We start from the raw sequence: 125988 nt of genomic DNA, 5'->3' as shown, positions 1-125988 counted from the left end.
CAAATAAAGTACAAACATCTTCCATGGTGAAATTTTTGGGGACTATAATCACCCCTGAAAGCATCAGGCCTCAGAAAGTGCTTATTCGCACCCATCACCTTAAAACTCTTAATGATTTCCAGCAGTTGCTGGGAGATATAAATTGGATTAGAGGATATTTAAATATACCTCGATCTGAGCTCTTGCCTTTGTTTTCCATCTTAGAAGGCAATCCTGATATCTGTTCACCTAGAGCCATGACCCCGGCTGCAATGCAGGCCCTTAAGAGGGTAGGATCTGCTATTACTACAGCTCAATTACAGCGGGTGAATCCATCCTTACCAATCTTGCTATGCATTCTCAAAACAAAGAATTATCCCACTGGAGTGTTATGGCAAGATGGGCCCCTCTGGTGGATGCATGGAAATTCCATAGGAGCAAGATCTGTTCAATATTATCCAGAATTGGTGGCTGGCCAAGCATTAATGGGAATAAAGCTTTGCTTAGCCCACTTTGCGAGAATGCCTGACAAGTTGATAATTCCCTATACGAGGGAACAGGTAGAAGTTTTGACAGCCACAGTAGATGGCTGGGCTGTCCTGCTTTGTGCATTCCCTAATGTTATTGACAATCATGTGCCAAGGCACCCCTTAATAAATTTTGTGGAAAAAAATTTGGTGTATTTTCCCAGGATTACCTCGCCCCACCCATTAGAAGGAGCCTTAACTATCTATACAGATGGCTCAAAGACCGGAAAAGGGGCTCTGGTGGCAGGAAATGCTAAACCTGTGGTCTTTCAATTTCGGCCTGATTCCCCCCAAGTCACTGAGTGCTTGGTGGTTTTGGAGGTGTTTCAGAGATTTCTTGAGCCATTTAATTTAATTTCAGATTCACAATATGTGGTCAATGCTGTGGCCTCTCTTGAGGTTGCAGCCTCAATTCGCAGCTCAAGTACAGTGTCTAATATTCTTTTACAAATACAAAAACATATTTTAAAAAGAGAAAATCCCTTTTATGTTGCTCATATTCGAGCCCATTCTCTCTTGCCAGGACCTATGGCAGAGGCCAATGCTCAAGCTGATGGTGCTACTCGAGCACTCGCCCTTGTGGCTACAGATTCACTCCAGCTAGCTAGAGATTTCCATCAGCTCTATCATGTTTCAGCGAATATACTTCGCTTAAAGTTTAAGATCTCTAGGGAGAATGCCAGGAGGATAGTAAAAGCCTGTCCCTCCTGCGTGACCATGTTACATCCCCCACATATTGGGGTAAATCCCAGGGGGTTAAAGCCAAACTCACTCTGGCAAATGGATGTGACTCACATCTCGGAGTTTGGCAGACAAAAGTATGTTCATGTGTCGGTGGAAACATGCTCTGGAATAATTCATGCCACCCCACTGGCAGGGGAAAAGGTAACTCATGTAAAAATGCATTGCTTAGAGGCCTGGGCAGCTTGGGGAAAGCCAAGTCGTTTAAAAACCGACAATGGCCCAGCATATGCCTCACAGGGCTTTAAAGTCTTTTGCAAGCAATTACAAACTGAACATACCACTGGCCTACCATACAATCCTCAAAGCCAGGGTATCGTACAAAGAGCAAATAGAAATTTAAAGGAAATTTTGCGAAAGCAAAAAGGGGGAATAGCTGTAGCAGCTTCCCCCAGAGAAAGGATTTCTCTTGCACTCTTTACACTTAATTTTTTAATTCAAAATATTGCTGGAAAAACAGCAGCAGACAGGCATGCCCTGTTTGGAAGCTCTACAGAGTGAGATTTGGTCATGTGGAAGGATGTATTGATTAATAAATGGTGTGGACCGGATCCAGTAATTACCAGATCCAGGGGAGCAATTTGCATTTTCCCTCAGAATCGTGAAGATCCAATCTGGGTGCCAGCGAGACTGACAAGAGAAATAAAGAAGAAAGATGATCCAGTGGATGCTGAGTGTCCTGCTGTGGAAGATTCGTGCAGAGGCAGCATAGATGACCCTCTGGGCGGTGTCAAGAGCAACTGTTTCACGTTATCACCTTGAGCAGCACCCTGTGCAACCTCTTATCTCTTAACAATTTTCTGACTGACTCTATTTTGCCTTTTCCTTCCTTAGGAATGGGTGGGAGCAGAGATATTCTTGGCATGCTGTGTCTAGGTGGAAGTGCTGTATGTCTTTGATTGGTGTGCTACCTGCTAGCCCAAGTGAGGAGGGACAAGGTCTTTGTGGCACAGGCCTTGGCAGCCTTGGAATGTGTATCCTCACCCCAGGTTTGGTTCTCAGCTTCAAAAGAGCTCATAGGCAATTAGCCATGCATAGCCTTTGCACCCTCTAGGGACCAGATAGTCCCACGGCACAGAGGAAGGTATGCATAGGCGGAGGGTGTGCAGACACAGCCCTAGCACTCCCAGGGAAGTAGTTGTCCCATTGCACGGGAAGGGTGTGTCTTGCTTTTCTTTTCTTTAATCAGTCCACACATCATGAGGTGGGGACCAGATTGGGAAATAGTTTTGCCTTATTGCTCTTAAAGACGATAAAAGGGGGAGCTGTAGGGAGCCGCCAGGATGTCGCCCTGGCGAGATAGTCCTACAGCCTGGAGGTATACAAATTCTTTGATGTTGCCGCCTTAGGCCGGTGTGCTTGGAGCCTTGTTTGCATTTCAGAGACTCGGTTTCCTGACCTGTCCTGTGGCCTTGGGCCCTAGCAGAATGCCATCAACCAATCAGCATTCGAGCCTCTCACCCTAGAAAAGCGGCTGTCTTTGGGTTTTTCGCTCTCTCGTCATCCCTTTTCCCCATTCCCCCTTTCAATCAAGTAGCTCTAATAAATTGTGATTGAGAAGGATTCTTGATTTTGTGGTCATCCATTCCTGCTGGTCAGGAAGCACGTCACAATGGAGGAACAAAGTGAGGGGAAACTGCAATAAAGGTGTAATATATGAGAGAAGAATTAATTTTAACTTTTAAAAATAGTTTCAAATAATAAAATGAAATAAGAGATATCATAAATTAATAATTTAGTGATACACATGGAAAGAGGAACAAGTCAAACCCCAAATCAGGAGATGGAAAGAAATAATTAAGATCAAAAAATAAATAAATGGAATGAATGAAAAATACAGCGAATAAGTGAGATGGTTCTTGGAAAAGATAAATAAGATTGACAAACTTTTAGCCAGATTGACCAGGAAGAGCAGGAGGATGACAAAAGGTATCAATGAAATTCAGAAAATGTATTAGTTTTTTGAAAAACTTATATTCCACTAAGTTGAGAAGAGAAGCCTTAACAAATTGGAGGAATATTGAGATGCATGTTTCTTACTAAAATTAATTCAGATGAAATAAACCATTTAAATGGGTGTATAATAAAGAAAATGTCAGATCAATTTCTCTGATGAACCAAGACACAAAAGCTCTTAATAAAATGTTTTATTTTTTTATCTTTTTTTATTTTTTTGTTTTTTTATTTTTTATCTTTTTTTCCTCAAAGTTTATTAAAATACAAAAGTCTCCATTTCCACCCCTCCTCCCAACACCCTCCCACTCCCCCCACTCCTTCCCCTCCTCCCTCTCCATCCCCAATAGCAGTCAGGGTCTCTGTGGGACCCTGTCCTCCCTGATCCTTGAGACCAAAATACTGGATGCAAATAATGTTTACGCTAACCAGCTAAGCTTCCTGCTAGTTCTGTCCTTGGTTCTGCTACAGCCTGGTACATTAGCCTGAGGGATCTATTTTACTTTAAAATGGTAATTTCTCAACCTGCCTCAAAGAAGCTCAGGCGCCAAGGCCCATCTACCTGTCTGACATTGCCTTGAACTATGGACCACCTGCCTGGGGAAAAACTCCCACAGAGGCCAGTTTCGCCAGCCCCCTCTGGGTGGGAGGAGTTTTCCTTTACTGGGGCCTTTATTCTCCTTCCTGCTTTTGTTGGGAGGAGGCCTTGCCCTTTTTGATCCCGGTTGTCCACTGGTATAAATACTCGGCTTGAGTTTAATAAAGTTGCCATTTACTCTTGGCCCTGCTCTTTTACTCTTGCCCCTGCGGGCAGTCCAAGCTCCTCCCCCCTCCCTCCAGGTCCAGGAAGGTGAGCATCCAAACAGACTGGATCCCAAAAATCCAGTATATGCAGAGGAAACAAGTCCCAGTGTCATTGTCAATGGCTTTTCAGAAAGACTCCGGGCCAGCCACATTCAGAGAATTTGACCTCAATCAGAGAATCTGGCTGGATTACGTACTCGCTCAATCCCAGACAACTGGCCTTGGTGAACTCTCATTAGATCAGTCCCCTTGTATCAGTGGGTGATCACACCCCTCGCTGACCCAATCTCTTTCCTCATGTTCTTCCTTCTTCTGCTCCTCGTTTGGACCTTGGGGGACTCCGTCCGGTGCTCCAATGTGGGTCTCCGTCTGTATCGCCATCCATCATCGGATGAAGGTTCCCTCTGATCTTGCCTTCCTTGCTCACGTTCTCTTTCCTTCTGCTTCTCGTTTGGACCCCTCCATTGTACCCTCTGCCACAGGATCAGAGCACTCGCTGGTCAGAAGTCTCCCTGCCTGCAGTCTTACCTTGCTGCAGGCAGACTTCTCGAACAATGGGACTCTAAAATATTTTCAAACTGAAGTCAAGAACAAATAGAAAATATCATTCACCATGGTCAAGTTGGTTTTATTTTACAAATTCATTTAAAACTCAATATGCATAAGTCACCAAATGTTATACATTTCATCAATAGACTCAAGGATAGATAAGTCACATAGTCATCTCACCAACCACAGAAAAGACTTTTGACAAAATCCAACATCCCTTACTGTCAAAAGTCCTGAACAATTTTGTAATAGAAATAACATATCTCTACATAATTAGGTTATATATTACAAACCTTCAGTTAACATTATGTTAAATGGGAAAAACTCAAACCTTTTACATTAACATATAGAACAGGACAAATAACTCCATTTTCTCTACTCTTATTCAATATAGTATCAGGAGTCTCAGCCAGAGCAATAAGACATAGAAGACAATAAGAGAAATATTACAGGAAAGGAACAAGTCTCTATTGACAGAAAACATGAATCTATATGTAAAAGAACCAAAGCATCCCCTAGAAAACTCTTAGAACTTTGGAACATTTTCAGTAAAGAAACAAAATACAAAATCAATGCAAAAAAAATCATCAGCCTTACTATATAAGAAAGACAAATATTTGTATGGAGAAAGAAATCAAGGAATTAATTATATTTGCAATATTTTCAAAACAAAATACTTTGGAATAAACTAAGGATGTATGAAAAACACTGGTAGAAACTCACAACTTTCTAAGCTAATTGTGTCAGTTACTTTTCTGTTGTGATAACAAAACACTGTGACCAAACTAACTTAAGGAGAAAGGGTTTATTCTGGCTTACATTTCCAGAGTTATACAGTCCATGATAACAAGGAAAGCATGGTGAGAACCAGAGAATGTGTGATGAGGGCTGATCACATTCTCATCCATGCACTACAGTCAGAGAGAGAACACAAACTGAGGGAAGAATATTCAACCTCAAGCCCCCCCAATCATGTACTTCCTCCAGAAAGGCTCTCCCTCCTAAAGATTCATTTGTTTCCCCAAACAGAACTACCAACTGGGTATCAAGTATGCAAATATATGACATCATGGGGGACATTCATCATTCAAACCAAAACACTAAATTAAAAACATATTTTTAAAAAGTAATTTGAATACAGATACTCTGCATGGGTGGACAATGTTGCCTTTCAAAAAGCATGAACTATTAAATGAAAATCTTAGTACTATATGACAGATTTCCCTTTAAAGTTATTGGTCAAATAAGCACTAGAAGTCCTACGGCATAGGCCTGGACTGTTGCCATTATTCTTGGTTGTCCACTGTGTTGGTTTGCTTTCTGTTGCTATAATAAATAACATGACCAAAAACAACTTCCAGAGGAAAAGGCCTGTTTCATATTGCAGTTTATAGTCTATCCATACAAGGTTTCAGGACAGGGACTCAAGACAGAGATGTGGAGACAGGAACTCTATTAGAGGCTTTCTGGGAATGTTAATTACTATCTTGTTCTCTATGGATCGTTTGGCTGACTCTTTTTATACAAACTAAGACTACCTACCCACAGATGACACCAGCCACAGAATCAATCATTGATCAAGAAAATGGCCCCAGAAACCTGCCTATGGGATAATCTGGTAGAGTCATTATCTGAATTGTGGCTTTCTCTTCCCAGATGACTACAGTTTCTGTCAAGGTGACAATAACACTAACATCACACCCAGCATATCTACATAGTGATATACCACTGCTGATGACAACAATTTTGGTTTCAGGACAAAAAGAAATCAAACTGATTTGTCACTTCCTCCCTGCTACCTATGAAGACTGTTGGTGGAGAAAAGTCATCTATAGAATTAACCCAACAGAGAAACTTGAATGTTATAATAGTAATTATGGAAGATTAATTTGTCCATGGTGCAATAGAAGCATGAAGATTTTGGGGTGACCATAAACTTTCTAACTAGATTTGAGACTTGCTTCACAGCAGAGAATTTCTGCCTGCTATTATAAACCTGGTCAAAGTTAGGTCTCAGGAGGTCATAGGCCCTAATTGATGAATAATCTACTAATTTTAACCAAGTGGATATCTCAGACTTCCTTCTAAATATTTGATTAAGTACATAGATTAGTGCTGCTATAAGCCTTGACCAAAGCACTTTCTGCAATAGACAGAAGTTAATATATATATAACATTAACTGGTCAAAGTATTGAGAATTCTCATCCATGAATGGGACATCTGTATCAACTGCTGACCAAGGCTCAGGGAACAACCAAGAAGAGGGACCAGAAAGAGTGTAAGTGTCAGGGGATAGGAGTAAGTGCTGCGAAGTGTTGTCTTATGGGCATATCAAACCCAGTGCACCCATGAAATCCCTGAATTTATGGACATATGCACAAGATCAAGTCAACATCAACTATGTTCCAGCAGACAGCATTAATGGTACTCCAAAGGTAACCAAATAAAAGAAGATATGAATGTAGAAAGATGTGTTAGGCATTGGGAGGAGCAAAAACAGTGAAATGGATTGGGTATAATTAAGATACATTGTATTCATATAAGCAATTGTCAAAGATAAAAGAATTTTTCCCACCACCTCTGGTCTGACAGCAAGGAAATCAGTACAGGGTCAAACTAGGCCCTCTGGATGTGGGTGACAGTTGTACAGCAGGGTCAGACAGTGGAACCACTGACAGTGAGACCAGGATTTATCCCTACTGCTTGTACTGGCTTTTTAGAACCTATTCTCTCTGGAGGGATACCTTGCTCAGCCTAGATCTAATGGGGAGAACTTTGTTCCTGCCTCAAACCAATGTGCTAGGCTTTGTTGACTCTCCGTGGGAAGCTTTATCCTCTCTGAGGAGTGGATGGATTGTGGGGGTGAGGAAGGTGGAGGGAAGAGGAGAGGGACAGGAAAGGGAATTGAGATTGGTATGTAAAATGAGAAAAGATAGTTTTTAAAATATAAATAAATAAAAATAAAAAGATACAATTTTGTAAAAAAAAAAAATAGGTGCCTAGCAAGATGACACACATTACTAATTCTAGCACTTTGGAGTTTGAGGCAGGTGAATCTCTGTGTGTTTGAGACCAGTTTGACCTACATAGTAAGTTGCAGGTCAGCAGTGGCTACATACTGATACCATATATCAAAACACACATAAATAAACAAACAGACAAGTAAATTGGGAAAAAAGAGTTTATATTAGGAGAAACCAAGATTATGAGGCAAAGCCTAACCTGCTTGGACCTTCCCAGCTGGTGAGAAGAAAGCCAGCCCGGTTCAAAGAGCAGAGAATTGAGAGAGGTAGAGAAGTGGAAAGATTCGTATGTCATGGACAGACACATAAAGGAAGAAAGGTAGATGGAGAGGGTTGGGCAGTTGTTAGATGCCAGCTTGTCACCTGAGTCCATGGTGAAAACAGTGAGGGACAGATTGAGGAGGGAGGTCTGCTTGCCACCCAAGACCATGACGATGTCCAGATCAGTCTGTGGTCTGGTATCCTACAGTAGCCAGGGTCTGGGTTGATATTCATGGCTCCTCCTGCCTTCAAGTGCCATGCAGACTCTAGTAGGCTGGGGCTCCTCCTGGGGCTATGTTTGGGCCCATAAACTGTCACTGGGATTGTATTGATCTGAGTAGTCTTTGCCGTCACCTGGGGCCATAATGAAACCAGGCTTAGGCTGCTGCTGAGGATCATGTCTGTATTATCAATGGCCACATGAAGCCTGGTGTCTGGACCATATCCTATGTGTGTCCTTATTGGTATCCAGGGGTCGTGCTACCATCAGAGTCATCCTGATCTGAAAGCCTGTGGTCCTAGTGAAGGGAAATGAGATGTGAGGGCATGGGACGAGGAGAATTGACTTTTCTCCACTCTGCCTGCTGCATTGGAAGAACTAGCTGGGGCAGTGCTGGAGAGCTGGCCTGGGTGGTGAGATGAGAAAAGGTGGTGAGCTAGCCAATCTGCTACCACCTAAGCACAGACCAGGGCTATGAGTTATCCCACCTTATCATCCTCTTCATCTAAGAACTGTTGGAGCATGTGAAGGACCCAGATCTGCAGATCTAAAGCTGAGGATATCAATGACACAAGACATGAACAGGATATTCAAGAAGGGTATAAATGAACGTCCACTATCTATAGTGTAGAGAAACCAGGGGCATAGAAGTCTTATCAGGCCACATGTATGGACTAAATGGTATACTGTGTGATTACAGGGCCACACAACAGTTTCCTTGAAAAGAATTTTGTTTGTTTGCTTTTAATTTTGTGTAATGGATAGTCTACTGAAAACAATATAAAGATTCAATAATATCAATATTAGAATCCCAGTACCTTATATAATTTACAGGGATATAAAAGCATTAAAAACATATGAAATTACAAAATACTCAGAATAGCCAAAGCTATTCCTAAGTAGAAATAGTAAGTAGGAGATATCACAATTTCTGATATCTATTTATAGTACAGCATCATGGGAACAAAACAACATTTTACATTAATGAAAGAGACACACAGAACAATGGAATTACTCTTGAGGACGCATACAGCAATGCAATGGTGAAAGACGCCTTCCATAAATGGTGCTGGGAAAAATCATTAGTAGAACAAGATATATCTTTGCTACCCTAAAGAATATTAATTAAAAATTGATCAAATAGCTCAGTGCAAGGTCTTAAACACTAATACTATTGAAGTAGGAAAGGGAAACCAGATTACCAGAAATTCTTAATGTGATTGCATCATATCTACACACTGCTTTTGGTAGAATAGCCATTTTTACAACATTAATTCATGTGCTATAAGGAAAAAAAATGAAGACTTTTTTCAAATACATATAAAGAAAAACAACCCACTTAAATGATCTCTTTTATAAGTTATCTTGGTCATGGTGCCTTTTCACAGCAACAGAAAAATAACTGAGGCCAGAAGTTAGGTTGAGCCATTTGTTACATGGACCAAAGAGAGAAAGAAACTAAATATCTTGTGGACTGAGGGTGAAACAGATGTTTAAAGACTGGAGTCTATATTTGTCATGTGGACATGAATTTGAGGAGTAATAACAGAAGATTGCTGGGGAATATCAATCACTAAATTTTGTAAGATATCTTGGTAGAGATAAATCCTGTCAGAATTTTCCTGAAGATGTTTTTTTGTGAGAGGTCCTCCACTTGGGGAGAGAACAGTATTGGTGTTGTGTCCAAAGCCCGGGTTGTCTCTGGCAATGACTTCCATCCTGTCCTGTCAGAGTATCCACAAATTCCAAGTTTTCTAGGACTTTGATCTGAAATTTGTTGCTGTATTTTAGGAGGCTGAGTAAGCACCACTTAGGGAAGGCACACAGCTCTCCCTTACAGATCCACTCCCATCAGCCCTCCTGCACCCTTGGTTTGTGTGCAGCTTCCCCTGCAGTCTCCCTCCCTGTGTCACTCAGAGCACAGAAGTACAGGGCAGAGTCTCACAGCTGCACTGAGGAGCTCTGCTTGGGGAAGGAGCTGTTGCTCTTCTGGAGAGTAGCGTGGAAAACTTGGTGCTCTGTCCTCTTGTTATCTGTGGAGCTCCTCAGTAGTAGCTGAGGGGCTTTGACATTTTGCACGTACCAGAAAAAGAAAGGGGCTGAATCAGTATTCTGATAGGTACAGTTCAGCTTCACAGGCAAGCCCTCTGTGACAGTAACCAGGCCTACTGTCTGGGTCACTGAGTCTCCCTTGCTCCTCCCTGAAAAGAAAGAAAGAAAATAAGAAAGAAAGAAAAAGAAAGAAAGAACGAAAGAAAGATCACTTTTCTATGAAAAAGAAGGAAAAGATGTCCACAGTTGTAAGAGAATGATGTCAGCACCACTTAGGGTAAATGTAACTTACTGAGCATTAACAGGAGCACCAGGACTGAGCAGGTGTCAGGAAGCATGTTCATAGAAGTCAATGGCACTTGCTCCTTGAGTTCACCAAACTCGCAGGACAAGTCTCCCGAGGACCTTATTGAAGCTTCTCACTCTCAGAGGAGAACCTCCTTCTGCACAGTGACAGTCTGTCATGTGAAACTACCACCTGAATAAGAAGTTAACCACATCTGAAGAGGCAGTGCCCTTTGCTGATTTCCCTTCAAACTGCACACAGATGTCTGCGCAGCACATTGTGAATAAACTTAAAATCTCATCAGAAGATGGCAAGTCTCATGTCCACAGTCAATGACTGTGATCACCAGTGTTACTGAACCATATGTGTTCTATGATTTTTTATTGTGATGAATATACATAAAATTTATCCATCGATATAATACACATACATACACACACATTCACATAGCTCCTAAAATTTTCTTTTTCTCATTTATTAGTTCTTAGGAAATGTTAAAAAAAAAGATTTTGATTATATTCACCTGGCCCTACATTCATACCAGATCCATCCACTCTTCCCTACCAATGCAGTTTCCCCAACACACACACACACTTTTAAAAGAAAATAACTCAATGTTTGCTTTATACGCTATACAGCACATATTCTCTTGGATGTGTTACCTTCAGTGGAGCGTAGTCAATGCAATCAAGGCCTCACAAATATAGAAACCGGAACCATTCTCCCATCAGCTACCAACAGTCCATCACTCCTTAACTAAGGGTGGGCATTCCTTGCTGGAACTCTGTCTGCCCTGATCCTTGCAAGTCTTGTCTGTGCTCTCAACCTCTGTGAGTTCAAGCGTGCAGCTACCCTGGTGGGTCCAGAAAACACTGTCTCCTTGTAGTCATCCTCATCTATGTCTCTGACATTCTTTTCACCCCTCCTTCCTCAGTGGCCTCTGTCCTTGGGAGGAAAGTGTATAATGTAGATGTCCCATCTGTGGGTGAGTGTGCTACAGTCTGTTTTTCTCTGCAACACAGTGTGTTCTGGTTCTCTCTGACAACCACCATGTGCTGAAACCACAGAAAGGGAATGACAAAATTGTATTTCAATTTCTAAAACAGAATAAATTATCCTAAATTGTATTGAGTGGCTTGAAGCTAACTTTATTATTTTGTGTTTTTAATGTCCACACTATAGTTGACACTCACCAACCAACAACTGGCATATACTGTACTGGAAGGCCTGTGATATGTTGATGGGGCTCCAAGCCCTGTGACAGGTTTGAGGAGAGGCTGTAGGTGCCTGGGGAGCAGGGTGCCCTTGCAACATAGAAGTAGATGGAAAATTCTCCAGGCTGGGTATCTGTGATGTGCCTGGCTAAGTGGTTGGCTTTCTTATCCAATAAAATTATCAGTCTTTCATCCTGCTTTCTTTCCATATTTGAACCACTGTCTAATGAGCTTAGGATGCTTTCCAAGTCCTTGTTTATACCAAGGAAAGTAGGATGATGCACTGTCTACATATGTGCAGTTGATGGCAGTGCTGGCTCCCTCCTGGACTCTCAGGGTAGAAGAATGCTATTCCACCTGCTGGCCATGGCTCACCCCTATGTAGAAAGATAGAAAAAATGATTGTCAGGTCATCACTATTTATGATTTTTTTCTATGATATAAATGACAAAAATAGAAGTCCTCCTGGTTGTCTCAGAAATACCCACTGTGTGTTCTATGACCTAAAATCTTAACTCATCATCCAGCTACAGCCACAGAAACATGAATAAAGTGGGAACATGTGTTTTCATTGTGCTTTCCAATTAAACTAAGATCCAGGGTAGAAGTGTGCCTAGCAGGATAACTACAGCTACAAGTTTGTTGTTCTTTCTCTGTAACAATTCTACATCTTGAGTCATCCACTCAACCATTGGGACAAAAGTCTATGCTTCTGCCCTAAGCCTGCACAACTAGCATACAAGAAAATGAGCTCTCTCCATACCCACCAGGAGCTGAGGTCTCCTACCACCTGCTGGTGGCATCTTTAACCAGAGAGGTCTCTGCTCAATGGTTCTCTGACCTGTGAGGGAAGCAGACACATAAAACAGCAAATTGTCATATCAAGTGGGTCATGTTAGTGAGATATCAAGAAGGGTATTTGTACACACCAGTGAGTCTATTTCTTCTATATAAATCTACCATATATTATACACAATCTTTTATATATAAATTTATATACATGACGTTTTGACGTGGTCATGTGTACATTTGTGTGTAACAACCTGCTTGCATGTCCCCTTTCTCAATTTTATTCACTGAACACTGGACCCAGGGTCCCTAGCACTTCCTTCCCATCTTTTCCTATAAGTTTTACAACCTGCATACAGAATCCCCTCTTCCCACCACACCCCAATACTCTGTGGATCCCACCTCTAGGTGTCACTTAGCTTGTTACTTAAGCCTCTCTCAGTCTTTTCTCCTAGCCCACATCTGTTTCTTTCTGCCACATATTGGCCGTAGAAGCACTCCCTACCATACCATCACAACAATACTTTGCTAAGATGCAGAGAGTTCATATCCAGGGAAGAAAACACTGACAGAACAAAGATAATACACACAGAAACACAGTTATCCTGACCAGAGACACCAGCACAAAAATATAATCATGAATAGCCAAGACAATATGTCTCCATCAGAACCCAGTAACCAATGCTACAACAGATCCTGAAAATGCAATACAACTGAACCGCAAGACAATAGTATCAGAAATATATAATATGAACTTGATGAAGGTTCCTAAAGAGGATATGAAAAAACCCCTTAATGAAGTATTTGAAAAGATAACAAGCAGTGGAATAATATGAAGAAAAAGTTCAAGGCTTGCAAGTAGAAAGAGAATTATTAAGGAAAACACAAACTGAAATAAAACTGGAAATGTATAACTTAGGAAGTCAAGTCAAAATCTCAAAGATAAGCTTCACCAAGAAAGCACAAAACATAGCAGAGGGAATCTCAGGTGTTACAGCAAAGTAAACGAAAAGGACACTTTGGTGGGGGGGAGGTGTCCTTTATGGCAGCATGAATAAATTATGGATCTGATTCCATCATAAAGTGTGCATCTATGAGCAAGCCATGCTATCCATATCCAGGACACCAATAACCTCTGTAGCTCTGACTGGCTGGGGACTCACTATGTAGCCCATGCTACTCACAGACAGAGTTGGATCTCTGCTAGTTCCAGACAGCATGGACAAAATCTAAACTGGGGAATGCTGGGGTTAAATAATGACATAAATCTACATGGAACTAGCAGATGTCTACAGATTATTTCATTCAAACACTAAAGAACATATCTTCTGCTCAGAATATCAAAGCACATTCTTCAAAACTGATAGCATACTAGGACATAGGAAAAGTCTCAACAAATATTAAAAAACTTAAATAAAATTCTGTATTATATTTGACCACCATGGCTTTAACTGGCTATCAATAACAGCATGAACTATACAAAGTCATGAAAACAGAAAAACTCAGTACAGAATAAAGAATGGGTCAAAACCAAAATCAACTTAACACTAAAATATTTTTTGAATTGAGTAAAAATGAAAACACATTCTATCCAAACCTATGGAACACAATGAAGCTTGAAGAGGCACATTCACAGCACTGAGTGCCTGTCTGAAAAAAAAAAAATAGAGTTCTCATATTTGTAACTTAGCAGCACATCTGAACTCTCTAGAAAATGGTTAATTAATACTCCAAAAGAATAGATGGAAAGAAGTAAACTGAGGGCTTAAATCACTGAACTAGAAACAACAAAAATAATTACAAAAAATCAACAATAAGCAGAGTTGGTTCTTGAAGCCTGAAGAAAATCAATAGGATTGAAGAATTGCAAAGCTTTTTCAAAATCATCTAAGACAAAGACAGAAAATTTGGGATAACTCTAACCAAGAAAGTGAAAGACTCGTATAATAAAAACTGACAATTAAGGGCAAAATTAAAGAGGAAATCAGAAGATTCAATAATCTCCCATGCACATTGATCAGTGGGATTAATGTTGTAAAATGACTATTCTACCAATAGCAATTATTAATAAAAAGAATAAATCAACAATGTATATATTCTGAATTTTTGTGTTTTCACACAAAGTCGGAGATTTTTATTTCAATTTCTGTGAAGAATTGTATTAGAATTTTGATGGCGATTGTGTTGAATATATAGTATATACTGGAGAAAAGACAGCATCTTCAACAAATGGTGCCAGTACCACTGGATGGCTGCATGGATCAGGTACATAAATACAAGATATGATATCCTCAGTCTGACAGAAGAGAAAGTGAAGAAATAGTCTTGAACTCATTGGCACAGAGGAAGAATTTCTGAACAGAACACTGATAGCAGAGGCATTAAGATCAATGATTAATAAATGGGACCTCATGAAGCTGAGAAACTTCTATATGGTAAAGGACATTATCATTTGGGCAAAGCAGCAGCCTATAGAGTGGGGGGGTTCTATTCTACCCCAATTAGTCATCTGATGGATGATTAATATCTAAAATATATAAATTAAAAGCCGAACATCAAGAAAACAAATAATTCAGTTCAAACTTGGGATAGAGAACTAAGCACAGAACCCTCAAGAAAATGAAACAGAAATGACTGAGAAACCTTTAAAGACATTTTCAACATCTTTAGCCACCAGGGAAATGCAAATTAAAAGTACTTTGAGATTTCATCTTATACCAGCCTGAATGGCCAATATCAATAAAATAAAGCAAGTGCTGTCAATGATGTAGAGAAAGGGTGACAATCCTGTAGTCCCAGCACTGAGACGGGGAAGTGTTTATATAATTTATTGAAACTTTCATATATGCATAATAACATATTTTGGACATATGCACCCATGCCATCCTTCTCAACTTTCTTTTTTTAAAATATATATTATAATTCAGAGGGTTCAATTTATGTTGCCAGTATAGGGACTGGAGTTGGGCCTCCACTGAGACATGATTGACCGAAGGGGTTCCAATTCTTAAACTGACTCTCTTTCCCCAGAAGAGATCAACTGTCAACAGCTCCTCAGAAGCCCCGCCCCCAGAAAGGGGCGTTTGCAGGGGGGGGACGAAGCTGTCTACTAAAAGTCCACGGGCTGCGCATGCGCGGATGGGCAAGGGTTGTTGCAGGGGGAGTCAGGGAGGCCCCTGTTAAGCTTCTGGCTCCACCAGTGCCAGAGTCTCCTCTTCTCCCCAGCCGCCGCCAAAAGTTGCCGCCTGTCGTCCTTCTCCACCTAGGAGGTGCTCGAACTTGGCCGCGGGGTGAGCCCTTGGAGCCGAAGGGTGAGGGCTCAACTTAGTTGAGGGAAGTCTGGGCGTGAGGAGCGGTCACAAGCATAGGCCTCTCAGACTTGGTTGCCCTGGGCCATGCCCGAGATGCAAGACCCGGGTCAGGCAAGAGCATCCGTAGCCAGGCTTTGGCGTGGCCGCCGATCCCACCCTCCGTGGATCAGCGTTCTCCTGCTACCAACTTCAGTGGCTCCTGCTGGGACTTTGCTCTGAAGGACAGGGTCTCGGAGGGGACATCGCAGGAAAGAGCACTCTGGTACAGTGGATCAGTCAGGTAAGCACTGCATGCCCTGGCAGTCTTAGGGCATTTTCCCACGCTTTCTCTGGGGAGGTGGTGTGGCTAATGCTCAGAAAACTGTATTCAGATCCTCAGCTGGGGCCCTAGTGCATACCCAGCTAGTTGCTGCTTTTGGTACATAGAACCCCCGGAATGCATGAAACAATGTAGAAAACCCTGTTTTCTTCTAGTTGAGAAACTGTTTACCCCCATTCCCACCCCATCTTGCCTCTGAAAGATTGAGTCACATTAAGTTTCTAGACCCTCTGTGAATTCAGGAATTCACAATGAAAATTGGATTTTAGTGTTCGGTCTTTGCTTTTCTACTCCGTACTGAAGCTATTTTGAGAGTTCATTGTTAAAGTGATGTATCTTTTTTAGCTTACTACCGTCACTCCCTTATCACCCCCATTTATTTCCAGAAGTCGCTCATTCATGTTTTTAAACCATTCCATTTTCTGAGTCTGGAGAAGTGCTCCAGCTTTTGAAAGGGCATTGTCTGTAGAGGCGTTCCCAGGAGCTGAGATGACCTGAGATAAATCGGTGTCATTTTGTACACTTTCATTTCTTGGGGATTTACAGACTGCATTAAACACGTGCCTTCTTAAGTTTTGAGTGCATTCAATTCCCCTGCATTTCGTAGACTGGAGTTATGCTGTGGTGATGATTCTGTTTTAATTCCCGAAGTGGATCTAGCTTAAGTATCCTTTCATTCATATTGAAACACAATGGTCATGTCATTTCATGTTAATTTCAGATGAATCTCTTTGGCATCTGTTAACGTTTTCTTTGAAAAATACTGCAAATGATATTTTGATTTCTTTTCTTTTTTATTTTTCCATTCAAAAATTTCCACTTCCTCCCCTTCTCCCATTCCCCTCTCATCCTCCCCCCCCATTCAGTCTTAAGAGAGGGCAAGGAACCCTGCCCTGTGGGGTGTCCAAGGGGCTCCCCCATCCATCCAGGCCCAGGAAAGTGTGCATCCAGATAGACTGGATCCCAAAAAGCCAGTACATGCAGTAGAAACAAGTCCCAGTGCCTTTATCAATGGCTTCTCAGTCAGCCCCCATTGTCAGCCTCATTCCTAAGTCCGGTTTGATCACATGCTCATTCAGAGCTGGTCCAGCTGGATTTGGTGAGCTCCCATTAGAACAGGCACACTGCCTCAGTTGGTGGACCAACCCTTCGCGGTCCTGACTTCCTTGCTCGTCTTCTCCCTCCTTCTGCCTTAAAACTGGACCTTGGGAGCTCAGTCCATTGTTCTGAGGAGGGTCTCTGTCTCTACTTTCATCCGTGGCTGGACAAAGATTCTATGGTGGTATTTGAGATAATCATCAGTGTGATAGTAGGGCAAGGCCAGTTCAGGCAACCCTCTCCTCTGCTGTTCAAGGACCTAGCTGGGGACATCCATCTGTGGACACCTGGGATCCCCTCTAGAGCCAAGTCTCTTGCCAACCCTAAAATGGATCCCTTAATGTAGGTTACTTCTTCCCTGCTCCTATATCCGCCCTTCCTCCATCTCCTCTCTCCCACTCCCCCAAGCTCTTGCCAGTCCTTCCCTTCTCCCTTCCCTCTCCCCCTCTCCCCTTCCGACAACCTCAACCCCATCCCTTCCCCCACCACTATGCTTACAACTTTTGCCCTGCAATCTTGTTTGCTTCCAATTTCCAGGGGGATCTATACATATTTTTCTTTGGTTTCACCTTGTTATTTGGCTTCTCTGGGCTTGTGAACTATAGGCTTAATGACCTTGGTTTATGTCTGGAGTCCACAAATGAGTGAGTACATACCATATTCATATTTTTGGGTCTGGGTTATCTTACTCAGAATAGTGTTTTCTATTTCCACCCATTTGCATGCAAAATTCAAGATGTCATTGTTTTTACTGCTGAGTAGTCCTCTTTCTGTACTTTCTGTATTCATTCTTTCTGTATCCATTCTCTCATTGAGGGACATTGTTTCCAGGTTCTGTTATTACAAATAATGCTGCTATGAACATAGTTGAACAAATGCTTTTGTAGTATGACAGGGCATCTCTTGGGTATATTCTTAAGAGTGGTATTGCTGGATCCTGAGGTCGGTTGATTCCGAACTTCCTGAGAAACCGTCACACTGATTTCCACAGTGGCTGCACAAGTTTACATTCCCACCAACAATGGATGAGTGTCCTCCTAACTCCACATCCTCTCCAGCAAAGGCAATCATTGTTGTTTTTGATTTTAGCCATTCTGACAGGTATAAGATGGTATGTCAAAGTTGTTTTGATTTTCATTTTCTGATAGATAAGGAAGATGAACATGACCTTAAGTGTCTCTTGGCCAATTGAACTTCTTCTGTTGAGAATTCTCTGTTCAGTTCAGTACTCCATTTTTTAATTGGGTTAATTAGAATTTTAAAGTTAATTAAATTATATTTTTATTTTTTGATTTATTTATTTATTTTTTATTTATTAAGAATTTCTACCTCCTCCCCACCTCCCATTTCCCTACCTCTCCCCACACTCCCCATCCCCCTCCCTCTCCAGTCCTAAGAGAGGGCAGGGTTCCCTACCCCGTGAGAAGTCCAAGGTTCTCCCCCCTCCATCCAGGTCTAGGAAGGTGAGCTTCCAAACAAACCAGGGTTCCACAAAGCCAGTCCATGCAGTAGAATCAAACCCCAGTGCCATTGTCCTTGGATTCTCAGTCAGCCCTCATTGACAGCCACATTCAGAGGGTCCAGTTTGATCACATGCTCCATCATTTCCACTCCAGCTGGCCTAGGTGAGCTCCCATTAGATCAGTCCCACCGTCTCAGTGGGTGGACACGCACCTCATGGTCCTGACTTCCTTGCTCATGTTCTCCATCCTTCTGCTCCTCATTTGGACCTTGGGAGCTCAGTCCAGAGCTCCAATGTGGGTCTCGGTCTCTATCTCCATCCATCGCCAGATGAAAAGGTTCTATGGTGATATGTAAGATATTCATCAGTGTGGCTATGGGACAAGGCCAGTTCAGGCACCCTCTCCTCTGCTGCCCAAGGAACAAGCTGGGGACATCTCCTTGGACACCTGGGAACCCCTCTAGTGTCAAGTCTCTTGCCCACCCTAAATGGCTCCCTTAATTAAGATATTTACGTCTCTGCTCCCTTATGCACCCTTACTCCATCCTAATCATCCCTTTCCCCCAAGCTCTCCCAAATCCTCCCCTTCTCCCTTCTCCCTCCAATCTCCCCTTACACCCACCCCACCCCCATGCACCCAACTTTTACCTGGTATCTTGTCTACTTCCAATATCTAGGAGGATAACTATATTATTTTCTTTGGGTTCACCTTCTTATTTAACTTCTCTAGGATCACGAAATATAGGCTCAATGTTCTTTAATTATGGCTAGAATCCACTTATGAGTGAGTACATACCATATTCCTCTTTTTGGTTCTGGGTTATCTCACTCAGTAAAGTGTTTTCTATTTCCATCCATTTGCATGCAAAATTCAAGATGTCATTGTTTTTTACTGCTGAGTAAAACTCTAAAATGTATATGTTCCATACCTTCTTTAACCATTCTTCTATTGAGGGGCACCTAGGTTGTTTCCAGGTTCTGGCTATTACAAATAGTGCTGCTATGAACATAGTTGAACAAATGCTTTTGTAGTATGATAGGGCATCTCTTGGGTTTATTCCCATGAGTGGAATTGCTGGGTCCTGAGGTAGGTTGACTCCCAGTTTCCCAAGAAACTGCCACACTGATTTCCAAAGTGGTTGCACAAGTTTACATTCCCACCAACAATGGATGAGTGTTCCCCTCTCCCACATCCTCTCCCGCATAGGCTCTCCTTTGTGTTTTTGATTTTAGCTATTCTGACAGGCATAACATGGTATCTCAAAGTTGTTTTGATTTGCATTTCCCTGATGGCTAAGGAGGTTGAACATGACCTCAAGTGTCTTTTGTCCATTTGAATTTCTTCTGTTGAGAATTCTCTGTTCAGTTCAATACCCCATTTTTTAATTGGTTTAATTAGAGTTTTAATGTCTAGTTTCTTGTGTTCTTTATGTATTTTGGAGATCAGATATTTGTTGGATGCGGGGTTGGTGAAGATCTTCTCCCAGTCAAGAAGGTAGCCTTTTTGTCTTAATGGCAGTGTCCTTTGCTTTACAGAAGCTTCTCAGTTGCAGGAGGTTCCACTATTCAATGTTGCCCTTATTGTCTTTGCTACTGGGCTTATATGTAGGAAGTGATCTCCTGTGCTCATGTGTTGCAGGCTTATTCCCACTTTCTCTTCTATCAGGTTCAGTGTGGTCAGATTTATACTGAGACGTTTAATCCATTTGGACTTGAGTTTTGTGCATGGTGATAGATAGGGATCTATTTTCATTCTTCTGCAGATTGACTTCCATTTATGCCAGCACCATTTATTGAAGATGCTTTCTTCCTTCCATTGTATAATTTTTGCTCCTTTGTCAAAAATCAGGTGTTCATATGCTTGTGGATTAATATCCGGGTCTTCAATTCGATTTCATCGGTCAATGTCTCTGTTTTTATGCCAATACCAATCTCTTTTCATTACTGTAGCTCTGTAATAGAGTTTGAAGTCAGAGATGGCAATGCTTCCGGAAATACCTTTATTGTATAGGATTTTTTTTTTTTGGCTATCCTGGGTTTTTTTGTTTTTCCATATAAAGTTGATTATTGTTCTCTCAAGGTCTGCAGAGAATTTTGTTGTGATTTTGATGGGGATTGCATTGAATCTATAGATTGCCTTTGGTAGAATTGCCATTTTTACAATGTTGATCCTACCAATCCAAGAGCAAGGGAGATCATTTCATTTTCTGGTGTCCTCTTCAGATTCTTTCTTCAAAGCCTTATAGTTCTTGTCAAATAGATCTTTCACTTCTTTGGTTAGAATTACTCCAAGATACTTTATGCTAATTGTGGCTACTGTGAAAGGTGATGTTTCTCTGATTTCCCTCTCTGATTCTCTATTCTTTGTGTATAAGAGGGCAACTGATATTTTTGAGTTGATCTTGTGTTCTGCCACATCACTGAAGGTATTTATCAGCTGTAGGAGTTCTTTGGTAGCGTTTTTGGGGTCACAGATATACACTGTCATATCATCTGCAAATAATGAAAGTTTGATTTCTTCCTTTCCAATTCAAATCCTCTTGATCTCTTTATGTTGTCTTATTGCTGTTGCTAGAACTTCAAACACCATGTTCAAGAGCCTTGTCTTGCTCCTGATTTTAGTGGAATGGCTTTGAGTTTCTCTCCATTTAATTTGATGTTAGCTGTTGGCTTCCTGTATATTGCTTTTATTATATTTAGGTATGGTCTTTGTATCCCTAATCTCTCCAAGACCTTTATCATAATGGGGTGTTATATTTCGTCAAATTCTGTTTCAGCATCTAATGAAATGATCATATGGTTTTTTCTTTCAGTTTATTTATATGATGAATTACATTGATAGATTTTTGTATGTTGAACCAGCCCTGCATCTCTTCGATGAAGCCTACTTGATCATAATGGATAATTTTTTCATGTGTTCTTGTATTTTATTGAGAATTTTTGCATCAATGTGCATGAGCAAGATTGGTCTGTAATTCTCTTTCTTGGTTGTGTCTTTTTGTGGTTTTGGTATCAGGCTAACTGTAGCTTCATAAGAAGAGTTTGGCCATGACTCTTTTGTTTCTATTATGTGAAACACATTAAGGAGTATAGGTATCAGCTCTTCTTGGAAGTTCTGGTAGATTTATGTATTAAAACCATCTGGTCCTGGACTTTTTTAGGTTAGGGGTTTTTTTATGACAGCTTCTATTTCCTCATGACTTATAAGTCTATTTAAATTCTTCACCTGGTCTTGATTTAATTTTGCTATATAGTACTTATCTAAAAACAAGTCCATTTGTTTTACATTTTCCAACTTTGTGGCATAGAGGCTTTTGTAGTAAGACCTAATGATTCTCTGAATTTCCTCAGTATCTGCTGTTATGTCCACCTTTTCATTTCTGATCTTGTTAATTTGCGTGTTCTCTCTCTGCCTTTTGATTAGTTTGGATAGGGGTTTGTCAATCTTACTGATTTTCTCAAAGAACTAGCTCTTTGTTTCATTGATTCTTTGAATTGTTTTCTGTGTTTCTACTTTGTTGATTTCAGCCCTCAGTTTGATTATTTTCAGACTTCTACTCCTCCTGGGTGAGTCTGCTTCTTTTTTTCTAGAGCTTTCAGCTGTGCTGTTAAGTCTCTAATGTGAGCTTTCTCCATTTTTCTTAATGTGGGCACTTACTGCTATGAACTTTCCTCTTAGCACTGCTTTTATAGTGTCCCATAGGTTTAGGTATATTGTGTCTTTACTTTTGTTGAATTCAATGAATACTTTAATTTCTTTCTTTCTTTCTTTTTTGACCCAGGGGTTGTTCAGTAGTTGACTGTTCAGTTTCCATGAGTTTGTAGGCTTTCTGGGGGTAGAATTGTTGTTAAATTCTAACTTTATTCTATAGTGATCCAATTAGACACAGGTAGTTACTAAAATTTTTTTGTATCTGTGGGTATTTGCTTTGTACCAAATATGTGATCAATTTTCGAGAAGTTTTCATGAGATGCTGAGAAGAAGGTATATTCTTTCCTATTTGGGTGGAATGTTATATAGAATTCTGTGAAGTCCATTTGATTCATTACCTCTTTTAGTTCTCTTATTTCTCTGTTAAGTTTCTGTCTGGTTAACCTGTCCATTGGGAGAGAGGAGTGTTGAAATCTCCTACTATTAGTGTGTGGGGTTTGATGTATGCTTTGAGTTCTAGTAATGTTTCTTTTACATATGTAGGTGCTTTTACATTAGGGGCGTAGATATTTAGGGTTGAGACTTCATCCTGATGAATTGTTCCTCTTATGTGTATATAGTGTCCTTCTCCATCTCTTCTGATTGATTTTAGTTTGAAGTCAATCTTGTTAGATATTAGAATAACCACACCCGCTTGTTTCTTAGGTCCATTTGATTGAAAAATCTTTTCCCAACCCTTTACTCTGAGGTAATGTCTGTCTTTATTGTTGACGTGTGTTTCTTGTAAGCAGCAGAATGTTGGATCCTGTTTTCGTATCCATTCTCTTAGTCTGTGCCTTTTTATAGGTGAATTGAGTCATTGATATAAGTGATATTAATGACCAGTGGTTGTTAACTCTGGTTAGTTTTTTTTTTGTGGTGGTAGAGTTTGTGTGTTTCCCTTCTTTGAGTTGTGCTGGTGGAGGGTTGTTAGATGTTATTAACTATTATGTTAACAATTGTTGTTAAACAATATCAATAAAATTAATGAAATATTAATAAAATATTATTAATATTAACAAAATATTAATAAAATTAATAAACATAATGAAAATTATGTTAACTACTGTTAAAGATGTTGCTAACTATTATGGGTGTTGTTGGTTTCCTTGGGTTGTGGTTTTCCTTCTAGTACTTTCTGTAAGGCTGAGTTTGAGGGTACTTATTGTTTAAATTTGTTTTTCTCATGGAATATCTTGTTTTCTCCATCAATGGTGAAAGAAAACTTTTCTGGGTATACTAGTCTGGGCTTGCATCCATGGTCTCTTAGTGTCTGCAGCACATCTATCCAAAACCTTCTGGCTTTCAAGGTTTCCATAGAGAAGTCAGGTGTAATTCTGATCGATTTACCTTTACGTGTTACTTTACCTTTTTCCCTTGCAGCTCTTAATATTCTTTCTTTATTCTGTATGTTTTATGTTTTGATTATTATATGGCAAGGGGATGTATTTTTTTATCCAATCTATTTGGTGTTATGTTTGCTTTGTGTGTGTGTGTCTGTGTGTGTGTGTGTGTGTGTGTGTGTTTGAGACATATAGTTTAATTTTTCTTTTTTTACAATTCTTTATTTACTTATTTATTAAAAATTTCCACCTCTTCCCCATTTCCCATTTCCCTTCCCCTCCCCCCAATCCTCCTCCCCTCAGTCCCCCTCCCCCTCCCTCTTCAGTCTATAAGAGCAGTAGGGTTCCCTGCCCTTTGGGAAGTACAAGATCCTCCCCCCTCCATCCAGGTCTATGAAGGTGAGCATCCAAAAGAACCAGGCTCCCACAAAGTCAGTCCATGCAGTAGAATCAAAATCCAGTGCCATAGTCCTTGGATTCTCAGTCAACCTTCATTGCCAGCCACATTCAGAGTGTCCATTTTGATCACATGCTCCATCACTCCCAGTCCAGCTGGCCTTGGTGAGCTCCCATTAGATCAGTCCCACCGTCTCAGTGGGTGGGCACACACCTCGTGGTCCTGACTTCCTTGCTCATGTTCTCCATCCTTCTGCTCCTCATTTGGACCTTGGGAGCTCAGTCAAGAGCTCCAATGTGGGTCTCGGTCTCTATCTCCATCCATCGCCAGATGAAGGTTCTATGGTGATATGCAAGATATTCATCAGTGTGGCTATGGGACAAGGCCAGTTCAGACACCTTCGCCTCTGCTGCCCAAGGAACAAGCTGGGGACATCTCCTTGGACTTCTGGGAACCCCTCTAGAATCAAGTCTCTTGCAAACCCTAAAATGGCTACCTTAATTAAGATATTTACTTCTCTACTCCCTTATGCACCCTTCCTCCATCCCATCCATCCCATTCCCCCAAGCTCTCCTGTATCCTCTCCTTCTCCCTTCTTTCTACCAACGTCCCCTTACATCTACCCTCACACCCCTGTGCACCCAAGCTTTCCCTGGCAATTTTGTCTACTTCCAATATCCAGGTGGATAACTATATAATTTTCTTTGGGTTCACCTTCTTATTTAGCTTCTCTAGGATCATGAATTAAAGGCTTATTGTCCTTTAATTATGGTTAGAATCCACTTATGAGTGAGTACATACCATATTCCTCTTTTGGGGTCTGGGTTATCTCACTCAGTAAAGTGTTTTCTATTTCCATCCATTTGCATGCAAAATTCAAGATGTCATTGTTTTTTTACCGCTGAGTAAAGCTCCAATGTGTATATGTTCCATACCTTCTTTACCCATTCTTCTATTGAGGGGCACCTAGGTTGTTTCCAGGTTCTGGCTATTACAAATAGTGCTGCTATGAACGTAGATGAACAAATGCTTTTGTAGTATGATAGGGCATCTCTTCGATATATTCCCAAGAGTGGAATTGCTGTGTCCTGATGAGTGTTCCCCTTTCTCTACATCCTCTCCAGCATAGGATTTCATTTGTGTTTTTGATTTTAGCTATTCTGACAGGCATAAGATGGTATCTCAAAGTTGTTTTGATTTGCATTTCCCTGATCACTAAGGAGGTTGAGCATGACCTTAATTGTCTTTTGGCCATTCGATGTTCTTCTGTTGAGAATTTTCTGTTCAGTTCAATACCCCATTTTTTAGTTGGTTTAATTAGAGTTTTATTGTCTAGTTTTTTGTGTTCTTTGTATATTTTGGAGATCAGACCTTTGTCTGATGAGGGATTGGTGAAGATCTTCTCCCAGTCAGAAGGTAGCCTTTTTGTCTTAATGACAGTGTCCTTTCCTTTACAGAGTCTTCTCAGTTTCAGGAGGTCCCATTGATTCATTGTTGCTCTTATTGTCTGTGCTACTAGGGTTCTACCTAGGAAGTGGTCTGCTGTGCCCATGTCTTATAGACTACTTCCCACTTTCTCTTCTATCAGGTTCAATGTGTTCAGATTAATATTGAGGTCTTTAATCCATTTGGACTTGAGTTTTGTGCATGGTGATAGATATGGATCTACTTTCATTCTTCTACAGGTTGACATCCAGTTATGCCAGCACCATTTGTTAAAGATGCTTTCTTTTCTTCCATTGTATACTTTTTGCTCCTCTGTCGAAAATCAGGTGTTCATAAGCTTGTGGGTTAATATCAAGGTCTTCTATTCAATTCCATAGGTCGAGTTCTCTGTTTTTTTTTTTTTACCAATACCAAGCTGTTTCAATACTGTAGCTCTGTAATAGAGTTTGAAGTCAGAGATGGTAATGCCTCCAGAAGTTCCTTTATTATATAATATTGTTTTGGCTATCCTGGGTTTTTTTGTTTTTCCATATAAAGTTGATTATTATTCTCTCAAGGTTTGTGAAGAATTTTGATGGAATTTTGATGGGGATTGCATTGAATCTGTAGATTGCTTATGGTAGAATTACCATTTTTCCTATGTTGATCCTCCCAATCCAATATCAAGGGAGATCCTTCCATTTTCTGGTATCCTCTTCAATTTTTTTCTTCAAAGACTTAAAGTTCTTGTCAAATGGATCTTTCACTTCGTTGGTTAGAGTTACTTCCAGATACTTTATGCTGTTTGTGGCTATCGTGAATGGTGATGTTTCTCTGATTTCCCTCTCTGCCTCTTTATCCTTTCTGTATAGGAGGGCCACTGATCTTTTGGAGTTGATCTTGTATCCTGCCACATTACTAAAGGTGTTTATCAGCTGTGGGAGTTCTTTGGTAGAGTTTTTGGGGTCGCTTATGTACACTATCATATCATCTGCAAATAATGAAAGTTTAACATCTTCCTTTCCAATTTGAATCCTCTTAATCCCCTTATGTTGTCTTATTGTTATTGCTAGAACTTCAAGCACTATATTGAAGAGGTATGGAGAGAGTGGACAGCCTTGTCGTGCAACTGATTTTAGTGGAATGGCTTTGAGTTTCTCTCCATTTAATTTGATGTTAGCTGTTGGCTTGCTGTAAATAGCTTTTATAATATTTAGGTATGAACCTTGTATCCCTAATCTCTCCAACATCTTTATCATAAAGGGATGTTGAATTTTTTCAAATGCTTTTTCAGCATCTAATGAAATGATCATATGGTTTTTTTCTTTCAGTTTATGTATTTGATGGATTACATTGATAGATTTGCGTGTGTTTAACCAGCCGTGTATCTCTGCGATGAAGCCTACTTGATCATAATGGATAATTTTTCTATTGTGTTTTTGGATTCGGTTTGCCAGTATTTTATTGAGAATTTTTGTGTCAATGTTCATTAGTGAGACTGGCCTGTAATTCTCCTTTTTGTTTGTGTTTTTGTGTGGTTTTGGTATCAGGGTAACTGTAGCTTCATAAAAAGGATTTGGCAATGACTCTTCTGTTTCTATATTGTGAAATTCATGGAGGAGTATAGGTATTAGCTCTTCTTGGAATTTCTGGTAGAATTCTGCATTGAAACCATCTGGTCCTGGGCTTTTTTTGATAGGGAGGTTTTTGATAAGAGCTTCTAATTCTTCGCAACTAACAGGTCTATTTAGATTCTTTACCTGATCTTGGTTCAACTTTGGTATATGGTACTTATCTAAAAAACATGTCCATTTCTTTTACATTTTCAAAGTTTGTGGCATACAGGCTTTTGTAGTAAGATCTAATGATTCTCTGAATTTTCTCTGTGTCTGTGGTTATGTGCTTCTTTTCATTTCTGATCTTATTAATTTGCGTGTTCTCTCTCTGCCATTTGATTAGTTTGGATAGGGGTTTGTCAATGTGATCTGCCAGATTTCGTTCCTTTGAGTACCCTTTTGGGTTAGTCCCTGCAGGTAGCGGTGTTTGGTTACATAAAGAGCAAGTACAGCATCTCTTTAGAATCTCCTTAGCTTGTTGCCATGTAATGGAAAACTCTTTCTTTAAACCTTTGTTATTGATGTGATGCTTTTAATGATATCCTGAGGCCTGTAACATGCTTCCAATCAATAATTGATCAATTTCTGCTTTCCCTTGTGCTAGAGAACCTGGCAGATCCATATGGGATCAGATGTGTGTTATGTACATCAGACAAAGCCTATTCCTCATCATGTCTTGTACCTGAACAAACAATGAAGTCAGTTCTGTATCATCTGGTATAAATTCAGCAGTTTTAAAATGCAAGATAACTCTTTCTGCATATTGTGAATCATTAACTATATTAAGAGGCTCTTTAAAATCCCTTAACACCATAAGAATGAAATATAATTCTGCCTTCTGGACAGAATTATAAGGTATTGTTCCACCTACTCATTTCGTCTGATTTGTAACCTGCCTTCCCTGATTTATTTCCATCAGTATAAAATGTACTGGCTCCAGTTATTGGAGCATCACATACAATTCGAGGAAGAATCCAAGAAGTTCCCTTTATTAGGTTGAATCTATCGCTTTTGGGATCATTGCTATTAATTTCTCTCAGAAAATTAGCACAAGCTCTTTTCCATGGTTCATTGTCTTTTCATACCCTTTTTATTTCATCAGTAGTGAAAGGCACTATAATATCTGCTGGGTCTACACCTGCTAGTTGATGAAGTCTCAGTTCGCCTTTTATAATTATTTCAGAGACCTTTTCTACATAAATTGTTAATTTTTATTTGGTTTGTGTGATCAAAAGTTCCATTCAATAAATAATATGGTCCCTCTGCATTAAAATTCCCATAGGAGATATTCTGGAAAGCAATATAACTAGAATAAAATAAGATTTGGATTCACCCTATATACATGTGCCTCCTGTAATTTTTCCTCATCCATTGTCAGTTCCTTTTCTGCTTCAGTTGATAATTCTCTGGGACTATTCAAATCTTTGTCACCATCTAAGGTTTTGTTTAAATGAATTAGTAGATCAGGTGTTATCCCAACATCCTGTTGTAGACTGGAAATGTCTCCTAACAATCTTTGAAAGTCATTAAGAGTCCGTAACCAGTTTCTCCTAATTTGTGCCTTTTGTGTTCTAATTTTCTGTAAACCTCTTCTGTAACCTAAGTAATTAACAGAATCTCCTCTTTGAATCTTTTCAGGAGCAATTTGTAATCCCCATCTAGGCAAAACTATCTTAACTTCCTCAAACATTCTTTCTAAAGAATCTATGTTTGAATCAGATAGCAAATATCATCCATGTAATGGTAAATTATAGACTTAGGGAATTGCTTACATATCATTTCCAATGCCTGACTTACAAAGTAATGACACAGGCTGGGACTACTCAGCATTCCCTGTGGTAGGACAGTCCACTGGTATCTCCTAGTAGGCTGAGAATTACTATAAGTCAGCACTGTGAAGGCAACTTTTTCTCTATCCTTTTCTTGTAAAAGTATAAGGGAAGAAGCAATGCTTCAAATCAATAACTATAAGAAGCCATCCTTTGGGTACCAGAGAAAGCAGAGGAATTCCAGACTGTAGAGGGCCCATAGGTTGAATTATCTTGTTGACAGCCCTTAGATCTGTCATCATTGTACATTTACCAGATTTCTTTTGTTCTTTATTAAAAATTTTCACCTCCTCCCATTTCTCTCCTACTCCCTCCACTTTCCCTCTTCAGTCTTAAGAGCAGTCAGGGTTTTCTGCCCTGTGGGAAGTCCAATGTTCTCCCCCCTCCATCCAGGTCTAGGAAGGTGAGCATCCAAAAAGACTAGACTACCATAAAGCCATTCTATGCAGTAGAATCAAAACTCAGTGCCATTGTTCTTTTCTTCTCAGTCAGCCTCATTGTGAGCCACATTCAGAGAGTGCGGTTTAATCACATGCTCATCAGCCCCAGTCCACCTGGCCTTGGTGAGCTCTTATTAGATCAGTCCCACCATCTCTGTGGGTGGACACACCTCTCGTGATCCTGACTTTTTTACTCCAGTTCTCCCTCCTTCTGCTCTTCATTTGAACCTTGGAAGCTCAGTCCAGTGTTCCAATGTGAGTCTCTGTCTCTATCTCCATGGATTGCCAGATGAAGGTTTTATGGTGATATGTAAGATATTCATCAGTGTGGCTATGGGATAAGGCCAGTTCAGACACCCTCTCCTCTGCTGCCCAAGGAACAAGCTGGGGACATTTGCTTGGAATCCCTCTATAGTCAAGTCTCTTGCCAACCCTAAAATGGCATTCTTAATTAAGATATCTACTTCCTTGCTCCCATATCCACCCTTCCTCCATCGCAACCATCCCATTTTCCCAGCTCTCCCCAATTCTCCCCTTCTCCCTTCCCTCTCCTCATCTCCCTTTACCCCTACCCCACCCCAAATCCCCGTGCTCCCACCTTTTGCCTGGCAATCTTGTCTACTTCCAATATACGGGAGGATAACTATATGGTTTTCTTTGGGTTCATCTTCTTATTTAGCTTCTCTAGGACCAAGAATTATAGGCTCAATGTCCTTTGTTTATGGCTAGAATCCACCTATGAGTGAGTGCATACCATATTCATCTTCTTGGGTCTAAGTTATCTCACTCAGTACAGCGTTTTCTATTTCCATCCATTTGCATGCAAAATTCAAGATGTCATTTTTTTTTACCACTGAGCAAAATGCTAAAGTGTATATGTTCCACAACTTCTTTATCCATTCTTCTATTGAGGGGCACCTAGATTGTTCCAGGTTATGGCTATTACAATCAGTGCTGCTATGAACATAGTTGAACAAATGCTTTTGTAGTGTGATTGGGCATCTCTTGGGTATATTCCCAGGAGTAGAATTGCTGGGTCCTGAGGTAGGTTGACTTCCAGTTTCCTGAGAAATCACCACACTGATTCCAAAGTGGTTGCACAAATGTGCATTCCTACCAACAATGGATGAGTCTTCCCCTTACTCTACATCCTCTCCAGCATAGGCTATCATTGGTGTTTTTGATTTTAGCTATTCTGATAGGTGTAAGTTGGTATCTCAATGTTGTTTTGATTTGCATTTCCCTGATCACTAAGGAGGTTGAGCATTACCTTCAGTATCTTTTGGCCATTTGAACTTCTGCTGTTGAGAATTCTCTGTTCAGTTCAGTTCAGTTTTTTTTTAATTAGGTTAATTAAGTTTTAATGTCTAGTTTCTTGAGTTATTTATTTATTAAAAATTTCCACCTCCTTCTCACCTACCCTCTTCCTCCCCCTTCCCACCTTTCCCTCCCTTTCTAGTCCTAAGAGCAGTCAGGGTTCCCTGCCCCGTGTGACGTCCAAGGTCCTCCCCACTCCAAGGGTACCCAGTTTTCTTGTTAACCTTATAATGACTCCCATTACTTGTACCAGCTGCTAATAAATATACTCAGTGTTGTATTAGAATAAAAATTAATGAGCAGAGCAGAGTCACCTTCACGAATACAAGTGCCAAAATACTAAGAAAATGGTCAAGCAATAGAACTTACAGATTCTCCCAAATATCTTAGATTGAGTATAACCAAGAAATTGAATGACTTGTACAATGAAAACTCTAAACTTCATGAAAGGAAATAGAAAAAGATACAATAACCTAGAAAGCCTTCATGGTTTTGGATTGGCAGGAATAATATGGTGGAGACGGCCATTCTAAAAAAATTAATCTAGACACTCTATTCAATCCCAACAATTCTTCACAGTATCTAGAAATCAATCTTAAATTTCATATTTTAATACAAAAGACACAGATTAGTCAAAGCAATCATGAACAGCAATAATATTGCCTGAGGTATTACCATCACAAATTTCCAGTTATACTACAAAGATATAGGAATTTAAAGAGTATGACATTGACATTCAAATATCATTGCCTAATGAAATATTAGTAAGAATCTATACATAAATTTGTACTCATATATCTATATGTCATTTAACTAAAGAGAACACGGTGCAACTCAGGGAATTGACAGCAATTTTACAAATCATGCAGATCAATTCAAATAGGTGTAATGAGAAGAATGAATCTCATTCCTTTATGTAGACCCAGCGCAGAAGTCATCTCGATAAGCATCAAGGGCCAGAACCTAAAACCTAATACCATGAATTTGACAGAGGAGAATATAGGGAATAGGCATGACCTCTTTGATAAAGGAAAGGAATTTCTGAACAGGATCCCATAGACTTTGAAAACAAAAACTTAATAAATCAGACCTTGTGAAATTAAAGTTTATGTATAGCGAAGAACACCATTACTTGAGTTAAGAGGAAGATACCAGCATGCCTAAAAATCTCACCAGCTCCATATCAGAGAAAGAGATAATACCTAGAATGTGTAAAGGCAATTAAAGTATTATCTATATAAAAAAACAAAAATAAGGGGTTGGATAGATGACTCAGCAGTTAAGAGCACTGACTGTTCTTGCACAGGACCGAGGTTCAATGCACAGCACCCACATGACTGCTCACAACTGTCTGTAACTTTACTTTCCAGAACACAACACCCATGGCCAAACACCAATGCACATAAAATTCAAACAGAAAAATAAAACAAAAACCAGAAAGTAGGGGGAAAAATGTTGAGCTGGTGCCTAACTAGAAACTTCAGCAGTACTCACTGTGTTCATGATATGCACAGTATGTGCATGTGCATCAGAAGAGAAAGGTAAACACTAATACCAACAAACTGTAAGTACTGCGACTGAAAATAATGACTTGCCTGTAAGATATTCTGGTACAACAGTGGCACGAATGTTATTGAAGTAACTAACCAGTCTGATTGTATTTAAGGAGACTTCATGAAAAGGAACACATGCCTGACACTGCTAAGATAGCCAAGATCCCAAGAACAGATAAGTCATGAACCTAATGGAAGACCCAATACTATTATTCTGCCAAAGCAGCAAGCCAATAAAATGACTGTCATACCCATTGATCTGTGCTTCAGTCAGCCCTCCTTAGAGAAGCATCTTCCTAAAGGAGATGGAAACTAACACAGAGACCCAAAAGTGTAAATGTACAGAGTAAATGTGTGCCCAAATTTAAGTGGGATGTCTTCTGCAAAGCCTTCCTCTTAAGCCAGAGTTATCTCCATATTAAAGGAGCACAAGGATTGTAAAGCCAGGGGTGATGCATTACTCCAGTGAAAGAGTGTCTTCCAGAAAGGACACTACATAGAAGAAATATTTTACAATCAACTTTCCAGGGAAAAAGAAAAGGAAAATAGTACAGAATATGTGAAATAATACGAAGGAACCAATAGGATCTAAGTCAATAAAGAATTACCCATTTAGAAACAAAAATTGCAAAGTTAAAAATGTCCAAAATACATTTAAAGTGATCTTGCTTTTTCTGGGATGAAAAGAATACATCAAATGTTTTCTTCACTAGCAATTCTGCAGAAGCATCCCCATCCTAAAGGGGAAAATACTCTAGCCAAAAATGATCCTGCAGCTCCAGATTCTGGAAACAAGAACAGATTACAGCCAGAGTCACTGGATAGAAATAATAAAAGATGGTCAAGGTCAATATAGCCACTTTAGAGCAATCAGAACAAGGGTGATATTAGCAATATAGCCAGTACCCTGTGTACTACACAGGATTTCTCTTTACTCAGAGTTTTCAAAACTCAATATGCAAGTGTCAATTCAGGTATTTTATTACTGCATTTTCTGCATCTAAGTAAGTATGAAATATTAGTCACTTCACAAGACAGATGTGATATTTGACTTACACTGACACTAGAGGTATGACAGGATCTACTCTGACTTTACTGTGTCAACTGTACAACTGCAGGATGCCCTGTGCACTCACTGGGTTTTGGTCAACAGACTCTAGGTGTGAAGAGAAGTATAAAATGTCATGCATTCCCCAGGAGGTGCAATACAGAGACTTGGAACTTGAGCAGGGATAATCCACTAAAAGCATACATGTTTCTGTGTGACCACAAAATCCTGAAACTAAACCATTTTTCTTTTAGAGGTTAGGCAGATAACAGGCTTATAACAGCAATATATATATATATATGCATACATATACATATTCAATGTAATCTTCAGTAGTATTCAGATGACATTTTCCAGAGATAGATGGAACAACAAAGCTACAGCTACGTGCAAATTCAAATCTCTCCTGGAAGACAGCACTATGAAAATTAGACCACATTTGGAGAGATCACAATGAATGGAGTCTGCATATGCTTTAAAGTTGTCAAATAAAGTCACCACAGCACTGTCAGAAGAATCTCTGTCCAAGGAGAGCAAAGGATCCAGATGTGAAACAATGGAGCTAGAAGCCCAGGATCTCAGCAAAGATAAAAGTTGCATTGTTGAGGTAGTAGCTTGTCACCCTTTGCCCAAAAATCAAAAAGCACTTGAACCCATGTCACCTCTTTGCTCTTCCCTCAGGAAAAGTGTGTTTTCTCGACCTGAACTAACCCATCCTTATCAATTAATTTTTCCAGTTATTCATCCTCACCTATCCTTTCTCTGTAGCTTTTCACCAGATGTGTACTTTCTCACCTCTGGCTGTTTGCAGGTACTGCCTCTCTCTGTCTTTCTGGCTTGCTTTGCCTTCACTGTTCTCCACCTTAGAGCCTATAGTGCTGGCCTAAGTCTAACACATAAGCCTTCTGTGTGCTCCAGTAGTTCCCTGTACTACACGTGCATAGAATGTGACCAGTGTGGACATTCTGTCCATCTGATTTGGAGGGTTATATCATATGGTTGCTGAATAGTGACTCTTGTCATGAGTCTACTGCTTGTCCTAGTACATGGTTGTTGACTAGATAACAAAGGGAAACTATCTGGCATTTAGCTAGCTTATAATAATGTCTGGATGCAACCATAAGCATATTGCATTCTTCTCGTTTTGTAATGTAGGGGTACATACATCATTTTATTCTCAACTGTGAGTGGTGCTCTCAATCTGCCTTACTGACTTATGCTAACTTAATTCTAAAGTCTTTGAGATTGAGCATATTACTCTTGCTTTTGTGTCTAGGTTCTGCTTGAGTGCATCCTTGCTCCTTTTAAGCTCCCCCTTAAGAATCAGTATGCAATCAGACATTCACAATCTACGTCAGGAAGAATGGAAACCATATAGAAATTTTAAGGAAAAGCATTTTCTGAACGATGACAAAAATTTACTGAAGTGTTTGCATATTTAAAAGTTTTCTATTAAAACACACTAATTTGAAATCATTCATTTAAAGCTCTTTATGGTATCAGTAGCTTTTTGGTGGATTTTAAAAGTGACAACCAGTCCTTCTGCCCAAGTGCTACCCCCTTAAATATTATTCATATCACTAAATATTTTGGTAGAGAGCAAAAACAGTTGAGTAATGGTTTACCTGCATTTTTCTCATCTGTAAAACTTTCATGCTGATCTCTCACCTACCCTCCATTAACTTCTCATAGCCAATAAGCAGTGATCCTCCTTGCCCCCCCCTCTCTCTCTCTCTCTGTGTGTGTGTGTGTGTGTGTGTGTGTGTGTGTGTGTGTGTGTGTGAAAGACAAGGGAGATATGTAGAGGTCAGAGGACACCATCTGGGAGTAGGTTTAATTCTCCTATTATGAATTCCAGGAATGGAATTCAGGTTATCAGACTTGTATGAAAAATGGTCTTAGGTGCTGAGCCATTTCAATGGCCATTTTCCTATGTTTTCTTTCCATTAAAAAATAAAAACAGAAGTGTTTCTAATATTCCTCTCCCTCCCTAAATAAGCAAATGTTTGTACAATGCTAGCTAGTAGTGAAAACATAGGACTGTGCATGCAGCTTGGGGGTAGTGTGAGTTTGCCTCATACATGTAAGGCTTCAGGTTCCCTCTCTAACAATGAAAAAAGCAACAACATTTTAAAGTAACTAAATATTTTTTCAGTACAGTCAGTAATTGTATAATGCACAAGGACCTGATGATCAAGTCCATGCCTTTCTTATTTCTTTGGGCCCAGAAGAAATCATTATATATCCCCTGCTCTTTGATTTATTCCCATGTGTTGTGTGTAGTCATAGATAGGTCTATAGGGAATTTTCTTCAGAATGTATAGATTTCTTATAACTCAACACTAGAATGACAGCCCAGTGACACAGAGGGCAATAAATGGATCTGAAGAGAAATTGTGTTAGTATTCAGACACACCCTGTCACAGCACCTCACACCATCTGCATGGCTGCATAGCAAATGGTATCTTGTCCCCTTAAGAGACCGTCTGCTTACTCTCAGTCTCTCTAGTGCTCTCCCTCCCTCCCTCCCTCCCTCCCTCCCTTCTTTTCCCCTTCACTCTTTTTCTCTTTTTCCCCCACTGAGGCAAGCAGATCTCAACCTCTTTTCCTTCTACCTCCTCCCTCTCTGTCTTTCTCTGTCCCTTCCTCCCATCCCTTCCTCCCCACTACACCTCCTCTTTTAATCAAATTTTGCACTCAATCTCCATCTACATGGCATATTTGTCTGTCCCTTACCAGCCGTAGTTTGAACCTCACCCACATGCCACGTGACCTGGAAAGATTTCCAAATGTCCCACTGGCACACTGGAAGATGTTCAACACTATCAGCCATCAAGTGTTGCAAATCAAATTTCAATGAGAAGATACTTGATATCATCGAGATGGTGAAAATACAAAAGATAAGTCAATCCTGGTGATACATCTCTGCAATTCCTGCACTTGGTAGAGGAGTGTGTGTGTGTGTGTGTGTGTGTGTGTGTGTGTGTGTGTGTGTCATATGAGGTTGAAGCTAGACAGCAAAATAGGGTCTAGCAATTGAAAAGCAGATGTAGCATGCTTTGGATATAAGTCACAGGTAAAGCACTTGTCTAGCATGCACAGGTGCTGGGGCACATGTTGGGGTGTAAAGATACCAGAGAACAGGAACCTACTACATTACTGTTGGAATGTAAATTAAAATGGTGCAGTCACTAGCACCTGAGCTTTTATATAAGAAAAAAGAGAGAAACCCCTATTACCTACTGCTTGATGAGTAGGTAAACAAAGGGTGGTGTGTTAATACAGTGGTCTAGTTTCTAGTCATGGAAAGAAGTAGAGAATTGATACATCGTATAACATGAATAAATATCACAAACATTAAGCTCAGTTGAAAGTAGCCAAAGTACTGAAGAATAGGACACTTCTTTATCAGATTATTTGATTTCTCTTATATACCCAGAATGAGACACTTGAAACAGAAAGTTAGATTGGTAACTAATAGGTGGTGGGGGTCTGGAGAAATGAAGAGTAACTACTAATGAATAAAGGGTTTTTTCTTGAATGACAAAAATATTTTAAAAGTAAATAGAATGATGGTTGCATAATTTTAAGAACATAAAAAAACATACTGGGTTATATACTTGAAAAGAGTGAACTTACTACATAAATGTATTACTTCTCAATATCTATAGATCACATTTATTTCATGTCTATGTATGTTTTGTCTGCATACATGTGTGTTCACTCTGTGCATGTCTGGTGCCTGCAAAGAGACAAGAGGGTGTTGGATCCTCTAGATATAAATTTACAGGTATCTGTGAGCTTCCTTACATTTGGGTGTGATTGTAGGTTGAAGGGTTTGTGCTGAGAGGTGTTGAGGACTATTTTTCTCCTCCTGGAGCGTGCAGAGTACCTTCCAGTACAGTGAACTGTGGTTAGTAGGTAAATAATGTAGTTAGACATCAGTTCAACTTCTCCATATTCAGTGACAGAAGTGTTACCTCCAGAAACAAGACCTTAACATCAGGTTGTGTGAGCAACCAAGAGCCTTGGCAATAGCCTGTGCTATTTGGTGGTTTCCATGGGTCCCTTTGGTTAATGACTCAAGAGGCTGTAACCTGTTCCTGGCACTGGAGGTTTAATTTGGTGGCACATGATATCTAGTTGAAGTCTTCTCTCCCCTGTTGTTTTTGTCTCCTTGTGAATTCCTTTCACATGTGTACAGGAAGCTTCTGAGGGTAGTTGCTGTCCATATAGATTTTTAAAGACCTTCAGTATTTGTTGTCCCTCTCCATTTCCCCTCCTTTACCTTTCTGTTCCATCTCCCTTTCATTAAACCACCCAACTCTAGTTTTTCTCTATAGCTACATAACACTATAGATTTTTTTCCTTTCCTTGAGAGATAGTGTCCTCCCTTCTGGTCCCTTACTAGGTTCCATACCTCTGTGGGTATTCAGAATTGAGATTCCCATATCAGAACCAAAACACCCTTAAAAGAGAAAACATAACAATATTTGTCTACATGTACTGAGCACTGTATGCTTTTGTCACTGGAGTCTGACCTGGGCATGCACAGAACACACACATGGTGCTCAGTTGCTGAGTACCATTGTGAGCTCACAGTGCATCACTATGCCCATAGAATTGTGTTGCTAAGAATGAAGCAGAGTTCAGCTCACACTGAACCAAGGATCTGCCCAAGCAGGACGCTTATTTGGTTCAGTGGGGATACTTAGTCATTGTTTTGGATCATTTACTTTTGGGTTTGTGAGGGTGTGGGTGGCTAAAGGGGAAGGCAGGGAGGGACAGTAGGGCCAGGAGGGCTGGGAGGGCCAGGAGGGCTGGGAAGGCAGGGAGGGCCAGGAGGGCAGGGAGGCCTGGGAGGGCAGGGAGGGCAGGGAGGGCCAGGAGGGCAGGGAGGGCCGGGAGGGCAGGGAGGGCCGGGAGGACAGGGAGGGAAGGGAGGGCAGGGAGGGCCAGGAGGGCCTGTGGAGCCTTGAGGCTCAACATGTCGGAGGATTTTGAATACAATGCTTTTACAGTTAGAGCCCCTCGGCGGCGGACTCGCTGGTACACCCGCCTGTGGCCTGCCTGCCTGGCTTGTGGGTGCTTGGGTCAGAGAAGGCAGCATTTTCCCCTTAATTTAATTGGTTATGATCCCGTGGGGAGGTTTCAAAGGGCGGCCAGTGTGGGTGATCTGGCTCTAGTGGAGCGATACATGAATGGCAGAAAACATCATGTCAATGAATGCGACCAGAGGGGCAGGTAATGGGGCCTGGGGAGGGGGGAGGGCCAGGGGGCAGAAGGGGCAGAAACTGTAGGGGACAGTCAGGGTATACCAGGGAGAAACATACCTTCCAGATCTGCAGCCTGAGGGAGGGCAGATGTCATGCTTAAGGCTCTTCTTTCATGGAGACCTCTGGGTTTTATACCTGCTTTAGGCTCCTAGGCACCTGAAACCTGCACACCTTGGAAGGGCAGCTCCTAGGCTTTCTTTAAGAGAAGCAAAACAAAGAACTTCAGTTAGTTTACAAATCCCTTTACATTGTCTCTTTTAGAGCACTTTATTGGGGGCTTTAAAGGAATTTAGCTAAGAAAACCACATACATCTTTTTATGTGTACACTTACAATTTTTAGGTTTGAGTGTTTTGCCTGCATGTATTTTCAGTGTACTGCACAAGCATAGGAAGAGGGTGTTGGATCTCCAGGAACTGGAACCATGGACAGTTGTGATCTGCTTTGTGGGTGCTAGGAATCAAACCCAGGTCCTCTGCAGGAAAAACTAGCACTTGTAAATGCCAAGCCATCTCTCCAGCCCTTATGTATATGGTTTTAATGCTGTTATATGCAACACAGAAAATTGTATCATAAGATAAATTTTCACATATTAAGTCAACTCAAAATCAAAGAAACCCACAAAGAATCACCAAGAAATCTTATGTCTGTTTCATGCTTGCTGAGGAATCTCATAAGGAAAATTTCAACTTGAACTATAACTCTATCCCCCGGCCCCTTATATACATGTTGTGTGTGTTTGGGTACATATGTGAAGGCTAGCGGTTGACATTCTCTTTGAAAATTTCTTTTCATCCTATTAAAAAAAATCACATGTGTGTGTTCACTTGTGGCTCACACATGCCCACTAAGTGTGTGAAGATCAGAAGAGAACTATTGACAACTGTGTTCTGCCACCTTGTGGATTCTGGGCATTGAATGTAGGCCATTGGTTCTGCCCGTAGGTGGCCTCACGTGATGAACCACCCTGTGGTTCCTCCACTTCAGCTTTTTAGACAGATTCTCTCACCCAAATCCCCACTGTGTTTGACTGGTAGTCTTGGAGTATACTGATTGACCTAGACTTGCTGGCAAGCACGCTTTGGATATCCTCCTGTATCCACATCTCCAGCACCAGTTTCTCAAGGTGCTGGGGGTTCTGAAGTCGGGGTATCAGGCTTGCAGGGCGAGTGATTTCCCAACTGAGTTGTAACAAACACTGCAGCCCTCTTTCCTTGTCCTTGTTTCTTATTTCTCAATAGATTATAGGCAGGAAACAATGACCCTCAACCGTAGATTCTCCATAAGAAGTTATTTAGTCTGTCGTTATTCAGTCTTCCAAATTAGAGCTTCATACAAATAATAGAACAGTAAATTATTGTTTCAAAGTATTTTTGCTTAATAACTGTATTCTTTAAAAACACTGAATTTTCCAGCTGTATTTATCCATTCTGCCAGTCCACTTATTCCCTGCATGTAACTTAGATATCTACTGTACAGCATACAAATCTACTAGCTCTCAAGACCCTCTCATTCTTAAAATATTACATTTGTCCAGTCAGCTTTCCTGACGTTCTATAAATTTAAATATTGAAAACAATGAACGATGCTCAGTTGAATCCCTAGTATTTTTTGTCTTAAAGCTTTTTGAAAATCAAAGCAAGGGAGCTATGATACCATAGGTTATCTCCTTCTGGAATGATTTGCTCAGTTTTTTTTTAAAGTTACTTATTTATTTATTTATAAAAATGTCCACTTCCTCTCCTCCTCTCAATACCCTCACACTCCACCCACTCCCTCTCCTCCTCCCTCTCCAGTCCTAAGAGCAGTCAGGTTTTCCTGCCCTGTGGGAAGTTCAAGTTCCTCCCCCAATCCCTCCAGGTCTAGGAAGGTGAGCATCCAAACAGACTAGATGAACACCTGAGAAAAGAAATAAATAAATAAGAAAATTTTAGTTTCTTCTCTTACATCAGAAGGAAATGCACATTGGTGTCTACTATTTACACTTGAGTGTGCCTTTACATAATAATCTGTAATTTCCTAAAATGTCCTCTCAATTTGTAGGAGTCCACTACATTACGCCTCTGCCCATAATCATCCAAACGTGGTAGAGTTGCTATTATCCAACATCTGTATCAATATTAATATGAAGGATGATGAAGGCCGAACACCATTAATTAAGGTAGCTATCGGGAAACACTTTTCGTATAAAATGGATTAGAAATTATCCTTGTTTGTTTTTTGTTGCTGTGATGAAACACTGGCCCAAACCATCTCAGGACAGGAAAGGTTTATTTGGCTTACAATTCCACATCACAGTCAGTCATGAAGGGAAACCAGGTCAGGAGTTCAATCAGGACCTGAGGCAGGAAATGAAGCAGAGGTCATGGGGGGATGATGCTTTTCCATGGCTTTGTCCAAGACTTGCTCAGATTTCTTATACTACTCTGGACAACCTTCCCAGTCATGCCACCACCCCTAGGAAGCTGTGCCCGCCCATATCAACCTCAATCAAGAAAATACTATACAGGCTTTCCAGAGTCCAGTCTGGTCGAAGCAGTTCTTCAAGTGAGGTTCCTTCTTTCCAGGTGTCTTCAACCTCTTCCACGGTATCAAAACAAGGAAATGAACAAGCAACCTCCCCCACTACAGCAATGGCCAAACAGTGCTAGTGAAATGCTTTAATATCTAGGTGTGGTGGCACACCTCTGAAACTCTACCACTTGGAAAATTTTGGTGGGGAGGTTATGAATTTAGGAACGTCTGGGTACTTGAGGACCCTCTCTCAAAAAGAGAGGGATAATATGCATAACCTAAATAATTGGTCTGATCCAAGGGTAACTATTCAATGGAATTGTTGGAATGCTTATTCAAGTTCTTGATTTCAGTATCTCTTTCTTTATACAATACCCACAGGCCACCGAGAGGGACAACATCGAATGCATCTGTATCCTACTCAGGCACGGTGCTGATCCCCACATTGTCGATGACAGCGGACATGCTGCCCTACACCATGCTATTTGCAGGGGAAAAACCACAGTTGTCCGCAAGCTGTTAGAGTATAATGCAGATATTACAGCAAAAACGGGGGTAAGAATCATTCAACTTCATTCACAATGTACTTCCAGCAATGACACTCAGATCACTTTCCACATTCTGAAGCTCAAGCAGTCTCACTGAATCTGTTCAGAGTCAAGCATTTTTTTCTAATCTGTTTTTCATAGTTTTGTAGGTAACTTAAAGGAACTCAGCACAGCACCTTTTGTTTCAGACTTGGGCTTTACTTTAAAATTGAACAAGTAAAGGACTTGGGCCCACACATACTTCACATACACACAAACAATAGAAAAAATAATTTTAAGATAAATGTCTGTAGAAAATACAAATCTGTTGTAATTAAGAAGCTACTGATATGACTTGTCCCTCAGAGATGAGGCTAGAGTGGGAAGGTCACAGGCACACAGGTAAATGTGGAAATTTGATCATTGAAGAAAACATACTGAGAAGACTTTTTCACTTAACTTTTTCAGATTTTATATGTACATAATGAAGGGGCCAAAATGTGATTCTTATCTTAGACAAGGAGCAACTCCATTGTAATTAATGACCTAAGCCTGAATCCAGGAAGTTCCCCAGTCAATTCCCCAGTTCCCCAATTGGCTAAACAGTTCCAAACCTGGCCTTACAAGGCTGGGAGACCAGAGTTGCAGGCTCTGGCTGCTCCTGACCATAGTGACACAAAATTTCCACAGTGGATGAAACTGTTACTAGTTCTGTCCAATCAACATGCCCCCCATGTTACTGCTCCCTGACTGCCCAATTATTAAAAAGATACTTAGAATTCCCCATGTCCTCCTTCAAAGGGACTGCAAGTCTTTGTCCCTGGTCCTCATTAACATTTTATATGGGTGATGGACTGTTGCATGCTGGCTATTTCTGAAGAATAAGCACTCTTTGAGTTTACATACCATTTGAGTCTGAGGTCTTCCTCCAGCATTTTTTGGACCACAGCAACAGGAAATGATGTTTGGTTTGGGAGAAAATTTTTAGTTTCGGGAAAATAGTTTTGAAATACAGATTGAGAAACTGCTCCAGAGATGCCACTTGAGTTCACTCATCAACAGATGCACACCAAATCTACCGCCATGTTTTAGGATTGGGGCAATGGAGGCACATCTCCATGGAGCTAAGAAACTTGGAACTAGCAAGCGTTTGTGGGAAGTTCTGGAAAAAGTGGTGTTCATGGGCATTGTTGGACAGGGAAAAATGTTTCCTTTTCAAAGGAAAGGGAAGTCCTGTGTGTGTGAATCTGCAGCAAGGACTGAAGGAAAATCTATCCTTTTGTGACTCATTTTCTTTACAAAATCTATGATACATTTTTCAGTTGAGAAGCATGTCAGTTTATAAAATGAAAATTTTCCTTTGCAGTATGGATTGACTCCTTACAGGCTTGCAATAAATGAAAATCAGCCTGAAATGGCGGAGTTCCTGATTCAGAATGGTGCGGATGCACATGAGGAGCTTGCGCCAAATAGGTACCATTTCTTTTTTACAATCTTAGTGCCATTTTTGAGGGTGTCATTGCTTAAGTAATGAACACTAAAATGGTAGAGGGAATATGGCTTCAACTCATAAGCACCTATTGAGAAAGACTAGCTCACAGGGAGTGTGAGCTGGAAAAGAGACTGTTCCAACATAAACAAAGGAACAGTGTGTATCAGGGCTCAGAGTCCCATTTAAAAACAAGTTGTCATTTCTAATCTGACTTGATTGGCAATTTTCTACTTGTTAAGGCAACTTCACATTAGTGTTGTTTACTTTGAAACGTCTCAACTTTATTTTCAACACTGGAATGTATAATTTTATTATTTCTTATTCTCTTCCTTAGATATTTTATTCTTAAATATGTTCAACTTAAATATTTTTTTCAAATATTTCTTTGATCACTCAATCTGCTTTAAGTGAATTTTGAATAAGCAAATAGATTCCATTATCCATCGATTAGATGATATTACCAGATGCTATTATTTTTTCCGGTGTCCTGTCTGAAATATCTTGACAATGTGTTGGTCAGATGTGAATCTGTGCACCCAAACTCTTGAAACAGTTAATCTGGATAAGGACACTTGTCCAAAATGAGTACAAAGAACAAAGACTCCATTGAGAAAATACCTCCATACTATCTGGTTGTAAGGCATTTTCTTAATTAGTGATTGATGGATGTGGACCCAACACATCATGGGAAGTGCTGTTCCAGGGCTCATGGTCCTGAGTCTATAAGAAAGTAGAATGAGCAATCCAGTAAGCAGCTCCCTTCCATGGCCTCTGTAAGCTCCTGCCTCCAGCTTCCTTCCCTGTTTGAGTTCCTGCCCTGACTCCCTTTAATGATGAACTATGATGTGGACATATAAGCCAAATGAATTCTTTGGTCCCAAGTTCATTTTGGTCATGGTGTTTTATCATAGAAATAGCAGCTCTAAATGGGACACTTGGTATTTAAGTTGAGTTCAGCATTAAAAATCAAACGATTACCTTTTTTGTTCATGTGTGTAAGTTTAAAGTCAGATGAATTAAAAAGTAAAGTCTGTGTGTTGTGTATTTTTTATTGAAAATACACTTTTGCATACCATATATTCTAAACATGGTTTAGCATCCCTCATCTTCATGTACTTGTTTTTGTGTCCCGTCCAAAATACAGTACAACACTGTGTGATGGCTTTGCCTTCCATCTTATTTGAGGCATGTTTTCTATTTTTTTTATTTATTAAAAATTTCCCCCTCTTCCCTGCCTCCCTTTCCTCCCCCCCCCCGCTCTCCTCCTCCCCCTCCCTCTTTAGTCTTAAGTGCAGTCCGATTTCCCTGCCCTGTGGGAAGTCTAAGGTCCTTCCCCATCCATACAGGTCTTTAAAGGTGAACAGCCAAATAAACCAGGCTCCCACAGAGCTAGACCATGCAGCAGAATTAAATCCCAATGCTATTGTGTTTTCTATTTTTATTTGGCACTTGGCCACTTACTCCAGGTGAGCAGGCTGGGAAGCCTCTTTGGTATTTTACTACCTCCACCTCCTTTGTACTATAAAAGTGCTGGGATTATAGATACATTACACAGTGTCTGAGTTTTTGTTGAATTCCAGGTATTCAAATTTTGGGCTACTGTGACAATTATGTATACCCACTGAGCCATCTATCTGGCTCTAAAATACTCAATTTTTAAAAGAAGACTTTGAGCCTAAATTAAAGAAGTGGTTATAAGTGTATTGCTATTAATTATGGAACTAAGGCTTCTGAGTGCAGAGCACTTTCAATTAAACCTCTAATCCAGTTACAGGGCCTGTGTTTCTCTCTAATAAGAACCATTTGAGGTCATTTATTCTTCCTTTAATACAAGATAAACAGAAATTTGTAAAGCTGGTACTTTTGAAGCAAATAGAGAAAGTATGCTTGTGTCTTTGACATGGAATAACACAGTTTTAGGAATTCATGACTAGGAACATGTCTCAGGAATAAAGTACTTATCACACAAACCCAAGACTTCAGTGATCAACTCCTCAGAACACAGAAAGGGCCTCATGTGCCTGTGTGCATCTTTAATCTCAGGGAACCTCGAGGGCCATGGGAGATGGAGACAGGAGGCTGTCCGGAAAGTTATACTTTAGTCTTGCTTTTACAGCTGTTAACAACAAGAAACTCTGCCTCAAAACTGAGTTAGGAGGTAAGAACTGACAGTCAAAAATGTCCATTGACCTAAAAAACATGCACTAGGATCAACAGACACAAATGCATACACACATGTGAACAGGGACGCATATCAAATATGAAGATGAAAAAGTTACATTTAGATTGTTGATCTAATAAGACTGGGGATCATTATCTGCTCAAAAGACATTGAAAATAGTGGTCAAGGTTGAAGGTTTTCCTACAGTTTGCTGGAGATCACTTCAGCAGCGGTGCTATTTTGGACAAGGTTCACACCGCAGGTGGAAAGTCCCATGACAAGCTCCAAGACCGTGATGACAGCCAAAGCATGTAAAAGGAACGGTGAAAGCAGAAACTAGGAGAATAAAGCTGTTGGTCCAGAGTATACTGGCAATAGGCCCCGAAGTCCAGCAGTCTTAGCTGTGACCTGGGAAGAATATAGTTGACAAAAGAATGTTGCTTTCCTTGAGTTTTGAAGCTGGTCGTGAGTTCCAAAGACTCGGGATTACACAAAAAGTCACTAAATAAAGAAACAGCCAGGCGGTGGTTTCAGCTTTCACACATGAGTGAACTGTTAAAACAATTTGAAGGTATCACAACTGTCATGGCTTCTGAGAATGCAGGCAGAAGGATGCTTAGAAGCAAAAAAAAAAAAAAAAAATTCATATACTGACCATTGAGAGCATAGTACTCAACAGAATGCCTCCAAAGAGTTCTGACAGAGTTAGGACTGTGGGGCCATGGGGACATGCAGGCAGATGAATGGAACAGGAGCACTGACTCCACGAGCATATAATGCAAGGTTACTGCAGCATTCAAAGCAAATCGTATGGAAAAAGCACTGCTATCATTCATGTGTGTGTGTGTGTGTGTGTTTTATTTTTTTATTTTTTTATTTTTTTATTATTTATGATTTTATTGTGATAAAGTATCAGAAAATATTAAATACCAACATTAATATTTACTTTCACAAGTCTGAAATAATCAATTAATTCAGAAATGAGCAATTATATCCAGATAAACAATATATACATGAGGAGCTATGTCCAATCTTTGAATGTTTGTTATTTTATTGATGGGTCTCTAATGCCTTATAATTTGAACCTTATTCTTAACGGGCTTTTCTTTTTGTCTTAATCTATCAAATAAAATTGTTTTTCCTGGAAGAAACTAAAGAAGAACTATTCAGGAGTCTCATTACCTGGTCATAATCTCAAAAAGAGGTCACTAAATTCAACATTGGGAATTCATTTAAATCTCTCTCCCCACTGTGTGTGTGTGTGTGTGTGTGTGTGTGTGTGTGTGTGTGTGTGTGAGAGAGAGAGAGAGAGAGAGAGAGAGAGAGAGAGAGAGGGAGAGAGAGAGAGAGAGAGAGAGAGAGAGCGCATGTGTGCGGTTGCTTGTGGGATAATATGCAACCATGAAAATAGCAAGGGACAACTTTGAATGTCAATCCTTTCCTCTCTCACTTTTAGTATAAGCTCTTGCCTGGACATATATGGCCTACAACTTCTGGATATTTTCCTGTATGTACCCTATGTTGCCATATGCACAGTAGAATTTCAGATGAGTGCGATTCTTTGAACTTCTCTGGGGATCTGAGCTCCCATGCTCATGAATGTGTTGAAAACATATTGTTCACTAAGCTCTCTCCCCAATCCAGACATTAGGGTGGTTTAAATTTTTATGATTTTAATGAAAATGGCTTATATTAATTTATAAATATGAATTTCAGATACTATAAATCATTATATTTTGAATTGTCTTAGAACTTATTTCAAAGCACTCATAATTGAAGCCACTGTCCTTTTCTCTTACCTGAGTTGCTAATATGATGTGATACATGATATTTGTTTTCAGAACACTCTTGAAAGTTTCTTGAGTAACCAAAATACACTTTACTTGTCTTTTTGTGTTCATATTTTTTTTCCTTTTTTTTCCGTTAGACTTGTTTATGCAAGTATCTGAAAACACTCTTCTACTTCCTCCCCTCCTCCCAATACCCTCCCGCTCCCCCCACTCCCTCTCCTCCTCCCTCTCCATTCCCAAGAGCAGTCAGGGTTTCCTGCCCTGTGGGAAATCCAAGTTCCTCCCCCCTCCCTCCAGGCCCAGGAAGGTGAGCATCCAAACAGGCCAGGATTCCAAAAAGCCAGTCCATGTAGACGAAACAAGACCCAGTGCCATTGTCAATGGCTTCTCAGTCTTCATTTGGACTTTGGGGGCTCAGTCAGCCCCATGTCAGCCACATTCAGAGAATCCGGATTGATCACATGCTCATTCAGTCCAAGTCCAGCTGGCCTTGGTGAGCTCTCATTCGATCAGTCCCCTCGTATCAATGGGTGAACGCACCCTTCGCGGTCCTGACTTCCAGTGCTCCAATGTGGGTCTCCGTCTATATCCATCCATCATCGGATGAAGGCCCCCTCTGATTTTGCTTTCCTTGCTCACGATCTCCCTCCCTCTGTTTCACATTTGGACCTAGGGAGTTAAGTCCAGTGTTCCAATATGTGTCTCTGTCTCTATCTCCATCCATCGCCATATGAAGGTTCTGTGGTGACATGCAAAATATTCATCAGTATGGTTATGGGCCAAGGCCAGTTCAGGCACCCTCTCCTCTGCTACCCAGAGTACCATCTGGGGACCTCTCTTTGGGCCTGGGAACCCCTCCAGAATCAAGTCTCTTGCAAACCCTAAAATGACTCCCTTAGTTGAAATATAAACTTCCCTGCTCCAATAACCATCCTTCCTCCCTCCCCCCTCCCATTCCCCCAAGCCATCCTCAATCCTCCTCCTCTCCCCTCTCCCTAACCATCTCCCCTTACTTCCACCCCCCCACCCCCGTGCAGCCAATTTTGCCTGGCAATCTTGCCTACTTCTAATATCCAGGAGGATAACTATATGATTTTCTTCAGATTCACCTTCTTATTTAGCTTCTCTGGGATCACGAATTATAGACTCAAAGACCTTTAACTATGCCTAGAATCCACTTATGAGTGAGTACATACCATATTCTTCCTTTTGGGTCTGGGTTACCTCACTCAGTAAAGCATTTTCTATTTCCATCCATTTGCATGCAAAATTCAAGATGTCATTGTTTTTACCACTGAGTAAAACTCTAATGTGTATATGTTCCACACCTTCTTTAACCATTCTTCTATTGAGGGGCACCTAGGTTGTTTCCAGGTTCTGGCTATTACAAATAGTGCAGCTATGAACATAGTTGAACAAATACTTTTGTAGTATGATAGGGCATCTCTTGGGTATATTCCCAAGAGTGGAATTGCTGGGTCCTGAGGGAGGTTGACTCCCAGTTTCCTGAGAAACCGCCACACTGATTTCCACAGTGGCTGCACAGGATTGCATTCCCACCAGCAATGGATGAGTGTTCCCCTCATTCCACATCCTCTCCAGCATATGCTATCATTGGTGGTTTTGACTTTACCTATTCTGACAGGTGTAAGATGGTATCTCAAAGTTGTTTTGATTTGCATTTCCCTGATCGCTAAGGAGGTTGAACATGTCCTTAAGTGTCTTCTGGCCATTCGAAGTTCATCTGTTGTGAATTCTCTCTTCAGTTCAGTACCCCCATTTTTTAATTGGGTTAATTAGAGTTTTAGTGTCTAGTTTCTTGAGTTCTTTGTATATTTTGGAGATCAGACCTCTGTCTAATGAGGGGTTTGTGAAGATCTTCTCCCAGTCAGAAGGTAGCCTTTTTGTCTTACTGACAGTGTCCTTTGCTTTACAGAAGCTTCTCAGTTTCAGTAGGTCCCATTTATTCATTGTTTCTCTTTTTGTCTGTGCTACTGGGGTTATACTTAGGAAGTGGCCTCCTGTGCCTATATCTTGTAGACTACTTCCCACTTTCTCTTCTATCAGGTTCAAAGTGGACAGATTAATGTTGATGTCTTTAATCCATTTGGACTTGATTTTTGTGCATGGTGATAGATATGGATGTACTTTAATTCTTCTACAGGTTGACATCCAGTTATGCCAGCACCATTTGTTAAAGATGCTTTCCTTCTTCCCTTGTATACTTTTAGCTCCCTTGTCGAAAATTAGGTGTTCATAGGTTTGTGGGTTAATATCCGGGTCTTCTATTTGATTCCATAGGTCTACTTCTCTGTTTTTATGCCAATACCAAGCTGTTTTCAATACTGTAGCTCTGTAATAGAGTTTGAAGTCAGGGATGGTAAAGCCTCCTGAAGTTCCTTTATTGTATAAGATTGTTTTGGCTATCCTGGGTTTTTTTGTTTTGCCATATAAACTTGATTATTGTTCTGTCAAGGTCTGTGAAGAAGTTTGATGGGATTTTAATGGGGATTGCATTGAATCTATAGATTGCTTTTGGTAAAATTGCCATTTTTACTATGTTGATTCTCGCAATCCAAAAGCAGGGGAGGTCTTTCCATTTTCTGATATCCTCCTCAATTTCTTTCTTCAAAGACTTAAAGTTCTTGTCAAATGGATCTTTCACGTCGTTGGTGAGAGTTACTTCCAGATACTTTATGCTATTTGTGGCTATCGTGAATGGTGATGTTTCTCTGATTTCCCTCTCTGCCTCTTTATCCTTTCTGTATAGGAGGGCAACTGATTTTTTGAAGTTGATCTTGTATCCTGCCATGTTACTAAAGGTGTTTATCAGCTGTAGGAGTTCTTTGGTAGAGTTTTTGGGGTCGCTTATGTACACTATCATATCGTCAGCAAATAACGAAAGTTTAACTTCATCCTTTCCAATTCGAATCCCCTTGATCTCCTTATGTTGTCTTATTGCTATTGCTAGAACTTCAAGCACTATATTGAAGAAGTATGGAGAGAGTGGATAGCCTTGTCGTGTTCCTGATTTTAGTGGAAAGGCTTTGAGTTTCTCTCCATTCAATTTGATGTTAGCTGTCGGCTTGCTGTATATTGCTTTTATTATATTTAGGTATGATCCTTGTATCCCCAGTCTCTCCAACACCTTTATCATAAATGGGTGTTGAATTTTATCAAATGCTTTTTCAGCATCTAATGAAATGATCATATGGTTTTTTTCTTTCACTTTATTTATATGATGGATTACATTGATAGATTTGTGTATGTTGAACCAGCCCTGCATCTCGGGAATGAAGCCTACTTGATCATAATGGATAATTTTTCTAATGTTTTCTTGGATTTGGTTTGCCAGTATTTTATTGAGAATTTTCGCGTTGATGTTCATGAGTGAGATTGACCTGTAATTCTCTTTCTTGGTTGTGTCTTTGTGTGGTTTTGGTATCAGGGTAACTGTAGCTTCATAAAAGGAGTTTGGCAGTGACTCTTCTGTTTCTATATTGTGGAATACATTAAGGAGTATAGGTATTAGCTCTTTTTAGAAGTTCTGGTAGAATTCTGCATTGAAACCATCTGGTCCTGGACTTTTTTTGGTAGGGAGATTTTTGATAACAGCTTCTAATTCTTCACGACTAACAGGTCTATTTAGATTGTTCACCTGTTCTTGGTTCAACTTTGGTATATGGTACTTATCTAAAAAAATGTCCATTTCTTTTACATTTTCCAACTTTGTGGCATATAAATTTTTGTAGTAAGATCTAATGATTCTCTGAATTTCCTCTGTGTCTGTTGTTATGTCCCCCTTTTCATTTCTGATCTTATTAATTTGCATGTTCTCTCTCTGCCGTTTGATTAGCTTGGATAGGCGTTTGTCAATCTTGTTGATTTTCTCCAAGAACCAGCTTTTTGTTTCATTGATTCTTTGGATTGTTTTCTGTGTTTTTATTTTGTTGATTTCAGCCCTCAGTTTGATTATTTCCAGTCTTCTACTCCTCCTGGGTGAATCAGCTTCTTTTTTCTAGAACTTTCTAGTATACTGTTAAGTCTCCAATGTGTGCTTTCTCCATTTTCTTTAATTGGGCACTTAGTGCTATGAACTTTCCTCTTAGCACTGCTTTCATAATGTCCCATAGGTTTGAGTATGTTGTGTCATTATTTTCATTAAATTCAAGGAAGACTTTAATTTCTTTCTTTATTTCTTCCTTGACCCAGGGGTGATTTAATAGTTGACAGTTCAACTTCCATGAGTTTGTTGGCTTCCTGGGGGTAGCATTGTTGTTGAATTCTAACTTTAATCCATGATGATCTGAGAAGACACAGGTGGTTACTAATATTTTTTTGTATCTGTGGAAGTTTGCTTTGTTACCAAGTATGTGGTCAATTTTTGAGAAGGTTCCATAGGCTGCAGAGAAGAAGGTATATTCTTTCCTATTTGGGTGGAATGTTCTATAGATATCTGTTAAGTCCATTTGATTCAAAACCTCCAATAATTCTCTTATTTCTCTGTTGGGTTTCTGTCTGATTTTTCTGTCCATTGGTGAGAGAGGTGGGTTGAAGTCTCCTACTCTTAGTGTGTGTGGTTTGATGACTGCCTTGAGTTCTAGAAGTGTTTCTTTTACATAAGTGGGTGCCTTTATATTAGGGGCATAGATATTCAGGATTGAGACTTCCTCCTGATGAATTTTTCCTGTTATGAGTATGAAATGTCCATCTCTATCTCTTCTGATAGATTTTAGTTTGAAGTCAATTTTGTTAGATATTAGAATGGCCACACCTGCTTGTTTCTTAGGTCTGTTTGCTTGGAAAATCTTTTCCTAGCCCTTTACTCTGAGTAGATGTCTGTCTTTGTGGTTGAGGTGTTTTTCTTGTAAACAGCAGAATGTTGGATCCTGTTTTCGTATCCAATCTCTAAGTCTGTGCCTTTTTATAGGTGAATTTAGTCCATTGATATTAAGTGATATTAATGACCAGTGGTTGTTGACTCCGGTTATTTTTGGGGGGAGTAGTAGAGTGTATGTTTTTCCCTTCTTTGAGTTTTACTTGTGAAGGGTTGCTAGATGTCTGAGTTATTTAGGCGGTGTTGGGAATGTTGGATTCCTTGGGTTGTGATCTGCCTTCTAATACTTTCTGTAAGGCTGGATTTGTAGCTACTTATTGTTTAAATTTGTTTTTATCCTGGAATATTTTGTTTTCTCCATTGATAGTGAACGATAGCTTGGCTGGGTATAGTAGTCTGGGCTTGTATCCATGGTTCCTTAGTTTCTGCAGTATCTCTATCCAGGACCTTCTGGCTTTCATGGTTTCCATAGAGAAGTCCGGTGTAAGTCTGATAGGTTTACCTTTATAAGTTACTTGACCTTTTTCTTTTGCAGCTCTTAATATCTTTCTTTAATCTGAATGCTTTGTGTTTCGATTATTATATGGCAAGGGGATTTTTTTTTGATCCAGTCTATTTGGTGTTCTGTATGCTTCTTGAACCTTTATAGGGATATCGTTCTTTAGGTTGGGGAAGTTTTCTTCTATAATTTTGTTGAATATATTTTCTGGACCTTTGATCTGCAATTCTTCTCCTTCTTCTACCCCAATTATTCTTAGATTTGGTTTTTTTTTTATTGTGTCCCACATTTCCTGAATGTTTTGTGATGAGAAATTGTTTTATTTGCTGTTCTCTTTGGTCAGAGCATTTAATTTCTTTATGGTGTCTTACGAGTCTGAGATTCTTTCTTCTATCTCTTGTATTCTGTTGGTTATGCTTGTTTCTGAAGTCTCTGTTCGTTTACCTAGATTTTCCATAGCCAGCTGGCCCTCAGTTTGTGATTTCTTCATTGACTCCATTTCAGTTTTCAAGTCTTGAACTGTTTCCATTACCTGTTTTATTGTTTTTTCTTGGTTTCCCAGAATTTCATTTACGGATTACTCATTTCTTCAATCTTTTTGGTATATTTCTCTTCCATTTCTTTACTCATTTCCTTAATTTTTTGTTATACCTGTCTTCCATTTCTTTATACCAGATTTTCACCTCCTTTTTAAGTTCCTCTATTATTTTCATAAAGATCCGCTTAGAGTCGATTTTTTCTATTTCTTCTGTAGTAGAGTGTTCAATTCTTCTAGTTTCGTGATCCCTGGATTCTGGAGATGTCATGTTGCCTTTCAGGTTGTTGGAGGAATTTTTTTCATTGGCGCCTGACCATCTCTTCCTCACTGGATGATACTCCTCAGCACTGCAGCAGGTATATCTGGTGTTTCCAGGACCCAGGAGACAAAAGGGCAGCAGCAGTGGGGGCAGGGAGGGGTCCTGTGGAGCACCAAAGACCCTGCCACAGAAGCTGAGGGGGGAGGGGCTGTGCTCTCTTCGGGGACAGACCACCCAGGTGAGCACCCACTCACCTCTCTGGATAGAACTTCTCAGCACTGCAGCAGGGATATCTCTCTGTGTGTGTTTTAATCAAGAGCTGAATTTTCACTGTTTCTTCTCCATGAGGAAAGGTGGAAGGACAGCAGTTATTAATCATCACCAACTGTTGAAGAATGAATTTAGAGTTATTAGGCCGGGCCTTGTTGCCCATGCCTTTAATCCCAGAACTTGGAAGGCAGTAAACACAGAAATCTCTTTGATTTCAAGACCAACATGATGCATATAGTGTGTGTAAAGTCAGCTGGATGCTTAATGAGATCCTGTTTCAAAAAATTATTTGTATGTATCTAATGTAAGCTATATTAGGGACTCAAAAATAAAAAAATTAGAAAACATGCTAAGTGTTTTTATATGAATAGTTAAATGATGATCACTTTTAAACATATGTCACAGTGGAGAAACAGCTGCAGTAGAATCTGAACAAACCAAGAAACAGTGTGCTAACATCAACAAAGGTAAGAATGACTTCAACTGCTCCTACCTTCCCTAAAGAAAATAAGGAAGAGTAAAGATTTTAGATCCCCTAAAGGAGTTATGGAAATCAAGTATAAATGCAGGTCTCTGGTTTTCAAATATTCTGAAAAGTCAGAATTAATTAAGAAACTATTTCAAATAATTTTCAATTGTGAAAGTATATTGTCAAAACTCTGCTTATTTTACATTCATGCTGATATCTGTACTGCCTTTGAATAAAGAAGAAATCAACTTCACGCAGCATGTGTCCTACATAGTCACATTGCAGCAAATAGGATAATTAGAAATACATATTCTTCTTTAGTTTTATGACAAAAGCCTTGTATTTTGTACTGCATACCAATACACAGGTAAGTGTCACTAGAATGTAATTATGTCACAAACAAACCTCAGTAATCTATAACTTTCATTAAATAATTTTTCTACCTTATAATATAATTAAAATCTTCTGACCTCTTTAATGTCTGTGCAGTTTCTCAATTTGGACAGTTTTGTCCTACTGTATAATTGTTTTCTTTAGAAATCTCCCATTTTAGGGTGAAAGCTTTGTTCTTTTGTTCTACATTCTGTGAATGTATTGTTTTTATGAAGATTTATCAATTCTAACATGTTTTCCTTTTCCCTTCCTTCCTTCCTTCCTTCCATTATTTCTTTTTTCCTTCCTTCCTTCCTTCCTCATTGCTTCCTTCCTTCCGTCCTTTCTTCTCTTCTATCCTTCTTTTTTTTGTTTTGTTTTGTTTTCTGAAGTGCTAGACATTGAACACAAGGTTTTGGGAGCATTCTACACAAGCACCCTACCCGTTATCTCTGCCTTCAGTACTTTTCTCTTTAGTTTTTCTTAAATCGAACACGGTAGGTGTGTGTATCATTTCCATGCTGCAAAGCATGATTCAGAAATAAAAATTGGAACAAAAAGCAGAGTGAAGAAAATGACATCATTCTGTATTTCAAAGAATTAGCTGCCTCTCCATTGAGTCTGGAGAACCTTTGTGGCAGTGGAGGGAACACCACGTAGTATTTACTTTCAGCAACTGTCATCACGGTGTCTTTTATATCTAACTTGGCAGTGGCAACCACACTAGGTAGTGAATCCAAAACCCTCTTCCCACAAGAGTAAGATGAAGAGAATCAATATGATTGTAATGGGGACAGCTTTGTGTCACTTTATTATGAAGTTATTTATTCATGGTGTTTGTGGTGGTGAGAACTGACTGAGGCCTCCTGCATAATAAGCATAGGCTTTCCTACTGAGCCACAATCCCAGTCCACTAGTTAGTGGCCCTACTGACCTTCCTGAGTCACCATAGTTGGTGAGTGAAAGCTTTGCGGAATGTAGTAGTCTGGGCTTGCATCCATGGTTTCTTAGTGTCTGCAGCACATCTATCCAGGACCTTCTGGCTTTCATGGTTTCCATTGAGAAGTCAGGCGTAATTCTGATAGGTTTACCTTTATATGTTACTTGACCATTTTCCTTAGCACCTTTTAATATTCTTTCATTATTCTTATGTTTTTTGTTTTGATTATTATAGGGCTAGGGGATGTTATTCTTTTGATCCAGTCTATTTGGTGTTCTGTAAGCTTCTTGAACATCATAGGGATATCCTTCTTTAGGTTGGAAAAGTTTCCTTCGATAATATTGTTGAATATGTTTTTTGTGCCTTTGAGCTGAAGTTCTTCTTCTTCTTCTACCCCTATTATTCTTAGTTTTGGCCTTTTCATGGTGGCCCAGATTTCCTGAATGTTTTGTGTTAAGAATTTGTTGGATTTAATGTTTTCTTTGACCAAAGAGTCTATTTTCTTTATAGTATGTCCAGTGCCTGGGATTCTTTCTTCTATCTCTTGTATTCTGTTGGTTATACTTGTCTCTGTAGTTCCTGTTCATTTACCCAGATTTTCCATATCCAGGATTCTTTTGGTTTGTGTTTTCTTTATTACCTCTATTTCAGTCTACAAGTCTTAAACTGTTTCTTTCACTTGTTTGTTTTTTTCATGGGTAGTTTTGGGTTTCTTTGTGGGATTTATTAATTTCTTCCAACTTTGTTTGTCTTCTCTTCAATTTCTTTAAGGGAGTTTTTCACCTCCTCTGTAAAGGTATACATCATTTTCATAAAGTTACATTCAAAGTCATTTTCTTCTACTTCTGGGTTAGGATGATCAAGTCTACCTTTTGTGTGTCCACTGGATTCTGGTGTTACCATGTTTTTTAGGATGTTGGAGGAATTCTTGTATAGGCACCTACTCATCTCTTTTTTCCCCCATCTCTTCCTTCAAATGGGGCCAGCAGTGTCTTGGCATGTTGGTACAATCCTTGCTGTGGCTGTCTCTTAGGTCTCCTCAGTATTGGAGCAAGCTGTGTTTCAGAGTTCCACAGAGCTCACAGGCTCTTAGGTCCCCTCAGTATTGGAGCAAGCTGTGTTTCAGAGTTCCACAGAGCTCACAGGCTCTTAGGTCCCCTCAGTATTGGAACAAGCTGTGTTTCAGGGTTCCACGGAGCTTGCAGGTGAACAGGAACCACGTTGGATTTTCTTTGTGATGAAGAGGGTTGATGGAGGTCTCCCACATGCTAAGCCACATTGCAACCCATTTGTTGGTGGGACCAACACTCTGCTTCAGCCATAGGCAATGCCAACGAAGTTAAATTACAGTTTATATACTGTGAATAAAACAAACAAGAATTTGCTTTATTCCTTTTCAGAGGGCAGGCTTTTAGCATGCAGTGGGAGCTTCATGCCTTGTCTGTGGGAACTCCAATGTTTCCTGGAAGGGACTACTACCATGAAGTTGCTGCTTGGTTCCCGCGTTTCTTCCATGCTTCTCACCCCAGAGATCGAGTTTAGGGTGCTTAACTACTGCAGGAGGCTTTCCAATAGCTCTTACCACGGTAGGTGATAGGTACTGGTGCTGAACTTCTTTGCACTGCCCATGAGTGAGGGACCAGAAGCTAGAACTGAGGGGCTTCTGCAGCTTCCTCAGAAGCACTTGAGGAGTGTGCACACAGTGCCTTCTCTCTCTGTAGCCTTGCCACCCTGGCATCTGGAGATTCTTTGCCCTTGGTCTACCTGTGTTTGTTAAGTTTTGCTATGCTGCAAAGAACGATCCTCATAGACTTAGCTTCCTTGTGTCTGGAATTTTTATCTTCAATGGAATAAGTTCAACTCAAACCTTAGAGAGACTCTTTTCACTTCCATGCAAGATGAGTATGCTCACTTACAATTCTCCTAACAGCACTTTTCCAGAGACAAAATCAACAGCAGCAACACTGTGCTACTATGTTAACACTTCAGCTTGTGATATTGATTCTGGTTAAGATGTCAGTTTCTCTGTTTGATAATGCTAATGCTCATGATCATAGATGTTTTGTACACCAATTTATTATTAGTATTGACTTTTGAGAAAATTGTCTCTGTATTTGAACCTTACATGAGGTGTAAATTAAGAGTTATCCTTGTATTTTTTGTCTATAAATCAGTATTTACTTTAAAGGCTACAAAGATTCAAAGTATATGTAGTAATGAAGTATTAGCCTCAGCATTCAATGCTCTTTTTTCTACAGTTGCTTATAACATATTTTGTGTTTCTGCTCTGTAGTTAATGGAGGAAATAAAGACCAGCTTTCACTCGGGTAAGAATGTCTGGATTTTAAATGCAATGAGTATGTAGAGACTATAAAGTTCAGAAGCTGGCACCATGTTTTCCTCTGTGTAAGACAATTTTAGCTTTTTGATTAGTTGCTAATCAAAGCTGAATTATGCCTCAGATACAGCATGAAATGCTGTTAAGACTCCCTGTCTGTGGAGGTGATTCATCGGGTAAAGTGCTGGCTGTGCATATGGGAAAATGGGAGAAGGAAGCCCAGGGTCCACATGAGGCCTGTTGGTCTTGTGCGCTTCTAGAATCCTGGGGAGCTTATGGTGAGATTGCAGGTGGAAACAGAGCATCTCTCACATTGTCTGGATGGCTTTCCTGGATTGCTAGCCTGGGGCTTGCATTCATGAATGAGATTCAGTCATATAACTATGGCCAAGGGTGAGGGTCGACACCCAAGTCTGTACTCCAATCACCACACCTACACACTGGCATGTATGTATCTGAAATCACACATACTTACAAATACACTGCACATAACATATCATGTACATATATATATATATATATATATATATATATATATATATATATATATATATTAGTTTTTAGGCAATTAATCCTATTAACTAGTATGTTTAAGGCAAGTTGCTGGGAAGAGTGTGGGCAAAATGGCAAGGTTCAAAACTCTCCCAGACTTTGCTGAGATGATCATCTCAGAATGGCCTTATAGACATGCTTCTGTTCAGCAGGTTTATTTCCCTCTTAATGAGTTCCAACTCTGTGGTGAATCCCAAGGTAGGTGAAAGTTAGAAAAACAAAGTGTTTGTTCCAGAGTTTGCCAATCAGAAACCCTGAAATTTGGAGCTTTTAGCTGTAGTTCAGATGAAGCAGAGCTGAGGGGACAATGTTGCTCTCCAGTGTCCTATAAATTGACTTAGAAATACCCTTGACTATAAAGAGTTTCGACATATGCATGTGGACATACTATCAAAACATAGCTTCAAGGCACCAAAATATGGTGACTTTTGAGACTGATGGCAACTTAGTGCTTAGACATAGAGTACATTTCATGTTTTCCCAAAACAAACAACTCCTTGGGAGAGTGAAATGAAATGAAATGCCTTATTTTTTTTATTACAGAAAACAGGCCATGGTGCTTTAGGTTTAGGGGAACAAATGAAATGGGAGCATTCAGTGCTCATATCAATCATTTACTGCAACCATCAGAACAAGTGTTTGCAAAACCCGCCATTCCCCCCCTTATGTGTTTGGGTGTGTGTGTGTGTGTGTGTGTGTGTGTGTGTGTGTGTGTGTGTGTGTTTTGCATGTGTGTGTGTGTGCCTGTTGCATGCTTTGCATATTTCTCTGTGCAGACATGAAGGAAAGAGGAGGACATTGGTGTCTTGTATCATTCTCTAACTTATACACTTGACATAAGATCTCTGACTGACCCTGGAGCTGGTCTGGCAGCCAACAAGCCCAAATGGTACCCTGTCTCTTCCATCCACAGTACTGGGGTTACATGCATGTGTCCATGCCCAGTTTTTTATGTGGATACTGAGGATTCAAACTCAGGTTGATCTGTGTTGGCAGCAAACATTCTTATTGACTGAGCCATCTCCCAAACCACTGGCTTTTTACATTTTTATTTTTAAATAGAACTATGAGTGAGTCTTCACTGAATGTTACATAGATTGAGACAAGTTGAAACTGCAAAAGCAAAAACTTTTTAAAACGGGTTCAACGTTGAATTACATAAATGCAAAAATGTTACTTAGTACACAGATAATAAATCTTTCAACAGAGATGCTCTAAGGACCAAACTCACCCCTCATTGCATGTTTTTATTCTAAAGGCTCTCTGGAAAGGCTCGTGTTCCATCATCTTCAACAGAAGACAAGGCCAGTACCTCTGGTATTAAGGTAAAATTCTCCATTGTGAAATTTGTTTTCTTATGAATTTTGTTAAAATGCAGCAGTAGTCTACCTATCACAGTTTTATATGGAAATTTGGTCAAAGAAAAGTGTTTGGTATCAGTGAACCATCCTTTCTATAAATTCCAGTGAGCAATAAATCCTTGCAGATAGCAATGACCCAATAAGAGAATGAACTGGAAACACAGAAAGTGGAAGATTGCATGCAGTTCTCATGTAATAGAAGGTGCCTTGTGCTTGACCAAGGATGGTTTGCAGAAATAAATACACATTACACTGATTTTGAAAACAACTGTGGTAATACATCTGAATACATTTTAAAGAGTCCAGTTATTGAATTTAATGAAAATGAATGCATGGCATACCCAATTCTTTGGGATACTTTGAAAGCAGTACTAAGAGAAAAATTCATAGCACTAAATGCCTACATAAAGAACCTGGAGAAATCTCACATTAGCATCTTAATGGCACACCTGAAAGCTCTAGAACAAAAAAAGGAAACTCACCCAGGAGGAGTGGACCCCAGGAAATAATCAATTTGAGGACTAAAATCAATAAAATAGAAACAAAGTAAATGAAACAAAGTGTCACTGGAACAAAGAAATGCTTTTTTTGAGAAAATCAGCAAGATAGAAAAACCCTTGTTCAAACCAATCAAAAGAAAGAGAGACAAAATCCAAATTAACAAAATCAGAAATGAAAAGGGAGACCTAACATCAGACACTGAGGAAATCCAGAGAATTATCAAGTCTTACTTCAAAAATCTGTATTCAAGAAAAATGGAAAATGGAAAGGAAATGGCAATTTTCTTTTGTGTTTTAAACCCCTCAGAAGGTATAAAGCAAGCAGAAGAGATAGCTCTGTTTGTAGACCCTACTTACACCAATTGCCAGTTTCCATTACAAATGGCTGACAACTAGCTAATTACCTTGAACCATCTAAGTTCAACATTAGGAGAGACAGGGGCAGACTTGACATAATTATTACGCTTAATGAAACCATTAGTACCTAATTTTAATTTTGTCAGAACCAAACTCAAATGTTCTTTCTTTTAAGCCTAATCCAATTTGGTTTCTAAATTAATATTAGCTATTATGTATGATCAAAGTGAGTAATTGGTCAAGGGAGGTCTTAGTGGGGAGACAGATCTCAAGTGATTTTAATAAACAGACATTCAGTTGCCAGACATCTTCCAAGATTTCAGTGAAAAAAAATCATTAGCATATAAATTGACATGATTAATACAAATGGAAATTTTAGACTAATGTAGAAATTTTAGGCTGATACAGAAAGTAAATGGTAATGTGACGAGTGTGGCGACCACGGAGTGTTGTCCTTGGTATTAAGGGAGCAACATCTTGGATATGCCAAGGACTAGAATACAAACCACAATATCACTAACAGAAGTGAGATCTTAGCATATTCTTGAGGCAAATAAAGCAAAAGGGCAGTTGTTTCTATCCTTCAAAGATGTGACTGAAATAAAAGCAGACATCACTTTTATGATGTTAGATTTGCATAAAACCATATTAACACATGAGTTTTCCAGAACCCATTACCTGGTGATTGCAGTGTAATGAGTATAAAATCACCACCTGATCTAGATAATGTCGGTTCCTCATGCTAACAGAATGCTAAGTAGAAATCTTCATGAAGAGCTACAGTCAGACACTCTGATAAATGACACAGGCCCCAAAGGCACAAAGATGATGCTTAGCTTAGGAGAAAGAAAAAGCTCACATCACAATGAGTTTTTCTTTATTTTCTTTCTGAACTGATAAAAATCAATCTCTACCTCTATCTCCATTTCTTTCTCCTCTCTCTCTCTCTCTCTTTCTCTCTCTCTCTCTCTCTCTCTCTCTCTCTCTCTCTCTCTCTCACACACACACACACACACACACAACTTTGCATTACAAAGCTAGAACACACACACAGACACAGAGAGAGGCATACACACACACATGCCAGCAGTTCAGAGCCCTTACATTGAAATCCTATTGATCTGAGTTCCATCCCAGAGAAAACAGCAAACAACAAATGTCTCACATATGTAATCCCAACATCCCTAAATCCAGATTGGAGGCTGAGAGATTAGAACAGCTTTGAAACCTACAAACCAGCCAGACTGGAATGCACAGAGGCTCAGAAACATTGAGAGACCCTGTCTCACCCAGTGAAAGCAGAGAACCACCTCCTGAAGGTTATCTTCTGCCCTTCACACACACACACACACACACACACACACACACACACTAGCATAGCACAAACTGGCATATTAAATCAAGCACATAAGCACACACACACTCAGATAATAAACAGTGTCGATATATCCATTGGTGCTCCTGTTGTGTGACTAGCATATAAGGAACATATTTTCAGGGTCTTCTCAGTCATCTTCAGAGTTTCTGTTTTCCATGTGGCATGTATCCTGGAAAACTATACTTGTACCATGTGGCCCTTTCATTCCCTTTTTATAACTGGCTTAAGCATACTTAGTTAATGATGGAGCAATGAGAGAAACATACGGCATATGAAAATGTGTCTAAGGCTCACAGATATCTCAAGCTTTGATGTGTTCAAGTTCATCATTCTCAAGGAAACCAATGAACTGAACATTTTTACATGGTGCACTGAGCAGTTTGGACATACATGTAGGATGTGTACTTCCTCATCTGTTTTCCTTTGACAAATGATGCTTCTTAAGCTATTTTGTTTAATCATCTCCATGTTACACTGTTTGATGATGTTGGGTAAGCCTTGGAATGTTTGAGTTTTTCACACAAGTAGAATAAAGTCTCCTCAAACCTGGTACAGAAAGGTAAACATAGACTGCTAAGTTAGGAATCTCCCTGAGATGTCATGAACGATTACAAGGTAGCATGATTATTTGTAATTGAAATAAAAGTTGGTGAGGCTCCCCTTCTGACAAACAGCATCAAATGCATTTTCAAAACTGGCACTTCCTAAATGTATCTGATTAAATCAGGTGGTGTTCCATGTATCCTATCTAAGCAAACATTATGGATTGTCTCAACTCTTTTGGCATAATCCACTGCTAAATACCCGTTCAGCCTTCAGGGAATGGATCCTTCAGGCTCTGTCCATGTCATTGGATGATGGTTATATTACTGTAATAAAACACCATGCCCAAAGCAACATCTAGAAGGAAGGGTTTATTCAGAGTGTGGCACATGGTTCCAATGGGATACATACAGTTTCATCACCACCATGATTCAGGCCGGCAGGCATGGTGCTGTAGCAGCAGCTGAGAGTTACATTTAGCTCTATACAAGAAACCGAGAGCTCACTAGAAATAGCACCAGTCTTCTGAAACCCAAGACCACACAACTACTCCAACAAGGCCACACCTCCTAACCTTCCCCACAAATAGTTCCACTACCTGGAAACCAACATTCAAATATATGAGCCTATGAGTCTGTTCTTCTTCAAGCTACCATAGAGATGCTGGAACAGGCCATTACGTTCATCAGCCATATATAAAAAACAGTCCTAGCTAAGGAGTAAGAATTTGGATGGCATCTCCCAGAACCCTTACTTCAGCTCCATTGTTCCCATCTGCTGTGGGTAGTGGCACACTTTATTCCTGCATTTCAGAAGTCGCCCTCACTATTCTATTATCCTGGGAACCTAATGGGCAATTGTGAAAGGCCATGGGGAGAGCATTAGTGTGGTGCAGAAGAGAGAGATTCTTTTTGTTTCCAAAGCCCCGGATTGTCACATTATCTTAATCTGGATGGAATGTAAAATCCTTGTCCTAAAGACAGGAGAGGACATATTGTGTCTTTTTATTCATCTTCCCAGTATAGAGAGGTAGCAAAGAACAGTAGAAAAGAAGGCATAAAGCTGAGCAGATCCCCTTTCAAGATTCTCAAACTCTGGGCCTTTGACTAAAACAGAATGGAAGCTAAAGTTTCAGGATATCAGCAGTTATAGTGATAAAATTAGCCTGAGCAAACAAACATTTGGGGACTATAAATCAAGACCCTGACATGAACAGATAAGATCTAAAATGAATAAAAATAAGTGAAATTTTCAATGAAATCTAACATCTCCAAATTTCCTTAAAGGTTGACAAAAAGAAGGAAGAAGGTTTCCTTCCTCCAGTTTATGAGCATGACATCGTGCCCCAGCCTCCTGCCAATGCTCACTCAACATCAACATCTCATGCTACTGACAGAGGTGACAATCTTCAGGCATCTGAGGAAATTACTGTTCACAGCACCACTGTGGATCACACACGTTCCTTAGTTACTTACACTGGGCATGCAAGGGGGAGAACACATGCTGACCCTGCGCTTGCTCCTGGTAGCCACAGTGGTGACACCATGGACCCTGTGCAACATTCTGACCCTGTTCTTGATACCTGCTTAGAAGAGAACAGTGTCTTAGCTGAGAACTGATCATGAATCTGCTCTTCTTTGTATCTCAGGCGACGCGTTGGACCCTCCTCAGAACTCAAATATGTGGATTTTTGATGCAAATCCCACTGACTCCCCCTGTTATGTAATAATTACTCACCCCATGGTATTTTCAAGTGGGGCAGCGACCACATCATTGCTGTTCCTCATATCATCAATATTGTTGCTGAAATTTGTGGCTTCAGTGATAACGTGGGTATTGAACCTTATTTAGCAATCCTGCACAGTTAAAGTTACAAGGAGATTAACAAGGTAAGTTAGACCATAACAATGGCTTAAAATAGATAAATATTTCTGTGCTCAAAATCCAATTCTCTTTGGCTCTAATATGTATGATAAATACATTTCATACTTTGTATCGGACTCTTTAGATATTACCTAAAAGTACAAAAAATGATTATCTTTTCCAGTCATATTGAAAATGCATCACATAAAATTAACAAAATCAGTTTAGTCCAACCAAACTGATCAAGTAAAGATGGTAAGCTCACAGTTGTCTCCCATGCTGGAATGAGGAAATGTTTTTTACTCTTAATGTGGAACTTGTATTTTCTGAATATCTAAGCTGGGAAATGTAACTGTTAGATATTAGTTTCTATTTTTCTGTGTCCATACACTATGACTTATGTGGACAGCATCGTTTTGTAAACAAACACCCCAAAAGAAACAACCTCTGAGAATAAAATCAATGAAACAAGACTCCACCTTCTCACCATTCTCAATACAATGATATTCATTGTGACATGACACTACATAGGATTCTACTGGTGATGCCTCTGTTACTGCTTATCCTGACGATGCCACCCATGATGTTCTTGATACTACTGATCATTCTTGTTTTTCTTTTTAGTTTCCACTGAAGCACCTATGAGGAGCTACTGGTATCTACTGATAGTCTGTCAGAAATACTTTATAAAATTTATAAATTTTAATGTTTAGTTTTTTTGAAAATTGAATTATATATATCACTTTGTAATAGCATTTTATTAAAATCTATTATGAAAATATTTTAAGATGTTTCTTTGTGTTCTGCAAGCTGATGGCATGACCTCTTGGTGACATGTTTAAAGAGAAAGCTTCAATTTTAGCTGTCAGAGTTAGAACAGAAAGAGGCATATCAAATCACCCAGAGAAGAAATAGATGTTGGCTGAACATAGTCAACTGCACCTGCCTATGACAGAAGCAGAAGCAGAGCAGAGAGCCAGAGGGAGAGAGACACAGGAGGAGACACAGGGGCAGAGGAACATAGAGACAGGAGGAGAAAGAAAGATAGGTTTAGAAAGAGAATGAGAAGCTGGGATAGGGATGCTTCTGAACTAGCGGGAGTTTAGGGTAGGGGAGCAGGGTAGAAGACCTAGAACACGAGCATGGACTCTGAAATGTACAGTGGGTACTTGTGCTCCTGGAGGAGCCGGGAGGCTAGTCTGTACGTTATTATAGTAATAGACACCACAGGTAGTCAATTTTTCCTACTGCCAGTGAGAAGAGAAATGACCCCTTTGAGAAGAGGAGGTAGCTTCACAAGTTTTTAAGGAATGTTGGATTTATCTACCCTCCAGAAATCCTCCAAAAGTCCATGTTGAGGCCATTTCTGGGTATCTGGGCTAGCAATGTCAGTTTTATAAACTGGACAATTTTCGTGGATTTTGCCAAGGCACAAACCAGCCTTGTTGAGGTTTCCATACTCAAACTGCTCTCACATGAGTAAAAACACCACCCAAACTGCTCTATTGGCCTTAAAACCCAGAGAGTTAAAGTGTGACTTCTTACCTACATTACCTTTTTCTTTAATTTTTATGACATCCCATGCCCCGGCACACATTAAGTGAGCAGAATCCCTCACTGAGGGTGGGGCCTTATGACCCCCTTCCTGTGTATGATTATCATTGTGTCCTGGACACTGTTTCACAGAAACCATCTACAACCTCTTCCTCTCTCTTCCAAAGCAGTCCCTGAGCCTTGCAGCATGTTATGGTTCAGATGTCCTGCTGAGGTTTGAGAACTGCACAGTTGTGCATTCTCTAAACTTTGGCCAGGTGTGAGTGTGTGCATTCAGCAGAGCCCACTTTCTAAAGAAACCTCTCTCATTAGGCATCACAGTTGCTCGAATGTATAGGTGTCAGCGAGAGTACTTAGAAGGCAGCTTGATGCCATTATAATTTTAACAAAACAACAGAGGGCCTATTGTGTGGCTTCAACACTTCAGTGATTAACTCAGGCTCACCAATACCACATCAGTGTGGCAATAAGAGAAGAAATAAAAGCACTTCCACTGGATGTCATTTCCGGGTTGAATTTTCTCCATGTTTTCTGTCTTCTCTCCTCTGTTTGTTGCATGAATCCAAAGCCATGTTTTTCTGAAGTCTGTCTGTCCCTGTGTCCATTTTTTGTGTCTGAGTCTGTGTCTGTCCCTATGTCTGTCTGTCACTACATCTGTTCTTGTGTGTGAATTTTTGTATCTGCCTCTTTTGTTGCTCTCTCTTTTATTGAATTTCCCCATAAGAATCACATGGGGAAGGAGTGGGATACTTTACAGAAATCATTCATGGAGTCTTACAAGGGATTAAGGTAATGAGCACAGCTGAACTCAACTCACCCAGACAGGAAAAAAAAATTACAAATACCACAATTGCCCAGTAATACTGATGTGTTCAACTGTTTTAGTGGATAGTCACTTAAGAGTGTTTTCAACCTCTATGTTTGCTCTTTTATCCAAGTGATACACATGAATTGTTCTGGATCAGGGGCACAGAAAAAGACATAATTTAACATGACAAGTAATTAGTTTAGTTTGCAAAAGGTGGCTATGTAGGAAGATCAAGGAAAGTGGTGGTAATTGTTACATTTTTCTCTTAAAAGTGGGCTAAGTAATCAATTTGAGTACACAGTAGGAGAGCAGCTTTACGTCTTAAGTGACCTAAAGGTATGTTATGAACTCTGGCTGTGATGTCCAGCAAAGGTTCCAGTCTCTAGAATAAGAGATATTTTCATATTACATCACCATGGCCTCAATTATTGGGCTCTTAACCAAGTTTACGGAACCAGCCAAGAGTTCCCTACTGTGGGTAGACCTAAAATCAAATCCCAAAGTTCATTGTTCCTATAAGAGTCAACACACTATCACGTGGAAAATGTCTTTCCAGGAAGTTATAACATGCAGGGTCTACAGATGGGTAGAATCATTGTCAACTTTCCTCATCCAATAGCTTTCATAGAAGCTCTAGGACTGCAAAAGCTGGCCAGCACGGATACAACATGACTTCTAAATGTCCTATATCCCAAGGGGTGTAGTGTGTTCGAAAGAGTCATACAGTCTAACTCTCATGTGTAAATGAGGACATGGGCAGAAGCCTGTAATATTTGAAAGGAGCCCCCATTACTTCACAGCTCAGAGGGAACTCTCTCACAGTATTGGAACCTTTGCTTAGTTAACTTAATCTTCTGCGAGGAACTTTATCCATGCATGCAGGGCTCCATCATTCAGTTGTTTTACTTAGGCTTCCAAGGATGTAGCTCCATTCATTAGGCTTGGTGACAAACCATGATCCATGTGTGAAGGTCAGAGGATCATTTCCTGGATCATTTTCATACCTTTCACTATGTGATTTCCCAACATCAAGCTTAACATTATATGGTTGGCATCAAGCACCTTAACATGCTAAACTATTTAACCTGTCCCTCAAATGTTTTTAAATGACTTAAAATGTAACATTTTTCCAAAAGGATTTTTTCCTCTATGCTTACTCTTGGTTAACCCTTTCATCACCACCACACATCTCCCATCCCTGGTTAAACCTCTTCACTTGCAAGATTTCCTTACCCCGTCCACAGTGCATTTCCTCTGCCATCCTACTTCCCTCCAGGCCTGTTCTCCTCTAATGATCCATTTCATGCTTTCTGGCTTTTACAGGCACTCTAAACTAAAAACACTAATCTGAGGATTCAAGGCTTGGAACCACATGTAAGACAGAAGGGGCACAGAAATATTCAGTCCATACAAAGAACCAGGGACGTCATTGGCTGCATGACAGCTCCTTAATTACCAAGGCGTCTGGGGCAAGCTTAAATTCAAGGGCATATGGGCCACACCCTCAACTCATTTGACCTAGAACAACCCTAACCACAAAGGATCCAGGACCACAGTATGGCATGAAGCAAGAAAAGGACCCATTTTAATGACCAAACAACATGGCCATGCCTTAATACAAAGAGTGTATAGGCTGCTCCAGACCTTATCCTGACATCAGATGATACTTTTTTGCCAAATCAGATGCTTTTTTGCTTGAAAAATATTGTGGATATCTAAGCTGTGAAGAATGAATAAACTTTGGAGCATTAGAGGAAAACAAAATTAGAGAAGGTGTTACAATGGGCTAGAAGAATAACGTCATGCATGAGAGAATTAGGAGGGAAACACCAAGAGTAAAGATAGAGGAGGGTAGCAAAGGAGCACCCTGAAAGCACCATGAGAGAATACAGAAGGAATCTATCAGAATAAGTCTGAGTGTACATTTCCTAAGCCCCTCAGATAAAGAAGTTTCAGTTTGTGCTACATAGTAGACTTCCCCTTCAGTGCTGTCAGCAGCCTGGAAGCTGGTTCTTTCAAATGGTTACAGGCATTTTGCAGTGCACATGCCTTGCTTGCTGGTATACAAGTGTCAGTCTCACACAGGATACACACCATGAGTGCTGCTGCAGTTGTGTCAGCCTCCTGCAGTGCATGCAGCAGAAGTGCTGGGTTACTGGTTTTCATTTGCGGCAGTGTGTTCACAATGAGTGGTAGGATATAGACATGAATCTCTGACAGTACCTGCCCCATGAGTGATAGGTGAGCTATGTGAGTCTCCATCCACACAGAAACCATTAGTTCTTCAGTCTCAGTACATTCACATTATTGCTGGAGTTTAGACATAATCCTTCCACAGTACATGCGTTATGATTACCGTGAGACACATCTAAGTCTGCCACAGTACATTCATAATCAGTGCTGGTTTCTACCCCTAAGCCCACAATAATTCATGAACAATGAATTCTTGGTTTTAAGTAAGAGCTTCCAGCAGGACATGAGCCATGAGTGCTAGATACAACCATGATCCTAGCACACTACAGGGAGGCTCATGCTTATAAACCAGTACTCCTTGTGAATAAAATGTGTGAGACTCAAACAAGTAACTGAGCACTAATCATGTGTGCACAGCAAGATTCTCATGCCTATATCCAAGCCTCCACAGTGCAAGCACTATTGTGGACTCATGTCTAACATGAGGGCCAGGCTGTTGGGGTTTCTGTCCCACCCGGTACCCCACAGACGGCAAGTCCCAGAGAAAATCACACAGAGATATCCATAAGTTATAAAACTGATTGGTCCATAGCTCAGGCTTCTTGTTAACTCTTGTAGCTTATATTAACCCATTGTTCTTATCTACGTTAGCCACATTGCTCAGTACCTTTCTCTGCCAGGCAGATTACACCCTGCTTCTTCTGTGGTCTGGGCAGGACTGCAAGTAGAGCTTCCTGCTTCCCAGAATACTCCTGTTCTCATTGCCCCACCTCTACTTCCTGTCTGGTTGACCCACCTGTACTTCCTGTCTGACTAATCAGCATTCATTTAAAACATGATTGACAGAATAGAGATAATTCTCCCGCACCAGCATCGTCATGCTTGTATCCTGACACTCAATGTGCATGTACTGTTGGAGGCTGACACATTTCCAACCACTCATGGTGCATGTACTTTGACAGTAACATACATACATCCCAACATGTACTGTGGTGCTCTTACGGCTAACACTCAGCATTAATCGTGCATTTACAATGGGGGCTTAACAACTGTATTGCAGCACTCATGGTAATCTACTGTATGAGGCTCAAACCACTAATCCAGCATTCTTATTGAACATACTGTAGTGGACTTGTGGCTGCAACCATGTTCTCATTGTAAATGTGCTGTGCCATAAATAAGTTCAAATTCAAGCTACATGCACTTTGGCTTGCTCATGCCAATAACCTGCATAAACTATTGTAGTTTTACAGCTATAACCAGAACTGATAGTGTATGGTTTTTTTTTAATAGGATTCCTTCTTATCCAGCAGTCATGATATGCAGCTGTGGGCACATGGTTGTAACCCAGCTCTTATGGTACATAATGTGGGAGTACATATCATGAATGTATCTCACCTGTCATGGTGCATATACTGCGGTGGATTCATGGCTGTCACACATATTTGATTGTACATATAATGTGAAAGGCTGATGACTGTATCTCAGGAGCACTTGCGTGGAAAGACATGCTGATGTAACCCAGGAATCTTTGTGATTGTACTATGGAAGGCTGACACATATATCCCAGAACTCCTTTGAATTGTTCTGGGTGATCACCAAGAAGTAGCTCAGCACTCAGAGTGCACACTGTGAGAAGCTGATGAGTGTTTTCCAGCACTCATGTTGTAGATACTCTGGGAGGCTGAAATGTGTATCTCACCTCTCATGGTGCATGTACTGCGATGGGCTCATGCCTATAGCAGTCATAGTACAGTAGAAAATTACCCAACTACATATGTATTCAACTCCATTAAATACAAAAATGTATCAATATCAAATAAAGTGATTCAGACTTTGATCTCCTAGCCATCTCTTTTGTCACTATGAATACGTTAACTTTGCTCAGGCTTATTAGAACTCTTGGACAGTCTCTCTTCCAGAAAGTGCCCACTAGGTTCCCAATGTCATTAATACAAAATCAGAGTCCACTAGAAAATTAGAAGCATATAAGTTACAATGGGAGATTTATGTTATTATATTCACATAAGGTATTATATTATGCAAAGCAGAAGACTAGAGAGTGAATAGTAATACATACGTAGATAGGTTTGCATTCTGCATTTTTTAGGGAGATCATAAAGACATTGTCTTCTAGCATTAAATTAAAGCAAAGGCTACATAATTGGATTCAGTTAGTTTCAGCAGTCCTGGATGATGGGCCTCAATTAATGTTTAAAATTTATTTCAGGGAAGGGGCAAAAATTTTGGAACAACAGAGAAAACTAAAAGGCCTTGAGACTTCCCAACATCAAATTCTTGGTGTAGGCCCTTTTGCTGACCCACAATTTCAAGCTCTTTATGATGAATTAATCTTGTCCTTATGCCACAAAGCAGCCTTCAATGCTCGGGACAGAATTCAAGAACTAGGGATAAAGTTTGAATCATATACCAGGGTTATACAGGGTCAGAGAGAAACTGTTCCTGACTTTTTATTGATTAAGACTTTACAAGTCATAGTGAGAGACTCTGAAGCTAGATGTGTCCTAATTGAATTCTTGGCTTTTGAAAATGCCACCTTAGAATATAAGAGGATACATGGGCTGTTAAAGGGTAGATCAGCACCTATAGATGAGTGGATCCTGCATACAATGAACACTGAGACTCTTGACTATAATACTGTATCCTGGGTAGGAGAAGCAATTTCCAAAGTAATGAGGAAACATCAAAATGCCATATTTTTAATTGTGTTAGAATAGGATATCTGAGAAGGATCCTTTAGACAAGGAATTCTGACTAATATCTCCTCTGGGAATGGCAAGAATAGGAAGAGTCAGTCTTCAGGTATATGTAGAAGAAATGACAAAGAATGGCATTGGACCAATGAATGCAGATCAGCAAAAGACAGACAAAGAAAACCAATATTATCAGGAAACTCTTAGAAGAGACTCTCAAATGCCCCCTAGCCAGCCACTGTGGAGGACATGTCTTACTAGGAAAATTAAAATATCCAGATCCTTCTATAAAAGACCATATTGTTTTAGATGATGGCATAAACATGGAGAAAAAGTCAAATTTCCAATATAAAATAGGAAACATATATTCAGGCAGACTTCTATAAATGATCAAAGACCAAAACAAAGAGTGCCTGTAAATGGCATTGTAATGGTTGGTTTGATAAGACACAGGTGGGGGTGTGACTTTCATTACTCCAGAATATTGGCATCCATATTTACCTTTTCAAGATGCAGATGTTCAATTACTAGGAATTGGAACCATATCTCAAGTTAAGCAAACCATGAAATTGGTTGACTGTATTGGACTAGAAGGCCAAAGAGGGAAGCTGAGGCCATATGTAGCTAATATTGCAGTAAATTTCTGGGGTCGTGAACCGCAGCAGCAACGGAATACCCAGATTAACATTCCTGCAGTCCGAGGAACTCATAATTCTGGGAAAAGTATTATAAGGTACTATACACAAAGGTCACCAGCCAATCAGGCTGTACAAGAACATAAAGCAACTAGCAAACCTTTAGAGGTACCACAACCCTACCTTTAAAATGGTTAACTGAGAAACCTATATGGGTTAAGAAGTGGCCTCTAGCTGAAGATAAGTTGCAGGCCTTATAACAGCTGGTACAAGAGCAACTAGATACTCACCATATTGAAGAATGAACAAGCCCTTGGAATTCTCCTGTATTTGTTGTAAAAAAGAAATCTGGTAAATGGAGAGTGGTAACAGATTTAAGAGCTGTCAATAAGTCAATTCAACCTATGGGCCCTCTACAATCTGGAATTTCTCTTCCTTCTCTATTATCAAAAGGATGGCCTCTTAAAGCTATTGATTTGGAAGATTTTTTTCTTCACTATACCTTTACAAGAAAAGAATGGAAAAAATTTTGCCTTCACAGTGCCTACTTATAATAATTCTCAGCCTACTAGGAGATGTCAATGGACAGTCCTTGCACAAAGAATGCTCAATAGTCTCACTCTGTGCCAATACTTTGTAAGTCAGACATTGGAAATATGTAACCAATTTCCTAAGTCTATATTTTACCATTACATGGATGACATTTTGCTATCTAATTCATACATGGATACTTAAGGAAGAATGTTTGAAGAAGTAAAGAAAGTTTGGCCAAAATGGGAATTACAAATTGCACCTGAAAAAAATACAGAGAGGAGATTCTGTCAATTACTTAGGTTGTAAAATAGGTTGAGGAAAATTATGACTAAAAGGCACAAATTAGAAGAGACTGGTTTCAGACTCTTAAGGACTTTCAAAGATTGTTAGGAGACATTTCCAGTCTACGATCGGCTGTCGGGATAACAGCTGATCCAATCATTCACATAAACAAAACCTTAGATGGTGATAAAGACTTGAAAAATCCCAGAGTATTAACACCTGAAGCAGAAAAGGAATTGACAATTGTTGAGGACAAATTACAGGAGACATATGTAAAAGGGTGAATCGAAATCTTGAATGTATTCTAGTCATACTGCCTTCCAGACTTTCTCCTACAGGAATTTTAATGCAGAAGGAGTGACAATATTATATTATAATGGATCTTTTTTACCACATTAACATAAACACTTAAAACATAAAAAATAAAACATAAAATAAAATATAAGAAATTAAAAACTTATGTGGAAAAAGTCACTGAATTAATAATAAAATATAAATTAAGACTTTATCAATTAACAGGTAAAGACCCAGCAGAGATTATAGTGCTTTTCACTATAAAAAAAATAAAAAGTAAGATATAAAAAAGATTATGGAAAGACAATGAACCATGGCAAAGAGCATGTTCTAATTTTTGGGAGAAATTAATAGCAATTTTTCCAAAAGCGACAGAATTAGACTTATAAAGAGAACTTCTTGGATTCTTCCTTGAATCGTATGTGATGCTCCAATAACTGGAGCCTGTACATTTTATACTGATGTAAATAAATCAGGAAAGGCAGAAGAATTAAGTAAGGTGGAACAAACCACTTACAATTCTGTCCAGAAGGCAGAATTACATGCTATTCTCATAGTGCTAAGGGATTTTAATGAAGCTCTTAATATAGTTACTGATTCACAATATGCAGAAAAATTTATCTTGCATATTGAAACTGCTGAATTTATACCAGATGATATAGAATTGAATTCATTATTTATCCAGGTGCAAGACATAATCAGGAATAAGCTTTGTCCTATATACATAACACACATCCGATATCATATGGGTCTACCAGGTCCTCTACCACAAGGCAATGCAGAAGCAGATCAATTATTTATTGGAGGCAAGTTGCAGGCCTCAGAATTTCATAAAAAACATCATCACATTAACAAAGTTTTAAGGAAAGAGTTTTCTATTACATGGAAACAAGCTAATGAGATTATAAAGAGATGCCCTCTTTGCTCTTTCTATAACCAAACATGCAGGGACTAACCCAAAGGGTTCTTAAAGGAATGAAATCTGGCAGATGGATGTGTTCCACTTTGCAGAATTTTGAACATTAAGATATGTACACCACAGCATTGACACTCAGGTTTTCAGTGGGTGACTGCTTTAAGCTCAGAAAAGGCTGATTAAGTATTCACACATTTATTAGAATTTATGACCAGCATGAGTATACATGCACAAATAAAGACAGACAATGGTCCAGCATATGTCTCTAGGAAAATGAAACCATTTTTTGTTTATTATAACATTAAGCATATTGCAGGTATAACACACAATTCTATAGGTTATAGAGAAATCAAACTGAACTACAAGGGATATATTAAACAAACAGAAAGGTGTGGAAAATGCCCCCAGAAATAGGTTACATAATGCTTTATTAACATTGAATTTTCTTAATGCTAATGAGAAAGGGACAACAGCAGCAGAGACATATTGTAAAATAGAAGTATTCTGAATGAAATCAGCCAGGGTTTTTTCTTGTTGCCACAGGAGAAGAAAAACTATGGATACCATCAAAATTACTAAAGGTTTGGTTTGAAAGGAGAAACTTCTTGAAAAAGAGAAATGACAGCTCATCCACAATGGTGACAATCATACAGATGGTAAGAAAATCTCATAAGGATTGGGGAAGGATTCTATTCTTGTCTTTTCAGGAAAATAATCATCTTCAAAACTTCAAGAAACCCTGGATGTTTGGATGCTGACAGAATGAAAAATAACTATCCAATAAGGATCATCAAGAAAAATAAATATGACTCATAAGTACAGATGATAAAACATATATATATATATAAACATACATATGTATGTCTGTGTATACATATGAATATAGAAAGCTTGCTTTGGAGTTGGACACTGACTCTGTACCTCTCTACATCCAAGCATGTTGTAAAAATATATATTCATTATTTCTGTCTCATGTCAGGAGCAATGGTATGGGATAGAAAGACAAAAGAATTTAGAACAAAATTACTTTTCTTCACATCTATATTTGTCTCATACTTTTTATTGAAAATATATGTCTGTGTATGTCTATATAAATAATGTTTAAGTTTTCCACAATGAACAATGAATTTTCCTGCAGAAATCTTTGAAGTTTCCAGGGGCCCCACATCAATAACTCCACCCGGTAGATATGACATCATGACGCTGCTATATGACTTGTTTTTTGAGTACCAGTTGCTCAAGATTGTTCCACCCTGGTTAGCTGAAATGTTGAACTCTTTTACAATGTTCTGGATAGACCTTCAAATAGGAAGCTCAGAAAAACCATACAAATACTCAGAGAATATTTGCAATTAAACAAGACAGTAATCTTTTAACTTAAGCATCATTTTACTTTCACAGGATCCCATAGAAAGATCATCAGCCCCATGACAACTGGGAGTAATTTTAGAATGCTGTCCCCTCTCCCAAGGAAGTTTGCTCTCAGAGTTAGGGATATCATTTAGTGGTTGATTATAATTGCTATAGGGTTGGGGTTGAGGAAATTTTATAGGCTCAGGGATCTCATTGAGAAAAAAGGGGAAATTGGATGGGATAATAGATTAGTATTAGCTTACTCACACTAATAATAATAGTGAGACAGGGACTTACAGGGAAATAGATTTCCTGAATTTCAGAAGAAAGAAGCTCAATACTTACCCAGAAATAGATGAAACTATGAAAGACTATAGAGACTTCTAATGTTGAAAATACACACACACACACACACACACACACACACACACACACACATATATATATGAATGGATGTTTTCTTTATTACATAATTATTTTTTTAAAAAAGAAAACAATCTTTTTTCATTATACATACCAATCCAAGTTCTCTCTCCCTCCTGTCCTCTCATGCCCTCCATAAACCCTCCCACCCCACCCTCATACAACCCTCAGAGAGGGTAAGGCACATTGCTTTGGGGAAGGTGCAAGGCCCTCCCTACTATACAGAGGCTGAACAAGATATCATCCACAGAGAACAGATTCCCCAAAAGGCTGTGCATGCAGTAGGGATAAATCCTGGTGCCACTGCCCGTGGCCCCTTAGTCTGCCCCAGCCATGCAAATGTCAACCACATTCAGAGGAACTCATTTGGTCCTATGCTTGTTCCTTCCCAGTGTGGCTGGAGTTGGTGAGCTCCTGTGAGCTCTGACTGTTTCAGTGGGCATACTCATCGTTATCTTGACCTCTTTGCTCAAATTCTCAATCCTCCCACTCTTCATCTGGACTTTGGCAGTTCAGTCCAGTGTTCTGATATGGGTCTCTGCCTCTGTTTCCATCAGTTTCCTTATCCAAATTTACTAAAATAAAGAGAGATGAATTTGGAAGAACTGTAACCAAGAAACTGAAACACTTGTATAATAAAAACTGGTATTTAGGGGAGAAATTAAAGAGGAAATCAGAAGATGGCACAATCTCTCATGCTCATGGATCAGTGGGATTAATGCTAAAATGGTTATTCTACCAATAGCAGTTCTTAATAAAAACAATAAATCAATATTGTTGTATATATTCTGAATGTTTTGTATTTTCATACAAAGTTGGAGATTTTATTTCAACTTCTTTGAAGAATTGTATTAGAATTTTTATGGAGATTGTGTTTAATATGTAGTATACACTCAAGAAAAGATAGCAACTTTAACAAATGGATGGGTACTTGCAGAAGAATGAAAATTGATGCCTATCTACCACTTGGCAGAAAACTACAAATGGATCAAGGACCTCAATACAAGATCTGATATTCTGAATCTAATAGAAGAGAAATTAGGGAAATAGTCTTGAACTCATTGACACAGAGGAAGACTTTCTGAACAGGACACTGATAGAAGAGGCATTAAGACCAATTATTTATAAATGAGACCCCATGAAACTGGGAAACTTCTATATGATGAAGGACACTATCACATGAGCAAAGCAGCACTCTGCAGAATGAGAAAATCTCTTTACCAATTAGACATCTGGTTGATTGTTAATATCTAAAATATGCAAATATAAAGCTGCAAATCAAGAAACCAATTAATCCAATTCAAAAGTGGGATAGAGAAGTAAGCACAGAACTTTGTTCTCTGAAAAGAAGTGAAACAAAAAATGGCCGACATTTTAGGGTTTACAGGAGACTTGATTGTATATGGGATCCCAGGTCCAAGGAGAGATCCCCAGATTGTTCTCTGGACAGAGGAGAGGGTGCCTGAACCGGCCTTGGCCCATAACCATACTGATGAATATTTTGCTTATCACCATAGATCCTTCATCTGGCGATGGATGGCGATACAGACGGAGACCCACATTGGAGCACCGGACTGAGCCCGCCAAGGTCCAAATGAGGAGCAGAAGGACGAAGAAAATGAAAAAGGAAATAAGGACTGCGAGGGATGCTATCCCACTGATTCAAGGGGACGGATCTAATGAGAGCTTACCAAGGCCAGTTGGACTGGGATTGAACGAGGACGTGATCCAACCAGATTCTCTGAATGTGGCCGGATTCTCTGAATGTGGCTGGCCCGGAGTCTTTCTGAAAAGCCATTGACAATGACACTGGGACTTGTTTCCTCTGCATATACTGGATTTTGGGGATCCAGTCTGTTTGGATACTCACCTTCCTGAACCTGGAGGGAGGGGGAGGAGCTTGAACTTCCCACAGGGCAGGAAACCCTGACTGCCCTTAGGGACGAAGAGGGAGGAGGAGAGGGAGTGGGGGGAGTGGGAGGGTATTGGGAGGAGGGGAGGAAATGGAAACTTTTATAATTTAATAAAATTACTTTCTAAATAAAAAATGGCCGAGAAATCTTTAAAGACCTGTACAACATCCTTACTCACTAGGGAAATGTAAATTCAAAGTAGTTTGAGATTTCATTATACCAGTCCTAATGGCCAAGATCAATAAAATAAAGCATGTGCTTTCAATGATGTAGGGAAAAGGTAACACTTATTCACCTCTGATGGGAGTACAATCTTCTTTAGCCACTATGAAAATCAGTGTGTTGGTTTCCCAGGAACCTAAATATCAATCTACCTCAAGACTTAGCTAAACCATTCTTAGATATATATACCTCAAGAACAGAAATACTTGCTGATTCATCTTCATTGCTGTTCTATTCATAGTAGCTGAAAATTGGAAGCAATGTAGATATCCACCAACTGATGAATGGATAATGAAATTGTGATACATTTAGACAATGGAACATTATTCAGCTATTAAAAATCATGAAATTCTCAGGTAAATGGATAGAGCTAGAAAACATCATCTCAGCTGAGGTAAAATAGATTCTAAAAGACATTGTATTTTTTTTCTTAAGTAGATGTTAGCTTTTAAGCTTTCTATATATGTGTTATTTTCCAAATTACCACAGAGGTTGGATACCAAGTAAGGGAGTTGGGGAAGGGAGACTCCCCTAAGGAAGAAAAGATAGACCATGTTGCTATGGAGAGACAGGGATACTAAGAGAATTAAACTGGGAGAAGATGGGAGAAAAGGGTAAAGGAGGGACTATGGGGAGGACAACTAAGCCAACGTGGAAACCTACTACTGTAGAAGCTTCCTAAAACACACATGTTTGTAAGGGATCTAAATGGACTTACCAAATATCAGCAGAGACAACTAGACATCTTATGCCACCAAGTAAAACCTCCAGTGCCCAGAATAGGTGACACCTTGTTGACCTGTTGGCCAAAGAGGCCCCATGGAAGCCCTCAAACATCACATGTTATTTCCAATGCTACTGATCACTTTCCATAAACTGAGTAGTAAGGCTCTCTTGCTGAAGGTAACATTTACTTCTCTCATCAAATATGGAAGACCTGAGCTAGTGACTAATTAGAAGCTTCACCTTTATTGATCAGCTATTATGGTATTAGAAGGTACTCTGTTTGATACCATAAGAGAAAGGTAATCACCATTATTACTGAGCTGCAAACCTGTGACTTTCAGCAGTGACCTGCATGTATGACACACTAGCTTAATAGTGGCACAAATTTTATGGGAGCAACCAATAACTTTGTGATTCCCTGATGGAACTCATACCTACACTGCACAGTGGCTAAGAACCTCAAACTGCTATGTCACGGTCTTAGGGGATGCCTACTGTTCTGATAAAGGAACATACCCATAAAATGTCTGTTAATGTCCGCTGGCTATACCCATAGATCAGCGCCTTGCCCAATCCACATCAGAGAAGCTGCTTCTAGTAGATGGGAAACCCCCAAGTGCTCAATATGTAGAAAGTGACAGACATTGAAGCATTCTGTCCTAAATGGGATGTTTTGATTGAATCCCTCCCCACAAGACTCAGGGAGGCATGAGGAGAGGAGGTAGAAAACCTGTAAGAGCCAGAGGTGATGCATGACTCCAAGGAAACAGTGACTTCCAGGCACAAAAGAACTGATGCACAAATGAACTCATGTAGACCATGGCAGCAAACACAAGATTTGCACAGGTTCAATCCTGTAGTCCTAGCATTGAGAGGGGGAAGTGTTCATATAATTCTTTGAAAATTTATATATTCATATAACGTATTTTGGACATACTCACTCACGCCATCCCTCTCAACTTCTCCTTTTAAAATATATACATTTAAGACATATATCTACATATATGTGTGTATATAAATATACACACACATATATGTATACACACACATATACACACATAAACACACATATTTTACTGTGTTCAATTTCTGCTGCCAGTATATGGACAGGAGTTATTTATTTACTTATAAAAATTTCCACTTCCTCCCCTCCTCCCAATACCCTCCCATTCCCCCCACTCCCTCTCCTCCTCCCTCTTCAGTCCTAAGAGCAGTCAGGGTTTCCTGCCCTGTGGGAAGTTCAAGTTCCTCCCCACTCCCTCCAGGTCTAGGAAGGTGAGCATCCAAACAGACTAGGATCCCAGAAAGCCAGTATATGCTGACAAAACAAGACCCAGTGCCAGTGTCAATGGCTTCTCAGTCAGCCCCCATGTCAGTCACATTTAGAGACTCCGGTTTGATCACATGCTCGTTCAGTCCCAGTCCAACTGGCCTTGGTGAGCTCTCATTCGATCAGTTCTTAAACTGACTTTCTTTCCCCAGTAGAGATCAACTGTCAAGAGCTCCTCAGAAGCCCCGCCCCCAGAAGGGGCGTTCACTGGGGGGTTCAGCTGTCTACTCAAGGTCCTCAAGCAGCACAAGCGCGGGTGGGCGGGGCTATATGCAGGTTGAGTCAAGGAGGCCCCTGTTAAGCTTCTGGGCTCTTTCACACCACAGAGCCTTGTCCTCTCCCCAGCCGCCTCCTAGGAGCTGCCGCCTATAGTTCATCACCGCCAAGGCCGGGAGCTGCTCGGACTTGGCCGCGGGCGAGCCCGGGGAGACAACCGGTGAGGGCTCAACTTAATTGAGGGAAGTCTGGGCATCTGAGGAGCGGTTGCACTCATTGGCCTCTCAGCCTCGGTTGCCCTGGGCCATGCGCGAGATGCAGGACCCGGGTCAGGCGAGAGCTTCCGTGGCCAGGGGTGGGTGGTGCGTCCACCAATCCCAGCCCCCATGGATCCACGTTCTCCTACTACCAACTTCAGCGGTTCCTGCTGGGACTTTCCTCTGATGGGGTGCTCTGCAGGGACGTCTCAGGAAAGAGCTCCCTGGTACAGTAGATCAGTCAGGTAAGCACTGCATGCCCTGGCAGTCTTAGGGCATTTTCCCACGCTTTCTCTGGGGAGGTGGTGTGACCAATACGCAGAAAACTGCATTCAGATCTTCCTCTCAGGGCCCTAGTGCAGAGGCTAACACTTTCAGACCCAGGAAGTTGCTGCTTTTGGTAAATAGGACTCTCAGGATGCATGAAACAATTGATGTAGAAAGCCCTGTTTTCTTCTAGTTGGGAAACTGTCTACCCCCATTCCCACCCCATCTTGCCTCTGAAAAACTGGATCACATTAAGTTTCTAGATTCTACTGTGAATTCAGGAATTCAAATGAAAATTGGATTGAGCAACATTTTATTATTTGGTCTTTGCTTTTGCACTCCACAATAAAGCTACTTTGGGAGTTCATTACCAAAGTGATGTGTCTTTTTTGGTTACAACTGTTACCCCCTTATCCTCTCTTATTTGCCAAAGTCATTTATTCATTTCTTTAAACCTTTGGATTGCCTGGGTCTGGAGAAGTGCTCCAGTTTTTTAAAGGTCATTGTGTAAAGATGTTTCCATGAGTTCAGGTAACTTTGAGGTAACTCGGTGTCATTTGTACACCTTTGTTTCTTGGGGCTTCCTAACTGCATTGAGCATGTGCCTTCTTAATTTTGGGGTGGATTGATTCCACTGCATTTCCTTGGCTGGACTTATGCTATGGTTATGATTCTGTTTTAATTCCCAAGTGGAACTAGCTTAAATGTCCTGTCATTCATAATGAAGCATGATGGCCTCCTCATTTCGTGTTAATTTCAGTTGCATCTCTTTGGCATCTTATAAAGTTTTCTGTGAAAAAATACTGCAAATGCTATTTTGTTTTATTTTCTATGTAAATAACGTAGAGAAGAGTGGCTTGGGTTTTCTGGTTTGTTTGTTTTTTTTTTTTTGACTTGAAATTCAGCTTTGTTTACCTGATGAAACCAAGGGAAAATATTCTTAAGTCGCAGGAATCCAGGACTCACGGTCTTTGTGCTTAGTTTTCCTTTCCTGGGCGGGTGTGGTGAGGAAAGGGGGTTGGCAGAAGTGGGAAGTTATTAAGGAGTCACATAATACAAACATAATTGCCTTCATAATCAGGTGACCAGGACTCCAGTTGCTTTCCTTCCTTGGACTGTGATGACACGTGACAACACATAGTTTTGTGTTAGGGTTTCTTAGAATTTAACCTGCTTCACTAAATGCAGACAGTATGTAGTATAAATGATCTTTCCTAGTCTTTTTCCTCCTTAAGGACTCTGATAGGCTGTATTTTGCTATGTTCTGTCTTTACTAGAAAAGTCTCTACATACGGTTGGCATCGAGCTTTCATTTGATTTGGGTGAAGTGATTTTTACCAGCTACCAATATTGTACACAGGAGAGACTTCGTAAAAATGGGCCTTGAACAAAATGATAATTAGCTTGCACATCTGTGGTGGAATTTAGTTTAGAAAAATTTGCCAAGGCTTCTCTCTGTTTTGAGATAGGATCTCACTATGTAACTCAGGCTGGTCTTGAACTCACAGAGATCGGCCTGCCTCCTGAGCAATGAAATTAAAGGCCTACCCTCCCCCTTTCTCTTTGCTTTAGAGTGTGCCTTGTAGTGTAGGCTGCCTTTGAACTCAAGGCTTCCCTGCCTCAGTTTCTTTAGGGCTAGGTAGCAGGTTTGTATCACTTTCCCTAACTTTCAAAACTATTTGTTGATTTGTTCTAGAAGATGATTGGGATTTGGGCAGTACACTGTGTACTTCCAAGAAAAGATTGCCATTTAGAAAATCTCTCCTTCATTCTTAAGACTATTAAACTGCCAAACAAATTCATTTATAGATTGTATCAAAAAAATCCCTTCGCCATATAATAATCGAAACACAAAACATACAGAATAAAGAACAAATATTAAGAGCTGCAAGGGAAAAGGGTCAAGTAACATATAAAGGGAAACCTATCAGAATTACACCTGACTTCTCAATGGAAACCATAAAAACCAGAAGGTCTTGGATAGATGTGCTGCAGAAGCTAAGAGACCAAGGATGCAAGCCCAGACTACTATATCCAGCAAAGCTTGCATTCACCATCGATGGAGAAAACAAGATATTCCAGGACAAAAACAGATTTAAACAATACGTAGCCACAAACCCAGCCCTACAGAAAATACTAGAAGGAAAATCACAAACCAAGGAAGCCAACAACACCCATATTAACACAAGCATTTGACAACCCTCCACCAGCCGAACTCAAAGAAGGGAAACACACTACCACTAGCAAAAATAACCTGAGTCAACAACTACTGATCCTTAGTAACACTTAATATCAATGGACTCAACTCCCCTTTAAAAAGGCACAGGTTAAGAGAATGGATACGAAATCAGGATCCAACATTCTGCTGCATAGAAGAAACACACCTCAAACACAAAGACAGACACTACCTCAGATTAAAGGGTTGGGAAACGGTTTTCCAATCAAATGGACCAAAGAAACAAGTGGTTGTGGCTATACTAATATCTAACAAAATTGATTTCAAACTAAAATGAATCAGAAGAAATGGAGATGGGCATTTTATTCTCATAACAGGAACAATTCATCAGGAAGAAGTCTCAATCCTGAATATCTACGCCCCTAATATAAAAGCACCCACATATGTAAAAGAAATATTACTAGAACTCAAAGCATACATCAAACCCCACACACTAATAGTGGGTGATTTCGACACTCCTCTCTCACCAATGGATAGGTCAACCAGACAGAAAATTAATAGAGAAATAAGGGAACTAACAGATGTAATGAACCAAATGGACTTAACACATCTATAGAACATTCCACCCAAACAGAAAAGAATATACCTTTTTCTCAGCATCTCATGGAACCTTCTCAAAAATTGATCACATAATTGGTAACAAAGTAAACATCCATGGATATAAAGAAATTGTAGTAATCACCTGTGTAGTATCAGATCACCATGGAATAAAGTTAGAATTCAACAACAATTCTACCCCCAGAAAATCTACAAACTCATGGAAACTGAACAGTCAACTACTGAACCATCCCTGGGTCAAGGAAGAAATAAAGAGAGAAATTAAACTCTTCCTTGAATTCAATGAAAATAAAGACACAACATACACAAACCTATGGGACACTATGAAAGCAGTGCTAAGAGGAAAGTTCATAGCACTAAATGCCCACATAAAGGAAATGGAGAAAGCACACATTAGAGACTTAACAGAACACCTGGAAGCTCTAGAAAAAAAAGAAGCAGACTCACCCAGGAGGAGTAGAAGACTGGAAATAATCAAACTGAGGGCTGAAATCAATAAAATTGAAACACAGAAAACAATCCAAAGAATCAATGAAACAAAAAGCTGGTTCCTGGAGAAAATCAACAAGATTGATAAACCCCTATCCAAACTAATCAAAAGGCAGAGAGAGAACACGCAAATTAACAAGACCAGAAATGAAAAGGGGGACATAACCACAGACACAGAGGAAATTCAGAGAATCATTAGATCTTACTACAAAAGCCTGTATGCCACAAAATTGGAAAATGTAAAAGAAATGGACACTTTTTTAGATAAAAACCATATACCAAAATTATATCAATGCCCGGTGAGCAGTTTAAATAGACCTGTAAGTTGTGAGGAAAGAGAAGCTGTCATCAGAAACCTCCCTATCAAAAAAAGCCCTGGCCCAGATGGTTTCAATGCAGAATTCTATCAGATCTTCCAAGTAGAGTTAATACCTATACTCCTTAATGTGTTTCACAAAACAGAAACAGAGGAGTCATTGCCTAACTCCTCTTATGAAGGTACAGTCACCCTGATACCAAAACCACACAAAGACTTAACCAAGAAGAGAATTACAGACCAATCTCACTCATGAACATCGATGCAAAAATTATCAATAAAATACCAGCAAACAGAATCCAAGATTACATCTAATAAATTATACATTATGATCAAGTAGACTTCATCCCAGAGAGGCAGGGCTGGTTCAACATACGAAAATCTATCAGCGTAATCCATCACATAAATAAACTGAATGGAAAAAAACCATATGATCATTTTATTGGATGCTGAAAAAGCATTTGACAAAAATCAACACCCCTTTATGATAAAGGTCTTGGAGAGATTAGGGATACAAGGTTCATTCCTAAATATAATAAAAGCTATATACAGCAAGCCGACAGCTAACATCAAATTGAATGGAGAGAAACTCAAAGCCATCCCACTAAAATCAGGAACAAGACAAGGTTGTCCACTCTCTCCATACCTCTTCAATATAGTGCTTGAAATTCTAGCAATAGCAATAAGACAGCATAAAGAGATCAAGGGGATTCGAATTGGAAAGGAAGGAGTCAAACTTTCAGTATTTGCAGATGATATGATAGTGTACATAAGCGACCCCAAAAACTCTACCAGCCAACTCCTACAGCTGATAAACACCTTTAGTACTGTGGCAGGATACAAGATCAACTCCAAAAAACCAGTTTCCCTCAAAGAACAAAGAACAAAGATACAGAGAGGGAAATCAGAGAAACATCACCTTTCACGATAGCCACAAATAGCATAAAATATCTTGGGGTAACTCTAACCAAAGAAGTGAAAGATCTATTTGACAAGAACTTTAAGGTTTTAAAGAAAGAAATTGAAGAGGATACCAGAAAATGGAAAAATCTCCCATGCTCTTGGATTGGGAGGATCAACATAGTAAAAATGGCAATTCTACCAAAAGCAATCTATAGATTCAATGCAATCCCCATTAAAATCCCCAAAAAATTCGTTACAGACTTTGAGAGAACAATAATCAAGTTTATATGGCAAAACAAAAAACCCAGGATAGCCAAAACAATCCTATATAGTAAAAGTACTTCTGGAGGCATTACCATCCCTGGCTGACCCTCTGGGTGAATAGCCTCAGTGCATGAACAGGAACTGTTCCTGGGCCAAGGACCTCGCAGAAATAGGGCAGGCTTGGGGGAGGCAGGGATGTGTGGGGTCATGTAAAGAGTAAAACATGTTTACATGTTTTAATCAAGTATGTAGATAACTTGTAATATTAGAAGTGCATTTTGAAGGGAGTCAAGAGCGACCTACTTTATACGAGTGAAATTATCTAAATAAACCATAGAAAATGATGCTAAAATAGGTAAAGGAAGTTTCTTTTGTTGCCTTCTTACAATGTGGGATATTAACTTATTTATTGAAAATAGTCAGGGACCATATTTTAAATTAGAATACTGCTTTAAATGAGTTAAGGCCTATTTCTAATTTTATAATTTGTGATACTTTCATTGTATGGAACCCCAAGACCTTTTTCAGGTTTTATGATTACATTAAGGCTATGGATGGGATTTTGTCTTAATTCTGGCAGTGGTTTTATGTTTGATGTGTCAAATTTGAAGAACGGTGTCTGGACTGGGTGTGGTGCTACACACCTTTAATCCTAGTACTTGGGTGACAGAGCCAGGCATGGTCTACATAGTGAATTCTAAAACTGCCAAGGTTACCCTGTGAAACCCTTAAAAAAGATTTGCTTTACGGAAAATAGTATTTTGTGAACTCTGCAGGTGATAAGCAGTCCAAAACCACATTGGATTTGAATAAATTAAAGAAGAATATCAATTTACATGCATTTTAGGTCTTGTAGTATACTAGTAATTTGTTTGTTTGAGATAGGGTCTCTATTATGTAGCTATACCTGTCATAGAGCTCACTATATAGACAAGGAGCCTGGGTTTGAACTCACAGAGAACCACTTGCCTCTGCCTCCTTAGTGCTGTGGCTGAAGGCAAATGCCAGCACACCCTGCTAAATTAGTGATTCTTGAAATTAAACCTAAAAATAGTCATCAACTTATCTGTCCATGTGATGTTATGGAGCAGCTGGAATGGGTCTCAGATCTCTTACCCATCCCAGCTGAACAGATGTTCCTTTACATTGTCCATATGAATGGGATGTGTTCACTAACTTGTGGTTGTGAAAGTAGCTTAGATTGTCCTAGATACTGAAATGGATGGCAGAATATTTTATATGAAAGTAGTTATGAAAGTATTTTAGAGTATCACAGAACCAGGAATAAATGGTAGAATATTTGATAATTTTTAATGCAAAAACAGAAATTGAGTTAGAAAGTTGAAAGTGGTTGCAAATGTTTTGATGGAAGTATGCATTCTTATATAATTTTTGTCCATTGCCTTTCTCATCTCCAGTGTGGTTTTAACACTCACCTAGACTTCTATAAGGTAATGGAGGGACAGTGGCCTTTTATCATTTTGAAATTCAGGTCCCGAAAGGATAGGAAGGAGAAATTTTACTTTATAAACTTATTCTTATTTTCAGTTTCTTTCTTCTTAAATCTTCTGTCTGCCCACCCACTCATCCATCGATCCATCAATCCATCCATCCATCCATCCATCCATCCATCCATCCATCCATCCATCCATCCATCTGTCCATCTATCATATCTATCTCTGTGTTTGTTTATCTGTGGGGTATGTTGTATGTTCTGGAGCATATGTGGACTCTAAAGGATAACCTATAGGAACTGGTGGGGCCTGATTGAACTCAAGTGATAGGCTTGGTGGAAATAACCCCAATAAATTCGCTGAGTAAAAATCTGTCTTCCAGTTTTTATGTGTTGCTAAACATTTGGCATAGCAATGTCACCTTCCCTGTGTTCCATGACGGAGCTCTCTGCCTACCTCCCATATTTCCAAGTTCTGAAAGAACTAAAGTAATAGGTCCTCTAATACAGGTCTTTTTATCCTTTTCTCACTTGTACTCATATTTACCTGAGAAGTTTTATATTATACTGAGTATATAGATATATGAAATAGCTGTACAAATTAAAGATTTAATGGTATACAATATTAAATAAATTTATCTTAAAATAAAAGCATTTGTTTTATCTTTTCAATATTGAAGCATGTTTGCATACTAATGAGATGGATGGAGAATTTATTTGATAATACACAACTTAAAATCTTGAGTATTTTATTAATGTTGCTCATTAACTCGATTTTATAATCGGTGCTGAGAATACTACTTAGTATAAATATTTAATGCAGAAATATCAGAGGTATATGTAAATTGGTAAGAAAATATTTAAAGTTTTGGTACTCCATTATTAAGCAGTTATGCTCTTTTAAAATTTGTTATTGTGTCTACATGGTGGGTGTGTGTGTGTGTGTGTGTGTGTGTGTGTGTTTATGTGTGTGTGTGCATTGTGTTGTGCATTGTGCACGTGATGGAGTGCATGTGGAGGTCAGAGTAAAATTCCTTGTAGTCTTTTCTGTCCTTCCATCTTAATGTGTAGTTCAGTGACTGAACTTAAGTCACTGTGCTTTTCTGACTGCAAGCGGAGACTGTTCGTTTCACAGCCACTCAGAACCAAATAGTCACACAGAACCTATATTAATTATAAAACTGTTCAGCCAATGACTCTGACATATTTATAGCTAGCTCTTACATTTTGATATAACCAATTTCTATTAATCTGTATATTACCACCAGGCTGTGGTTTACTAGAAAGATTCCTGGTCATTCTCCTTTGGCAGCTATATGGTGTCTCTTTGACTCTGCCTTCTCTCTCTATCTCTGTTCTGATTTCCTGCCTGGCTTTGCTCTGCTAAGCCATTGGTCCAAGCAGCTTTATTCAGCAACCAATAAAAGCCACAAATATACAGAAGAACATCCCACGTCATCTCCCCTTTTCTGTCTAAATAAAAAGGTTTTAATTTAACATTATAAAATTGCATATACAAAACAGTTATCAAGCAAGAATTATAGTCATAATAGTTAGTCCTTTTACATTTGGCAAATTAAGTGAAATACTCTATCATCTATCCTATCCTTGTTAATCTGAAGTTTTATATGTAATTTATCTTTTATGATAACTAAGAAAAACTGTTACTATATGTCTTCAGCTCTTCAAAGACCTCAGAAGGATATATTACCTAAGTAAACAGGAAGTGCATTATAAGAAACTGCCAAAGTTCTAGATTTGACAGAGACATCTTGCTGCCTGGACAGTCACCCAATGTTCTTCCATATCATTGCGATATCCATCTTCAGCCTACAGTCCCATAGTATCTTCATTGTCCTGCAAAATGTCTGGCAGCAGACGCTTTCATGAAGGAGGAGCCCTGAGGGACTGTCTCACTTTCTTTAGGCAAGTTTACCAGTCATTTTTTTTGTGCACCCTGCAAGTCTAGTTCATACAGCATACTATCAAATTGTCCAGGCAAAAGCAGTTTCTTGCCCAAATGGCTAGCCTTGCCACATTGAAGGCAAATTCCATAATGAGTTTCTTCAATACCCCTCAATCTCTGTGAAGGAGATTGGTGCTGCCAGAAAAAGACCTGTCTTGCTGTCAAGAAAACTCTAAGTTCTTAAAATCTTTAAAATGCCATAGTCTATAGGTCTTTGAAAGGGTTGAAGAATACCTATCCATTTGAATTATCTCTGTACATCTAGAAAACCTAACTAACATATGTACAAGTTTGACTGTTATGTCTATTAATTTGTAATTTTAATTATAAATTAGCTGTATAAATTTTAATACCTTAAACAAGAATAGATATATACATACAATAAAATTGATCTTAAATTTGTATCAATAAACCAAAGTTCATACCAATGTAAATTATTCATCTCTTTGTCATATCCCTCTTATTTTTCTTCTTAGAAATTAACTGTGACCATTAAACACTTATAATTATCTCCCCTTAAATGAAAACAAACATTTATAACCAATCATTTTGGGAATTTGGGCATAGTTCTAGAGACTACTTCCTGCTGATTATTGGGTGAAATATTCTTAGGATTCATTGAGAACTTTTGGACATACTTCCTGCTGATTGTTGAATTATGTATTCTTAGGATTCGTGGAGACCTTTCAGGAGGCTCTGTTCTATCAAACCACATTAGCCCGGAAGGAATCTATAGTTTCTCATCTTCTGTGGAAACAAAATTAGAAACTCTTTTCCAAAGTAACATATACTTAGACTCAAATTTTGAAGTCAAGATACTTTTATGTTGGTTTAACTTAGCAGCCCCCAGAATCAAATCTCTCTCTGCAGTCAAAAATTCAAAAAAAAACATAAAAATATACATAATCCAGATTCTCTGTATATAGTCCATCTTTACATGACTTATTTTTCTTTAACCCTTTCATCTATAAGTGTCTTTACTCTTTGACATCACTTTTACTGTTTTTTTGGAAAAAAATTGTTTTTTAAAACTCTTTTTAATTTATTCATTTATTATTTTTAAAAAACAATCTTTTTTTCATTGTACATACCAATCGAAGTTCCCACTCCCTCCCCTCCTCCCATTGCCTCCATACACCCTTCCACCCCACCCCCTCCACTCCTCAGAGAAGGTAAGGCACATTGCTTTGGGGAAATTCCAAGGTCCTGCCTGCTATATCTAGGCTGAGCAAGGTATCCATCCAAAGAGAATAGGTTCCAAGAAAGCCAATACATGCAGCAGGGATAAATCCTGGTGCCACTGCCAGTGGCCCCTCAGTCTGCCCCAGCTATGCAACTGTCAACTACATTCAGAGGGACTAGTTTGATCCTATGCTTATTCCTTCCCAATATGGCTGGAGTTGGTGAGCTCCCATTAGCTCAGGTAGACTGTTTCAGTGGGTATCCATCATAGTCTTGACCTCTTTGCTCACATTTTCATTCCTCTTTTTCTTCTCTCTCCAAAGCTTGCATACATTTTTTTTAAAAAAAACTGTGACCCTTTTAGAGGTCTTTTATGTCTGAATTTATTCAATTGTGGATCTGAAATCCTTTTCTGACCAGGAGTGCTTTTTGTTTAATGCAAAGAAAGCATGGCTATAACCAGCTCTGCAGCCCTGAGTGTTTGCTCCACCCATTCCAACATGGTGGAGGCATGCTCACTGCCTCTGCGAGCCATGCTCATCACCCCCAGCTAAAGGGCCCAACAGATGTATGTCACCATTAAGCAATTTGTAGCAAGCTGCTCACAGACCCCATTTACATGCAGGACCTCCTGAAATAGCAAGAGCTCATTCTTCCAGCACAAACCAGGAAGCTGGATCTTAAAGAGTCTGTGCAATTTTTTTGCTGCTAACAATGGGTTAGGAAAACTTCTCTTAATGGTGCTGTGCCTCTGCTTGTGGCCAGCGAACAGAGTCTATCTGGGGAAAAAAAGGTGGCTACCAAGAAGCTGTGCTTAACTCTGTTCTTTTGTGTTTAGAATTCCTTCCCAAGCTTTCTTAGTTTTTTTTTTTTGAAAGTAATTTTATTAAATTATAAAGAGTTTCCATTTACGCCCCTCCTCCCAACGCCCTCCCACTCCCCCCTCCCTCTTCTCCTCCCTCTTTGTCCCCAAGGGCAGTCAGGGTCTCCTGCCCTGTGGGAAGTCCAAGTTCCTCCCCCCTCCCTCCAGGTCCAGGAAGGTGAGCATCCAAACAGACTGGATCCCAAAAATCCAGTATATGCAGAGGAAACCAGTCCCAGTGTCATTGTCAATGGCTTCTCAGTAAGACTGCAGGCCAGCCACATTCAGAAAATCCGGCCACATTCAGAGAATCTGGTTGGATCACATGCTCGTTCAGTCACGGTCCATCTGGCCTTGGTAAACTCTCATTAGATCCGACCCCTTGTATCAGTGGGTGATAGTATCCCTCGCAGTCCTTCGTCATTTTCTTCCTTCCATTTGGATCTTGGGGGGCTCAGTTCCGTGCTCCAACGCGGGCCTCCATCTGTATCGTCATCCAACGCCAGATGAGGGATCTATGGTGATAAGCAAAATATTCATCAGTATGGTCACGGGCCAAGGCCGGTTCAGGCACCCCCTCCTCTGTCCAGAGAACAATCTGGGGATCTCTCCTTGGACCTGGGATCCCATATATAATCAAGTTTCCTGTAAACTCTAATATGACTCCCTTAGTTGAAATATATTCTTCCCTGATCCCACATTCATCCTTCCTCCCTTCCCCCCATCTCGGTCAACCGAGCTTTCTCCATTCCTCCCCTACTCCCTTCTCTCTAACCCTCTCCCCTTCCAACAACCCTCCCACCCCCCCCCATGCACCCAAAGTTACCTGGGACTCTTGACTATTTCCTACCTCCTGGCGGATAGCTAAAAAAATCTTCATCAGGTTCGTCTTCTTATTTAGCTTCTCTAGGATCACGAATAATAGGCTCAAAGACCTTTAACTATGGTTAGAATCCACTTATGAGTGAATACATACCATATTCCTCTTTTTGGGTCTGGCTTACCTCACTCAGTAAAGCGTTTTCTATGTCCATCCATTTGCATGCAAAATTCAAGATGTCATTATTTTTTACCGCTGAGTAAAACCCTAATGTGTATATGTTCCACACCTTCTTTAACCATTCTTCTATTAAGGGGCACCTAGGCTGTTTCCAGGTTCTGGCTATTACAAATAGTGCTGCTATGAACATAGTTGAACAAATGCTTTTGTAGTATGTTTGGGCATCTCTAGGGTATATTCCCAAGAGAGGAATTGCTGGGTCCTGAGGGAGGTTGACTCCCAGTTTCCTGAGAAACCGCCACACTGATTTCCAAAGTGGCTGCACAAGTTTGCATTCCCACCAACAATGGATGAGTGTTCCCCTCATTCCACATCCTCTCCAGCATAGGCTATCATTGGTGTTTTTAACTTTAGCTATTCTGACAGGTGTAAGATGGTATCTCAAAGTGGTTTTGATTTGCATTTCCCTGATCGCTAAGGAGGTTGAGCATGACCTTAAGTGTCTTCTGGCCATTCGAAGTTCATCTGTTGTGAATTCTCTGTTCAGATCAGTACCCCATTTTTTAATTGGGTTAATTAGAGTTTTAGTGTCTAGTTTCTTGAGTTCTTTGTATATTCTGGAGATCAGACCTTTGTCTGATGAGGGGTTGGTGAAGATCTTCTCCCAGTCAGAAGGCAGCCTTTTTGTCTTACTGACAGTGTCCTTTGCTTTACAGAAGCTTCTCAGTTTCAGCAGGTCCCTTGCAAATTAATAGGATCAGAAATGAAAAGGGGGACATAACCACAGACACAGAGGAAATTCAGAGAATCATTAGATCTTACTACGAAAGTTTATATGCCACAAAGTTGGAAAATGTAAAAGAAATGGACATTTTTTTAGATAAGTACCATATACCAAAGTTGAACCAAGAACAGGTGAACAATCTAAATAGACCTGTTAGTCGTGAAGAACTAGAAGCTGTTATCAAAAATCTTCCTACCAAAAAAAGCCCAGGACCAGATGGTTTCAATGCAGAATTCTACCAGAACTTCCAGGAAGAGCTAATACCTATACTCCTTAATGTATTCCACAATATAGAAAAAGAAAAGTCACTGCCAAACTCCTTTTATGAAGCTACAGTTACCCTAATACCAAAACCACACAAAGACACAACCAAGAAAGAGAATTACAGGCCAATCTCACTCATGAACATCGATGCGAAAATTCTCAATAAAATACTGGCAAACCGAATCCAAGAACACATTAGAAAAATCATCCATTATGATCAAGTAGGCTTCATCCCAGAGATGCAGGAATGGTTCAACATACGCAAATCTATCAATGTAATCCATCATATAAATAAACTGAAAGAAAAAAATCATATGATCATTTCATTGGATGCTGAAAAAGTGTTTGACAAAATTCAACACCCATTTATGATAAAGGTGTTGGAGAGACTGGGGATACAAGGATCATACCTAAATATAATAAAAGCAATATACAGCAAGCCGACAGCTAACATCAAATTGAATGGAGAGAAACTCAAAGCCTTTCCACTAAAATCAGGAACACGGCAAGGCTGTCCACTCTCTCCATACCTCTTCAATATAGTGCTTGAAGTTCTAGCAATAGCAATAAGACAACATAAGGGGATCAAGGGGATTCGAATTGGAAAGGATGAAGTTAAACTTTCGTTATTTGCTGACGATATGATAGTGTACATAAGCGACCCCAAAAACTCTACCAAAGAACTCCTACAGCTGATAAACACCTTTAGTAACGTGGCAGGATACAAGATCAACTCCAAAAAATCAGTGGCACTCCTATACAGAAAGGATAAAGAGGCAGAGAGGGAAATCAGAGAAACATCACCTTTCACGATAGCCACAAACACCATAAAATATCTTGGGGTTACTCTAACCAAGGATATGAAAGACCTATTTGACAAGAACTTTAAGCCTTTGAAAAGAGAAATTGAGGAGGATACCAGAAAATGGAAAGACCTCCCCTGCTCTTGGATTGGGAGAATCAACATAGTAAAAATGGCAATTCTACCAAAAGCAATCTATAGATTCAATGCAATCCCCATCAAAATCCCATCAAACTTCTTCACAGACCTTGAGAGAGCAATAATCAAGTTTATATGGAAAAACAAAAAACCCAGGATAGCCAAAACAATCTTATACAATAAAGGAACTTCTGGAGGCATTACTATCCCTGACTTCAAACTCTATTACAGAGCTACAGTATTGAAAACAGCTTGGTATTGGCATAAGAACAGAGAAGTCGACCTATGGAATCGAATAGAAGACCCAGATACTAACCCTCAAACCTATGAACACCTAATTTTTGACAAGGGAGCTAAAGGTATACAATGGAAGAAGGAAAGCGTCTTTAACAAATGGTGCTGGCATAACTGGATGTCAACCTGTAGAAGAATGAAAATAGATCCATATCTATCACCATGCACAAAACTCAAGTCCAAATGGATTAAAGACATCAACATCAATCTGTCCACTTTGAACCTGATAGAAGAGAAAGTGGGAAGTAGTCTACAAGATATAGGCACAGGAGTCCACTTCCTAAGTAGGACCCCAGTAGCACAGACAATAAGAGAAACAATGAATAAATGGGACCAGCTTTCTTAGTTTTAATGTTGATATAGTTGCCCCACATTGGTTTCCCAATTTGTAACAAGAGAGTGCTCATTTGTTTCCTGGCTACCCAGACCTGAATAATCACACAGAAACTACATTAATTACAACAATGTTTGGGCAATAACTCAGGCATATTTCTAGCTACTTCTTATATCTTGAAGAATGGATAAAGAAAATGTGGTACATTAACACAGAGGTAAAAAATAATGACATCTTGAAATTTGCAGGCAAATGGATGGAACTAGAAAAAACATCTTGAATGATATTCCCAAGAGCCAAAGAAAAAACAGAAAAAACAAAGAAAGACAAAATGGTATGGACACCACAGTACTATAATTAAGTGAGTGCATGAGATGGAGAGATTCAGTGGTTAGTGAGGAGTGCATAGTCAGGTGTCTTAGCTTCTGTGGACCATGGGTGGCACCCACACCCACATGAAATAAGAGGAGAATTTGTCTGAGTTTTGTTCTACCCTTCATCATGTGAATCCCAGGGAAAGAACTCAGGCCTGTAGGTTGTCAACAGGTATCTGTAGTCTCTGATCACGTTGTCCATGGACTTGAATGAGCTATATATCTATATTGGTGTTCTGAATACAAATGTCCTTCATTCATATAGAGTGGATTCTTTTCCCCCTGGTTTGACAGCACCAGTTGTGGACCCACAAGATTACTTCCTCGACACATTAACTGTGACTCAGTGTCAGTCTCAGAAGTCAGATCTGTTTCTGGGGAGCATCACAAGAATAAAGCAGTCATCTGGAAGAAACCCTTTCTCAATATACAGTGAGCTCTGCTATAGTAAAACAGCAGAATAAACCATCCCACTCCCTTCTTAGCCTTATACAGATGTGCTCTCCAGCAGAGGCAAGTGGCTTTTGCTTCAGGCTCCATCCACTTTGGCTAGTTTGAAGCTTCCTTCCAACACTTAGTTGGAGCACCAAGAGAGACTCCTAACCACAGCTTTAGCTCCAGGAGGATCTTCTCAATTCTGCATTTCATCAGATCTCCTTAATCTGCACTGTCACTCCAGGATGAGATGTGAGAGATCTGCTCAAGCCATGACAACAAGTGATGCTGGAGCAGGATCTTGAACCTGTGAAAGCCTTGCATGGATGTCTGACATTCTAAGACAGTTCACATTCCTACATCATGAATTTGTCCCTTCTGGTCTCCTTAAATTTCTCTTATTGCTTGAGGGTGATTCAGTCTAACTAATACATCACACATGGCTAGATGGATATAAGTCAATTGTAGGGGCTGGAGAGATGGTGCCATAATTTTCAGTATTTCTTTCTGTCCCAAAGGAGCAACAGTGCAGATAAAAAGCCTCCAGGTTCAGGTGGAATCTGATGCTCTCTTCTGGCCGCTGGTGGAATTGAGTGCATGTGATGCACCGCCCTTCAGCAGGTAAAACATACATACATATATATCTACTAAATAATCTGAAAAATTAAACCAAAGCATAGTTAATACACAGCACCAAAACAGAAAAATAATGCCCAACATATCTTAGAAATCATTCTGGCTGCTGTGTGGTTATCCCTGATACTGTATTTCAAAGAAACCAGAGACAAATACTTCCAGTTAATGTAATTTCTTTTTAAAAATATTTTATTGATTCTGATTTGGTTTCACATCATGCATCCAATCCCACTCTTCCCCATACCCATTCCCTCACATCTGTGCTCTGCTCTTGCTGCCTCCTCACCAAACAGAACAAAGTTTAAAAGAAAAACCCAAAACTCAAAATCAAAAACAAATAAAATCTTGGTGAGGATTCTGTAGTGTGGCCGAGTGAGTCACACAGTGTACCCTTTAGTCCATACTTTTAAGTTTTCCAGACCTTTGGCTTCTACTACACTATAAATAATGTATCCTCACTGGGACTCATCTTGGATATCCTATTGAAGCTTGTGTCATGGAGATCCTGCAGCTTTGGGTCTGCAGATCCGGGCCCTCATTGCTCCAGCAGTTCCTAGATGAAGAGGATGTTGGGGTGGGATAAGTCATAGCCCTGGTTCTGGGTCTGCGTTGTAGCTGGGTTAGTTAACCTGCCAGGCTTCCCTCATCTTCACCACCCACGCAAGCTTTCCAGCACTGCCTCAGTTAGGTCTCCCAATAGAGCAAGCAGAATGCAGAGAGGCCAGGTATCCTGCTCTCACGCCCTCCCATCAAGCTCTCACACACTCAGACCACAAAGCGCCAGCTCCCCTGCACTGCTGCTAACAGGGTCAGCTCTACTGTGCTGCTCAGTCCAGGTGCAGGACCCTGCATCCTGATTATTATAGTTGGGGAGAGGCAGGTCCAGTTCGCTCTAGTGTTGCAACCTGTGAAGAGTGGGCTTAATCTGTGCATCCGTGTCCTGTCTTCAGTGGTCACAGGGGCCACTGACATCAACACGGACAGAGGCACTGGCAGGGCAATAGATGCAGACATGGCCTTTACAGCAACCCAGGCCCAGAGGACACATATGGCCACTGGTGACAGCATAGGCCACTCAGATCTGTGTGACCCCAGCAGAAGTGTAGCCCTCAGAGACTAACATGGTCCTAGGTGGTGGCTTAGATCTTTACTTCTGTGTGTCTCTTGATTGGAAACATAAGCCATGGATATCAACACAGACGCTGGCTGCATTTGTAATATGGACCCAGACATAGTCCTAGGCTTCATCTTAGGCATAGATGTTACCATGGCCGTGGTTGTCAATACACATCACTCAGATCAGCATGGACCCAGCAGCAGACCCCAGGTGGGCCTAGGTGATGGCTTACATTCCAGGCTTCTGCACTGTCTTTGATGGCAGCATGAGCCTGGGATATAAATGCTCAGACCCTGGCTTCAGCAGAGCCATAGACTGAGATTTGGTTCTCAGCAACAGTCCTGGCACAAATGTCATTATGGTCCTGAGTGGCAGCTCAGCACTCAAGGCACACATGGCCCCTGTGGGAGTATATTCTTGTGACAGTAACATAGTGGCCTAGACTGAAGGTAGCTGCAGAGCCGTCAGTGGTAACTGAGGTCACAGATGCCAGCATTGCTGCCCACAACTCTATCAGGGCCATAGCCTTTGACAGCAGCCCAGGCAGAGACAGCACCATGGCCCAGGCAGCAAGTGGGATACAAAGTTTTTGCACATGACCTTAGTAGATGTTTGTGTATCCTGAGAGGCATTAGAACAATACTGTGGTGTTTCTCATCAATTTGTTCCACATGTTCATTTCATGAAACAGAATACTATAGTTTGGTGATAGCTAAATATATGACAATAAGGATGCAGTGTTTTGTGTGTGTGTGTGTGTGTGTGTGTGTGTGTGTGTACACACACACACACATATCCATCATGAAATGGGTATACACGAAGTTGGCAACACCATCTACAAACAAACACAGTCCACCTGTGTAGCCCTGGCTTTCTGAGAATTAACTATATAGCCTAAGCTTGGCACCCAAGAGTTCTGGGGTCACAGGACATTCTGGGGCTACAGGAATGAAACACTACACATGACCAAAGAAACTGGTCTTCAGAGTAAAAAAAATTGGAAATCTGTCTGTCTGGAATAACTGGACATCAACACAATCTTTCATGACAGGAGAATCTCCACCACATAGGGAGAGCTGAGGACTCAGTCAGCTTGCCGAGGCAGTGACATTAAACTGTCAGAAAAAGTCCTCACCAACATCTCTACCCTCGATGTTGTTGTGCCCCTCAGAGGGGACACTAGATGTTGAATGTCAGGGTTCTCGGTAATTCTTGTCTCAGAATTTCTGTATCTCAAGCTTATTTTTGATTCTTTCTTTTCTGCAGAGTACTGAGTCAACAGACCCACGGATCTGTTTGGGGCAAGATCACCTGGAGGGGAGTTGGTATTTGCCTCACTGGTGAGTTCACAGCTGGAAAGGAATGTCTTCTGAGAAGGAGGCCATGATCCTAGGGTGGAGCATGTCATGTGGTCTTGTGTGGCTTCTTCGGCCTCCTCAGTTTTCCCACAAGAGCGACTGTCAGAAAAGGAAAGGCAACCAGACCCAGAGCAGCCTGGCTGGACCACAGGCTAGACAAAATCAGGGCCTAGAGCAATACTGACCAAAAAAATTGGTCTGAAGAGCGAAGAGTGGGAAATAACTTTTTTATTAATAAAAATATATTTATTTTACTCAATAATATAAACACTAAATAACCTAACAAAATACCAAAACAACAGGAACAAAAGGAAGATAAAATGAATTCAAAACATCAAACCATAGCAAAGAAAACAAGAAAACCCAGAGCAAACAAAACCCACCAAAAAACCAAACAAAAAAATTAAGCTTAGCAGCTTGCTTAATTAAACTATTAGCTTAGTCTTGCTGCAGATTTTGTAGTGCAGTCCTACGGCCTGTGGCTGGCCTTGGAAACATGGTAGGAAGGCAGGTACCAATTGTGCAAGGCCTTTTCAAAGCTAGAATAGCCACGCCTTCTCAGGGCCTTGCATGGTGTCCTCTGAGGAGGAGGAGGCCTTGATGCCAGGGTGGAGAACACCATGGACACAAGTTGTCTGTGGCTTCTTTGGCCTCCTCATTTCTCTCAAGAGCAGCTGTGTAAGATGGAAAGACAGTCAGTCCCAGAAGCAGTCTGGTACACCACAGGCTAGAAAAAATCAGGGCCTATTCACAGAGAGGAGCCAAAGTCAAAAGCCTCCCACCCCCCTATGAATGCCATTGCATGGGTTGAGAAGCAAAGGTGGCTCACTTGCCTGTGAGACTTAGTGCTCCTGCTGCTGCAGCTCTGTCTGCAGGAAGCTCTCATCCTGGGCTGTGACCTGTTCCAGCTCTGACTGGAGATTTTCTGACCTAGAGAGGGAAGGCAGTTAGGGAGCAGGCCTGGTGGAGACCTGCTAAGGCAGCTACTGAGCCAAAACCAGCTCTATTCAGCGGGACAATCCATCATTACTTTCCAGCTGAGGTCGTTCCCTACATTCCCCAAGGGAGAAGGGTCAGAGTGCACCTGGGCCTGGAATTTTTTTCCTCAGCTTTTAAAATCTGCTAGAAGATAAACTGAGAACTTCACTGTTCTGAGTAAGAAAATACAGCACATTTCTCCTGTTGTCTAGATACATTAGTTTAGGAAAAATAACAGTTTAGCAATGCCTGAGTAACAGATCAGGACAGATCTGCATGGCCTTGATTAGATACCAGGTGAGAGTGCACAACCTGGGAAACTCAACGTAGACCCTCTAGGGGAGCCTACACAGCACTCCAGTTTAGGCTCTGATTATTCCCACAGCACAGAAACCTTCCTGCACTCAACTCCCCAACTCTTAAATCTTCTCTTATAACCAATGCACACGGCAGAGAGCCTGTAATGAGCAGGAGTGTGCTGCATGCAGATCTGCCCAGAGGCAGGAACTTCTGTCTAAAGGTGATGTTCTGGAAGGAAAATAGAGTAGCAGGAGCACACAGTGTCCTCCACAACTAACTCCCCTGCTTCTAGGGTTAGGACTACATAGGGAGATTTGTGGGGAGACACAGGGGAGAAGGTACTGAGAAGATACCAGAGAGCTCAGAAGGGAGTAAGGGTACACAATTCCCAGAAATACGAAGGATCAGACATAGTGTTTTCTGGAGAAGCTCTTTATTGGTCTAGCACAATCAATACCCTGAGGTGATCTTTCCCTGACTGCGGCTGAGAGACATCCAGCTTGCAAGAGTCCCCAAAAGGACAGAATCCAGGTACAGGTGAGCTACCTGGTTCTAACTGCTCCTCCCAGCTGGGCTCCTACCTCATCTCAGGGACACTGACATGAGGCTACAGCTTTTCTGCCAAGTCCCCGTGCTGGGTCACCAGCACCTTCTGCTTCAGGACATTCTTCAGTCCTTCATCCAGGCTTTCTTGCTCCTGTTCATTAGAAGATTGTGTTCTCATTGGAGGGTTAGCCACTCCCATGTACACACATACACTCATGAATATACACATGAATGTGAATGTACACATACAAACACAGTGTAATACAATAACTTGTATAGTTGCCCAGTTAATGATAATATAAGAAACAATCAATCACCAGGATATTATTGAGGAGTTAACTTTTGTCAGAAGAAGGAAGAACACAGTGCGATTTCTTTGAGTAACAAATGTCTAAGTCAGTGCCAAGTGATTACATGTATTATCTCAAGCTGAACAATATTCCATAGAAGGGCTCAACCACATTGTACTTTTTCGCTCTTTGAATGATGGACATCTGGGTAGTTTCTACTTTGAGGCTACTCTAAGGAATGCTGCTAAGACCTGGATGTCCCCTCGCTTCTCTGTGGACACCTACTCCATGTTCAGGATTGACTGAGTCACCTGGGGATTGCAGTTCAACTTTCTGAAGACTTGTGTGTGGCTTCTCACTGCACTGTATGATTTTACAGCACCAGCAATGTCTGAGGGTCCTCATTTCTCTCAGTCCTCCATGAGGCTGATTTTAACTCAGAGTGAACAACTCTGAATAAGAGCAGTTACTGAGTGCTGCAGACACAGCACATGGTGAGTGCTTTAGACCGTCGGGAGCCTAAGTGGGTGCACTGAGACATTCTGACGTCACGGCATGGGTGTGGAACTCTGCTGGACTGAGTTATGCTGGAAGCACACTGCACATCAGAATCTCTCATGAAATAAAATCCAGGCCAAGCTCCAAGGCCAAGGATAACTGAGCCAATGTTGGGCAAAGGTGGAAAGAAAATTGTAACAGACAATATGTATAATGACAAAAAGGGACAGAGAAGACATAGTGAGCCACCTGACCATTAAGGATGCAGTCGCCTCTCACCCAGAGCAGAGAAGGGACACAAACCTCATCCCGCCAATCCTGCCTCTCAGACACCTTGATTTGCCATAGTCGCCTCCTCCTAAACTTTATGTACCACATTTCTTTGGTTTGCTCCAAGGATTTCTTGCAGATAAATATTTTTGCCTCTGCTAATACCTAACAACCACTGAGTCACAGAAGTTTTCTGTCCATTTGTTCTAGACAGCTAGGTGGACATGAAACATGGACAGAAAATTTGAGGTACAGTGAAATGCCTGGGCTCAAGAGAATAAGGGAGTCAACAACAGAGGACAGCACCGGATTTCATTATGTAGCCTGCAAACATACTCACCATTGCACCCATTTATACAAGCCTGCATAGATACACACAGACCCCAGAAATCAGAAGTGAGCAGAAAAAATGAAGAGGACGTCACGGTGAATGAACAGTTGAATTTAGAGTATGCTCAACTGAGAGCCTCAACATTGCTAGCCATCCCTTGGGGTCTAAAAATGCCTAGGGGAGCATACAGCATAGTCAGCCTATGTTGAGATGATTGGAGAAAATGTTCTCTTGAAGCCTCAAATCACCCCAACCCCCAGGCTGTCAGTCATCCCACATTCATGGTCATCCAGTCAGCACCAGACTGGAAGCTCCAGGATGGGAGAAATGTCAAGCACCACCCACAGAAAACAGGAGTGAAAGGTGCTAATTTGGCTTCTGTTGTTGTGAACCGAGAGCTTGACAAAAGAAGAGAACACATTGGGGTGCAGGAAGAAAGAAGAAGACCACACACACTTGAAAAAGTTGACAATGAGAACCACTCACTTGGATCAGTCCTTGCAAGCTGCTTCCCGCCTGTGATTTCACATGACCCTTGAACAGGAAAAGAGCCAGGTGTGCTGACCTCATCAAAGAAAGCTCTGTGCTCTTCCCTAAGTAGCTCCCTGCATAGCAGCCCTCTGAACGTAATGTCATGGAGGTGTGATACGTGACTGACGCATCTCTGAATGTTCTCTGGCTTCTAACAGAACAGGAGGTTTTGCTGGCCAAACATCTGGTTTCTTGTAGGAGGATAGCTCTACAGAGAACCTTGTGCATGACCACAGAAAGCACAACTGGATGGGATGTAGGTGGGAGTCTAGATGGGTGGATGGATCTTTACATGGGTGTCTGTATGTTTATGTTTGGACAGGTGGGCAGAATGCCCCCCTGCCACAGCCTACCTGCTGCTGCTCAGGACAGGGGCCACAGATCTTCTCATGGACCTCCTTCAAGAGCCTCTTCACCTCCTCACAGGACTCTTGCAGTTCAGTCTTCTCCTTCCGCAGCAACCTGTTCTTCAGTCTCAACACATGTACTTGTTTTTTCAGCTGAGTCCAATCTCGTAGGACCTGGCCGTGGCGGTAACTGGACCAACACCAAAAAATGGTGAGCCCCAGCCAGCCTCCATTTTACATGCCTACGTCCATATGCTACCAGCATTGAAAAGTTGAAAACCCCACACAGCCCAAGACTGGAACTCTCAGGAGCCAAGCCAGCATCACTCAGAGGCAGGCCAAACCCAGAGAATAACCAAATTCCAGGAAGATTCAAACTACTTCTGAAAGCCCTGGTAACCCAAAGGTATCCTGTGCCTCTGAGAAGAGAACAGAGTGCAGCCCCACCTGTGCTTAACTGTTCATGGTGTTAGGAAAGCCTCAACAGGAAGAGGACAAACATTCTCTGAAGGAGCGCAGAACTCGCAACAGGAGTAAACTTTGTCTATGGAACCCATGGAAACCAGCTCTATGAAGCCCCTGCCAGAGCTCCATAGGCCGTGGCCTGCCAAGTATCTTCTTCATGATGTGAACCATTTTTCTAAGGGCTCCTGGAAGGCTGGCAGGACAAGGATGGGAGGGCCTCAGTGTCTCTTCACACTTAGCAAACCCAAGTCTAGGAGACACAAATCTGACGACCACAGGCTAGGCTGCTTGCTAAGAGGCAGACAGTTTGGAACCAGAGCCTTCACTTTGGGCCAAGACAAGTGAGGGCAGAAGCGGTCCCTCTCAAGCTAATCAGGCACTTACCCGACCAATTTGGTCTCTTCCATCAGCTGATTGCACTTGTCCACGGCCTTACTGATCTCCCTGGGCAGTTTCAGCTGGTCATTCACCACCTGCTTATGCTCCATTTTGAGCATCTCAAACTCAAAATTCAGCCTGTGGTAGAGGATGGCCCCAGGAGAAAAGAATACCATGAACACATCAGCTAGGATCACATGAATGAGGCTTGTGTTACACATTGCCCTAGCCCAGTGCATGTCATAGCCTGGCACTTATACACTGGGACCTTCTGGTGCTTATTATACTTCCTATCCTGCCCCCAGAACAGAAGAGTCGGGAGTCTAAAGAGAGGAAGCATGAGCACCCTCAGTGGGCTTAGATTGGCTCTCTAAGAAGATCCCAGGAATCTGTGCCACATAATTAGGTCCACCAGAAACCTATGGTCACATTTCTCCTGTCTTCAGAACCGGGTGCCTAATTCCTGAATTCTAATTCCTGGGTGTCTATTGCTGCACAAAGGACCAGAGGACATAATCAGTATTTCCAGGGAGGAGTCCCAACTTCAGAATGACTTTCTAAACTCCACAGGGGATTTCAGTGTTCCACCAAGGGCAGCACAGTAGCTAAGAGGTGTGCTGCTCGACACAGGCTTCCCTGGCCTCAGCAGTGCCATCACCTCAAAACTCGAAGAATTCAAAATCCTCAGGCCATGCCACAGACCCAGACTCCCAGACACACACATGCACACACACACATTCACACATGCACATACACACACATACACCACATGCAATCAGGATGCCCAAGAAATGCAGGGAGGTGGCATTGTCTCAGAGCATAAAGATCAAGACCGGAGAGGACCAGCGATGGGCTCCAGGCCTTCTGGCATCACACTCAGATGGATGAATGGGACCAGGTCTCTCTAGCTGCTTCCAGGAGCCTTTAGCTCACAGTTGTCTGCTGGTCAAGTACAAAGACTCACCACAAACTCACAGCGCCTAGCATCTCCCACAAGCCAACACCTATCAAGGCCTCTTGAAATGCATGTGGAGAGCTCACATACTACAGTCTTTAGCCACAGAGAATGATTCAGGCCATAGGCTCTGCTTTTCATTTGGAGGAAGCAAAACAGCCTCTGTTCCTATCTTACTCCGACTGAGGCTCCAAGTTCTACATCTCGAATGTACTTAGGAAAATTAGGCACCAGAACAACCTGGAGTTTCAGTCTCCTGTTATTCAGAAAACCTGTGATTGCTTCTGCAGTGTCAAGATGGTCAGCAGAGAACTGGGCATGGTGACTACCTGTTGTTCAAATCCTTGTCGGTATAATTGGCCAAGAATTCACGCAGCTCATCTGCCTCACATGTCATTTGATGTAGCTGATTGGTGAGTTTCTCCAACTTCTTCATCTGCTGCTCCTTCTCAGTGAAGGTGGAGAGTTTGGATGGTGCCTCCCCAGTAGTCCCTGCAGGCAGATAAAGACAAATAGACTTGTATTCTTGAATGGTATAGGGCCAGGAGAGTCCATGCTGAATTCAAAGAAGCATAAGGATGAGAAAATGCTAAAAACCCAGAGAAACTTCCAAAGAGCAGGGCAACTTTCATCAGTCAGGGACCCCTGAGCTCCGTATCATCAACCTCTGGATAATCATGTGCATCACTCCCTATTGCTGTCCCCTGGCCCTGGAAGGCATAAGCTAGCCCAGCCAAGTAGAATTGGAGGACAGTGTCAGCTCACATCTGATGTGATGCAGGTAAGTTCTGTTGTCCCTAGTGCTTAGCAGCACCGAATCCTGATCACATGTGTCCAGGACCAGAGCATCTAATGGCTGAAGCCTTGGTGCATGGACAGGGGAGTTTCCCTCCCTTCCTATTGGCATCAGATTCCCATGGAAACTGAAGGAATCCACTGAGGATGAAGTGTACAGCAACACCCCAGCTAGAGAGAGACCCTCATTAGTCAATCTCTTCCTCCTGTCCTCTTTTCCACTCATAATGAAATGAACGATCTCCCAGAAAAGAATCTGCAGCCTGGACAATTCATTATTCTCCTAAATAACCATCAGAAACTCTAGACTCTGGGTCTGCTCTTTGGAATCTCAGAGAAGCAGTATAGGTCCATTGCTTCCCAGAAGCTCCCAGCTGCTGAGTCCCACTACCAGAAGGCCCACCTCATGTTCACCTCCTCCAGGAAGCCCTATGTTCTCTGTTTAGCACACACCATGCCTTCCCCAGATCCACTTTTTTCTCATGTTATACTCTGGGAGATTCAGACTTGCATGTTAATAGGGAAGTCAGGCAGGGGCAGAACATAGTCACCAGATCCACAAAGCCATCCTCACTGGCAGCCCAGGACAACCAGAGCTGGCAGGATGGAAATGATCCCTGCCCAGGTTAGCTAGCTCTAATTTCTCAGGATGAACTGGAGACCTGTGTGCCACCCACTGGGGGTAAGTTGGAAACCTTAGAGCTAACAGGAAGACAGCCCCACTTGGTGGCTCCTGCCCTGCTGGTGGCTGTGATGTAGAGTATGAGAACCTCAAGCTTCACCAGGGCACTCTCCTTTCTCTAGTATTAGTGACATGCAACCTAAAGGACCGCAGAAGAAGTGAAGTGCAGTGATGAACCTGAAATCTCATTAAGTCCTCTGGGCCTCCTTCCCCACTCAGAATGAAAACAGAGGGTACCCAACAAAACAGTTATAGCCTTGTCAATTCCTGACTCAGCCAAACTAATCGTCATGAATCCTTGATAGGGGTTTGCTCCCACCACATCCAGAAAGTGCCCCATCTCCCTTCCCTGAACTCACTGCGTCTTCCCCAGAACAATTTACTTCTCCCTGTTTTCCACTGAGACCTAGGGCCTGCTTCCTTCTGTCTCACTGTGGTCTCTCCACGCGGTCCATTCTCTCTCCCAAATAGATGCCTCAGTCTAGACAACATGTCTATAAGCGAATCTTATAGCCACTGATCGAATGTCCTGAGGGCAGTTGGTGTTGCTACAACACAAGTGACATCACAGGATTCCAAGAGCTCTCCAGGATACAATAGAATGTCCAGAGAAGGGGCTGCTGATGTCACTGGCATAGACTTTGCCTTTTTTGCTAATTATTTCTCCCTGAACTGACCAGAAACTGAGTTTTAATTCCATGAGTATCTCCTGCGACACAGGGGAAGCCATTCAGCACTTCTTTTTTCCAACACTAGAGATTTTTCTGCTTCATTAGAATCTTTTCACCGCTTCACCCACAGAGGGTTGAATTAAGCACTGACCATTAATGGTCCTTCCCCTCCTGAACATCCATACCCAATAATATGAGAAATAAAACATGCCAAAAAATTAAGTCAGAATGATGTGGAGGAGGAGGGTTGAGTCCTCTGAAGTGAAAAGGCACCTAGGGAAGGCTGAGGTTAAGGGAAGGTGACCATTGATAATTTGTAAGTGAGCTGAGACTGTTATGAGACCCAAACTGCTCTAGACTGCCCTCTCTCCATACCTGCATATTAGTCAGGTCTCTCTAGAGTAACAGAAGTTATAAAATGGATCTCTCTATATATTGAAAGGGGATTTGAGCACAGACCCCCCAGCTTCTGCGGCAGGGTCCTTGGTGTTCCACGGGACTCTTCTTTACCCCCAGTGTCGCCCTTTTGTCTCCTGTGTCCTTGGAATACCAGCTGTCCCTATTTCAGTGCTGAGGAGTTCTATCCAGAAAGGTGAGTGGGTGCTAGCTGGGGCGGACTGTCCCGAAAGAGAGTACAGCCTCCCCCCTCAGCTTCTGCAGCAGGGTCCTTGGTGTTCCACTGGACACTTTCCTGCCCCCACTGTCGCCCTTTTGTCTCCTGTGTCCTTGGAATACCAGCTGTCCCTATTTCAGTGCTGAGGAGTTCTATCCAGAAAGGTGAGTGGGTGCTAGCTGGGGCGGACTGTCCCGAAAGAGAGTACAGCCTCCCCCCTCAGCTTCTGCAGCAGGGTCCTTGGTGTTCCACTGGACACTTTCCTGCCCCCACTGTCGCCCTTTTGTCTCCTGTGTCCTTGGAATACCAGCTGTCCCTATTTCAGGGCTGAGGAGTTCCAACCAGAGGGGTGAGTCTGGGCTATCTGGGGTGGACTGTCCCAGAAGAGAGCACAGCTCCCCCCCAGCTTCTGCAGCAGGGTCTTCGGTGTTCCACGGGACTCTTCCCTGCCCCCACTGTCGCGCTTTTGTCGCCTGTGTCCTTGGAATACCAACTGTCCCTATTTCAGTGCTGAGGAGTTCTATCCAGAGAGCTGTCCCTAATTCAGTGCTGAGGAGTTCTATCCAGAGAGCTGAGTCTGGGCTATCTGGGGTAGACTGTCCCGAAAGAGAGCATAGCCTCCCCCCTCAGCTTATGCTGCAGGATCTTCTGAGTTCCACTCGACCCTACCCTGCCACCAAGGTTGCCCTTCTGTCTCCTGTGTCCTTGGAATACCAACAATCCCTACTTCAGTGCTGAGGAGTTCCATCCAGAGAGGAAGAGATGGACAAGCGCCAATGCAAGAATTCCTCCAACAACCTGAAAGGCAACATGACATCACCAGAATCCAGGGATCACGAAACTAGAAGAATTGAACACTCTACTCCAGAAGAAATCGACTCTAAGGAGAACTTTATGAAAATAATAAAGGAACTTAAACAGGAGGTGAAAATCTGTCGTACAGAAATGGAAGAGAAGTATACCAAAAAGATTGAAGAAATGAGTAAAGAAATGGAAGAGAAGTATAACAAAAAGTTTGAAGAAATGAGTAAATCCGTAAATGAAACCCTGGGAAACCAAGAGAAAACAATCAAACAGGTAATGGAAACAGTTCAAGAATTGAAAACTGAAATAGAAGTAGTGAAGAAAACACAAACCGAAGGCTGGCTGGCTATGGAAAATCTAGGTAAACGAACAGAGACTTCAGAAACAAGCATAACCAATAGAATACAAGAGATAGAAGAATGAATCTCAAACTCTGAAGACACCATAGAGAAAATAAATGCTCTGACCAAAGAAAACAGCAAATCCAACAAATTCTCATCACAAAACATTCAGGAACACAAAAAAAAAAACAAATCTAAGAATAATAGGGGTAGAAGAAGGAGAAGAATTGCAGATCAAAGGCTCAGAAAATATATTCAACAAAATTATAGAAGAAAACTTCCCCAACCTAAAGAACGATATCCTATGAAAGTTCAAGAAGCATACAGAACACTGAATAGACTGGATCAAAAAAAAATCCCCTCGCCAAACAATAATCAAAACACAAAACATTCAAGTTAAAGAAAGAATATTAAGAGCTGCTAAGGAAAAAGGTCAAGTAACTTATAAAGGTAAACCTATCAAACTTACACCGGACTTCTCTATGGAAACAATGAAAGCCAGAAGGTCCTGGATAGAGGTACTGCAGAAACTAAGAGACCATGGATGCAGGCCCAGACTACTATACCCAGCCAAGCTATCGTTCACTATCAATGGAGAAAACAAAATATTCCAGGATAAAAAACAATTTTAAACACTACGTAGCCACAAATCCAGCCTTACAGAAAGTATTAGAAGGAAAATCACAACCCAGGGAATCCAACATGGCCAATACTGCGTAAAATAACTAAGACATCTAGCAACCCTACACAAGCACAACTCAAAGAAGGGAAACACACAGAACTACCCACCCCCCAAAAAAAGAGAATATCCGGAGTCAACAAGCACTGGTCATTAATATCACTTAATATCAATGGACTCAATTCACTTATAAAAAGGCACAGACTTAGTGATTGGATATGAAAAAAGGATCCAACATTCTGCTGTTTACAAGAAACACACCTCAACCACAAAGACAGACACCTACTCAGAGTAAAGGGTTGGGAAAAGGTTTTCCAAGCAAACGGACCTAAGAAACAAGTGGGTGTGGCCATTCTAATATCTAATAAAATTGACTTAAAACTAAAGTCAATCAGAAGAGATGGAGATGGATATTTCATACTCATAACAGGAACTCCTTCATAAGGAGGAAGTCTCAATCCTGAATATCTATGCCCCTAATATACAGGCACCCACTTATGTAAAAAGAAACACTTCTAGAACTCAAGGAAGTCATCAAAACGCACACACTAATAGTAGGAGACTTCAACACACCTCTCTCACCAATTGACAGGTCAATCAGACAGAAACCTAACAGAGAAATAAGAAAATTATTGGAGGTATTGAATCAAAAGTACTTAACAGACACCTATAGAACATTCCACCCAAATAGGAAAGAATATACCTTCTTCTCTGCAGCTCATGGAACCTTCTCGAAAATTGACCACATACTCGGTAACAAAGCAAACTTCCAAAGGTACAAAAAAATATTAGTAAACAGCTGTATCTTGTCAGATCACCATGGATTAAAGTTAGAATTCAACAACAATGCTACCCCCAGGAAGCCAACAAACTCATGGAAGCTGAACACTCAACTACTGAATCACCCCTGGGTCAAGGAAGAAATAAGAAAGAAATTAAAGTCTTCCTTGAATTTAATGAAAATAAAGACACAACATACTCAAACCTATGGGACACGATGAAAGCAGTGCTAAGAGGAAAGTTCATAGCAATAGGTGCCCAATTAAAGAAAATGGAGAAAGCACACATTGGAGACTTAACAGCACACCGGAAAGCTCTAGAAAAAAAGAAGCAGATTCACCCAGGAGGAGTAGAAGACTGGAAATAATGACACTGAGGGCTGAAATCAACAAAATAGAAACAGAGAAAACAATCCAAAGAATCAATGAAACAAAAAGCTGGTTCTTGGAGAAAATCAACAAGATTGACAAACCCCTATCCAAACTAATCAAACAGCAGAGAAAGAACATGCAAATTAATAAGATCAGAAATGAAAAGGGGGACATAACCACAGACACAGAGGAAATTCAAAGAATCATTAGATCTTACTACAAAAGCCTGTATGAGCCGGGCGGTGGTGGCGCACGCCTTTAATCCCAGCACTCGGGAGGCAGAGGCGGGCGGATCTTTGTGAGTTCGAGGCTAGCCTGGTCTACAAGAGCTAGTTCCAGGACAGGCACCAAAGCTACAGAGAAACCCTGTCTCGAAAAACCAAAAAAAAAAAAAAAAAAAAAAAAAAAGAACAAAAGCCTGTATGCCACAAAATTGGAAAATGTAAAAGAAATGGACATATTTTTAGATAAGTACCATATACCAAAGTTGAACCAAGAACAGGTGAACAATCTAAATAGACCTGTTAGTCGCGAAGAATTAGAAGCTGTTATCAAAAATGTCCCTACCAAAAAAAAGCCCAGGACCAAATGGTTTCAATGCAGAATTCTACCAGAACTTCCAGGAAGAGCTAAGACCTATATTCCTTAATGTATTTCACAATATAGAAGCTGAAGAGTCATTGCCAAACTCCTTTTATGAAGCTATAGTTACTGTGATACCAAAACCACACAAAGACACAACCAAGAAAGAGAATTTCAGGCCAATCTCACTCATGAACATCGACGCGAAAATTCTCAATAAAATCCTGGCAAACCGAATCCAAGAACACATTAGAAAAATTACCCATTATGATCAAGTAGGCTTCATCCCAGAGATTCAGGGCTGGTTCAACATATGCAAATCTATCAATGTAATCCATCATATAAATAAACTGGAAGGAAAAACCATATCATCATTTCATTGGATGCTGAAAAAGCATTTGACAAAATTAAACACCCCTTTATGATAAAGGTGTTGGAGCGATTGGGGATACAAGGATCATACCTAAATATAATAAAAGCTATCTACAGCAAGCCGACAGCTAACATCAAATTGAATGGAGAGAAACTCAAATCCTTTCCACTAAAATCAGGAACACGACAAGGCTGTCCACTCTCTCCATACCTCTTCAATATAGTGCTTGAAGTTCTAGCAATAGCAATAAGACAACATAAGGGGATCAAGGGGATTCAAATTGGAAAGGATGAAGTTAAACTCTCGTTATTTGCAGATGATATGATAGTGTACATAAGTGACCCCAAAAACTCTACCAAAGAACTTCTACATCTGATAAACACCTTTAGAAATGTGGCAGGGTACAAGGTCAACTCCAAAAAATCAGTTGCCCTCCTATACACAAAGGATAAAGAAGCAGAGAGGGAAATCAGAGAAACATCACCTTTCATGATAGCCACAAATAGCATAAAGTATCTGGAAGTAACTCTAAGCAAGGAAGTGAAAGACCTATTTGACAAGAACTTTAAGTCTTTGAAGAAAGAAATTGAGGAGGATACCAGAAAATGGAAAGATCTCCCTTGTTCTTGGATTGGGAGGATCAACATAGTAAAAATGGCAATTCTACCAAAAGCAATCTATAGATTCAATGCAATTCCCATCAAAAGCCCATCAAACTTCTTCACAGACCTTGAGAGAACAATAATAAACTTTATATGGAAAAACAAAAAACCCAGGATAGCCAAAACAATCTTATTCAATAAAGGAACTTCTGGAGGCATTACCATCCCTGACTTCAAACTCTATTACAGAGCTACAGTATTGAAAACAGCTTGGTATTGGCATAAGAACAGAGAAGTCGACCTATGGAATCGAATAGAAGACCCGGATATTAACCCACAAATCAATGAACTACTGATTTTCAACAATAGAGCTAAAGGTATCCAATGGAAGAAGGAAAGCATCTTTAACAAATGGTGCTGGCATACTGGATGTCAACCTGTAGAAGAATGAAAGTAGATCCATATCTATCACCATGCACAAAACTCAAGTCCAAATGGATTAAAGACCTCAACATTAATCTGACCGCTTTGAACCTGATAGAAGAGAAAGTGGGAAGTAGTCTACAAGACATAGGCACAGGAGACCTCTTCCTAAGCAGAACCCCAGTAGCACAGACAATAAGAGAATCAATGAATAAATGGGACCTCCTGAAACTGAGAAGCTTCTGTAAAGCAAAGGACACTGTCAGTAAGACAAAAAGGCTACCTTCTGACTGGGAGAAGATCTTCACAAACCCCTCATCAGACAAAGGTCTGATCTCCAAAATAAACAAAGAACTCAAGAAACTAGAGACGAAAACTCTAATTAACCCAATTAAAAAATGGGGTACTGAACTGAACAGAGAATTCTCAACAGATGAACTTCGAATAGCCAAAAGACACTTAAGGGTATGCTCAACCTCCTTAGCGATCAGGGAAATGCAAATCAAAACAACTTTGCCATACCATCTTACACCTGTCAGAATAGCTAAACTCAAAAACACCAATGACAGCCTATGCTGGAGAGGATGTGGAGTGAGGGGAACACTCATCCATTGCTGGTGGGAATGCAAACTTGTGCAGCCACTGTGGAAATCAGAGTGGCGGTTTCTCAGGAAACTGGGAGTCAACCTACCTCAGGACCCAGCAATTCCACTCTTGGGAATATTCCCAAGAGATGCCCTATCATACTACAAAAGCATTTGTTCAACTATGTTCATAGCAGCACTATTTGTAATAGCCAGAACCTGGAAACAACCTAGGTGCCCCTCAATAGAAGAATGGTTAAGGAAGGTGTGGAACATATACACATTGGAGTTTTTCTCAGCGGTAAAAAACAATGACATCTTGAATTTTCCATGCAAATGGATTGAAATAGAAAACACTTTACTGAGTGAGGTAACCTAGACCCAAAAAGAGGAATATGGTATGTACTCACTCATAAGTGGATTCTAGCCATAATTAAAGGTCTTTGAGCCAATTATTCGTGATCCTAGAGAAACTAAATAAGAAGGTGAACCTGAAGAAAATCATATAGTTATCCTCCTGGATACTGGAAGTACACAAGATTGCCAGGCAAACTTGGGTGCACAGGGGGTGGGGGTGGAAGTAAGGGGAGATGGTTAGAGAGAAGGGAGAGGGGGAGGATTGGGGATGGTGGGGGAATAGGAGAGGGGAGGGAGGAAGGATGGATATGGGAGCAGGGAGGTATATATCTCAACTAAGGGAGCCATTTTAGGGTTTGAAAGAGACTTGATTCTGGAGGGGTTCCCAAGCCCAAGGAGAGGTCCCCAGATTGTTCCTTGGGCAGCAGAGGAGAGGGTGCCTGAACTGGCCTTGGCCCATAACCATACTGATGAATATTTTGCTTATCACCATAGAACCTTCATCTGGCGATGGATGGAGATAGAGACAGAGACCCACATTGGAACACTGGACTTAACTCCCTAGGTCCAAATGAGAAGCAGAAGGAGGGAGAACGTGAGCAAGGAAGGCAGGATCAGAGGGAACCTTCATCCGATGATGGATGGAGATAGAGACGGAGACCCACATTGGAGCACTGGACTGAGCCCCCAAGGTCCAAATGAGGAGCAGAAGAAGGGAGAACATGAAAAAGGAAGTCAGGACTGTGAGGGTTGTGTTCATCCACTGATACAAGGGGACTGATCTAATGAGAGCTCACCAAGGCCAGCTGGACTGGGACTGAATGAGCATGTGATCAAACCGGATTCTCTGAATGTGACTAACATGGGGGCTGACTGAGAAGCCATTGACAATGGCACTGGGTCTTATTTCATCTGCATGTACTGGCTGTTTGGGATCCTAGTCTGTTTGGATGCTCACCTTCCTAGACCTGGAGGGAGTGGGGAGGAACTTGAACTTCCCACAGGGCAGGAAAAACTGACTGCTCTTAGGACTGAAGAGGGAGGAGGAGAGGGAGTGGGGGGAATGGGAGGGTATTGGGAGGAGGGGAAGAAGTGGAAATTTTTATAAGTAAATAAATAAGTAAATTTAAAAAATCATCAAAAAAAGAAAGTGGGAGGAGGGGAGGAAGTTGAAATTTTGATTGGTATTATTTACAAATAATAAAAAAATTGAAATCATCAAAAAACAAGAATGAAAGGGGATTTGATTGAATGACTTTCAGGTTGTGCTCTAGCTAATCAAACAATGACTGACTATGAATCAAAAGTCCTAGAATCAAGTAGTTGCTCACTCTACAAGGCTGACGTCTCAGCTGGCCTGCAGTATATGTTGGAATCTTAAGGAGATGGGCTCTAATGCCAATGAATGAATGGTTGTGCTAATAGGGCGAGAGCAAACAGAAAGGGTAAACACTTCCTTCCTCCATATACTCATATAGGCTTCCAATAGGAGTTCTAGATTACATCTGGATTAAAGATCTGAATTAAAGGTGTGACCTCCGTCCTCAAAGATCCATACTAGAAGTCAATCTTCCTACTTCAAATTAAGAAGAAATCTCTCATTGGTGTGCCTTTGATTTGGGGGTTTTAGTTAATACCAGATGTAGTAACGTTGACAACCGAGAAAAGGTATCACAGTTGTGTTCCCTTCTTCACTAATATTCATGAATTAATGTCTCCCTTTGAGAGTGAAAGGAAGGACTGGTAATAATCAATATGTACTTCTGAATCATCTAGAGATCTTGTGGTCATGATGACTTTTAGTGATCTCTTTATGACCATGGTTGGCTAAAGCAGGATGAAATACTAGTCTTTGGTTTCTTTGGTAGGAGGGGACCAGATAGAAACCCAGTTACAGAAAAATCTAGTTTATCTCTAGAATTAAATATTTGAGATTCAGATAACTATGTTATTCCTGCTAGAAACTGTGGTGGAAAAGGGTACAAGGGTCAAAAATGGGTACTCTTTAAAGAAAAGGGAAGAAAGCAAAAATACCATTCCTGGCAGGAAGAGGGGGGTGTCAGAAAGAGCCACGTGGATTTGGACTAGAACTCCAGATCACGTGTTACCTACTCCGTGCATCCTGTGAAAGGAAAGGGCTCCTAGATAGAATAGGAGGACCCAGGGAAGACTACTGTGGTGTCATCATTGTGAACAACAGTAGAAGCCTCTAGTTGCTTTCAAAATAAAAAGTGGTTTATTAGGATTTGAAGTTTTCATGGCAGTCAAAGGGGCAGGATTTGGACACAGCAACAACAGGAAACAAATCATACTCCAGAGCTAAACCATATTCTAGGCCTCACCACTGACACTAGCATGATGAGCGTGAGCACTGCGGTTTGTGTCACCAAGGACACCGACTTTACACGATCTGCCTGGTGCTGCTTTACAAGCTTTCAACTTCTATGTCTTTCAAAATGGGATACAGCCTTCCCCAAATCATCAAGTACAATAGATTCCTCCATTTCTTTACAACATAAGCTCTGGCATGCAGTTGATAGCTCAGGCTCGTATTTGGGACCTATCCTCTGTAGTAAGGGGTAGGGCTTCTGATGGGAAGTCCTCCACCAAGGCACTGGAAGGATGGTCATGTCTACCCTGCAGCCTCCAGAAGGGGCTTCAAGAAGTAAAACTGACCAACTGCTCTTAGTTTCCTTAGAACATTTTTATCAATTGCTTCATTTGTATCTATTGATGTAATCATGTGATTTTTCTATTTTATTCCATCCAAATGATAAGACACACGGGTAGATTTTGTAATTCCTAACATTGTTTTCTTGGGAGCACACAACTTGTTCCATTATATTTTAATATACGGGTGGGTTTACTTATAATATTAATATCTATGTAAATAAGTGAAAGTGGGCCTATAACTATTTGGCTTTCTTAATTTTGTAAACAAGCCTAACATAACCTCAAAAGAGCTGGTGCAGAGCCAGACATGATGGTATACCCCTTTAATCCCAGCACTTAGAAGAGAGGCAAGCAAATTGTTTCATTCTAGGTGAGCCTGGTCTACATAGTGAGTTCTAGGACAGCCAGGACCACACAGAGAAACCTCCACTTGAAAAACAAAAAGCACAGAATTGAGGTACTGTTTTCATTTATATTTGGGAACAGCTTTCATTGAAAAGCCATTGCTGAGTTGAACACAATGGTTCCAGCCTGTAACCCCAGCACATAGGAGGCATAGACAAGAGGATCACTGTAATGTTGAGTCCGACCTGATGTACATAGTGAGTCTTAGGCCAGTGAGAGCCACATAGCAGACTGTGTCTTATTTGAAAAGGACATTATTCCTTCTCTAGAACTAGTAGAATCTAGACTTTTCCTGTGAAGCAGTCTGAACCTAGAGATTTCAGTGTGATGAGGTCAATTTCTACCTCAGTTCCTTGTTTTATATGGCTTCACCTCAATACCTGACAGAAACAATTGGGAGTGGAACAGTTTATTAGGACTCAGTCCATCTTAGCAGAGTAGAGAGGTGGGGAAGCTCAGTCTGTGGAGGTGGGAGGCTGAGATTGTTTTCATGGCAGCATACCAGAAAGCTGCCCATAGGCTCAAGGAGCTAGTCCAGAAGTAGGCCTAGACTAGGCTTTACTGCACAGAGGCACAGCTGTAGTGACCTCCTAGGAAAGCCCCTCCTAAGAGTCCCCAACCTTCAGAGGTAGCAACAACAGCTGGAAGACAACTGTTCAAAATGAGAGCCAGCCCTGGGGAGAAGTTTCTGAGATGCTCTAAAGCAGAGCCTAAATGGAGGAAGTAGCCCTCTGGGGAGAGAGGTACTGGGGATTATCTTGTCCTGCCTAAATGGAGGAATTAGCTCTCTGGAGAGAGAGGTACTGGGGATTATCTTGTCCTGCCTGACTCCTTCCCCTCTCTATGTCTCTGCTTCCTGTCAGCCATGAGGAGCACTGATCCCACTCATCTTATATTGCTACTCTGGTGTCCCAACCAAGTCAATGGTCTTGAGCATCCACAGATTGAACTCAAGGGAAGTGCACAGCAGGACAAACCCTTCTCTTCTTAAGTCAATTGTTCTCAAACTTCCTAACACTATACCCCTTTAAGACAGTTCCTCATGTCATGGTGACCCCATAACCATAAAATTATTTCCTTGCTACTTCATATGTATAATTTTAATTCTGTTATGAATTGTAATATAAATAACTGTTAGGCAAGATATGTGATATACGACCTCTGTGAAAATGTCCTTTCACTGACCCAAAAGGTATGTGCCCCACTAATTAAAAACCACTACCTAAGGCATGCTTTCTGGATTTGCATTAACAATATTATAAAATAGGATGAAATATTTTAGAGAAAATTCAAGTCAGGCAATTTACTATAGTAAACTAGTGTGTCGTTTTACATCTTAAGTCTTTATAGACAAGCTTAAATAGCTAATATAAAGTTTACACACAGTAATACCATCTGCTACCTGAAAGCTAATGTACATTTTGCTACATGATGTAGTTCATAGGAAAGAGGAGATAGAGTTAAGTATTTGTTATGAGTACATATTAAAGTCATCTTTTAACTTTATTTGAAAATGCCAGATCAGTGAGATCAGAGTCAATCAGTTACCCAGGCAAAATGTCACATCCATGACAAGAACAACCTTGGATGGCAAACATAGTTCACAGCTTTCTATGAACAAACCCACTTCCCTATAGCACTCATTCCAAAAGCAATTGTCAGATATCCATGCTTGAGTAGTTGTGAAAATACTAATACCAATTTCACACATCAGAGGAAGCACTTTGCTCACCTTCATAAAGACTTGGATGACTTAGATGCAAGAGTACAGCAAGATGCAGAACAATGGATTCGACTTAACGTTGTATGGCAAATGACACTGTAAATATTTACTCAAGATCTTCCTTACCCATCTAGATAACAGCTGAATGGCAGTACAACCCTTTCAGTTCACAAAGCCTAAACCAACAACTTCCCAGCATTCCCCGGTAAGTCCTGTTTGAAACAGGTCAGCCTCCTCTTGAATGCGGATTCTGATTTAATCAAGGATGCATCAAAGATATTGGTGTGTATCCTAACATATTTCTGCATACATAATCTTACATAATTTTACTGACACAATACTAATTTCATTAGATATACCACAGAGATTGTTTATATTTTGCATTGTCTCCGATACTATATGCCTGTTATGCCTAAGAACTAAAAACGTTAATTTTGTGATACTATTATCACTTGAGCCCCTGAGAACAAGGAATTTAATCTTCAAAGCCAAAGCCATGGTTTTGAACCCCAATTGTCAATATGAACACATGACATATTTTATCTTCTTTATGTATAGAATATCCTCAAATGTAAAAACATTATAGGCCTTTAATATTACCAACAAACAAATGTCACGTATCAGTTAAAGGTTTAAATATTTAAATGTATTTCACACTTTGTCTTTTGAATTTTGAATATGTTCACCATCTGCAATTACAGGGACTTCTCATAAAACAACAGAACACCTAACCTGTACCGTTGTTGGGGGAATGGACTTGAATTATACCAGCAGTGTGATCCCTGTCACACACTCCGCTGCCAGTGCTCAGGACATATGATGGACATGGTAGACTTCATCATGAACATGCAGTCACAAAACCCAAACCACAAAGAACTACGTACTAAACAGAGTTCTCCAATACCACAGATAAAGATAAGAGGGAAATATGTGAGCTCTGTGGATTATGACATCAAAAACAACCTTCAAGATTAAGAAAGTGATAAGGGATGTATAATTGGGAGGCAATAAAGACAGATAAGAGATTAATATAAGATTCAGTGTAGCTGTTGCTACTGGTGGGAGAGAGAACATTGCCCTTGAATGGGATGTCTGAGGGGCTTCTGAGGGACCTGAGAGTTCTCTGTTCAATCTTCCTGTTGATTGTGAGACATTCATTTATCATGAGTCACTAAACCCGGTATTTGCTTTGCGTATTTTAGCTGTTTACTTTTAAAATGCAGTAAGGATTGGGGTGATATGCCTCAGTGTGGAAAGACACTGACTGTAGAAGTCCTGTGAGTTCAATCCCTGGAAATCACCTAAAAGCCCAGAACAGTGGCACACATCTGGGATTCCTTCATGCCCTCGCAGAAAAATGCAGGGCAGACACTGGAAACTTCTTGAAAGCTGGAGGGCAGCTGTACAGGAGTACACAGCACATCCCAGAAATAAGAGAGACCCGTCTCGACACGGTCGAAGGAGAGAGCCAATTCTTTTTGTTGTTGTTGTTTTGTTTTGTTTTGTTTTTGTTTTTTGTTTTTTATTTTTTATTTATTTTTTTAAATTTATTTATTTATTTGTTTATAAAATTTCCACTTCCTCCCCTCCTCCCCATACCCTCCCATTCCCCCCACTCCCTCTCCTCCTCCCCGTCACTCCCTCTCCTCCTCCCTCTCCAGTCCTAAGAGCAGTCAGGGTTTCCTGCCCTGTGGGAAGTTCAGTTCCTCCCCTCTCCCTCCAGGTCTAGGAAGGTGAGCATCCAAACAGACTAGGATCCCAAAAAGCCAGTACATGCAGACAAAACGAGAGAGCCAATTCTTAAAGATGTCCTCTGGCATCCATGGTTAGGGTTCTATTGCTTCAACGAAACACCATGACTAAAAGCAAATTAAGGAGGAAAAGGTTTATTTGGTTTCCATTTCCATGTCATTGTTCCTCACTGAAGGAAGTCAGAACAGGAACTCAAACAGGGCAGGAACCTGAGTCAGGAGCTGATGCAGTGATCATAAAGGGGCACTGATTACTGGCTCACTCCCCACAGCTTGCTCAGCCTGCTCTCTTATAGGACCCAGGGACATATGGGCAGGGGTCTCCCATATCAACCAATAATTAGAATAATGCCCTAAAGACTTGCCTATATCCTAATCTTATAGAGATATTTTTTTCAGTTTAAGCTCCCTTCACTCTGATGACTCTAGATTGTGTCAAGTTGACATAAAATTAGCCAGCACAAGTAACACACACACACACACACACACATACACACACAGATTACCCCAACACATACGATATTCTAACTTGCTTTAATGTTGCTGTGATTAAACACTCTGGTTCAAAGCAAAGTAGAGAAGAAAGGATTTATTTCATCTTACAGTTCTCATGTCAATATCCCCAAGGACAGGATCTCAAGGCAGGAACTGAAACAGAGCCCATGGAGGAGTGCTACTTAGTGACTGGCGCTCTTGTTCTTATTCAGCTACCTTTTTTATACAGCCAATGCAGGCTTACCTGCCTAGGGATGGCACACCACAGTGGGCGGGGCCCTTCTATATAAATTCTTAGTTAAGAAAATTCCCCATATACATATCTACAAGCCAATATGATGGATGTAATTCTTCAGCAAAAGTTCCTCTGCCCAGCTTGGCAAGTTGACAAAGGAGGTGATCCACACACCCACAAATAAATATTAAAATACACAGGCTCTTTTGTTGTCTGCAACCCTCCAATTAGACTAAGTTGGCTCACCACTGAGCCCCAGGGATGGTCTTGTCCCTCCCTTTCCAATTACCAGCATATACCGCATACATAGGTTTTCCCCACATAGGTTCTGGTTGATCAAATTCAGGGTCTTGTGCTTACAGAGCAAGCACTTCTTGACTGAGCATCTCCCGAGCCCTAACTCAACATATCTTTAATTTTCCTTTCCCCTGCCTACTTTGGATTTTTTTCTTTTTAAACTTACACAGAGTCAAATTCACTTTTTTCATTTTATACTTCTGAGTTTGAACATAGATGTAGTATTGTATAACTATGACCATAACCAAGAGAAAAGACACCTCTGTTCTCCCAGAATTCTCTACGATACTATAATATATATATAGTATCCCACCTGTATATATATATATATATATATACATATATATATATATATATACAACCTCCCATCACCCTGCCACTTAGAATTTTGCCTTTTCTGGAATGTTAGAGGATGAAATAATACAATGGATAGCCTTTTGAATCTTCCTTGTTTCACTAGCAATAATGCATTTTGTGTAATGACATGTATCAATAATCCATTCTTGTTCATCACTGCATACTAATTTATTTCTTCTCTGTTTACTATTTCTCGTTTGGCTTCTTTCAGGTTTGGTGAAATTGATATGGAAACTGCCTACATCGAGAGGAGAAAGGAGAGAACAGAGATAAGAGATCAGACACCCAACCCCAGAAAGGGAGAGAGAGTGATGGAGAAGGATGTATCCTAATGATGTTCCAGTTCCCTCAACCCCAGAGGTTCTGGTGTAGTGTTCTGTGTATATAACTTAGGGATTGTTTTTGAACATATTCTCCAAGTGTGTTTCTGCTCTTTGCAAACATAACTGTCCTCCAATCTCTTGAATACTGAACACAAACTTTATTTTTTTTCTGTAGAATTGTAGGAAAAATTATAGGAAGACTGCCTTGATTTGTATAAATTCCCCCTGATCGTCATCCCATCTGCAATAAATGTTAATTGGTTTTAGTATGGAGTACATAACATAGGAATATTTTATGATTAAATGAACAGGTTTTTTGTTTGACTATGTATGGTTCTACAGTGATAGTTCCTTTCTTGTACATCACCAGGTTTCCTGAAGTTAATTGTCTGATTTCCCCCATTTCTTTGTTTATTCACCTGTTAGTTCATCAGCAAACCTTTCTACAGATCTTAACCATTCTCTCCTTCTTTCCTGCAGCCTTCATCCCAGTCCTTTCAGTCCTGGTTGCAGGTGTCTTCTGAACTATTCTAACAACTACATTCCCAATGCCGTTGGTTGTATGCTCTCCACTGCAACCTGTACCTCCTCTTGCTCTGTGCCCTCATGCCACTGGGGCACATCTTTTACTAGGTCCCACCAGAAAGATGCAGGGCAGGTAAATTTTTGAAAAATGGTTATTGTAATCCATTTTGTTCATTCTTGGTAGCTTGGAAATACTTCCTGCCCCTTGATGTCATTACAACCTTTTTGTCTAAATTTCAGCACAAATCACAAAAAATCAGGAGCTGCTGTAATAAAGACTAGCTTTGTCTTTAGGGGTCTAAAATTTCATAATGACAACCCTGGTGTGATCTTTTCGCCACATCGCTTGATGCTCAGTGAACTCTACCTACACTTGAAATCTTATACCATGGCACCCTACATTTCTTCTCTGATACCTTCTGTCCCTTCACTTTCTCTGTGCATGCTCATGTCAGTGACTATTTGATTGATATCTTGGATTGATATGTGTATTTTTCTCTCTTGTTGTCTATATCTTTGCCTTTTTGTCCACCTCTCAATTTAGAGTTAATGGCATCATCTTTCTTGCTGTTTATGAATACCCTCCCCTTTATATAACATCTCAGATATGATCTTTTCTAATTCAAAAAATTCTCCTGCTATATTCTCTAGGCATCTTCTGGGAAGTTTGTCCTTGATTTCAAGGTTTTCTGTTTTAAATGCTGGAAGATTTTCTCAGTTTTGTACATCCCATGAGTCTGTATTTCATAATGAGACACTAAAAACCAGGAGAGGGTTAAACTGTCAAGTGCATGGTCAGGAATTGTCTAATGGTTGAGACTTCTGTATAGTGGGTTGGTGTGAGACAATTCTATATTCTGTCAATTATGTTTTAAATAAACGCTGATTGGCCAGTAGCCAGGTAGGAAGTATAGGTGGGACAACCAGACAGGAAGTAGAGTCGGGGAAATGAGAACAGGAGTATTCTGGAAAGAAGGAAGTTCTTCCCGCAGTCCTGCCCGGATCACCAAAGAAGCAGGATGTGACCTGCCCCACTGAAAAAGGTACTGAGTTATGTGGCTAACATAGATAAGAATAATGGGTTAATATAAGTTACAAGAGTAATAAGACACCTGAGCTAATGGGCCAATCAGTTTATAACTTAAGGAGATTTCTGTGTGATTTTCTTTGAGACTTGCCCATTGTGGGAACTGGGCAGAACAGAAACCCCAACAAGCAGGCCCACATGCTACAGTGGCTTGATGGAGCAATATGTTTTGGGGTTTATAAATCCCTCTTGAGTCTATACAAGAATAGTTTTTCACACAAAATTTTAGAAGTGAATATTTTACATGCTCCATATTTCATTTACACAACTATAAGGAGAAAATATGTAGGAAGTTTACATGGAAAATACTGGAAACTTCAACAATAACACATATCGTGATAATCAGCTTAATTATAACAAAACGAGAGAAAATTCAATTTCCCATAATGGATAAAGTTTATAACTTAATCAAACAAACAATTAACTCTAGCAAATAGAATTTTCTACGGTATACAAAGGTTCAGGATTATGTCTTATGATAACTATTGTATTTCAGAGCTTTCACATCCTGGAGACTGTCTGCACTTAGAAAGCAAATATTTAAGAGGTGGTATAATTCTGCTTTTCGCAGTCAGAGCAGGTGTAAACTCAAAGAACCACCAGAGACAAAACGAGGACTTTGCCCTTTGCTTCAGAATCTTAATCATTGTACTCTTGATACCATGCAGTGTAAAGTGCTCTGATGATTCATCTCTTGCTGATAAGAGGAAAATAACACTACACTGAATCTGAGACATTTATTCTAATTAAGCTCTAATTTCTCATCAAGTACAGTTTTGCCTTGTATACTATTACCACTTTGTTATTTTAACCACATATAAATGAAATTGTTTTCAAGGTAATAAATTTTCACAGATTAATCATCTTTTGAAAATATTCAGTCATCTGCTTCATGTGGGGACACAGAAAGTGGGGACAAGAGGTGACAACTTTAGCCGCCATCTTTCTTGAGAAAACAAAAGGATAGCAGTAGGAAGGGTCTCACTGTTCAGTGAGTTGTCTTTCCATGAAAGACATCCCCTGATTTCCAGGAAGTAACTCATTCCCATGTGCCTTTAAATTTTGTTTCACATCATCTTTGTGGAGTTTTGGGAGAAAGCAATCATAGCAAAGTTGTTCCCTGTAAGGCGTATTCCAATGGAAGTTGTGAGGAGAGCCTTTGCGTATGAGAAGGGCCTTCACTGGGTTATTTGGGTAAAATATAAGAACAGCTTTTATTTTATTCATTTATTTTTGCTTCACTGCTCACACTGCCAAGAAAACAGAAGTATCAGCTGTTGAATTGTTCCTCTTACTGTCTATGGCAGAGTCCTGTCTCAATGTACACTCCTTTCTTCTCTCAGGGGTCTGTTTCAGAGTGCCTTGCTATTTGTGGTAGGTAATCATCTTCAGCTTATGTGGATTGAGATGTGCCTAGACTAGCAAATCACTCCTCTATGTATGTCTGTGAAAGTATTCTCTCGAGGTGACCAAATAAAGGAGACTCTCCCTGAATGTGGGCCATGCTGTCCCATAGGCTGGGGGTATGGGTGGAGTAGAATAGGAAATGGGAAAGCAACTAGGGTGTGGCTCTCTGTACATACATTCTTTCTGTCACGAGGTGAGCTGCTTTGCTCCACCACATGCTGTTGCTGTCTTCGCGTTCTGCCTGACCACTGTCCCACAGCACTGGGGCATGCCAGCCATCCACCGGAAGTCCTGAAACTCTTACTCAAGCATCATTCTTTCCTCTCTTCATGTAGGTTTTCTCAGGTGCTTGTCAAAGGATGAAAAGCTAGCACACCATCTGCCTGAAAAACAGAACCTCCAAGCTCACCATCAGGATGGCAGTTCCCAGCCTCTGTTGCAGCTACATGTTGCCATATGTGTTCCAGTCTCTGAAAAAATGCTCACATGTGGTATATGAATCTTCTGGAAGGTCTCCTTGAGATGCAAACAGCTTGCTTTCTTCTCTTCCTTTGTCCTCCTTCCTTACAACCAAGTAAATTTAAGTTGATTAACAGCCATCTTGCACGTGGCTGTTATATGAAGACAAGTGTCATATTCTAAGACTGTGATTCTGACATCTTGAAGAAGGTAAAATGATGGCATCTTCTTAAAAAAGAAGGGTTTTTTGTAACATTGTAACATTGTGACAGGATACTGTCATCTACAAAGCTCACAACAAAGGAATATGCAATAAAATTTAGCAAAAAAAGTGGAAGAAAACCACAAAAATGTTGGGCCACACTCATACCTAACTTGGGCCACATATGACCTGCAGCCTGTGGATTGGATAACTCTGCTTTAGATTCATCAACACCAACCCCTGAGTGTCTTGTGAAGTGTAGGATGTATTTAGATTCAACAACCCTAAGCTGCATTTATAAGCTGTATCCAGATTTACTGTACTTCTCCATTCACTGACTTTGATTTGTCTTGTGAAGTATAGGTTTTTTCTCAAATATCCATGAACAAATCTCCCTGTTTCATTTTTCTCAGTGGTGGTCATTTTGCTCAGAGATACACGCACTCTCTTCATCCCTCTTCGTAGTTGATACCAATGCCTCTAACCTTAATTTTTCTTGGGAGTTACAATTTCCTATTGAAACTTTAACAAATTACTGCCAATTTAATTGATTAAAACAGTATGGATTAAGGACTGTAGGATCCTGGTGGTCAGAATCTAAAACAGGTAAACTGGTTTTCACTCCCTGTTGGGCTCTAGGGCAGTGGTTCTCAACCTTCCTAATGCTGTGACCCTTTAAACAGTTCCTCATGTTGTGGTGACCCCATCCATAAAATTATTCTTTTGCTACTCCATAGCTGTAATTTTGACGCTGTTATAAACCATAGTGTAAGTATCTGGTAGGCAAGAGATCTGGAATGCAATGCCTATGAAAGGTTTGTTTGACCCTAAAGGGGTCTTGAACCACACACAGGTTGAGTCCAAGGAGTCACATGAGAATTCTGAGTGCTTGTGAGAAAACTCCAAGAAAACAAGGCAAGAGTTTCTTCGAAACACAAAATTGTTCTTGGAATGTGGTTCCATGCCTCCCAGGTGTAGCAGATAGGAGTGAGTTTACTTCAGCTGCTTTTATTCGTGT

The 125988-nt window shown here is 40.5% G+C and overlaps 2 protein-coding genes and 1 long non-coding RNA gene across 6 annotated transcripts; 2 read left to right on the top strand and 1 right to left on the bottom strand.

The window, feature by feature from the left end:
* The first annotated feature begins 15875 nt into the window (after positions 1-15875).
* On the top strand, positions 15876-64864 carry LOC148120131 (ankyrin repeat domain-containing protein 55-like). 4 transcript variants are annotated; one of them, XM_087912002.1, is made up of 8 exons: positions 15876-15990; positions 41419-41592; positions 42931-43037; positions 53162-53237; positions 53816-53877; positions 57485-57518; positions 59340-59406; positions 63507-63862. In XM_087912002.1, exons 3-8 carry the CDS (start codon positions 43001-43003, stop codon positions 63837-63839), a joined length of 609 nt encoding a protein of 202 aa, XP_087768128.1. In that variant the 5' UTR covers positions 15876-15990; positions 41419-41592; positions 42931-43000; the 3' UTR covers positions 63840-63862. The 4 variants fall into 4 exon arrangements, with proteins under 4 accessions (XP_087768128.1, XP_087768125.1, XP_087768126.1 ...); XM_087911999.1 differs by lacking the exons at positions 15876-15990; positions 63507-63862 and adding exons at positions 38212-38492; positions 40567-40684 and having other exon boundaries at positions 59340-59377; XM_087912001.1 differs by lacking the exons at positions 15876-15990; positions 41419-41592; positions 42931-43037; positions 53162-53237; positions 53816-53877 and adding exons at positions 54352-56777; positions 63869-64109; positions 64708-64864 and having other exon boundaries at positions 63507-63618.
* Positions 64865-95890: 31026 nt separating this feature from the next.
* Positions 95891-125214, top strand: LOC148120129 (uncharacterized). Its single transcript, XR_015739385.1, has 4 exons — positions 95891-95995; positions 98394-98467; positions 121179-121327; positions 124645-125214. It is a non-coding gene; the product is annotated as an uncharacterized LOC148120129 (long non-coding RNA).
* LOC148120130 (disks large homolog 5-like) lies at positions 99899-106394 on the bottom strand. The gene is made up of 5 exons (XM_087912010.1): positions 106211-106394; positions 104704-104866; positions 103426-103557; positions 102583-102766; positions 99899-100460 (listed from the first exon to the last, which is right to left on the bottom strand). Exons 1-5 carry the CDS (start codon positions 106341-106343, stop codon positions 100371-100373), a joined length of 702 nt encoding a protein of 233 aa, XP_087768136.1. The 5' UTR covers positions 106344-106394; the 3' UTR covers positions 99899-100370.
* Positions 125215-125988: the final 774 nt, after the last annotated feature.

This window comes from Myodes glareolus, chromosome 12, assembly GCF_982192425.1.
Source record: "Myodes glareolus chromosome 12, mMyoGla1.1, whole genome shotgun sequence".
Classification (NCBI taxonomy): domain Eukaryota; kingdom Metazoa; phylum Chordata; class Mammalia; order Rodentia; family Cricetidae; genus Myodes; species Myodes glareolus.
This window is presented reverse-complemented; position numbering and strand designations above follow the sequence as displayed.

Coding starts and splice junctions, on each gene's coding strand:
- LOC148120130 (XM_087912010.1), bottom strand. CDS start 106,343: ATGTTGTCTAGACTGAGGCATCTATTTGGGAGAGAGAATGGACCGCGT. Junction 103,558..104,703: donor GACAAGGATTTGAACAACAG/GTAGTCACCATG, acceptor CCTCTACCACAG/GCTGAATTTTGAGTTTGAGA. Junction 102,767..103,425: donor GAAGAGACCAAATTGGTCGG/GTAAGTGCCTGA, acceptor GTGTTGGTCCAG/TTACCGCCACGGCCAGGTCC.
- LOC148120131 (XM_087911999.1), top strand. CDS start 38,236: ATGTCGGAGGATTTTGAATACAATGCTTTTACAGTTAGAGCCCCTCGG. Junction 38,493..40,566: donor GAATGCGACCAGAGGGGCAG/GTAATGGGGCCT, acceptor CTCAATTTGTAG/GAGTCCACTACATTACGCCT. Junction 41,593..42,930: donor ATATTACAGCAAAAACGGGG/GTAAGAATCATT, acceptor TTTCCTTTGCAG/TATGGATTGACTCCTTACAG.